Source organism: Spea bombifrons, chromosome 5 (genome assembly GCF_027358695.1).
Source record: "Spea bombifrons isolate aSpeBom1 chromosome 5, aSpeBom1.2.pri, whole genome shotgun sequence".
In the NCBI taxonomy this organism is placed as follows: domain Eukaryota; kingdom Metazoa; phylum Chordata; class Amphibia; order Anura; family Pelobatidae; genus Spea; species Spea bombifrons.
The window spans coordinates 6,871,170-6,993,065 of NC_071091.1; the positions used below are offsets into that span (position 1 = coordinate 6,871,170).

The window sequence follows — 121,896 nt, forward strand, 5'->3', positions numbered from 1 at the left end:
TATAGGATATTTCAAGAAATTATGTTTTAATTGAACACTAATTCAGGACTGGTCATCCCTAATGGATGAATGTGTTGGTTTGCCTTAAAATTCATTTTTAGCTATAAAACTACATTGCACAATGCTGTTTACTTTATGAAAATCTCATGTGAATGACTTATTTTGGGTGAGAGAGAAATCGGTTAATCGATTAGCTAAATTCCAGATTGTATCAGTGTTACTTTGTGTCAAATTCAAGATTTCACTGATTGAATTAATTCCACCTTTCTAAACCATCAATGTCCTGTTTAACCGACATGTAAAGAATTCATTTCATTGTGTGTCTCAATTCTCCAAGAAACTCAGAAAATAAAACAATTTAACATGTGCAAAGTGTTTTGTGTTATTCGGATCTCATCTCATAACTTTTTACTTAGTAAGCAGATAAAACAGATATTATTAATTATTATTATTGGGAAATATTTTCAATGTTTTGTGTCCGTGGAATCTCCAACTTACTCAAGAAAATACAACAAACATTTACAAAAGTTCCTACTGATTCTACCATGTCACCTGTTGACCTCATACAACAATCTGAAAGCGTAAAAATCGCAAATTAATGTCATACATAATAAAATACAAAATATAGTGCAACATTCTAAATGTATTATTATTATTATTATTATTATTCGTGTTTTGGCTGTAAATATTTGGCAAGCTGGAATGGAAACAGTTTTTGTGAAATAGTATCAAGCTGCCACACTTGGCTTCCATTCTGGACCATGGGGAGGAATTATTAACACTATTAGGTAAAGGAAAAACAGAAGAGGAGATCAGCAGGTGAGCCCACAATTTATCAGTGTATATGGTGCAAACATCCCAGAAGGGATGCATCCACTCTGAGCACAGAATGGGTTAATTAGCCATGCAGTCAGAGCATGTTTCATACGTAGATAATTAAAACATAAACTTGACAAAGGAGCTGACCCAGTATAAGCCAATGAGTCCTAATCAATAGTGAGTTCCCAGTATATTTGCTATAAACCAAACATCATGCATCCTGATTAAACAATTGTATGTAGCTTTAAAAATATACCATACATCAATTAAATGATATTTTATGGAAACCTCTGAAATACAATATAATCATCAGTTGAGTCGTGATATTGTATAATAATTATATTTTAGATTTACAGCTTCTATTTGCTCCATTTTAACCCTGCAACCCTTTTATTTTTAATGCCAAAAGGTAATTTCATTACATTTCACTTAAGCCTCTATTTAAGCTAGATATTGGATGATGTCATGAAAACCATCGTCATTGTCCAGACTTAAAGGGAATTTATAGTACAACCACAAGGTCATTTATTTTTAATTAAAGGAAAGTAAAAGCATTACAGGGGCTATTTTCTATAAGGGGAAAAAAAAAGATAATTAAGCCCAAAATATTGCCATAATGACAATAATTATCTGTGTACTTTTAGATGGCATTAATTGAAAGTTTTGCTAGGAATCCGGCATATTTTCTCCCAATTTTATATCCCTTTTGGATACACAGAATTTTTTGTTTATTTTAAAAAAAATCTGAAGCTACTGTGTGTTTTGAAACAATTGGCTTTTTCTTGTTTGTAAACACTTTAAATTTAATATCGCTTTTACAAATTTCTCATAGGATGGAGTGTATATTTATAAGACCTGGTGCACTGCGTATAGGGTGCAAATCCATTATGTTTTATGAAATCTTAAATACAATGAAAACACAGCAAGAAAGCGCCTTTGGTAACAAAGGGGTCGACCTCCCCCCATTTAAATAAAACCATAAGAGACAGGAAGAGGGGCTTCAGTTCTGCCTGGCTCCCCACTCATAACTCTCTTTTAAACAGTAAAATGAAATGAAGCACCTAGAAAGGGAACACCTGCAGGGACCCCTGTGCCATGATCTTGAAGATGGGGTATCTTTATATCCTGGGTTTAGGCTACTCCAGCTTTGATTCTTCTTCTTCAAAAAGTCACTTTACTTCTCATGCTCAGTATTCAGATCATTTTGCTGCCAAATTCGCCCCCTACCCTCCCTCTTCGTTCTTCTTCCACAGACACAAAAAAGTGTCATCTAGCTTTCTGGCAAACTCTCTACAATGTTTCTGAACTTTCCTTCCCAAGTCAAAATGAACATTCTGCTCTTGTGAAACAGTAGAACTCAACCATATATGAAATTCCATTTTGAAGACTATTCCAAGCATGAAGAAATCTTTTCATTTTTATGTCATTTTTGGAGTTATTTTTTTAGTGAGAGTTCTCATTGTTGTATTTTGTCACACTCTTCAGAACCCCTTGCCATGCCAGGAAAAAGTTGATGTGTGTTTTACAAATATATATAGTGTTACTTTATTGAGTCATTGGAACCTGTGACATATTGACATGCATAATGTATACTGTATATGTAACAATATGCAAATCACTCTCCCAACATTGGAGGCTTAAATAATAATGTAGATATTTTAAAGGAGCTGTTCCACTTTTTTTGCAGTTTGGATGACAATTACCTATCAGACCTGTTTCTGTGTCATGTGGCAATTAAATACTCCCAGCAAAAATACATTTTTTCTTGATTAAAGATTTTTTCCTAGGAATGGTTAGCAGTGATGCTGCATTTAGTTACAAAAGTGTTCAATTCAGCATAGTTAATAAAACAGCACCTTTCATATGTCACATCCAGTATCAAAATATTCTGTTGGACCTATTTCAGTAGGCAATAAAGGTATAAAAAACATAATGAGCGGGTAGGCTATTTGTATTTGGAGTAGTTCTGTGTTCAGGGTAAGCCATACAATTAGGTTAGAATTTACACTTAAAATCTAGAGTAAGGTTATTTGGTTGTGTTATTTTTCTAATTATTGTTATTTATTTTACTGCATTGGATCTATCTATCTTAAACAGGAGGGTTAGAAGTTTAATTATAATGTAAGGAAGTTTTACTTTAAGGAGAGGGTGGTAGATAATGGAACAACAGCCTCCCTGCAGAAGTGGTAGAGGCTAATACAGTAAGGGAATTTAAACATGCATGGGATAGGGCATATGGCTCCTGAATCTAAGACATGACCAACCCCTGATTAAGGTTTGAGTCCTTACAGCAGGTAAAATTTGCAAAATAGATGGGTCAATGGTTCTTACCTGCCATGTTCATATCTACCTTTATATCAATTATCCAAATAAGGCAACCAGACAATTAAATTACTTGTGCATCTCTCATTTGAATACGAAACATGATAACCTTTTATTTCTTCCTTTTTTATATTAATTTCTGTCCCCTAGTTGCATGCAGTAATGATGCAATACTTCCCAACTGGGCCCTATGTGTGGAAGGGGAGAGAGCTCAAGGTGGTGAGTGTAATATTGTGTTACCTGTCACAATGTCTATGGAGCAAGTGGAAAGCAGTGGAAAATTTCAGACAATAGAGGTTGTCTGAGAGGAGCATTTCCCAGGCATTGACCTGCTCTCCTAGGCACTGGCAGCTCATCTGCATTCCCATTCTGCCCAGCTTGGATATGGAAGTAACGCCCAGGCCACTGACTTGATGAGCTCAATAAGAAAATAGCTTTCCTTTCTCCCAGACACTCCAGCAGAATGAATGGAGTCTGTGGTCACAAGACTGGGGTGAAGGTCAAAGCTTCTGTGACAGCTGCAGGTGCTTCATTTCCTGTCCCTAAATAAATGCAGCACCTCTGAGGCCAGACCACAGGACTATGAATGACAGATGTAATCTCCTATTTGCATGATGAGTTTCCAACTTCAGCCTCAGAAAGTCTTGTCACACTGCACAAATAATCCTAAAAAGTTGTTAAAACTAAAATGATATATTTTACCATCTTAACATGTAGAGCTATGTATATATATATATATATATATATATATATATATACATATATATATATATATATATATGTATATATATATATAAACAATTTTTAGATTTTTATTATTATTTATTTTTATTATTATTTATTAATTAATTTTAATGTTATTATTATTATTATTATTATTATTATTATTATTATTTTAAACAGAATCCCTGCTTTTTAAAATAGCTTTTTGTTTCAACTTTTTACAGTGATATTTTTTTTTTTGGTCAAGACGGAAGGAGTGAGCTTGTAATATGATGAAAAAATACTACTAAACGCTCGTCATCCTAAAAAAGTTCAGATACTAGTTTTTTTTTTTATTACAAATAAGTGTTTTTTTTATTTATCTCTCCCTAAGCAATATCCTCTTTTTTTACCCCCAACCCCCACAAGAATATAGTTTTTAAATGCTTCCTGCATATTGAATGAGTCTGCAGAGTTGTGTGGAGGAAATATAATTAAAGTGGGGAAGGAATGTAGAAAGTGAAGAAAAGAAATGACATCAGTCGGATTTCACACTTGGCACTCGGATGGCCGGGTTCAGGCAGGACTCTTGCCATGCAACACAGATCAAAGTGCCCTGCCACTCCTAGCAAGGCAGAGGGGGATTTAAGTATGCTAATCCGCAGGACAAATATATTTTAATCTTGTTAAAATACAAGTTAATGCCACAGCTCAATGGCTGGACTTTGTCAGGCTGTAGAGATCCAGTTTCTCTGTTAAACTGTGCATAAGGTAGAAAGGACCCCTTGTTCATCAAACAAAAGATACACCCAGCTACCCAGTTTTGCCTGCACTTTTACCTATGCATCCCATAGGGGACATGCCTCTTACATATGGGGAAGCATAAACAATAATAAGGTGACAAGTTAACTTAAGAGAAAATGTCAGAAAACTGAAGGATGGGCCTTGATATAGGACCCAGCTGCCACGGAGTAGATATCTACTTCTTGAACATGGTTGGAGTTTTTGTCCACTGGATAGTGAACATGAGATTCATGCGAGGGGTAGGTAAGGTTTGGCAGGGCAGTTGCTGTGGCCTGACCCAAGATTCTCACCGGATAGCTAGAAGTGTGAATTGTAGCTATTTAGGATGAAAGAGGAAAAAGAAGTCCATCAAATTTACCCCTTCCAAAAAGTGATATCTATTGATCCAGAAGAAGACAATCAAAAAGACAATCAGACTTTTACCTAATTTTGTTCCAAAGGGGTAAAAAAAATAATTCCTAACTCAAAAGGCAGTCATTTTTTTCCATTTATTAAAATCATTTCATCGTTATAACCCTATACACCTGTGTACCCGAACTTATTGCTAGAGCATTAACTGAATTCCCTAAACCTAAGCAGTGCATTCCCCATGTTAACTTCCCTGACTGTAAAAATAATTTCCTTTGCTTAATATAAAAGCTCCTTTCTTCTAATCCTAGAGTATAAGATATGCCAAATGTTTTCTGTAAAGGACTGTGAATGAAAAGATTCCCAGATCTTTTTTTGTTGCCCTTCAATATACCATATGGTAATCATATCCTCCCCATGTAATTATGCTTCATTCTTTGTGGCTGTGATATTCTATTCCTTAAATTCATTTTGTTGCCTCTCTTTGAACCTTTTCCATTTCAGTGAACTGGTTACCAAAATTGGAGGTCTTAACAATGACATATAAAGACATAATATTTATAATTATCCTTAAGTAATCATTTCCAATGGCATCAAATGTAGCAATCTATTAAAGGAACAGTTATGCCTCACTTTTTTTTTTTTTTTTTTTTAGTAAATCATTGAAACCCATAATTATCTGTAGCAAAGCATATTGTTTCTGTAGAGCATGTTCACTGAGAATATGCCCCAATCCTTGTTGAAATCTGGCAGTATTTCCAGACAATTGATGCAATTCAGCTACTAGGTAATGAACTGAGCAATATTTCCCAAATGTTATCAAACACTGTTCGCCTTGCAAAGGAAGTGTTCATCCATATAGGCGCCATATAGATGTATTTTTGCAGAAAATATGTTAACTGTAGAAAATCTTCATGGTGTACGAGCAGAACATTTGACTGCTGCCCTGCGTTATGTGTATTTTATAACAGGGAGTAATGGATTCCCTTCTGTTAGGTTATACATCACACATACTGCAGGGGGCAGCACTTTACATGTGCTGGTCAGCAGCATGTTAAATATGTGTCCTGGAAAATATAACTGATTATGTGGACACACAATACAGGGCATCACAATGTCACACTAGTGTAACTTAACTTCCTGTTCTCACAATCTGCTTGATCATTCCTCCTATATTGTTAAGTTGCTTATTGTTGTTGGTTGGCTCAGGCAGCCTTTGCAGGAGAAGGGAGAGAACATCAGAACAAACATATAACTAGATATTCTAGTTGGACAGAGACATTGTGTCATGGATTTCAGTTTATTATGTATAAAGTAGCTGTTGATTCTTAGGTAAATATATAATACCAAAAAACTGGACTGAATTAAGCTATAGGGAGTTTTTAGGATTTTATGGCAGATGAGATCCACTCCGCCTATCTGTAAAAACCTCAAACCTTTGGTCTTTTCTAATATTCAGGATAACCATGTGCCTATCCCATGCGTTTTTAAACCCCCTTACTTTTTTAAGCTCTACCCCTTCTAGGAGGTTGACCAGTTGCCTACCACCCCCCACAGTGAAGTCAACCTTCTTTGCATAACATCTTAATCTCCGGCACGCTAGCTTTAGATTATGAGCTCTTGTCATAACATTTCTTTCCTCCAAGCTCTACATAATATGATCCCTTCTTTCTACTATTTATGCCTCTAGTGATACAACCAAGTGTCTTGCTTGTCTTTTCTATCTCATTGTTGCATTACCTCCCTGCTTAACAAGTCATTGTTAATAATTACTCCCAAGTCCCTCACCTCAGTTGTCACCAACAGCATAGCACCCAAAAATACTGTTTCTGGGCACTTTACTTTTCTTGTCCCAAATGCATTATCTTATATTTATCAACACTGAACTACAGCTTTCACAATTTTGACATTCCTTTCACATTCTTCTAATCAGAGCCGTAGCTAGCTCCTTTTCCGCCCGAGGCAAGAACGGAAAATTGTGCCCCCCATCTCTTTTTTTTCCAGAGGTTATTTTATTTATACTGCGGTTACACATACCTGGCCATAAACACAAACATATACACATACCCTGCCCTTACACACAACTGCCCATACATGCTGCCTTTATACACACCTGCCTATAAACACACATATACACATACACTGCCCTTACACACCCCTACCTTTACATACACATATACATATACTAACTCACACACACACCAGCTAACAAACACACATATACCGTCACTGCTTTTACACACACCTGACGATAAACACTGCCCTTACACACACCTACCCATATACGCTCCCTTTACACACACCTACCCATCCACGCTGCCTTTACACACACCTGCCCTTTAATACGCAAATACACATACACTGCCCTTACACACACCTGACCATACATACTGCCTTTAGACACACCTGCCCATTAACACACATCAGCTTACAAACACACAAATACACTTATTCTAAAGAAGGTCTGAGATGTGGAATGGAACTGTGTGGAGTCTGGCTACATGTGTATCATTGTCCTGCAAAGCTAGAAAGAAAATTACACGGGGAACCATGCTGCAGCTCTGAAGTGTTAACATAATAGAAATGTGTTCTGCTCTTACCCACACCTGCCCATACACACACACAAGCTCACAGACATACGCTATATATATATATATATATATATATATATATATATATATACACACACACATACACTCCCCTTATACCTTTCTCCAAATCTCTTACCTTTCTCATCTTCCATCTTTTCGTGGGAGTGCGGGTTTGTCATTTTAGACCTCTGCTTTAGTGCTCCCTAAGCACTATTTAATGCAGAGCGCGGGGATGACGTAAAATCCCGGCGCTCGGCATCATTTGCCGGCGCGTAGTGATTAGGGAGCACGGAAGACTGGGTCTGAAGTAACAAACCTCACGCTCCCTGATGCTGGGCCAGTTAGATGGGGGATTGTGATCTTCCCAACCAGCCCTGCAGGCTGCTGATCGGGCAGCTGTGTGCCCCCTCTCAGCTGCGCCCAAGGTGAGTGCCTCTCTAGCCTCACCCTTCCTACGGCCCTGCTTCTAATTCACTTAAATCATTACAAATTTGCCCACCTTTTGGTCTATCTAGTTTGCCTGTTGATACCCTACAAGGGTAACAAGACATTCTTCTGAATTTTCACCGTTAACTTCAACCCTTCATCATCTACCACTAAGAAATGCCCTCATCCATTCAACTATTTTAACATCCAAACCCAAACACTGCAATGAATTTATGAGTTCACCGTGCGGGACAGTGTTAAACACCTTATTGAAATCTAGATAAGCTGTACCTACTGCTCCACCTGGTTTTAATAAATAAATTGGTTATACTAAAAGCAGAAAATACAATCGATGCCCTTGAGGATTGCATGGGGCAGACATAAGGCTATCCTAAATATAAGTTATTGCCAAGGACCAAAACATCAAACATAAAAATAGGTAGCCTTTTATCTGCCAACCTACAGAGATGAGGTTCCTACTTCTAAGTTCAACACAATACCCTGCAGCCTCTGAATATCTCCACCCTACAAGCAGATCATTTAGCTCTACCATGCAAGCAGCTACCTATGGTCATTTTCGGTCAATAGGAGCCCCTTACAGGACAAAGAGGAGTCAACTTGTATGATTAAAAACTGAAGTGTATTCGTCTTTAAAACAAAATGTGGTTTTATTATCCTGATCAGGAATATATGAACCCAAAAACTCTGCGGAAGTATACAAATAAAAAAAAAGGAGGACGCAGAAGACTTTAACACCACAGAACACAGCATATACCATTCTCTTTCTTATCATTTGGCTCCAGAGAGTTGACCCCTTAGGCCCACTGGGACCGGTCCTATTGTACTAACAGTAGTTACAGATGGCACGTCCAATGTGCTCTAACCCTCGCTGAATATGCAAGTTTTTTTTATTATTATTTATGGCTAAATCTAGTTACTTTTGGTGAAAATGTAAAAGATATGAATAAATACTGTAGCTTTCTTGTTGTTTTTTTATGGATATTTGTTTTTGGAGCTTTTCTCACGAGAGCACAAATCAGCATCCGAAATGCATCGCAACTAGCAGGGCTCATATGTTACATCCTCATTACCTGCTAATTTGTCAATACCGCAACAGGGCTGCCCAATCTCTTCACTAAGCTTCCTCTAAGCAAAAATATAGAATCATTGGAAATCAGAAGTATTTGATCATACGGGTGCTGGGTATCTAAATATCGGGGGAGACAGAAGATGTAAGCTTGCTGTAATCATTCTGAAGTCATTTCCAGATTTTGTCAAACTTTCCTGTAAAATGTCTGATTGTTGCTTTTGATGTAGGAAAAAACAGGGTCAAACTAATATAAAAAGTTCCAAATGTGTTCTTCACATAATTAACATAGCAAGGTAACAACTATATATATGTAAAATGTATAGCGGTCACAAAAGAAACAATAGGTAAGAAAGTATTATGTCAATACTTTTAGTAATGTTGAAATAATGCACCGTGGAAATGACCATGATGGAAGCTTTTAGGGCGATTGTAACATTTGTTGCCTATGTGTAAAGTTCTGTGGCTGGAAAATGGAATGCTATAAACACTAGAGACACACAATTATTATTATTATTATTATTTTTTAATACATGTAGTATGCTGTTTTCTATTTTAAAAATAGAAAAATATTTTTAAAATGATAATTTTTTGCTTCTGAGAGCTATCTTTTAGGTGACAGGTCCGATTCGATGGAATTTTGGCAGGTCAGGGTAAGTCTTGTTCCATTCCACTCGAAACCCCTACTGAGCATGACATACTAGTCAAAAAAGTTAGAAAAGTATGAATAGCGTAGACAATAACCATTAATGACAATAGCAGAGGCAATAACCATTAATCTGTCCCATAACCAAAAATATGTATCTGACATCTCTTTATTCATAGTGGCATCCCTCAAAGTATTCATACTTCATTCTCTGCTTAACTCGGTGTCAAATGCTGGAAAAGAAGTTTTCTGTCTTTGACACATATTAGAATGAGAAGTCTTCACTGACTCGGATATGGCGGTAAAGGGTATTTCATGGGTTGGAAGTCTTTTTCTACTTAGCTGCTTTTCAGTTTCATCTTCGAAGTCTGTGAAGAGAGTTTTTCAGTTCCAAGAATGTTATGATATATATAAAAATCTACATATAATGCAGGTCACTAGTTTATCCTACCTTATATTGGCTGCTAACTTATTGTTTGTAATTAGATATTTGTTCTAAACAACACTTTCATATTTAATGTGTAACTATACATACATACATACACATACACATCCATACACATCCATACACATACATACATACATACATACACACACACAGAGGAGACTCTGTTTCACCCTTCCTGCTCATCTTGTTTTGTTGATTGGATCCCTCATTTCAGTTAAAACTATAGTCTACTACTCCAATTTATTTTACTTTATGCATTGTTTAGTTGTTGGAAAATAGTCATTAGAAAATAAAATGTATGATTTATTTTCTTCCTCCTCAGCTGCCTCTACTGAAACCAGGAAGGATTAGAATGTAGGCAAAACATCAGTATTTGGATAGCTTACATGTGATTGGCTGCTGCCACAACCTTTGATTTCAATGAAAGATCAGTCCCCATTGGCTAGAATGAGAGTTGTACTGAGCATATGCAGGAAGCACACTGTAGTATGCTTCCTGCTTTCAGTAGAGGCAGTTGGTGGAGGAGTAAAAGCTCATGTTTTAACTCCAATAACCAAAGAAAGCCTGCTCGGAACTTATTCGCATTTTCTTTGTTTCTTTGTACAATGCAATTTATCCATTTATGAAATGTTTTATTCACAAAAAATACTTGTTATGACACCACAATGGATTTTTTTTTTAAACCTGCAACAATTCAGTTATGTCATGAAGAGCCCAAGAATAAGGACACAAGGAAGACTTTTTGTAATATTGGGGGCTTGATGAAAGACTAGGGAACCTAGGAAGCATTTGTTTTTCATTATAAAATTCATAAGCTATATAAACATAAACAAGAAGATGTTGAGATCAAAATAACGCATAGATTTGGGCCCGGTTCAGGGTTTTTTGAATGAAAACAAATGCGTCACAATAGAAAATTAATTCAAAATGGCTACTAATTTTCAGAAACACACCTTGACCGCAAGGTTAAACACACTTTTTCTTGTCATTTCTAGTCCCCAAATTTGATTATTAGAATTTTAATGTATGCATTTTTTTCTGCATGAAAACTGATGCATACATTAGTGATTGGAGTTAAAAGGTCTATTTCGTTAAACTTCTCCTTCAGCTGCCTCTACTGAAACCGGAATTTGTTTACAGGAAGTAAAGTTATGTTTACTTCCTGTTCATTTCCTGTAGCACTGCCATGGAAGCTTCCATTAAAACAGTGGGTGTGGATGCATGTATGCCCGTTGAATGTTAGTAGAATCGGAGGGCTAATTAGCATATACAGGAAGTGTACTTAAGTATGCATCCTGCGTTACGTAAAAGCAGATGGGGAGAGATTACTCAGGTTTATCCTCAGCTTGGGTAAAGACTACTCCGTCACACCACCTCTCATCTGATCCTGTCCACCCCAGGTATAACTCCTGCTCTAATACCACTTCCCCTAGAAGTGTTTTTTTTTTTAAACCTTCTTTTTATCTTCAATTAACATGATTAATTAACACCAAATTGAAGGAGCAAGCTAATGGGGAGGGATAAATCAAGGTTACAGGAAGTTTAATTTTTATATAAATAATGTTTTTTTTCTTTTAATCTTATCTTTTGTGTCTTATTGGCAAAAAACGAACAATACAATTGACCTAAAAGAAAACACCTAACACCTATAGATTTAAGAACTTGGTTGGCTATGAACAAATTAGGTTGCACATGCCTGGAATGGTAAGAGTTAACTTTCGAAGAAAAAAAAAAAAACGAATTGCAGGTTTTTCTTTTGATGTCGAATGCTTGTACTTGTCGTTTTTGTAGTCGCTTCCTACAGGCAAAACCAATTGCTTTTCTTTAATGTACATTTTCCTTAGATTTATAGTACGGTAATAAACAAGTTGCTTGTATAAACATCGATGTTGGTGGCTGGGATTTAGACAAAATCCGCAGACTACACGTGTTCAATTTCGCAACGTGCATTTGGGGTAGAATTGTGATTTTGTAAAAGACATTGTACAATTGATAGGATGTTCTAAATTTTGTCAGCATCCTAACCCTCCCCCCCCCCCATTCACCCTGGAGATCCGACTTGGAAGTTAATGCTTTTAAACCTCAAAATGTGTGGTTTGTGATAAAATAACACGGAAACAAAGGCAATGGAAGAAAATGATAAATGCTTTAGGGGTTGCAATGGATTAAAATAATAATATCTTACAAAAGAGTCTATTAGTTTATTTTGTTTTATTATATTTTTTGTGTGTGTGTGTGTGCGCCTGTGGACTGTATCAATGGATGGTGATTTTTTAAGAAGACATGAATGACTAATCCACACCTCCCTGTCTGTTTTTAAAGTAATTGCTAATGCCACTGGCAGGAGTCTGTCACGGGGGAATACACCTCAAATTTTAGCCCTCAAGGTAAAGCAGATACAGAATACACAGAAAAAAAAAAAAATCCGTGTTTGTGAAAAATAGCATAGAATAAAAGATTTTGGTCTTTGCCAGCAACGGAGGGAGCGGCTGAGTTAAGAACGCAATTCATATTTTATTTGTAGGGTGCATTGGGCTTGGGAAAGAAGAATCGATTCTGCCTCCTTGGAGCTAAGCTACTACATAGCTTGTATTAACCCCTTAAGGACAATGGGCGGTCCCTAAACCCATTGAAAACAATGCATTTTGAGCCCGTACATGTACGGGCTTTGTCATTAAGGGGTTAAACAGACAATCAAATAATACAACTAGCTGCTATAATTAAATGCATTAGCCTCAGTCTACTAGAGTACTTTCAGCTCGGTGCCAAACTGTAATACCAGCGTATTCAGGGCAGATTTGTGAAATCTGATATATTTTTTTTTAGTTGTATAATTTAAGAGGAATTTTATTTTATTTTTTTATATTTTTTTTTAAAAAAAGCGATTACTTTTTCTTATGATGAACACTGAAAAAAATTCTCTCCTTTACATATAATTTAGAAATCTCTGTAAAGTCCCATTGTATATAGTGGGCTAAAAAACGTTCAAACGGAATCCTGGAGCAGCCTTGGAAATATTCTAATTCTTGTTTCATGTATCTATTTTCTAAGAAAATGTGATGTTTGAATAGTAAATGACACCAATGGCAAAACTCCTTGCAAAAATAAAGATTTAGGGAGTTGCACACAATAGGCCCCATTATACATATATTATACATATATCTGCATAAAGAAGGCTATTTTGCATCCATGCATAGCAAATAAATAAGAGAAAGTGTTAATTTGCATGTGACTACCCAGAAACCTGCTCTGTGGTTCAAAGTGGTAAAGCCTCTATACACACAACATCTACATAAAATGTAGATATATAATTATTTTATCAATTTCATTTACATTATAAGCAAGTTGTAATTATATGTAAATTAGAACTCAACATTTGGCAAACTGTAATATCATTTTAGATAAATTATTTCTTCAGTATGTTTTTTATTGTAATTTTGTACATTTTACAATGTATATACAGTACATATATATATATATATATATATATATATATATATATATATATATATATATATAATCATTAACAATCAAGAAGGTGGCACACATTAGTACCTCATTGCCTGATCCTGAACATTCTCCTGGAGAGTTAAGGGTTTTTACTGTGAAATAAGCTTTGTCAGGAACCCCCATTTATAGGTTATCCATTCAAATTTTGCTATTATCTCTGAAACATCTTCTCTTCTGCAAAAGTATTACCAACAGATCTGTGAAATGGGTCAAACGATTGTATGCAGATAGGAGGGTTTGCTATGTATCCTTTAAATAGAAATAATGTAGGACCAATCACTGCGCAGATATTTTGGGATTCTCATTGTGTCCTCTTTGGTTTTTGGGAAAAAAAAAATCTTATGTGTTAACCAGAGTTCTATTATGGTGGGAATGTTTAAAACAATTGATATGTCAAGAGATTACTGGGGAATCCGGTTATGGTTACAGAGCAACTCTTTGCATTCCAGAAGTTGGATAACATTTACAAAGAGAAAAACTAAACATTGCTAAAGAAATAAATGGGACAATCAAGATACGCTGACAGACCCACAGAGAGAGAGATTACTAGATCAGAAAGCCTACTGTTTTTCTACTCAATGTCTAAATATGATCCATAGTTGTTTTACATATTATTATTATTATTATTATTTATTGTTTTATATAGCACCATCAAATTCCATAGCGCTGTACAATGGGTGAACAGGACACAACAAGTAGTATGTAACATAACAATTTGACTTACAGAGACAACAGGTGAGGAGGGCCCTGCTCAAATGAGTTTACAATCTGGAGGGATTTAGGGTGTATTACACAATAGGTAAACGGTAAAAGTGCCAGTGTAAGGGATGGAGCAGCCACACTAGTAAAAGTATTACAGGAGAGAGACTAGCAGAGGTGAGCTAAAGGAATATGGGAAGGCGTTAATGTGCTATGTTGTAAGCATCCTTAAAGAAGAGGGTCTTGAGGGATTTTTTGAAGGCGTAAAGGCACAGAGAAAGGCAGATCTAAATAATACATATATCACGGTTAATTCCCAACTATCTTTTTGTATTTGCAGTAATATTATATTGATGAGGGCATTCAAAATCCTATAATTGGTTACAAAACCATATATATAGTTCAAAAATAAAACTGTATTTTTGCACTTCAGCTCAGGTGCACAGATTCCAGCAGTAACAGCAGCGGCTGTGACATCATAGCTCTGTGATGCAATAAAGGCGAAGCTGCGCGTATCTGTGCAGGACGCAGGCTCAGATCACCACTTTGCTGGATCGATAGACGAAGCAAAATGTTGCTGATCGTTGTATTATTTCTGCTGTTGCCGGACGTTTGCCCCGCTCCGCTGCCTGCTGATCGGAATGATGATGATGACGGCAAGCTGCTAACGACGGTCACTGAACCAAAAGAGCTGCCGAAGAACAGCCGGGACGGCTTGGATATGAAATGGATCGTTATTATCGGATCAGCGGTAGTTCTATCACTTTGCCTGTGCTGCTGCCTGCTTGGATTCCTTATCTACAGCTATAGAAACCGCAAACCTGAGGAAAAGGGCAGCCTGCGCCAAACCTAGGAAAGATCCGGACCAAGAATATTCCAGTTCTTACTGTCTGTGTTCGTTAAATAATAAATATGTTGCACTTGCAACTTCCAAAGTTATCTTACTCTGTTGTGTATACGTTATATAATATAATTATATAATCATTATATATACTGTATATCATCAGAAAAGGTCTGCATGATCTAAGCTGCAATCTCTGAGTTTAGATCCCGATGTTGTTGAATGGATCAGAAAACAGAGGGTTGTAGTGAATGGCGGATATTCGGAGCGAGGTGTTGTTACCAGTGGGGTACCGCAGGGATCTGTACCCGGACCCATTCTCTGTAATATTTTTATTACTGATATTGCAGATGGTCTTGATGGAAAGGGACGTCTTTGTACAGATCACTGCTGAGACCTCACTTGGAGTATTGTGTACAGTAATGGAGACCGGATCTCCAGAAGGATATAGAAATGTTGGAGAAAGTTCAGAGAAGGGCGACTAAAATGGTTAAAGGATCTTTACATATACAGCCTGGAAGAAAGACGTGACAGACGGGGATATGATAGAAACATTTAAATACTTAAAGGGAATCAACAAGATAAAGGAAGAGAGAAATAATACCACAACAAGAGGACATAGTCTTAGGCTAGAGGGGCAAAAGTTTAAAGGCAACATCAAGAAATATTACTTTATGGAAAGAGTAGTGGATGCATGGAACAGGCTTCCAGCAGAAGTGGTAGATGTTTAAGCAAGCATGGGATAGGCAATAAGGCTAAGCTAGATATGATAGATAAGGCCAGGGACTAAGGAAAGTACTCAGAGGTTGGGCAGACTGGATGGGCCAAACGGTTCTTTTCTGCCATAATTTTAGTTTTTATGATTCCCACTCATTATCTCTGCCCTGTTAAGTTGCTGATTGCTGTTGAATGGTTCAGGCAGCCTTTGTGGGGTGAGTAGAACGGAGTGAATTCAGAACTGGAAATAAATATTTTTTGGTTCTTACATATATCACAGTTATTCCCACCTATCTTTTTGTATTTGCAGTAATATTGTATTGATGAGTGCATTCAAAATCCTATAATTGGTTACAAAACCAAATATATAGTTAAAAATAAAATTATATTTTTGCACTTCAGCTCAGATGCACAGATTCCAGCAGTAACAGCAGCGGCTGTGACATCATAGATCTGTGATGCAATAAAGGCGAAGCTGCGTGTATCTGTGCAGGACGCAGGCTCAGATCACCACTTTGCTGGATCGATAGACGAAGCAAAATGTTGCTGATGGTTATATTATTTCTGCTGTTGCCGGACGTTTGCCCCGCTCCGCTGCCTGCTGATCGGAATGATGATGATGACGGCAAGCTGCTAACGATGGTCACTGAACCAAAAGAGCTGCCGAAGAACAGCCGGGACGGCTTGGATATGAAATGGATCCTTATTATCGGATCAGCGGTAGTTCTATCACTTTGCCTGTGCTGCTGCCTGCTTGGATTCCTTATCTACAGCTATAGAAACCGCAAACCTGAGGAAAAGGGCAGCCTGCGCCAAACCTAGGAAAGATCCGGACCAAGAATATTCCAGTTCTTACTGTCTGTGTTCGTTAAATAATAAATATGTTGCACTTGCAACTTCCAAAGTTATTTTACTCTGTTGTGTATATGTTATATAATATAATTATATGATCATTATATATACTGTATATCATCAGAAAAGCTCTGCATGATCTAAGCTGCAATCTCTGAGTTTAGATCCCGATGTTGTTGAATGGATCAGAAAACAGAGGGTTGTGGTGAACGGCGGATATTCGGAGCGAGGTGTTGTTACCAGTGGGGTACCGCAGGGATCTGTACCCGGACCCATTCTCTGTAATATTTTTATTAGTGATATTGCAGATGGTCTTGATAGAAAGGGACGTCTTTTTGCTGACGACAAAAAAATTTGCAGCAGGGTTGATGTTCTTGGAGGGAGAAGCCAAATGGCAAATGATTTAGGAAAACAGCTGCGGCAACTGGCATTTAATGTGGATAATGTGAGGTCGCGACCTGGGGTATACATATAGCAATGTATACCCCAGGTTGCCACCTCACATTGATTAAATGTTAACGAGTCTATGTTTGATAAACTTAGTAAATACAGTAGAAATCCAGCGGTTTTGATGGACACATTTGGTAAATAGCAAAACTCCTCAAAAGTAGGAAAACCTTCGATTTCTGGCTGCTTTAGTCACATAGAGACATATAATTTCTTAACATATATAAATGTTTCTGAACACCTAGCCTTCGCACTTTACTACCTGCTGTAAAACTCTCTTTGGTCCTCTGGCCATGTCACATGCTCAGGATAGGCTTATGCTCTTCTCAGAGTTCTGATCTCATTGGGGTGACCATTGAGTAATGAAGACCCAGAGGAGAGGAAGTTTCATCATCAATACTTCTCTTCTCAATTCTACGTAACAGGATTATATTACAGAAATTCCGGTTTTCTAAACTCACTTTTACGGGATGGTTAAGGCATGGCCAACCCTTTCATATAGAAAACCAAGTTTAGGCCTCCTAATCAGGTTCCCTCCTATGTTAGCAAGTGTATGCAGGAGAACCCTACTGACAGATCACCCAGGGTACTAGACACCCTTGGGCTGACCTTGGTTAAATGTTATTGTTGAAAGGTATAAGTCTTTACGTAGCTTGTAACAGCAACATATGGTATACAGTTCAATTTGTATTATTTGATATTGTGGTGACTTTCTTTTTAGCTGTATTTTAGCCTAACTAATTAAGAATGAATTATTTTAGACCAAACAATTGATATAATGAAATAATAACAGCTCAAAAGGCAGCGCAAAATAGAGTAAAATGAAAAAGCTATACGGAAATACTTCCTCAGAAGTTCATACTACCTATTGAAATAAAATAAGGAGTTCATGATGGATTTTATGCCTCTGGAAAATAATGTTTCATCATTACAAAAATAGCTAGCCTTAAGAAAATTATTTAAAACACACCAAGTAGGGATTTAAGACTGACCAGGAAAGGCAACATTGACCTCTGTAGACTTCAGAGATGGATTGCAGTGAGATAATAGGACAGATTAATGATAAACCTCATTGTTTTGTGCCTTTTCCTTTAGTGATTAAATATAAATTCTTTTTATTTTAGCATTGGAGGCAAACTGTTCTATTCTAGCGTGAGAACCTCGAGTTCCTCTGTAATTTGCAGCTCTTAGGTATCACAATCCAAAGTATCCTCGTTTCTGTCATTCAATAGTCCGGGTAACTCTTTGCCAATGCGAGGTAGATAGCATTCTTTATTGGCCACGGCAGACATTTGGTAGAAAAAAGTTCTGCCAGCGCTGACATTGATTTTAAAGGACAAAGCCCGGTCTACCCTTCTAAGCTTCATATCCACGACTGTTGGAAAGGAACTTTTCTCTAGCCTTTGGGCACTGAAACATTGACAGTAATTTGTATCTTGTCACTCCAGGGATGGATCCTAAAATATATTCCATACATTAAACCGTATGGAACTTCTTACTGTGAGCTTAAGGGTAGATGGATCTCGATGGGATAAAGTTTCTTCACAAAGTAAAATAACTTCACAGGTGATTGTCAGACTGATAGAATAGCCATTGTTGTTGATGACCTGTGATGTCACGTGTAAAAACATTCGGAGAAGATCTTCAGTATATGAATTCTTTTATACGTATCACAATATGATATATTTGGTTGATCACAGGGCAATCGGCCATGGTTAACATTTGTTTTGTGTTAATATAAAATCTCTTAAAACTGGATTGGAATTTCCAATTAAAAAGTAATATTTTGATTTGATACCTAAGCACAATCAAACACTCCTTTCCTCATTAGTCCTAATTGTCTTGCCTCTGTTTCCAACTGGTTGTCTGCCTGATTCATAGTAACATAGTTCATAGATTCCATAAACTCAATCTCTCTAAAACTAAACTACTTATAGTCTCTCCGATAACATTTCACTCCCTCAATGCAAGTGGTGCAACCATCAACTCTACCTCAAAAGCTCCCTACATCTGTATCACCAATCGCTCATTTTCCCTTCACATTTATTCTGTTTTCCAAAACTGCCACCTACATCTTGCTCACTCTCCTCATCCTAACAAGCTGAAGCTTTTCTTCATGCCCTTATTATCTCCTGCCTTGACTACTACAACTCAGTATCCCTCATACCCATCTTGCACCATTATAATCCATTGTGAATGCTGTTGTCAGGCTTATCTTCCTTCCCATCTCTCTACTAATACCTCTCCCCTAGGTCAATCTCTTTACTAGCTGCCTGTGGGCTTTAAGATTCAATGATTCAATTTAAAATCCAGACTCATACAAAGCTCCTCATAATGGTTTCCACTTACATCCCCTGACGTATCTCCAAATATACACCTACCTGGTCTAAATTCTACCTTTCTTTTACGTATAAAAGATTTTGAAATAGCTGCGTCTATCATTTGTAATCCCATTTTATCAAGTTCTCAACTTCTCCAGTCCTTCAAAAATCTAAGACCCAGTTCTTCAGGGAAGCCTATCGACCAAGTTAACTTCCATCCTCCCACCTACCACTGCTTTACCCTCTTATTCTTCAATCCACCTTTACATATTTCTAGTAACATTACTTATTTAAACAATGTTGACAGTGGGAATGTCCACCTCAAATAGTGTATTTAAACATCTTGTGTAATATACCCTAGTCATAATCCAACAATCTTAACTTTAATTAAAGCAACTCAATGTATGACTCACATTTTCCCCCAAAAATGTAGTCTTAAATCGGATAATCTAGGACCCCTTTGTGGTTACGTTCTATAGATTCTAGAAAACAGAATACTGTTAGGCCACTGCTTCCCGGCTTGCAGTGTTATTTTACTCAACATATATTGAAGGAATTCCATGTTCTGAATCATACTGTAAGACTGAACTCCTTCTTGACACATAGTACAAGATTGAGATCTTCTATGGTGCATGATAAAAGGCTGAACTCTCTGACAGATAGTATATAAGCAATGTCTTTATTAACACGGACTGTCTGAGCGATATCTTCTCTGACAGATACTGTAAGAGCCATATGTTCACTGACATATGCTATCAGTATATACTTAACACTGACGGAAACTGACAAATATCCTAACAATACGTATACAAACACTGACCGAAGTATGAGTGCTAAATGAAGTCAAGATACATTATATTACAATTATGATGGAATATCTAATGTCAAATATTTGGGTTCAAGTTGTACTATACATTTCTATGTTGCCATTATACATGTTCAAATAGTTGCATTAGAATGACATAATGTAACATGAATGTTTATTTATGATGTAATGCCACAGCAGATTTTTTTTAGAATACATAATTGAATAGAAGGAATAAAACAACTGCAAATGATCCATAACTGATATTTTTTTTTGCAAAAAGTTTTAGAGATAATGACAATTATTTGTTAGCGAGTAACTTAAATGTTTACCATGTTTGGAAACCTCCCTAGGTGAAATATATCTCCAGTGTCCACTCTTGCAGGTGTCTACTTTCCGAATGTGGTGGAGCCAGTCCTGACCATAAGGAACCTACGAAAAGGGGACCAAAGATGTTGGCTTCCATAAAGGATGTTACTGTTCTTATACTGAGGATTTAGTTTATTATATTACCAAGGTGCTGACAATGAGGAAGATTTACTCATAGCCTGTCAATGGATACGTTTTTTAATAAATAACTTTGCACCCTTAGCCTTGAACGCTATTCTCTAAGCTCTTAGGTGCTTCTGGTTCTAAGTTGACCCAAGTGGTTGACCCAAAGAAGATCTAAAAATAGTTCTCTATATGTGTATTTTATTAATGAGGTAAAGACCACACCAGATTAGAATCTTTAACAATGCTCAGAATGGTGAATATCCTTTGTTCTTCCCTTAGGTATTATGGAACAGACCTTAAACATTTAGATAATGGTTTCACTAAACCATGAGAGCCAGAAAATAACACTAAATGTACATTATCAAGGATTTCTACTTATTTATAGTTTATCTTTCTGCTTAGAAACAAAGCCTTCGATGGCAGGTAAGAGTCCCTTGATCTATTATAAAAAAAAATACACTTTGAAGAAACAGACATTTAAAGAGATTTTACTGATGATGGAATATAAAGAATGTTTGTTTGTATGTCTGCTGAATGTCCCCTGTTTCCTTTGGTCAAAATCAAAACTCTATAACTGCCCACTAAAAATAGGGTTTATTTTAGAAATTGATTAAGTATATTTTAAACATTTATGGTAAGATACATACCAGCAAATTGTCTTATAGTTCTTTGTTTCAGGTTGATGTAATTAAATTAAGACAATACTTTATTTGTCTCGCACGTTCTATTTTTTGTGCATTGTAAGGCAGTTCACATAGGGAAAATAACCAGCTGACAATCAGGTAATTGGAAATTAGTTTTTTTTTTCTTTTTGCAGAACCAATTTCTATTTAAATGCTTTCTTGAAAATAAACATAATTTTAAATTGTGTTTGCCTCTTCACATGGTCCAGAGACCCTCTGCTGAGGTGTTTCTGCCTAATTAAGAAAATTATTATTTCTCCTTATGGTGGTATAAAGATAACTTGTATTCCCTTCTGGTGCTTGGAATTCTCAAAGAAATAACATTTGGGAGTTTTACTCCTTCATGTGAAAAGTCAACAGAGAAGAACAACACACCATACACAAGAAAAATTGTTGAACTTGAGCCCACAAAAAAAATAATGTTAAAATAAAAAATGAACATCTAATCAATCATCCAAACAAAGAGAACACTGTTTTTAATTATGAGAAATATTTATTTTATGTTTCTGAATGTTCTTTTTTCTTATCGCTATGTGAAAATTTTAATTTTAAGGGAAATATTCATTTGGGATTTTATTTGTCAACAGAAATGGCTTCCCATAACCCTTGCTAAACAACATGGCACCAAGGGTGACAAATTCTGAAATTTCCTATTTCAAACTGACCCTCTAGACAAGGAAGAAATGGCTACATTTGTTGGTGTTTAAATTAATAATAACCTCCCTTTTATTGACCTATATGGATGGATAGCAAAAGGTTAACACTAATCAGGGCCGGCCCGACAATGGAGCCGAGTGGGGCAACCGCTCCAGGCGGCACTTTTGAAGGGGCGGCAATTTGCCGCCCCAAGCCCCTTTTTTTTTTTTTTTAATCGAAAGACAGAGAAAGGGGCGCCGAGTGGTTTTCGCTTACCAAGCTGTCGGTACCCGCTCGGCGCCCCTCTCTCTCTCTCTCCTCTGCGGCGAGTCTCCCTGTTCGGTCTCGGTGCCGGCTTGTAATGCTGAGCGCCGGCACTCATTTCCGGCGCTCAGCCTTACAAGCCGGCACCGAGTCCGAACAGGGAGACTCGCCGCAGGACTGCTGAAAGGTAAGTACAAGGGGGGGGGGGGGTAAGGTTAGATAATAGGGAGGGGGAAGAAAGGTAGATAATGGGGGGGGACGGAGGGAGAGGAAGGGTACATAAGGGGGGGGCGTCATTTTAAAATTCGCCCCAGGCGGCATTTTGCCTTGGGCCGGCCCTGACACTAATCACAAGACTATATCTCATAAAGGTTTTCTGGGAACAAAATTTCAAGTTTTGAGACAAAAAAAAAATGGTTTAAAATGACCCCTAAATGAAGCTTTGGTTATGTTTTATAAAATCTAACTATGGCAGACAAACAGAAAATTGTTAAGAAACTGCACTTTAATTTCACTAATCATACTCCAAACAGCCATGTTCAACAGGTTTTTTTTTTTAGTTATTATTAAACATATTCCTGTTTTTTTTTGTGTTTCTACATTGTTTCTTGAGGCCTTATCCATGATCCCCTAATGGTTAAAATGCTAACAATAAAATTGCATCCCATACCTAGCCTTTGGTTTGTGTTGCCAAAACCACAGAATATTTGGCAATCTCAGAAATGTCACCAATGTCATCCATTGGCTTCACCAGTGACAGGGTGGCAGGTCCAGGAAGGCGATAGCACAAAACTGGACGGCGGACAGATCAAACACTATGGACCGGTTACAAGGGAGATCTCAGCACAGCCTCCTTAGACTGCACTGTGCATTGGTATATGGCTGGTATATCCTGAAGCTTTGTTTGAGCAGGTCCTATTATAGTGCTTAGGACACCAACCATAGGGGTGGTCTTCATCACTGGTCTTCACGACATGTTGGGCTTTGTCATGTCATGAACCCTCGATTGTTTTACCCAAGACACGGGTCTACTTAAGCCTTTTGCGACATGATGAGTAAACTCCGTAAGCGTCATCATCAAAGATGGCACTGAAACCAGAGCATTCTATAACGTGATCCCCTGGTTTAACCCCTTAATGACAAAGCCCGTACATGTACGGGCTCAAAATGCATTGTTTTCAATGGGTTTAGGGACCGTCCATTGTCCTTAAGGGGTTAAAGCTATTAGTTTCTTCACCACATAGCTACATTACTCTACTGATTATTGCATTAATAATCTACCATTTCAAATTAGTTAAGATTAAGAAGCACATTCCGATTAACAACTTGGTCAGTTACACTGATGATGTCATATGTGATGTTATTAGCAAAGTACAGAATGAGAAATAATGATATATAAGTATAATAATGATTAAGATATAGCCATCAGTTGAAACATCTGTTTCCCTTTCTTTAATGTGTAAATATTTTGTCACATTTAATGATTAATAATTCAGCGCATTTATAGTTTCATGTTTGATGCACTCAGCTTCAATGCATTTTTTTCCCCATTGCACAATCTATTAATTAAAATTGAAAGAAAAAATGTAGTCATTTGAAGAAGAAAATCATTTACTTTCTAAAATTGAAAACTGAAATTGTTGATGACTTGAATCATTCTATTAACATGAACTGATATAATGAATATCTACTGTTCCCTAATTACAAAGCATTCATTTTACAAATACTGCTACATAAATAATCCTGGTATCAAGTGTTAAAAAAAAAATCAAGTTTCAACAATATTGAATTATTTCTTAAATGGGTTTGGAAAATTTAACAGTACTAAGAATGATGTTTCTAAAGCTGCTTTTCATTAAAAAAGTGTTGGTGAAGTAGGTCGATCAGCATCTTTAACCCATTCACAACCGATGATGCCCCAGGTACAAAACATGCATGTTTAATACGTGCCCAGGGAGGTCACCAAGATCATCAGGGTCATCCTATATTTAAAGAAAGATCCCTAGAGTCTATCCGAAGGTGGAAAGCAGTTATAAACTAAGGTTAGGTCATGCAATTATCTGATTCATCGGATCATCATCTCACACGTCAGACACACTTACATACCCAGGTAATGGCCAGGCTTGTTTGGCAGCAGACCTCCCAGGTTCATCCAATCGCTGCAGCCACACCATCCAGGTACATTAAATCACTGAGGCCATGCAAGGTATGCTAAGTTGTTTAAAAGTTTCAATCTGGACAGATACTCATAGAAAAGTAGAATGATAAAGTAAGCAGGCTTCCATACAGAATGAAAGAGAGACACAAATTGGGGAGGATTCCTAATTAGAAGATTTAGGCAGGTGGAACCTCTGTTGCTTTAAGAGCGTGGAGACAGGGCAATGGATGTGTTAAATGGATAAAATGAGTAGTTATCTAGTATTTCCAAAGACATGCTCACTATGATTATATTTCCACCTCCATTAAGGCCCGCTTTTATTGCAATATAGATATATTATATATATATATATATATATATATATATATATTTATTTATATATATATATATATATATATATATATACAGTATATATATATATTTATGTGTGTATATATATATATATATATATATATATATATATATATATATATATATATTAGTAGAAGTATTATTAAACACTCATCCACATCTACCAGACAAGCCAGAAGGCTTGTTTTTTCTCCAGAAATCTCATGGTGCTGCCACAACCACAAGGAATTCTGGGTAGACAAATGTAAATAAGGTCAACAATGATACTTTTTGTCTCTATATCCACTTTATACATGGATCCCTTGAAAGTAATTGCCCGCTGTACAGGACAGCCTTTAGACAAAACTCGGGTAAGAGGTGCAGTAGCCAGATCACCGCTCATGGACAGCTGTTTCGTCCTTAACGGGACTCGCCAGCATGAAGTTGTGGCAGCACCATGGGATTTCTGGGGAAAAAACAAACCTTCTGGCTTGTCTGGTACATGTGGATGAGTGTTTAATAATGCTTCTACTAATATATATATATACACACACACATATATATATATATATACACATATATATATATATACACACACACATATATATATATATACACACATATATATATATATACACACATATATATATATATACACACATATATATATATATACACACATATATATATATATATATACACACATATATATATATATATATATACACACATATATATATATATATATATACACACATATATATATATATATATATATATATATATATATATATATATTGCAATAAAAGCGGGCCTTGGCGGAGGTGGAAATATAATCATAGTGAGCAAGTTTTAGATGGGTGAGAAAGATAGAAAGATGCTGTTAAGAATGTACAGAAGTGAACAGAAAAAAATTTGTGATGAAATCAATATTTGGTGTGACCGCCCTTTGCCCTTAAAATTCTTCTAGGTAAACTTACACAAAGTCAGGAATTTTGTAGGCACATAGTTAGGTGTATGATTAAATAATGATACCAAGCAGGTGCTAAGGATTATGAATTTAATATGTAGGTTGAAACACAATCATTAACTGAAACAGAAACAGCTGTAAGAAGAATAAAACTGTGTGAGGAACAGCCAAACTCACTAACAAGGTGATGTTAGTAAAGACAGTTTAATGTCAAAAGCTATACACCATGGCAAGACTGAGCACAGCAACAAGATACAAGGAAGTTAAACCACATCAGGAAGGCAGAAATTTCAAGACAAAGGTTCCCAGATGTTCAGTCCAAGCTCTTTTGAAGGACAATTTTGAGGATCGTAGACACAGTGTTCAGCCAAGGTAACAGATAAAAGACACATAATGCTTATTTCCCTTAACAATCGCAGGGTGCCCATCAGTGCCATCAGATCAACATTAACAAAAAAAACAGTGGGACCTGGTACATCATCTAATTTCCAGAGAAGTCTGTTCAGAAGTGGTCTTCATGGAAGACGTGCGGCCAAAAAGCCATACCTCCGATGTGGAAACAGAGCCAGCTGATGCCACTATTCATGAAAACACATTTACTGGGGTGCAGAAACATGGCAGCAGGTGTTCTGGACTTGATGAGTCAAAGTTTGCAGTATTTGGCTGCAGCAGAAGGCAGTTTGTTTGCTGAAGAGCTGGAGAGCAGTAATTGCAGGCAATGGTGAAGCATGGTGGAGGTTCCTTGCAGGTCTGGGGCTGCATTTCTGCAAATGGAGTTGGGGATTTGCTCAGAACTAATGGTCTCCTCAATGCCGAGAGGTAGAGATACTTATCCTTCATGCAATACCATCCGGGAGGAAACATACAGCCAAAGCCATAAGGAACTAAATCTAGAAAATGGTGGTCACACCAAATATTGATCACAAAACATTTCAACTTGTTTTTTGTTAACTGTAGAAAATAATGTGCCTAAAACAGAAGAAAAAATAAAAATGTATAAGGCGAGATATACATCCCACCAACAGTTGTAATAATAGTGGAAGGCAACACGACTTTGCCTCATTTAATCAATTTGCACAAGATTTTGACATTTTGTAAATAACCGATAATAAAGTATCAGCAAAAACTGCTGAGTAAGTGGAAACATGATAGAGACCTTGCTTTTTTTTCAATTAAGAATTTTACGTGCCCAAATGTCATTAAAACAAACTCGTTTACTTGTACGCATTTTGCTAGGCATGATTGACAACATTTATTTAGTCCCAAAATTCCATAAAGTTATATTAATTTCCATTACTTCTCCATAGTGATTTTTTTTTCAAATGTAACTATTTGTTCTTGAAACAAAGATATGACGTGATTTTTGTGTAACTTATTTCATCTTTTTTTTTTCAACACTTTCTTTCATTATATATTTATATTTTGTGTGACATATATATTGTATATTGTATTTTGGTTGTGGAACGTAACCAATTAGATATATTTGCGGATGTAATTGCCGTTTCTGAATACGGTACCATTTTGTGAAATCATAGTTTATTTAAGTTAAACCTTTCTGTCAATTTCTGGCAGATGTACATGTGTCAATCAAACTGTTTTTGAGCTCATCCCAGAAACCAGCACTGTAAGCATGAGAAATGAGTACCAGAGGTAGCCTACACCTTGGCCCTGAGCATGTTTATAAAGCAGTTCAGAATTACGGGAATAGTTTAATAAGGACTGTACATTTTGTAAAGTCAATTCTTTTTCTCTTTAATAAATATATGAATACAAATGGCAATTGGTGTTTGAAATGGGATATTGCACTAATAGTGATTTCTCTGACACCAGGATCTGGATCTCCAATATTCTATATTACTCCTGCATGGGACCTCTGGTATCTCCCCAGAGTTTCAGAAGTGTCAGATATGAAATAGCCGCACGGCTGTCAGTGATGTGATTTGCCACAAGGCATCTCACAAGATAGAAAAAAAATGTGTAGCTGGATTTCATTTCCAAGATAAAAATAATGAAGAATAAAATATCTCACAATATTAGTGCGCCTGAATATTATTTTATAAACAGAGGAATATGAATCTCAGTATTCTTATAATATAAACGCATTGTTCAGGTCGTCCTGTCCTATTTACAGTGTTTCGGAGGGAGTAGTCTCAGCACGACATACAGCTAAATTGGCCTAGTATCTCTTGTATTGTTAATTGGTAGTAACCGCAAGGCTCCAAATACACGTGTGATTATAAATTATTAAAATAGTGCTGATCCATTACATTCTTTTTTTTTGTTGTTTTCTGGCTTGTTATACAATCATTGATATGGGGGATGAGTGGTAGAAATTGCAGCAGAAAGATTGCTGAGAAATGGTTAGTAACTACAACCTGGTGAGTCTGACACTCGAGTCCATTGCACATCTGCATTATAAAAAAAAAACACTTTAATACTGCCAGAGAAATACAACAAGGCACTAAACTACCTGGGCTATCAAAAGAACAGTGGTAACAATTATTGCTACAAAATATAGATTGTCTGTAGCTCATATAGCTTTCTGTTATATATATATATATATATATTTTTTTTTTATATATATATATATATATACACACACAATACTACACCAAACATTTCTGGGCATTTCCACTGAGATTATGCCACCAAATGGAATATGACAAAAGTTGCTTTTGTATAAAGCTAAAATAATGATCTAGTAATGTTATAAAAAATGCTGCATTTTATACTTTTTCAGGTAGGAATGCAAAGTACCCAGGTTACAAAAATGTGTTCCTGTGCACAGTGTATATATATATATATATATATATATATATATAAAGCGTATGTGTCAATCTTAATGAGCGGTCAAAATAACCACTGGATCAACAACTTTTAAGTTATGATGTGCATCCTTTAGCCTATCTCCCGCTAAAGTCATTGTGGTCATCACCTTCACAGGTACCGGGAAGAATGTCCTTCTCTGTATATCATAGGACCGTGGCTCCTCTAATCGCCATCACATTCTGTCACATTTGACTAATTGCGTCTGTACTTTCTTCTTGTTAAACTTTGTCATATAAACGGAAACAATTATAAAATGTATTTAGGTTGAACAGTTTTTATCACTATAAGAGCGTCCGGAATATTATGATACTTCACTAATCTATTATACAGAAACTGATGCACTAATCTATTATAAACTGTTTATGGCCAGTCATTATTAAATAACATAATGTCTAAGATATGTATATACGTTCAACATTACAGGTAGGTTGACAATATGTGACATTAAAATATCCCATTAATGGGGTTTGATGATGACCCAAATAATCCCAAGGCTACTATTAGATAAATAATATATAACTATTATAGATACTGAATGTATTATTTACCATGCCAAAGTTTCATTTTTCATATGTAGTAATATTTTTTTTTTCCGTTTTCATCAATTTGCCTTAATTTCTCATGATTCTTCCACATAGATTGCAGCGGAATCCTACGGTCAGCTCAAGCAGAAAGTTGTAACTGTCTTCCTGGACTCTACTTTCATTGCTTTAGCAAATCGTACATGAGCTCCCAACGTTGGAAATTGTTTACCTCTGTCTCTAAAGCTGTTATCGCAACTTAATATGATGAAAGATTCCACACATCGCACAACAGAACATAAAAAAAGTACTTTTTGTATTTGCACTTAAGTAATAAAAATTGAAATGTAACGTGATGAATACGGTGTGTTTAGAGGTCAGAACTAGGATCCTGAATTATATGGACCTTTAAGAAAAAAAATAAACGTGTTTAAATGCAGTCTTGCTTTTAAATTCGTTAATTACATTTTTTTTCTCAGTTTATTAATAAGAGCTGGTTATATATTTCACGTTTTTAAGGACTAATACAGCAACGCTGTAGACATTGTATGCGAACTGCCGTACAAAATAAGTTATGTAGTCTATACATGTTAAGCATTATAGGAGGGTTGGGCCAGGAAGGGGGAACTGTTGAAGTTTACTGTATTAGGAGTCCCAAGAGGCATCATTTCTTTGTGAAGGACGTTTGACCTAATGCCCTACAAGCAACAATGACTTCCACGAGTCGGGTCACTGACACCGGCGCCTGGGTACGGACTCTTTGCCTATCCCTGGGCAGGAGTTTAGCGTGACTTTTGAGCGTTCTTACCGAACTATTGACAGCTATATTATATAGACAGGGATTTGGAAGCCCCAAAAATACTGTATTTAAATTAAGTTATAAGCAAGTTTCCTTCTGATTCAAAAAAAAAAGTTTTACTACTGTAGAGAGCTACTTCCCAGCTGCTACAAAAGCGAAACATCAAGAAAGGAATAAGGGCATTGTGGGTCAGAAAGAGAAACTTTCCTGCAAGTCATTTAAACATTATTATTACCATATTGATGGGTGTTTGAGTTCCTAATATTAAGCTCAAACCATCCATATATAATGTTCTGTAAGATCATGGGCCTTTCAACAATGTGTATCAAATTCTACATTTGGAATTCTATATGGCCAATTAGCACACGCTGTAAGCATGTCGGAGCCACATGCGTCATCCAGACTGAAAACAATGCTTTTTATTGCAGATAATGAAAAAGAAACACTGTAAAATATAAATTTTTCATCATTATTCCCAAGTGACTAAATAAGATGTGTGAATAACTGTATGTATTTAGAATATATATATATATATATATATATATATTTACTTTTTATGGTTTAAGCCCATGTTAAAAACGAAATAAAAAAAAATCAAAGATTAACAAATTAACATCCTAGATGAAAATATCTCCTTTCCATATTTGATCTTGAGTTTGGTTACAAGGTATGGACTCTGATCAATATTCCAATGATTTTGTTTCAGTTAAAAATGCATAAAGATTGTATCGTATGGAAACGTGCGTCAAGTCCCACATAATATTGCCGTTGAAATAAATGTAAATGTAAGGTTTTGCTAGAAATACTGGAGAAGAACATTGTTTTTTTTTTACAAACGTCTACAAATATTAGCCTTCACTACAATACGAAGAGTCTACAAACTGTATACAAAGTAACTACGGTGTCCCGGAAAACCGTATTGAGACTTTGAGGCAGGCACGATAATGTTAATGAATTTGACCTCTTACTATGCAGAAGACATGGTCTGACTTAAACACATTTTGTAGTTAAAGAAATTAATTTGTATCTCTTTTGTGAGACGCTCAAAAGCATTTGTAACGTGAGCACCCTAGATGGAGAAATCTGCATACAGTATAAGACCACAGCCTATGTTAATGTAAGTTGGATATGTGTGTGTGTATATATATTTTTTTTTTGTTTGTTTGTTTTATGTATATATTTTTTATTTTATGTATATATATATATATATATATATAATTTATTTATTTATTTTAGTATACAAACGAAACTTAATACAGATACTGAGTGCTTATAACTTTACTGCTTCCCATTATTTTTTGTGCTTCTTATATTACTTAAACTGCAAAAATATAATTTAAATGGTTTACAAAGAGAAGTATCTGTATACGAGGGACCAAATTATGATGCGATGCACTACTTGTTATGCCCTGTTCATCCATTCTCAAACGCTGCAGAATATGATGGCGCTTTATAAATCGATACATCATAATAATAATATTGTGTATACTATTGTGTCAGCCAATAGAAATATTCCAACACATAATGTCATTTACAAAAAACAACAAGTCTGTATGTAGTGTTAATACTTTAAATTATGGGTAAATTATGGCACGCAAATATAATACAGGATTATCAGGAAATGCTCTATATTTTCTTATTTTTTTGGCTGCCATTATACTCACAAAGGACAAGTACAAGATAAAATGATATAGAATTCCAAAAAATGATAGACACATTCTAATTCTAATTCAGCATATTCATACAAATGACACATAACATTATTTGAAAAAAAAATATTTTATTTCAAATACAGAAAATATAGCCCTCATCTTATAAAACTGACCAATTTTAGGGTTTATACGTGTAAATAGACCAATACCTATTATCGACACAGAGCTTTATCGTTGGTTTGGATAGGAGGAACGGCCTGATCGGAGTAAAACTACAAACGGGAAAAGAAACGTTTTTAAAATATTTTGACATCGGCTATGAACATTACAAAGAGAAAATACTTTACATTTGTGACAGGACCTAGTATAATTGCGCCTTCTATAATTCACTGTGTGCAACTTCTTTGCATAGGCCTGGAAAGAGAGAAAAAATAAACACATTATTGCAGCTTGCCTAAAACATGTAAAACTAAGGGAACATAAAATGACGGCGTATTCTGGATTTTCCTTCTCTCTCTAGGTAACATACAGAGCCAGAGACTTACGAATAATCATACTGGTTATAAAGAAGGCGACATCCGATACACGTTGTGTTCTCCTTAGAGTGGTGTTAAGAGCAGGGAATGAAGGTGTGGATTGAAAATATTTTATCTTTCCTCTGTATCCACCTTCGTATTTTTGTTTCCGGCTTCGAAGGATCTTAAAACCCTACCGAAAATCTCCAGCGTTAAGATTGCCAAGCTTAACGCGACTTAAGGTTGCATACTTAGACAGCATTACATATTCTTAATTATAAATATCTGGAAAGTCTCATTAAGCCTATGCAACTACTATTAGCGTGTGACATAGCCTCTGATGTCATAAAGACCATGATGGACAAGGCAGAGCCTCAAACATGTCGAGGCCACCATACTCTCCTCACCAGCTAGAAAGGAACTCTGGATAACCTTATTATTATCATTATTATTATTATTATTATTTCTACAAGGGAAGGTTAGAAGCTGCATTTCACTTCATTAAATGCGTTGCAACCATGCCGTGATACACAACACCTTCACAATCAATGGAGTGAATGCAGCAACCAGAATTGAAAGGTCACACAATGTCACCTGATGAAAAGTTTCAGCTTTGTAACAAAGAGAGAAGGCCGTGGCGGGCCCTTTCTAAATAATACAATAAAATGCAATACGAAACCAACTAATTTGCTGCCCGTGTCATTTAACCGGCAATTTTGTGAAAACACACACAAAAAAATTGTCATTTTAGAAAAGCACAAAAAGTTCACAAAATTCCTTTAAAAATATTTTATTGCATTCACATTTCAGTCCTTTCCGAAATATGATAAAACTGGAGTATGCAGCCAAATAGCTAATGACTGCATCGTAGAAACAATTGCCTTTTTAGCGTCAATATATTAAGAACCTCACATTAATATTAAGGAGATTTATAGCAATCCCTATCAAGAATAGGGCTATTGGGGCTACAACTCCCACTATGCCAAGCCAGGTCTATATCATTTCTCAATCTAAAGATCTCTGGTTTTCCTTACCTGTACATTTGTTCTATGCTGGTGGGGGTATAAAATTAAAAATAAAAAATAAATATTCTTCAGTCCTGTTGTGGCCTATATTTAATAAAATAAAGTATAAAGTATACTAGTGATGGTAAAAAATGAATTAATAGTCATTGTTAAAGTTGGCTGATTTGTCACAGTGTACAAAAATGTTTGTATATATTTTAAATATGGAAAAATAAAGGATATTACAAGGCCTTCCCCTTATTTCACCCCAGTGATGGCTCCTTTATAGTAAATATAAACGGTATACTTAGAAAAGTATAACAGAGAATAACAGTTCTTCAAACTGCTTGTTTATGACCCAAATAATTGGGTTAAGAAAAAAAAAGGCACATTGAATGTCTAATTGAATCCATTTATTAGTGGAACAAGCCTAAACGGCGTAAGGCTAATTACGGACATCGAGTAACCGCATCCAAAATGGCGATTTTGTTACCGTCTAATGATACCATTATAACAATCTATAGATTTGCATATTGATTTATGGCAAAGTCACCAATAGCGCGGAGACCGGACGTGATCTTACTTCATATCACTCAATATTTAGTGGAATCGTGTAGAATAAAGCCGTACTTTTTAGGCATTCATAACAAAATATGGGGTTAAGGTCTATATTTCCAGGACATGATAGCCGTGACAGATCATAATCGAGAATATAAATCACACTAATCATCTAATATTTTCCTATCAAAATCTCGAGAATTATACACCCGCCGCGTTAATTCGTTGGAACGGTCGTAGGTTTTAGTTTTCTCGTATAGTACTTAAGTTAACGAACAGGATGATCAAAAAGGCGAGTATGTTTTTATCACGGCGGTGGCATGTTGGATCTCAATTACGTCTGGTCTAAAAAAAAATGGTGATAGGATCTAAGAAGATCATTGAGATTTGGGGAGGAAAAACAAGCAATGTAAAACAGATTTTCTATTACTCAAATAAAAAGGGAAAAAAAAAACATTAACTCTTAGACTACCAAGGAATAGTATCAATAATGTCAGTTAAGGCAGACAAGAGTCGCTAGAAAGACGTATTAAGGATTAAAGTAGTCTTAATGGCTCAAATGTTGGTAGCGTATGACTAACGTCCATATGTTAAAGGTAAAAATTCTACACCGGTCCAATGAGTACAATGGAGGAACTATCATTTTCATTTAAAAAGTTACCATGAAAGCTTTCTGATTGGTTGATTGGATGTTATGTTATGTGGGCACATAAAAAAAGTATCCAGTTAAGCAGAAGGGCCTTTAATAAAAAATATTAATATTATATTATTAGTAATATGATATATTTTTTTGAACAATTTAATCCAAATGTCAAAACGTATCGAACAAGTACAGAATAAATTAACAAAGAAAAAAAAGATTGAGAGCAAAAAATGAGACTGCAAAAGTAGACTGAGCTATTGGACAGAGAGCACAAAAAAATCTGGGATATTTTAAACCATACGAGAGTGAGATTTTCTGCGTATTACTTAATCTTCATATTTTCCCTACAAAAAGTAGTTTATTGTTGCTTTCTTAAACAAACTCCGCCATTATTTTAAAATTGTTAAATAAAACATAAAAAAAAAAATATATATATTAATAAATAAAAAATTATACTCAAACGGTTAAATGGGTTGTATTTTTTTTTTATATTAAAAAAAGCTAATAATAAGGAGGGAAATTCTAGCACGCTGTGTAAATCTGGATTAGGCTTTTGGGCCTAAATTTAAGAAGGAAAGATTTAAAAGGGGGAAAAATTAAAAAAAAAAATATAAAACCCCATAATTTGGCTCATAATAGATTCCAGCATTTTAAATTCTAAAATGTAAAAAGATACTTTTGTGCGATATTGAAGCCTATAAACCATGAAACACCTGCAAATGAATTCAGCGTGAATCTATTTTAATATTCCTAAAGAGTCCTTAAATTTTGGTGGTTTGTTGCGAGACGGCACAACTTGGACAACCTCCTAGTTTACCTGCATCGTTAAAAAGATAGAGCACTGTATAGAAGAAAAAAAAAATGTCAAAAAGTTCTATCCACTTCATTTGCAACGCCAGCTGCATGAGCGGAGATCTATAAGCACATACTGTTCGGATTAAATATTTATTTAAAACCTCAGGGTTTTTTCTTTTACATACCAAGATCTCAAGGCTTCATTTTAAATGTCATTGGTTCTAAAATCAATATTTTATCTTGGATACATAATGCATTTTCCCCCCTAAAACAAGCTGTCTCTACGCGGCGGAGCAAACTATAGTGCTTGGATGCTGCATGAAAAAGCGCATTTATTATTCGTTCACCAAGAAGGCCAAAAATTGGTTGTATTGTAAAGGATTCAGACAATTTTTGTAGGACAGAAATATTTTCATGCCGTGCCAGTAATTTAAATATGAATTAACCTAGACAAAAAAATACGTTAGCGTCCCATAGAAATGCTCTTCGTTTTATACACCTTTAAAACGCTACTTAAAAAAAAAAATGCAACATGGCCCCTGCGTTGCGATGTTACGTAGCACCTCTGACGTAGAATTTGTAACAGATGTTATTGTTCTATAGCTAAAACCAAGTCAAACAGTTAAATGTTTTTTAAAATAAAGATGTTTCTACTATAGTTTTTTTTTTTTTAATGAATAATAAGGGTTAAAAAGAAACTAGAACCCTTATTTTTTTGCGCATGGCCCAATGACGCCAGTGTTTTGGTTTTCATATGCGTTAATAAATGAATACACAGGTACGTGTAGCCGGAACACACGGAAACTTAATGGGAAAAAAAAACAAACACGTTATATAGATAGAATAAATGAACAGCGCGCTAATAATGTGATTTCATGGCAGCCAATGAAGGGGTGGGATTTAAACACAATGCCGGCCCTGCCTCTAGCGCTAACGGAGCAGAAGTAAAATAAAAAAAAAAAATGCTGCAGTATAAGCATATATCAGAAACACTACCTGCTTCTTCGGCGCAGAGCTTGTCAGCAAGATTGTCTGTCTCGTGGGCAATAAGTGAAAAAATCTCATCTTCGTGTTCTTCTACCACACGCTCGCACTGGAAGAAATATAAAACACATATGAGCATTTGAGACACGCAGAAAGAAAAATAATTGATTGGCAATGCAAGGATGAATAAAGAAAGAATTCCTATTAAGGTTCCTGTAACCAATTATTTAGACTTTAATAGGCATCTATGCATTTTATATACAATAGAATTAGAATTAGAATGTAAACTTAAAATGACACAAAATATTTTCTGCACAGTTTGAAAAAAACAATGCATTCAACAGTAATTTGGCTAACGAATGGACTATTAACAGGACTCTTTTTGGCAAGTCATGTTTGGATTTTTTGGGGACTTTTTTCATTTATTAAAATATTAAGTATATATATATATATGCATATTAAACAGATTTAAGAATATGAACTGTATATTAATTAAAATGAAGTTCAGTGTATACAGCAATCACTGTATATTGTAAACATTTAGCAAGTGAACATTAAAACAGCTAAAAATATTTTATAATTCCTTTTTTTTTTTACTCTAAAATTACCAAAAGCACAAATTGAAGGATGGGTCACAAGTCATAAAAGTAACCCGTACAAATCAACATGATTACATTTTTTTGTTTCAGAATACAAATTTTGCTTTAATAATCTATTTTTTTGGGTTAAGGAGAAAAAAAAATCAAATTCCTTACCGCAAACTTTAAGGAACCGGACTCGTCAGGATTGAACTGGAAATTTTTGAAATCTAACGAACCAAACTCTTCGTTATCTCTTGGAGCAAACCTTTTGTATGACTTCTCTTGCGTTTCGGGGTCCGCGTAGAGGCCATAATCGTCCATTTTTTCACATATTTGTTCCAAAACTTCTGTTAAGTACTGCTCAGATTTTGCAAAAGGAACCTAACGATAAGAATTTCAGAAAAAAAAAGTTAATAAGAAATGCTGTTACATTGTGACTGCACAGAACACTAAAAGAATCCGAACGCTAATAACAGGGAAAAGGTTAACACATAGACTAAAAATTGCTACATAGTTTCCAAACTCTTTAAGTTATCGGAGAGGCTTGGTCTGTAGCTCGTATCATCTCGAGTGCAGCTGTCTTAACGCATCCCAGGGGCTTTGTGAAGAATAGAGTAGCTTACAAAATGTTACTTCTCCCAGGTTCTACTGTTTCAGCTTTATTTCGGAACAGGTGGTCCGTGTCTTTGTCTCATTTGCTTTCCTTCTGAATGAAGGAAGAATTCGAGAGAAGCTTTAGCACATTACCTACATACTTAGTGAGTGTCTCAGCAGCAAATACTCAAAAAGGGTCAAAGAGCACTCACTACTCTTGGTAACTGGGACCAGCGGAAAAAAAAAAGAAAAAAAAAGAAAAACCCCCAACTCCCCAGTCTAGACAGGTCAAGGTGCAAGATGGTCCTATCTCTGTTGCTTCTTCCGGAATGGGGGGTGTGAAGTGAAGCCAAGTGCATAGTAAACAATCCCGATGCATCTTCTTTGGGCCTTTTTTTAGAAAGGCCTTTTCTCCACCCTCTGCTGATCAAAGTAGGAAGTTTTCATGACAACCACAGTCAAAGGGGTTGAATCAGGAATGAACTAGATTTCTGCAATGTTGATATATCCAGTCTCTATTGTCTCCTTTCAGACACAGTATGAACCCTTCCGGTCTCAATGACTACATTATAGAGGGACTTTCACATGTGTGCTTCATTTACACAAAGGGGTTTCTTGCTTCGACACCATCTGGACACAAATCAAATAAATACAGGCCGGAGAATTAAAATTTGCGGCCCATCTTCCCCCATTCACGCCCCATTTAAAATTCAGCCTTCTGGCCGTGACATTTGCTTTTCACAGTTTAAAAAAAAAAAAAAGTCAACAAAAGAAGCTATATAGTTTTGTCAAACGTATTCCATCATATTTGTATGATCTAAGTCGTCTTTAAAAACACCACTCTTAAAAAACAAAAGAACGGACGCAAAAATATTCTCAAATCGCTTGTTTTAGATGAAAAAAATGAAATTATTTTAGATTTATCCACTTTAGCCTGTGTATTAAAAAAAATAAAAATAAAAAATATATATATATTGTCACTCTAAGGTTACAACGGCTTTGGGCTTGGGATATACGTAAGGTCGGGAACAAATGTTATCTTTTTGCTCCTCTCTGCTCTGCAAACAAAACCCTCGTCAGGAAATATCACAGGACCGAGACTGGGTCAAGGCCTAATTTGTGTGACCTTCGCTAATTAAAACACTGATCTTCCGAGGCCACACTGAAGCTTCACGTGTAGGCCCATGACACCTGCTAATTATCAATCAAAACCTTTAACACAGGGCTCCTCGACGTCAGTCCTCGAGGGCCGTAAACAGGCCACAATTTTTGGATATCCCAGCTTGAGCACAGGTATCTCAATTTAAAAACTCATTAAACGACTCGTTTTCAGGAAAAAGATACACAGAATTCCTGGCCTGTTTGCGCCCCTGGAGCATTAAATTTATCCATTCCTGATTTTAACATATAGGACGGGTCTCTTAAAATCATTATTTTAGCTATTAGTATATATGATTAGACAATGTCTGCAAGATGGACCTGGTTTTAATACTATACCAATAGCTTAATGTTATTATTTTATACAGTGATACATTGTTACAGGTAGCAGCAAACAATTTATATACAATTCATAGAAGATGCTATGTGTTATATGTAAAAATATTCTATCAATTTTGGTACAGGGAGCAGATTCATAGCAAAGGTATTTTTTCAATGAAATAAAATTAGGAAAGTTCCTTTAACAAATTTTTTTTATGATATAGCCATAGTATGAGGCCATTTAATGATTTAATAATGGATTAATTGGTAAAATCCCCAGTTAAAGCTGATCTTATACTGTACATATCCATACCTTTAACCCTCCAGCCAATAATGCAACACAAATGAGAATTTATCTGAACTCAAGGAAAGTCTCAGCTGCTCTATAAAAATGAACCTTTTCTTTTGTCAGGAGACTATAGTCTAGAATCAAACATTTGTGGCTTATACACATAATTCAGGGACCCTATTGGAATGATTTGGACATTTAAAAGTAATAAGGGCTAAAAGTTCCAATAACTTTGCGCATCATTTTTATTGTAATAAGAAAGGAACATGGTGAGGCTATCTGACCAGTGTCCATACCAACTCGCCCAGAGGGATCCAAAGCCTACCCCTAGAAACACAGAAATCAGGACTGGGACCTATAGGACCCGTTCCCATGTTAATGTGGAGTAATAATCTTGCAGATTCAGACAATATGGACACTCCTAGTGAGGTAGCTTGGTAACATATGGAGTTTAACGGAGAAGACTGAAATCAATCAAACTGAATTAATACTGAGGATTCCATTATTCTAAAGAACCTATAGCTGCAAAAATCCAGCATTGTGGAGCTGGTCATATTTTTATTGCAATGGGAACAACCACGCATGTTTTAGCGTCATTACATTCACTGATTAAAACAATATATTCAAGTAATTGTGATTTTTGTTTCCAATTTGTGCAATAGTGAAGGATTAATTTGCTTTAAAAGTAAAGGGTTATTTTACCTCGGCGTAAAAACCAGTTTCCTGTCCCGAACAGGCGGTTTCCGCCACCGGGGAGCAGAAACGGAAATCACGAGAACGGGCCGCTCCCCTGGTATACACAATTAATTATTATTTATTTAAATAACTGAATTATAACATGTAGAATTTTAGGAAAATGACCAATCCGCTGTAACGCGTCACCAAAAGTCCGACGCCTTGCCTTGTACAAGTCTAGGGCTTATATATTGATGAGAAATTCCCAAAATGGTGCTCAACTTCTGAACTGTTGGTGTTCATTGTATCAGAATGGAAAAAAAATGTAGGCTGTCCTGCTTTTGAAAGCTCTGAAACTTGATTTGGAACCAAAGTTTTTTTACTGTAGATTTCTTAAACTTCATTTAAAAGGCAAAAGTGCTCTCCCGAAAGAGTCGTTTATTATTTAAACCAAATGGTTAATCAATTTATATGTCAAATTACAAACAACCACAGGAACTTTGTAACACTGAATATAAAAGAGCAATGTCTACTCTCTATTTCATTAATATCGTTGCAATGTTCTGATGGGATATAGACCGTGGAAAATCGTCTACATAAAATAGTCACAAACATCACATAGTTATATGAAAATATAGTTGTCTTATGATCTACTTTTTTATTTTTCACATTGATTTTTCTCAGAAAACTTTGCTGGTTGTAATAAAATAAGAGGATCTTTATTGGTTCTTGTTTCGTTTGTTTGATGTGCTGTGTAAACGAACATGCTATCTTCAGGTGTGAAAAACCTTCTGCCCTCTTAGAAACTTTTGAAGACCTTGGTAAATAATTAGGCCTGATTTGGGCCAGCCCTGCCTAATTTAATTCTGATTAATCTTAGCCCTTGTCATCGGATTAAAGTTATCACCAAACGGCTCTAGGGCCACAGCATGGTTGGAAAAAAGTTCTGGAGAAAAGTTGTAGATGCATACTGGTGGTGACACATCCATTCTTATGGCTCTGGAGCTCTGCCGATCTACCGTTACAACCATACCGACTGAATAGAGAAGATCTGTGAAATAAGTGAATCTTCCCAGGAGTGGCAGACATGCCAAAACCTCTCAAATAGCAAGGCATAAGCTCATCCAGGAAGACACAATGAGCCCTAGAACCACATACAGAAGGCATAGTGCAGGCTACGATTGCCCCTGCTATGGTCAGTGTTCATAATTCCACTTTCAGAAAGATACTGGGCAAACACAGAAAGTGAATGCCCACTTAGAGTTTGACCAAAGGCACTTGGGTGCTTTTCTAAAATTCTGAACAGCCTTCTAATGACAAATGGGTAAAAAATAGAACTTTGCTGGTGACATGGGCCATGTTATGTCTGGCAAAAAACAAATAATGCATTAAGAACCTCATGCCAACAGTCAACAATGGCGGTGTCAATGTCACGGTTTGGGGTGTTTTGCGGCATCAGAGCCTGGACAACTTGCCACTGTTGAATAAACCATGAATTTTGCTTTGTATCAGAGAATTCTAGAGAAGAATGTCAGGCCCTCTGTCATCAACTGAAACTCAACCGGGTCATTCAGGAAGATAATGACCCAAAACACACAAGAGAGTAATTGGTCAAAATTGTCAATGATCAATAACTAAAGGAAGCGTTTTCAGTTATCGCAGCTAAAAGGTGGCTTAACCAGGTTCTGAGCCTAAGATGGTTATCACTTTTTCACACAGAGGTATCGGGTTTCCATAAATTACTTTAATAATTAAATATCACAAATATGCGTTTATCTATATACTATAAACGTTAGTTAGATTAGAATTTCATGATTTAATGTAATCCAGTGCCAAAAAACAACGTAGAAAAGCATTTTTGATAAAAAGGTAAAATTACGGAAACTGCACGTATTTGTGGCATGGAAAGAAAGTAAAACCCAAATAAGATTTGAAAATACTAATTATATATACACACACAATATATATATTTGGCATTAAAACCCATTATCCAGTTATTTAATTGGCAGTCAAGAAATACATACAACTATCCTAAGGTTTAATAACCCATATACTGTATATGCATTAGTTGAAGGTAAAAAAAAAAAAGAGAGATGACAATAGCATTTTAGAGAGGGAACTAATAAGTTCTTTAAAAATATGAGGATGCTGAATGGTGCTTGCCAACGAGCAATTTTCCTTTGTAATTATACCGGAGACAAGGCTTTCCACGGAGCAGAGCCTCTTAGAGATACCAACCTCATTACAATAACAAAGAGGACGCAGACATCATTGTAACAAGAGAAATCCTTTTGCCCAAAGTCACAACTATTATCCACAATTAACGATTAAGTTCGACATTGCTATGTTGTGGATTGTTTTCCTCTTTACGTATTAACCCTTTGATTATTTTCAGGTGATATTTTGATATTTGGGAATAGTGGGTGGGTTTCAGTGGCTTTTTGAATTAACCATCGTTTTGCTTTTTCTGGGCAAAGAGAAAAACATTTCGGCCCTGATTGGTGATACCTTTTAAGCAGACACCTTCCGTCAGAAAGTTTCAGAACCATCATAATTTATTATTTTAATAATCACTTGAAGATACCACAGTCCACACTCCATCTGTTCTTATATGGAAGCCGAGTGTGCGAATGCATGTGATCTGAGGACGCAATGCATTATAATTTAAAAAAAAAAGTGTGATTAACTTCGTCAAATCTATGGACCTATTAAAAAAAGTGTTGAACATGAAAAGGACCTGCCTCGTATTTTCTGATTTCTACAAATCTAATAAATGACATGAAAACAGCTACAATAAAAAAAACCTAAAATTCCAGTTAGCCTCTCCTTTCTTCCCTGATTTGCTATCTTGGTGACGAGTACATTTCTTTGAAGATTGTGCCTTTTCTGTCCAATCCCATGTACTCGAAGATCACTCTAAACTTACCCATAATTTGAACTATACTGTAATACCTTGTGAAAACTTGTGCATGATGTTTCATGAGCCATAAGGAGGAAGGCAAACTGGACAGAGCTAAATAGGAGGTCCACCCAACCCATGCCTATGCCCTTCTAGCAATCTATTTTATTTTTATGCCTATGCTCCTCTTAAAAATCCATATTATTTATTTCCAGGGAACAGAGCAACTGGACATGGAATTATTTCGCCACAAAAATGACATGAGTATGCGATCACCCGACATCTGAACCATTTATGATGCGTGTGAGCTACCTGCATGTCTACATATGAAGCTATCAACAGCATACGCACACTCTGAATCTGTATTAAAAGGTAGCAATTAAACACTCGTTTTGGTTCCATAAAGATGTTCTATTCCTAATTAAACATAGCTAAAAGTCAATATTTAGAAGATGCAATTCAAGCCTTGGGTGCTGTAGGCTAGTAAAGAAAGGAGAGGAATCCACAGTAACACTGAAGAGATGACGTGCACCATAATTAGCTATTATGTTAATTGAATCCACAGCGAATTTGTTGGGTGAGATTTCTTCATATAATATGCAAATAGCTTCTAAAGGTTTAGTTTATTAGATAATATAATTAGAAATCTTCTAACGCTGAGAATCTTAATAAGCAGGAGCAGGAGACGTGGAGAACATCTGGGTTCAGTCAATAAATGGGATTTCATAAAGAAAATATAGAAATACATATTATATATATATATATATATATATATATATATATATATATATATATATTTGGTCTCTATATTTCCTAGTTCATCTGATTTATTGGTTCACTTTACGAGAAGCCAAATTCTAGAACATGCTGTAAGTTCCACAGATAAACTAGACTTGGTTTTAAAGAAACTTCCATCTCCCTTGAGCGGCAAGTTTGATCACTGCATCGCAAAATTACTAAATTAATTAAAGACTGGCAGTGAAGAAGATCATTGAGAATGGAGATATGTATGAGATAAATTGATTTGCTGAATAAACAACAGAATTATTTTTTTAGATTCTGATGCGGTCACAAATTTAGACCCATTGATTGCCAGAATGCCTGCAAAAATGGGTTGCAATATACAGTGTCCATTTGGGAATTAAGAGGTTAACCGGCTTAATACGATGGTCCTTTTCCAAGAAATGTGACTAAGGTCTGTTCGACGCGAGGGTTGAAGAAGTACTGGAAAAGAACCCTTTGCAAGCAGCAGGGAAAGTGGCCCCCCCTCTTGAATTTTAAAGAGTTAAATCTTTCACGCATTTTCTACTGCCTGGTCTAGCAGAAAACTAATTAAGAATGTAAAATGAGAAAAAAAATGACTAATACGTTTATGTCTAACAGATAAATGTTTGCACCTTTTTTTTTTCAATTTTGTAATCAACTCGCCCATGCTTTGAGTAACAGTCTTAACATTTTAATTTTAACGTCACATCCAATTAGATAATTACGGGCATACAACCTCCCTAGAATACCGCAGCTGAAATTCAACAGGAACATTTGATTAGGTTAAAAAAATAAATAAACAAATGTGAGCTTTTTAATATAGTTATCACAAAGTTGTCATAAAAGCCTTTTGGCTATTTAGTGAAGAAACTTGAAATAATAATAATAATAATAATACTAAAAATAATATTACTAATAATAATATTATTAACCCCTTAAGGACAATGGGCAGTCCCTTAACCCATTGAAAACAATGCACTTTGAGCCCGTACATGTACGGGCTTTTGTCATTAAGGGGTTAATAATAATAATATATAGTAATAGCTACTAACAAATTAAATTGGCATCAATGATTCCAAATATAAAGTACAAATTTTAAACAGTATATGTTATTTAAATACCTCTTTTTTTTCCTTTCTTTTGATTATAAATATATTTTGACATCACACTCTAAACGCTATGCAGTTGAAAATCTATTTTCTCTCTTGAAATCTCTAAAAATGTCTTTTTTTTAGCTGTTTTGTTTCAAACGCAGAGGAGTCGGGTCACGTAGGTATGTAGTAAGTACATGGAAGTTGGTAATGGTTTCCTTTTGTTAAACAACCCATTTTTATCTCTCCTTCCTAAAAGATCCACCACCAGTTGTAAGTCGATGCTAAGCAGGGACCGTACAGAACTATCTTCAAGGATAAGAAAGCTAATAGTAAGACTGAGAACACAGATTGAGCATCAAGAAAACCCATCTTCCCTTTTCTTTATTTTAGCTTTTCTGCACATTTCAGAAAAAGTAGTTGTTTTTAGAGTAACTTTCATGGTTAAAATGGGCCGGTGTATTGTATTAAGTGGTTTTGGGTTCTATGATACATTACTTTCCACAAACGACGTATTTTAACACACAAACAGGTTATTCCCATTGACAAAAAAAATCCCATCATCCATTTGTTATAAAAAAAACTAACCTTCTATTTAAAGACATTCAAAACATGCTCTAATGTTTTCATAAAGCATAAATTGTAATCATAAAGCCGCTTAGAAGCTGCCCCAATGAACCGTTTTAATCCTTTTCTTCATAGGTTTCATAGCAAAGCTGTTTTTATTTTTATTTAGCCGTGGCCAAAGTTAAAATCGAAGCAGCGTTCATATAACAAACAATAAAAAGAAGCTTTGCATTGTTTAGGATTTAGGAGAAAACTGCTTTGGGCGGCCGGTTCGCATCCCACGTCGGCAGCCAAGTCCGCAGGGATATATGAAGTGCGTGGCTTAGAGCGTAGCTTTGCCACGAGGGTCCTCAGGCCCATCCAGCAGAGAAGGTTTTAAGGATGCAAGGTACTCCGAAGCACCGGCAGATCAATAAGTCTCTCGGCCATTCTGCACGATGTACCGGCGTTCTGGAGAGCAGATGCTTAAGTCTCCCATTGTTCATGGGGAGCAGTTCCGAGCAGCGCTGCTTAACCTTGTCCTCAGTTAACCCCAACAAACTGGGTTATACAGATATCACCTGGGCGCTGAGTGAGCACAGTCAATTAGTCTAATTGCCTCGATAAGTAATTAGTTCATTTCCACTCAGACAGGGGATAGCCTTAAAACCCGGTCAGTTAGGATACTTGAGGAATCAGTAGATAGAGGAGAGACCGTGGATTTGCTAAAAACATCTGCTGCTATTCCAGATTCCAGATATGTGGTTGATATATTCCGAATGAAAGTTGGTATCTGTTCACAATTCATGAAATTTATGGAGAAAAAAAAAAAGCTAAACCAATGATTAGAACAGCGCTACGGAATATGATGGCGCTATATAAAACAATACATAATAGCAGTTATCCGATGCTCAACGTGATACACAATCAACAGCAGAGATACAATTTAGCAGCTCACAATCTCATAACCAAGCATGATTAAACCAATAATCTGGTGTTATTAATCACACACACACTGTATATAATGTCCAGTCCGCAGTAAACACACGGAGATATTTACAAAGACTGCTGTTATGGAAAAGCGCATCTCCTGACCAAATGATGGCCATTTGTACTTTGTGAAACCTTTTAGCTGACAACCTATACACAGAAGAACATGGAGAACATCTGAGATATTAACATAAAACAGAAACACAGAATTTGACAGCAGATCCATCCGGCCCCCGTCTCGTCTGCCATTTTTCCTGCTGTAAAAACTCAAACCTTAATCATTGGTCTCGTCTTAGATTCAGGAGCCATATGTCTATCCCATGCCTGTTTACATTCCCTTCCTGCATTAACCTCTGCCACTTCTACCACCCTCTCCTTTATATTAAATTTAAAGCTCTGAACCTCTAGTTTTAGAATAATTAGTTGAAGCTTTTTCTGGAGATCCCATCCTTCTGTCAAGAGACTGGAAGACTTAAGGGTTTATGTGTTATCCATATAATAACCCACATGTTACAATATATATAAAAATGGGACACTAATAAATATTAATAAACACCCAAAATATACAAACTCTGGAGTGGTGTAATAGCTTGCTTTTGCTGACACCTATCATAAAAGTGACTTAAAGCCGTCTGCATTGGGAGTCCAAGAAAACCGGCTGCCATTTTTTTAGGGTGATACCAATTATAACCAAGCACCAGCAACAAACCACACGGTAGATCAGGGCCAGACATTATCCCGCAGCTATTGCAGAGGCAGAATACTCGTTATTCCCACAAAACCTCTTGGTTAGCAAAGCATCATGGGAGTTATAGTTCAAAACAGCCAGAGGGCCACGTGTTGGCCAATTACTATATAAAATCTCATTCCCCCCCCCCCACGTAGCTAAAAAAAAAATTAACGACTACATTTCAACCTTGCAAAAATGTTTCCTGCAGGTCGGACCGGAGTTCCGGCTGTAGTATAAACAGGAGTGATGGTTAAAGGATGATCCTGTTTCATGAGCCGCGCCATATTTTAGACAGGTTTAGCGGTAGGAAACGTTGATACATATTGAACATCCCGAGAGTAAGGCAGGAGACGTAATTACATTTTAATCAGGGATGTTCAGTCTTTAAGTCTGACTGTATTATTACATATTAGAGTTTATCTTCTCGGTACCCTGTGCTGAAGCCACAATCCTGACAGTTTTATTGCTCGTCCTCCCATGTGGCATATCTGCCTGCGATATTTCATTATGCCGAAACAGCAGGTAGTGTGTTTGTGAATGCAGATTATAGAGCCATATACCAATAATTACTCTGTTCTATAAAACACTTACTGAGCTAAAAGAAAAATGCAACTATTTTCATAACCAATTCGCCCGAGTGACGTCTCCTAAAGACGTGCGTGAAACTGTTCAGCGATGGACAGGTGACCCAAACAGCACGAAACATCTCCAAAAGAATTACGCAAGGGATTTATTGCAGATCAGTTCGGGTTTAAAGGAATGGCAGCCATTATCTTTTCCTGTCCTTAGACAAATATTTGGAAGCAGAAAATGCTGGCGCCAAATAAACAAGCAAAGCATAATAAGATGACAGTCTGATATAATGCGACTCGGTCATAATTCTGAGCATATTCAAAAGAGCACAAACACTCAGATGTAAGTAAATACTCGAGATTTTTTTTTTTTTTTTATCTCTTTAGATCAAATAAAATCCTGGAAAACCTACTAATGTCACGTGAGAGAGAGAGAGAGAGAGAAGAAAAAAAAGAGGAATAATTAATATTATTTTATTAATAACTTAAAGGGTTGATCTGTGTTTTTGCATTTGCTCTTTTACTTTTAGGTTTTACTTTTTGAGAAATAATTTTTTATTTTTCTTTTTAGTAATTTTGAAGCCACATGAAACAAATAAAAGTAAAACCGTCACACAAAAAAAAACATTTTGTTTTGAGGAATAGAATCATTTGCAACAGATCACAACATATTTTTTTATTTTTTTTTGGATGGGGATTTTTTTTTATTTTTTATAAATCTTTATTTTCTTTATATCAAAAGAATCAGAACAAAGACAGAAATCCAAAGCACGACAGTAGGACAAAAAAGATACAGCATAGGTACACCTAAACCGAATTGGGATGGGGATTCTTATTGCCACGCGTGGTATTAGATTAGAAATGTTTCAATACATCAGAGAATCGTTATTACAGAAGAAGTTTCAAATTATGTAGTTCCAGCAACACCAAAATCACTTATATGTGAGCTGCACATAATACCCATTAAAAACATTTAAATTAATTTATAGGGTTTCTAAAGTTTATATAAAGATTGGTAATATTCCCTAATACATGAGTTTTTTCCCCGTTTTTTTTTCTTAATCTGAGCAAATAAAGCTCTTTGATAACCTTAACCCTTGCTGTCTCTCTTTGTTTTACTATAGCAATAGCTTCTAACTATAATATGTATAATATAACTATGAATATAATAACTAAAAAAATCCAGGTCTATAAAACCTTTATAGTAACTGAGCAAATTATTCTGTCAATTGTAGCCGACAAGCATTGCAAGACGAACTTTAAATAGAAACCGACAAGGGAGTCTATTTAAAGTTAGCAGGAAAGTCGCCCTTTAAGCTGTTACCGTACGAAGCAAAGAAAAGCAGAAGCATCTTATTAAAGCAACGTACAATAAGCACCTTGGGTATCATTGTGTATCTATTAGTATGAAGTTATGCTTGTTGCTTCACTGAACCACTTTCAGTAGAATCCCTAATAACGAGTCAACCTTATGTCATTTAAAGGGTTAACCAAAGCAACGATCAATTCAGCCGCCGTTATGGTAAATAAAACACGGTTTATTTGGGAATTCCATAGGAATGAAGAATAAAAATCAAAAGAGTAGAGGTAATCCGTCTCCGATACTGAAGTTACTGTTAGTAGAGTGACTCCGGCAACTGAATACTTTTTGCACATTACCGGCCAGGTGGTGTAAATCACAGTGTATAATCTGGGCAAGATGAAAAGTGCCCTTTCCGATGGTAGGATGACCTTAAACAGTTCAGTTTACTGGTCATCTTAATGGTGTTTAGCTGACTAACGCCTAATGTTTTTCAACAATTGTGCCTTTCTTCCTGGTATGTGGCCTCTGTTCTTTATCAGTGTGTGCTGAAGCTTAGCTGGAGGGGACCTTTCATTTCGCTCATGGGTTTCTAGCACACACGCTCATGTGAATCCACCTGGCCCTGGTTGTTTTTTTTTTGGTTTATTTAAGTTTTTAATGGAAAACCGGCCCAAGCAAGAGAAGTAGCTGTGACGTGAAGCTAATCTAGTGTGAAGTCAACATCCTAGCAAATAAAACATTTGCATAACTACTGCACCCCCGGATAGACTGCCCTCTAGTGCCAGAGCGGTGACACAATGTAACGCGCTCACAAAACCGGCCACACGCTAAAAGGTTAATGTGTGTATGCCACCAAAATAAGATATTATGCACTATAGCGTAATACAGAGTAGCCAGGATTTAGCATTTTCACATCGACCAAAAGAAAAGGAAATGGAAGCAAAATTTATTTGGGAGGTGGGGAAGTTAAAAAAAAATAAATATATATATATATATATATATTTTTTTTTTTTTATTGAATTAAAAAAATGTAATCTATAATAATATAAGATACAATCTATTATTTGCTGTTTATTAATATTCAATATTTTTGTTTTGGATGTATAGATATGGAGAAGGTTTCTAACCTAGGTAAAAATCTTTTGGTAATGGATTTGGAGTATAAATAAGTTACGAGTAATAATTTCACAATAATGTGTGAATCTTTTCATGTATAGATTAAGATGCATCTATACTGCAAAGCAATCTAACATCTAAATAGTGCAGTAGTTTTATCGCCATAGCAACAAATGCTACGGTCCAGACAACAGGAATGTCATTGGTTGCTGCCATAAGACTTCTTTTTAAACCTTGTATGAATGACGCTGAGATAGAGTATTGGAAATATACAAATAATATCCCAATTTATAGAAGATAATGATTATTATTATTATTAAAAATGGCAGATGTAATCCTAAAATAAATATTACATAGTCAGTTTGAAATAAAAAGACAAATTGCGTGATGATAAAATTAATCAAAATTATTGTTTATATATTTCTAAAATAGAAAAGAAAAAAAGTGGAATTTCAATAAACTAAACCATTTTTATGGCAAAAAAATTAAATATTGGAAAAAATATATTTATTGTAATAAACAGAAACATTGGAAAAAAACTATTTCAGAAAGACCACGTCCTCATGCACTCTTAAGTTGCTAAATGGATTCTGGTGGAAGTAATAAGAGATAAGTTGGGTGGTATCAGCTGTAATGTAAACGCTGCAGGGACTTTGAGCTTGTGCTTCACAAACCTACTGAATGAACGCCATCTTTAAGTGTCCTTCAAGAAGATCTATTGTGTTTCATACATTTTATAGTACTTGACAACATGAAAGGTGGGAAAATGCCACCACCTTTCTAGTACAGATGTTCTATAGATTTCCAACTTTGGTTGCTAAATTCTGACTAAATCCTTACCAGACAAGACAGATTCGCTGGATGACCGATGTCAGAGCTCTCTGTCTTCTACATAAGGACAAATACCTGAGATCATCTGAAATTCTTGAAAGTCTCACACAACCGTAAAGAGTAAAGAGACAGCTCTTTGCCAAAGAGGATGGAATTTTGGAATATTAAATGATTAGTTATACTCTTGGGTGATTGTATCGACCCTTGAACCAAGATGATGTTCACCTGGACTCATCGGTAGAAGTAGACAGAAGAGGTGACTGAAAACGAAGAAAATGCAAATGTAACCTTTTGTCCTGAAGAGGCGGCTCTTTGCGTTCTCTGTACGAGTAATAAAATGCGATACTGTTTATATTCCGGAGATTAGGTGAGGATTTCTTCCTTTGATAGTGATGGCCTACAGAAGCCATTTCCATTAGATATTCGGCACAACCTGTATTGAAGGGCGTGCTGTATATTTTTCCTTTCTAGACATATACCAGATAAGCATTTTACCCCTTGTCATAATATGAAAAATTAGCTGGAATACTTTATCATGCATAAATATGTATTTTCAAAGACCGTCTGCTTATACAGAGGAGGAAAAGTATGCATGTATTGAGGCACAAGTATTAAGTTTGCTTTTTGGAGGGAGACTGAATTGCAATCAGCATAAGAATTGAGATTAATACATTCATTTAGGGAAAACGGCTGTGTAATTATATTAAACAGTGCAAACGATGGCAATAGAGATAGGGCAGGATTGGGGTTAATGAATACTTTGTAACTTTAGTCTCCATCAGGCAGATGATTCATATTTCAGGTTTATTAACGATGTTACCAGCAGAATAGCTTTGCAAGCGATATTGAAAGGGATACATTTAGAACAGACTAAGAGAATATAAGAGACCTATAGCTGTATAGAGAAATTAGGATTTACCAACCTACGCTGCCGCAACCGAGACCGAAATATCCGCTGTGAAATCAGTCTGTGCATTAATGCAATGCTTCAAAACCTGTTCGCCCCCTACCCAGGTTAAAGACCCCCAATCAGAAACTGCGATTTTTTACAACAAACACTATGTAGGCAGAATAAATTGCTTGCTTTTGGGGGTATTAGATTTTTCATTGAATTCTGTGCCAATGAATTGCTCGAATTATAGAAGGTATAAGACAGTGAAGCAAACGTGGTTTGCTTCATAGATTCTCACGGTAAAGGAAGAGCGCATGACACTTTAATTATAAAAAATACAGTTTTTTTTAATTAATACAGAAGGCTTGGATAAAGGTTTTGGAGCTGGACGTCTTACCTTTTATTTGGTATAGTTTACCTCGTTACATAGTTCATAAGGTTGAAAAAAGACCTAAGTCCATCAAGTTCAACCCTTCTACCTAACCTTACTATTCTTGATCCAAAAGAAGGCAAAAAACACCCTAATTAAGCTACTTCGAATTCTGCCATCAGGGGAAAAAAATTCCTTCTTGACTCCAAGAGGCAATCGGATTTCTCCTTGGATCGTTCTTAAAGCAGTTCATAACAAACAATGGGTTGCTAAATGTTCATCGTGTAAAATGTCTCATTTCTATGTCTTGTTGTCTATGAGCTGCATTTACCTCAATCCCCATCAGGAACGATTAACAATGCTCATCACACCTTATTAAATTTTACTTGGATAAACCACCAGATGCCAAAATTAAATGGTTTCATTAAATAAAAAAAAAACAATAGAATTTCACATTATACAGCTGAACATAAAATATGTCAAATACTTTTGTAATTACACTATATATATAAATAAAACTATGTAACATTCAGTAATTAATTGGTTGACCTTGCAGAGCTAATTTTGATCTGTATATTTTGGAGCTGAAAGTATCAGCAACAAATAAAAAATATGTGGTTTATATAGATTGTAATCACAATGCCCATTTACGCTGAAGACATTTCAGCAGGCAATGTTTATCATTGTATATAATTATATATCAGTATTCTATATTAAACATGATATGATTCGATACATACACTTTCTAAACAAATTTGCAAGCACTGTGTGCCGATCAGATATTACGTACCCAAAGAAAGCATGCATCAAGACATCAAGAAGTAGTCAGCAGTTTCATCCACACACAGGTAAATATTATTATGAATGATTTTGCTGCATTAAATTACTTCCATCGTAAGCTCAAAAAATTAGACTTTCAAGAGAGGTGTCAAGGTGAACAGATATATCAGATCACATGCATAGCATTAATCTCTGGAAAGAGCTTTTGCCATTACTGGCCTTGGAAGAGTCCCAGTTGGAATCCTAGCGTGCCTTCTTTACAGATTTCAATTAGCCTTTATTTCTACTCAATTATATTTTAACCTGCTAGCTTGTGTTGGCTAGCACGATTTCCCTTAACGGGCAGGAAAATGCAAAGCCAAAAAAAATAAAAAACAAGGGCGCACACCTTCGGAGGCATTTTACTAGGAATATAATAAAGACGGAATGGTTACTGAAAACCGTGTAGTGACAAAACCCATGCAAAGGAACAGTAAGGTTATGTCAGGTCCCACTGGAGCACGTTCAATCAAGAAGCCTTTTACACTGTGAAAGATCTCCGGGGTGTTAATATTAGCAACATCTTCAATTTTCCTGCATTTCCAATTTTTTTTTTTTTTTTACCTTAGTCTTCTCCTGTGTTCCATCTGGGCTTATCCTGAATGACCCTACTTCGACGGTCTTCTTAGGGTTCACTTTTCTAATTTCATATAGAAGCTCATCTACCAATGCCCTGCAGGCTAAAGAGGGAATAAAACAAAATGAAATGTAATCTATTTTACATAGGTTTTTTTTTTTTTTTTTTTTTTGTACGAAAGTACAAGAAATTAAAATTTGATGAGGATAGCAAATACTAAAAAAAACAGATCTATAAGTCAGTGAAAATATTCATCAAATTTAAAAAATAAAATTAGAGAATGACATGGAAGCATGTAGCGGTGATTGTATCATTAAAATAAACCTTTCATAATGTAGTTGCCAAGCCTTGGGGACACATTCTAGCGAGGAGAAATTGTGTTTCCATATAATATCCGAAATTCTAAGAAATAAGCAATATTTAAAAGGTGCTGTTCCACCTACTCAGCTGAATTGAACACAACAGGATATTATATATATATATATATATATATATATATATATATATATATATATATATATATATATCTATATCTATATAGATATATATATATCTATATCTATATAGATATATATATATCTATATCTATATAGATATATATATATCTATATCTATATAGATATATATATATATATATATATATATATATATATCTATATATATCTATATATATATGTTTTTCTTTTGTTTTTTTATGGTATTAAAAGAACAGTAGATGGCAAAAAGACAAATAGAAATAATAAAATGATGATATATTTTTATAGCATCAGAATATTCTGCAGCAATGTACAATGGAGTACAGTGTTTCAGAATATGACGATGCTATTTAGGGTAAATCAATGTTTATTGAAATTTTCAAATATGTGGGATACAGAAAAGAAAGGGGAGGGGAGCGAACAAACCGTGACATCCAAGTTGGTACACATCAGAACAATATCACCCCAACAACCCACCCCCCGACAGTTGCCCGCATAGCGACAAGATAACATCAGGAGACCCTTGACAGACACATGTCTTAAGCAGCACGCCTAAGAGAGGGAGTGAGGGGCCTCAAAGGTTGCGGACTTCAGCTCTGAATGGCCTCAGTGGCCTTAAGTGCTAAATGAGCGCAACTACCGGCGTAGAGGCGCCAGGGATGGAGCAGCCTGTCAAGGGGAAACCTTGCACGGACATACTGCCCACATAACAGCAGAGAAGAGAACGGGGGGTCGAGCGGGTAGAGTGACGATGCTATTTAAATCAATAAATAATAACCATGACTCTCAGCCAGCATCTGAAAAATGTTATGAACAGGAGTCCCAACATTCATCATAAAGTTGCTTTCTCTACTGTGCCTGTGGTTGGATTTGTTACCAGACTTGTTGGGAAAATGATAAAATCTATTGGAGATAATTGTTCTATAATTGGAGATAAGACTCAAGAAAGAAAAGGCAGATCTATCAATTTATCTCAATTACCACATTCATTATGGTTAAGTTATGCAACTGAGTGATACCAGCCGGGAAACCGTAAGGCGTTCTGGGGAAAGGGGTGTTTTGGAGTCACAGAAATAACAGTTTACCATCTCATGCTTGATAATATCTATTAAGCTAAAGAAAGGCAAATATGTAAATTTGTGGAAACTACAAATGTTACTATTGTTGTAAACAAGAAATGTGAATTTAGACACAAAATCCACCTAGTATCATGTGATTAAAGATATATGATGCATGGAAACAAACGTGATCCTGTGTGTGTGCGCTACCTTATTAAAATAAAAAGAAAAAAAATATACACAGATAAAAAGAATCAATGTACACAATAAGACAACCCAGGGAAAAGTATGTATGCAAAAGTAAGCAGTATTCGTCTGAACTAGAGGGCACTCTTTAGTTTGCTGGAAATGTTCTGCCATGGTATACTGCCTCGGCGAGGGTTCCGGGGCTGGAAGGAGATCTAATCAGATCCCCATCTACATGTGCAGAAAGCGCTCCCATTGATTGCCTGACAATCAGTGGTGCAAACATAGAAACATAGAAAGTGACAGCAGATAAGAGCCATAAGGCCCAGCCAGTCTGGCATGATGAAGGTGGCATTTTGCGCTGCAGCTTCTACTTAAGGTAAGTACTTTTTTTTTTTTGTTGTTGTTGGGTGCAAGTCTATGTTGGATGAGGCCGGTCTACAAGCTTACTCAGTAGATGGTGTAACACTAGATGAGTTCTGAACCAGTACGTTACTGGGATAGTTGCCAGGCAGTAGGTGGCTTAGGGGTTGTAGGGGGTCCCCGATTCTTCAACCTACATACAAAACTGGTGTATTTTGAAGATATAATACATAATAACGCAATACATTTTTAACCCCTTAATGACAAAGCCGGTACATGTACGGGCTCAAAATGCATTGTTTTCTATGGGTTTAGGGACCGCCCATTGTCCTTAAGGGGTTAAACTAGCGGAACCTGTGGATATTTTCCAACCATGTGTACTTATTTCATAAGACTGAATATAGAATTATATATAATTTAATTTTATAGGATAAAATAGAAACATAAAACACATCAAATACTTAGAAAACAATAAGATGTTCGGAACACCTTAAACTTGACAATGAATGGTATAGATTGGGAAATGACCTTCAGAATTTGTGGCTGAATGTCATACCACAAATTCTGCCCTATGAGGGTTCTCAGCCCTAACAGGGTTTCACAATTTCCTTAATTAATATGCAATTAATTAATTTAGACAGTGCGAAACACCACTAAGTTAGCTAATTAACTGCAGGTTAATTAAAGGGGAAGCAGCAGACCTATTTAATCATTACATACCATATTTAACTTAAATGTCTTTGTATTGTATTTTGCCCCATTTTTTCCAGCACTTATCTTTATGTGCTTTCCGCCTTAGCTGGTGATAAATATGCCAGCCATACCTCCCAACAGTCCTGGATTTTGTGGGCAGTGGGGATCATGGACTGGCCTAGGGAGATGTGCAGACCCTGGCTGGTAACTCGTACTATTTATACAGTGGGTCCCTCCAACTTCCTGGGCTGGCCAATCACACTCTTGCTACATACTCAACGCAGGTGTCCAGATTGTTCAAACCTCAGGGTTCATGGTTCGAATCCCACCAGGGCCAGCTCAGCCCTCCATCCTTCCAAGGTCAACAAATGACTACCATCGATTGGGTGATAATTACATCTATTATTCAGCTGGTGATTCGGTTCATTCTGAGAATACTAGTTCTTGTTGAAGTATGGTGCCCGACAACAAAGGATGCCCAGGACGGCCTTGGCATCAATGTGCCATATCTTTTCTTACCTCACTAGGTTGATTGCTTTAGGGCAAGGTGCTTGAGATGAAGTCTTCCTAATGTCTACCATGAAGCTAGATAACCGGCTGAGATAAGAGTTTTATACACAACCAAAATATCTTATTGCTTTAGGCAACACTATGGAGCATTTTCCTGATAAAATTGTCCACATTCCAACTGAATACCTTACGTTCAAAAGTACAAAAGCAATTTTATTTTTATTATTGGATCCCCTTCCACAAACCGTGGACCGTGGGGGGTAACTCTGTGGGTGGTCTAATACGACCGTGGACGTGCTTTTCCACTCTGATCCATTCTCGTTAGCAGAGCTGCGGGAGCAAAATCAAAGGCAACGATGGTGATAGATTTTATTTTTAGGAAAAGGTGAAACGAATCGATCAAAAACAGACACTTTAGTGCAATTTCACTTTTACAGGTGCCATTAGGCAAGACAACGGAAGAAAGGGACATTTAACTGCTGGTTGCGAGAGAAATGGGATCTTTTTGATCACAGGTCGGAAGACACGCAATCTAGTTTTTAACTTTAGGTAGGATGTTATCTGGGGCACTTTATTTTCTTTTGAAAGCATAGCAAATCCATTACAATTCTCCATCTACAGCGTATTAAGGAAGTAAGCAACTACCCGGTAAAGTATCTTAAGATACTTGAATGTATCGCAAATAAGATAATCTTTTATACGCCTCGGGGCAAAGCCTCCAGCAAATGTGACTCCGAACCGGATAAATGATGCAGGCGGGTTTATTTTATAGACGTATTCATGGTGCTGGGTGCAGCTGCATGCCATGTACAGAGGTAAAAGGAGTCTACATCAGTTTTGTTAACACAGAGCTGAAAGTTTGCAACCTGCGCTGTTATCCAAAGCAGTCAAGCCAAGAGCGGCAAAGCCGCTAATAACAACCCCGGGAACGGCATTAGTTATGGGAGATGGACCATACGCCAGTGATAACAGAATGCGTATTTCTGTCTTTTTCAAGTATTAATGCTGTAACAATCTCCTAATCGCATGCCATGGGTTTAGTAGCATAGACCAGACATCTCTCTAATAAAGAAGTGACAGTTTAATAGATTATTATTGCTTAATAAAAATTTGAAAATCATATTTATTATTATTATTATTCGATTTAATGGTGAAAAAATGAATACAACATTTGCATTATATTTTTCGGGGGATATCTGGCAAGATCTTGGGCATATTTTGGAATATATAACGAAATGCAATCTATATATTGTGCTGGATAATGGCAGATTTGAACTACCGATCTAGTTTGCTTGCGTTGTTGCATATGTTCAAACCCTGGATTTGGTCAGATCACTTTGTGGATTGTAGTAATGTATATGGGGCTGAATCAGTGGCAGTTTTGACTCTCTGGCTTCGTTACACATTATGAAGGATCGGCCGTAATGAACGGGGAGTGCTGGGATGGGTTTTTGGTGTAATCAGGCTGCACAATTTGCTCTCATACCAGCAGCCAATTGGTTTTGCTATCCCAGCCAATTAACAGATTATAGAAAACATTGTATTCTACATGTTCAGTTGTATGTTCTCACATTATCTGACCCGTATTTGGTATCCTGCTGGTATTTCCAGTTAGACCATGACTACATCTGACTGTGCTGGATAATTATGCTATTTTATTATTATCTCATTATTATTATACATCCTGATCTTAACCACCAAGGAAGAATGTTGTAAAAACAATTGTTTTTCAAAGTTTTCCCGCTCTATACATTTAGTAGTCACTTTGTTGCCACTAGGCAAAGGTTTTTTACAGGCCATATTAACATTGTAACCAGCATCTAGGCGAGTCTACTGGGTCAAAGCATACGAGGGCTTTTGCTTAGTACATTTGCCAAGGCCAGATTGGGCTTCTGGACATTCATAGTACATATTATTCCTCAAACCCCGGGCCTTCCCTTACTCTGCGCTGTGTGGTTTAAACTTGTGGCACTCTAGACTTTACAGCCGGTTATGTGCCAGAGGCACGGACTGGTGCCTAGGGGCTTCAATCCCAAACTCTGCACTAGGAGAGCACGCAACGCTGCCCTGATGGCTGCGCATGGACCGTAGACTCAGCTGTGCTGCCTGCCGTGAAGCGGGCAGCAACTTCTGGGAGAGATCGTTTGCTCTATACTTTTGATGGCAAGTTGTCTAGAGCAAAAGTATAGCTTCATTTTCCTTATGGACAGCAGCCTATCACCGCAGGACATTTAACCGCAAACGATAAGAAAAATGCCAAATAATGTTTTCATTCCGAAGGGTGCATTCTCATCAAACAGCTTGCAATAAGAATCATTCCACAAATGTTCTACACGGCTATAATCTGTGCCACACATTTAAACCTGGCTACAACTGACTATGCAAGGTTCTGAAATTTGTCAATTTGTAGGGCTGTTTTAAAGTCTTCCATGTCTTAGGGGACAATTTATTTCAAGATGTTGCTGAAAATATCTAGTGACTGGCTGCAGGTCTCTGGGGGGCTCCTTTACGTCTATTGTGCAGTGCCATCTGTTAAGAAATGTATCCTCTTGTCTTTTGCTTTAGGACCACAGATGGAAAGTTTCCTCTTGCCTGAAAACGCTGACAATAACTGCCAAAAAATGCTTATTTGTGGCCGGTGGTGTCACAACGAAGAAGAACAAATATTCGGCTAGCGACATATTATTAAGGAGCAGTCGGTGATCGTTTGAATTCCTTCAACCTGATCTCTGAATGATCATCTCGGGAGTTTTTTATATCATCAAGAGATGCCTGTGGAGGATTAATTAACTCTCTGAGGGCAATCAGACATATTCACGGCAAATACTAAGGTTACTTTTGGATGAAATTAAAATTGACACGTTTATTCTTTTGTTTGCGCAAGAGACCCTAAACCTATGGGGAGATCCAAAGAGAATCCCGTAATTCAGTCTACAATATAGGCTCTCATTTAATAATAGGCAGAAATGGCAGCCATAAAATATATTCACTTGTGATCCTAACAGCGGAAAAGTATTTTCTTTTCACCTTCCGGTACAAGTATTGATAGCTAGAAAACATTTTTTCCAATTATTATATTGGTATTTTTTTTCTTAGCCGGTGTACGTATTCTGGCTGTTATGGTTTTCATACTTCCATTGGAAAGATGTCACCATGTCCCCAAGATATAGACAACCTGTACAGTGCTTTACATAAATTATGTGGTCAGCTGTTACTGGGAAATAATAGTATTTACACAGAAAAGGCTGTCAAGGCAATGGGAAGATATGACAAGCTTACTGAGCTATAGCATTTGACAACGACATAAATAAGACAACTAGACAATACTCAGCGCCAGGTGTCGGCTGCCACATACTTAAAGAAACACTGTGTTTATCGCCGAGACACACAGAGATACAGAGGGTCCAGCACAAAGATTGTTGTTGGAAAAAGCCGCATGTTTAAAGATGCAGTTCCACTTAGACAAAGAAGAAAAGAATGCCTTTATTTTCTTTGGCATCAATCTATTTGGTGTTTTTTTTTTTTTTTGCGTCTCACATGAGTAATAAATGTTCTCGATAATTCATAATTAAGGCGAAATTTTTACACGATTAATTATTTTGGGGAAAGTTTTGCAGATTTAACAACACTAGGATTGAGGTTTCTAATTCTGACTTTACTTATAAAAGAGCAGCAAATTCAGATACAAATTTCCTCATAGAAAAAAATTGATATAGTTTACAGGGAGATCGTCACAAAACCATGAGTTTACTTGTGAGAAAAAGACATTTCGACGGACCTATCCATGAATTATGAAGGGTAAACCCTGTGGAATTTAGAAAGCCATTGTTGGGTCCTCTTAAATGCATATTTGAATCAGGGTGACTAATGGGTTAATTGACTCCTGTCTCCCCCGGAACTGCATTAATGAAGCGGAGTTTTGTGGATGTTTGCAGCCTTCCTACCAATCATGTTGTTCTCTGGACAACAATACCATGAAAAGAAGACCAACCTTTGGATTGCTCTTGAAATAAGTTTACTCTTTAACTGGTCATTAGCAGCATTCATGCAGCAATACTCAGCTATATTATAAATAAAGAACAGGCTCAGTGATGTAGTCTTAACATGAATGTACCAAAATCCAGATGAGTGTCATTGATCCTGGGCAGGTATGCGAGAACCCAAACAAAAAACAGGTCCGACTGCTATGACACACTTAATAATGGATGGACCCACAATTGGATAGAAGCATAATATCTACAGAATGTGTCTGTGCTAACAGCGGGGCAAAGGGTGCTGAAACACCAGGGGCAAGCTCTAGAGGTCGGTGATACCAAAATAGTATCCTTAATAAGAAAGACAAGAAGACAGGGAAAGGGAGTCCACGTATGGAGATATTCAGACGTAGGTTCTTTAATTCAGCAGCGTTTAATACTGAGAAAGCGTACGAGGAGGATTCAGGGTGTCTATGAGCAAGATGATGGTCTGCGTGTACTGCTTTTAACAGATGCTTTCAGATTGCCCAGCGTCTCCCGCACTCGGCGACCAACGTGACAATCTGCTTCATTCTAGTCCAGTGAAATCATAATTAAGAAACGATGGAAGACGTTATGAGTCAAGAGCCTTTCAGGACATAATGGAACCCGTCGTTCCACCGCAATGCCAAATCCATTAGCCACAATTCCATGGAATCTGTTATTATATCATAGAACCTTAGGCTTTTTCGCACTATACTTTTAGGTCTTTCTTTGTTTATCAGTTCATTTCTCGTGTAACGAGCCACCTCCTTGATTTTATGTTATACATTTCTGGTGATAAACACTGGTTTAAAAAGTTATAGGCTTGTTTTTTTTGCTATTTACAGTTCCCTTTCATAAGATGTTACCTATGCTTTAGAAAAACATCTTCAATAACGTTTATAACAATACATTTGGCACAACCCAGTTTAGTTGCCTATATCCTCCATCGGACTCCTGCATTCTAATCACACCAGATGGTACTTTTTCTGATGTGGCTTTCTCGAATAAGGCAGGTAGAGCTCCTCAAAGGGTCTGAGATGAATTGCTACAAGTGTCAGATGAGGAAATTCTAAAATGCCTTTAAAACACAATGGAACCACGATGAAAATACCTTAAAGACCCCGTCGTTGAAGCAGTTGGTATTCCAATAGCCTATGGCAATGAACGGTGACAGGACGGTTATTTCGTAGCTAAGAGATTTAAAGATGAATGGATGGAAACACTGATGGTGGGTTACTTGCTAAACAGAAGGATCTAGATTAAAACAATGGCTCCCCGGTGGAAATTGATTTCATCAAGAATGTGACAGGCTGATTATTTTATTTTGACGCTGGGGGTGGATAGCGAAGGGGCAAAGAAAGAGCTGTTCAGTGAAACCCACAGTGTCTAAAAGCTATTTTAATTATGCATTTCTCACATTGCGATAGGGATTGTATTTACGGCCGCAAGAGCATCTCAAGTTGAAATGGAGAAATGGGAACGAATTCAAACTTTGATACACTTGTGACAAGGATTTTTAACAACTCACTGCCAGGACACGAGGGTTCCAACCCCCCCCCCAATAAAAGCAGGTATATATTTTTCAGCTTGTAGAAACTCCTCATGCCCGCTGCCGATGGTACAGTTATAACCAGCTCCTTCTCTGTTCCAATGCCAGACACAAAGGAGGTATGGCAGGCTTCCAAATTGACAGGTGGCGAGAGGGGGAAACCAAACCAAAATCCTTTTATCCACCTGAAAAGAGAGCACGGTTACGCTAAGAAGAAAAAAAATATATATCTAATTCAAATAAGGGCATATGATCACAGCGGGATTTTAGGTGGATTTTAAGTTTCCTTGTTCAATTTAAATGGTGATGAAAATGAAGACGTTACGTTGAAAACGGCTCTTTATCGTATTAGTATATTATTGTATATCATAGTATTTTTTATATATTCATTCTTACAGAAACCCCTTATGATGATATGTTGATTACCGGTAAAGCCATGTGACAGATATGCCTGGTGTATGCAAGCTGATGACTTTTTAAATAAAATCAACCATCTTCTCAGGTTACGTTCCACTAAGTACATCGACGAGCTTAGAGGGACAGATAAGAATGACATGCCGTATATACTGTATAAGGCTTCTTATCCCCTGGTGCCTCGATCTTGGATTATTTAAAAGATTCTTCCTGAGACATATCGGGGAAGATAACGGAAAGGTGGGAAAGAGACAGTGTGCTCTGCCGCGGAGTGATCGGAGGAGGCGAAAAATAGACGAGCAGGGACATTTCCATAGTCGGATTCTGACAGAGCTATGTGAGGGGGTGAAACGTTAAATGAACATGTCACAACACCCTAAATGAAGCATCTCTGGAAGGGAGAAACCTAAAGTAAATAAAAATGCTTCTCGTTTGGCTGAGGACTGCCTGCATTATTCTCACAGTGATCGCGTGTGTCAGTCAGCATTAGAACATTTGGTTAATAATTCCTTACAGATGACAGCGTATTACAGCAGTGAGGGCACAAAATGTGCCAATGCTGCAACTTTTTACAGTTTCTCACGTCTAACTGCATATATGATTACCTGGATGGCAAAAAAAAAGGAAAGCGTTGGCCTTAAAGACCAGGAGGCATAATTTAAATGCCCAGTAGTTTCAGGTAAAATCCAATAGATTGTAAGCTCACTAGAACAGGGTCTTCTTCTTGGCAACCAAGCAAAGGAGCAACAGTAAGTAAAATACAAGCCATGGCTACTTGCTTTTATCCAACCCAAATTCATTAACGTGGTATCCGGGGGTAAAAAGCTGGAGAGGTATTCTGCCCAGTTAACCATCCATTCAAAAATAAATTCACCAAAGATTGGTCTATAAGCTGATTCCAGATCATCTTTATTTATTTTTTCCCAATTAAAAGGTTTTTTTCAGCCTGTGTACCAGTTATTAAACTTTTAAACCTTAAGAAATCTAAACCTTTCATGCGCGGAAAGTGCTCCCATTCAGATTGGCTAAGTGTGTTTTACATAGATCACCGTGGAGAATGGATATTTAGGAAGGACAGCTATATATATTATAAAATAGCAGCCAAGATTAAAAAAAAAACACAATGCGTCCCATAACATAGCAACACAGTGACTTAAGTTGGACAAAAAGGACAGAAATCCATCAAGTTCAACTTCGCTGTTGATCCAAAAGGCAGCAAAAACCTGAGATTGAAGCCAATCTTAATTGTGTCTCAAAAAGGGGTACAAATTCTTCTGACTCTGGAATAGCCTCTGATATCTCACTGGGTCAAGATAGGTAGCAATCTATGAATCTGATGAATAACCATATATTCTGGAGTTTATATCCACTCCTGTAGAACATTGGGATACACTCAACGAGCAAACACTCTGAGCTCCTAGAAAAGTGGGCCATCGTGGGAGGAAAAAAGGGACAGAGGGGTTTGGCTCCCAGAAGGTGACTGAAAAGCGAGACATAAAACACACTACACTAGATTTACTGCCGATACCGTCTCGCATAATCAAGCATTCCCTTGGTTCCCATAGTAACTGCCCCAAAAAGGAAGGCCTTTTCTTAGTGGTCAAAGTAGCAAAACGGATTAAAAACTACCTGGAACTTGTATTTTTTATCTTCTCATACGTGTAACTATTCTGTAAATATTCATTAACTAGTTACGAAAAGTAATAGGCTATTTAAAGCTGAGATTTGTAGCAAAATGGAGACAGATCCAGCGTATCTAATTAATATCCCCTACAATCAGCAGTAGGCAGACATAACCCAATGGGGAGGAAAAATTACGCAGATCCTGAGAGTGGGAAATTAATATCATGGTGTACGCATAAGGCGGGCTTCTAATGTATGAATTTTGTTTACTATAACCAGCAAATCATATTCCATAGGTTTATTTGTCATGCTAAATTGTAAAATAGGATCTGGGGACAAAGCCACTTAGCTTGCTTCTACCTGGCAGTATTCTGACAAGCTCGGTTTTCATTAACCCGATTTACCTGTTTTTCTGCATGGTTGGCTTTTAATTCATTTAACATTCGCGTAGTTTTACATTTTACTTCCTGCCCTTCCCCTATTCGTATCTAGGATCGAACACCTAAAGTTCTCGTACTTTCTGCCGTTATCAGTGCTGCCGCATCAGCCATTTGTTTCCCAGGACACACACACATTATATATATATATTATATAGCACATGTCACGATCAGCACTCCGATTTCTTATAGTAATGTCTGTTTTAGCATTTAACATTTTTTTAATCTTATACCCCTTTTCTCTGGTACGGCGAGCACATAAAGCCAGACGCCGGATTTAATGAGCATGGGAGTGACAGATGTAACCATGTTGAGGCACGGCCTGGAACATCAGGTTTGTTATGTTGCAAACTTACCGTTTGGAATGTTCCCGGTATTGGAAATCTTAATAATTGTGGGGGTGTAATTTCTTGCACTATTGTTCGTAATATATGTTGCTTGCTTTCCCAACAACACATAGTTCCCCCACCCAATGCCAAGGAAATCCGCTGTAACGTTTAATACAATCAAAGGCTTGATTGACTGAAGCGCTCATTAGGTTGTAAAATGGTTTCACGTAACTTATGCATTCGGAAACCTGCATAATGAATGAGCGGTGACATCTGGAGGTAGGAGGAGGAATGGGGAGGGATAAGTCGCTACCTTCACATTACAGAGAGATGAATCACGTATCCTGTAACTCCATTGCACCCCAAGACAAAATTTACAATGGGCCAACTCTTTGACCGATATACCGACTCAGTAACATCACCGGTGTTTTCTGTTGGCTGGTTTTACTTGGCTGAGCTGTCTGGTAACTTTATTCAATAATTGCTGCTTGCAAAGCCTTCTGAAAAGCAAGCCCTCTGCAAGGCCTGAACACTACAGGTCAATGAGGGTCCAGGTAACGTGTAGCTTGAAGCTCAATACAAAAAAGGCATTCAACAAACAGAGAGAATATATTTGAAAAGAGGAGAAATGTTACAACAGGAGGTCTTGGTCTAATACTAGAGGGTCAGAGGCTTAGATGTATCATAAGGAAGCTTTACTTTACTGGGGTAAGGAGAAGGGTCTTCAAAAGGTGTTTGAAGTTAATACAGCAAGAGAAGTTATATATAAGGAGTCCCTTTTTATCTCATTTTTTCCCCCAATAGGCTTCCTTTATCTGCAGACCTGGAGGCGGCCATTGTTGTCGGCCATGTGATATTTTGGGTAACTCAAATACCACACTGAGCTGATGCTTTATGGCAATGATAATGAAGTCTGTTCTTCCATAGGCTTACACCAGCCAGAGTGTCCTGCTTTGCAATTAAGATTCAGCCATTCTATTTTTTCTCACAGACATGATGATAAGGAGTTGGGTGTTTGTCTAGTAGATCGGGGCTCAGATAACAGAGTGAGAACTCATACAAATGGCTGAAAAAATATCTTGCAAAAACTTGAAGCGTTACATACAAACAGCATTCAGCGACGGCAAATAACCTCAGAGAAAATAACGACAAAAAAGTCTAAAACAGAGCAAAAATGCAAAAGTAGCAGCATAACAATTTTGTTTTCATTTCCAAATAATTCTATTATTCCTATTCTACAACTGCTGGACAGTTCCTTAATTCGGACATAGTTTATGTTCGTAGCACTGGCCTAAGCACACCTCAGTTTGCTGATAACTGGCTGGAAGCTGCAATGGGTTCCAGCCATCCTGTTTTAAGTCAGACAGTCCTGCTTTTTGGGCACTATCCTCTGAAGTCTCCCCACTGTTGTGGGCAACAGTGAATCCGGGCCGCTAAAAGGATGACAGATGACACGACTAGCCCGCTGAGCTGCAGAAACTATTGAGGGGCTTTCATATCACAACCTACCGAGGTGGAGTGCCGTAACACGATGCACCCGGCCGATCTGCTTTAAAGGTTTTTTAATCCTGCTCCAACCTTGTCTTTTACCACAACTCCAACAAACGTGCCCCACTTTAGGCACCTGAAATGTTGTTGAGCTCCTCTGGAGTAGGGCCAATTCGGCACCTTTAAACTTGAATAACCTGAGTTAGGACTATTCTTAAACCAGCACGACGTGTAGCAAATATGGCACCCAGTTATAGAAGAAATAGAAGACACAGGTGCCAGGTGTGTCCGTAAAGCATGTAGGCCTCTAACACTATGAATCATGTTAAGTTACCCAGCACTAAGATGTAGAGAAAGTGAACCAACAACCAAACGGTTATGATTTATGGAAAATTCTTTGGCAGACTTGCAATTCTACTCTTTAAAATAAGGTCTATATGATAAGCGGGTTTAAGAATAAACACACCAGATTTACAACACATAATTGGGGGGATTATATTAGAGAAGTAATAGATTACTGACCTCCGCAGTATAATATAGGATCCCTCTTTCCTTCTACGTGATTACTTAGGAAGGCAGCTATTAGAATTCCAATGTGAATGCAAAGCGGTACCATGTTTTAACCCTAAAAAAAAACAAACAAAAAAACAGTTAAAACCAAACGGGTTAAAATGAAATCTGTTTTTTTTTGGTATAATCTTTACTAAGAGGTTTTCTAAATATCATATCTTAATGTCTCGCAGAGTAAACGTTCCAAAACAAGAGTCAAAGCAAATAACGTTGATCTGTGTTCCAATACTGTGATGCCCTCATCTGAACCCGTTGAAGGATGGGGCAAATTCTAGATTAAAGGGACAGTTTAATGCATTTGACAGCTGAGAGGTCCCTTTACATTTGTAAGATGCCCCCCTTGCAAATGCCCTTAATCTTTTTTCTGTGCAGGATATGTATTTTGGCCAAACATCTGTTGACGTGGTATATATTTACCACCAGTCACCTCCAGCCCTGGCCTGGCGCATGTTGCCAGGTGGGGAGTCTAAGGAAATCCTACATGCGCATGCACAGAGAGTGTTCCCATTGATTTCTATCAGAGCGCTTTCCTGTCACTGATTGGCTGCTAAGGCCACGGAAATGGTGGAGAGCTGCAGCTCTGCTGCTAAAGTTTCTTCCTGAGGTAATTGATTTACTTTTTAAAAAATGTTAAAAAACTTAAAATGTTAGAACTTTAATATGCATTATTCTTTGGAATAAAGGATATAAAACTGTCCTTTTAACAATAAGCAGCTTAGGCACTCAGATACCGTAAATTGGTAACTTTTATTACTTAAAAATAGCTTTTACCCAAAGTACCGCTAGATCAAGCTAGGTATCCTGCATCCAGCAATAAGAAACTTTAATAAATACATTTCCTATCAAATTAAAGAACATACCGGCATTAAACATTCCTTTGTCTGTCCAATTATACCACTTTGTACACGCATATCACAGTGTGAAAACCGCTATAAAGAACAAACTCGAATGTACTGGTAGAAATGTATTCCTACCTACAACATCAAATTACTCTTCCATGAACATTAAAAAAGCAGTCCAGAACCATTCGGCCCCATCTAGACTGCTGCAAATACTCAAACCTTAACCAGTCCTGGGCCTCATCTCAGATTCAGCAGCCATAATGGATATCCGATGGATTTATTTAAATTCCCTCACTCTATAAATTCCTACCACTTCTTCTGGAAGGCTATTCCACATGTTTACTACCCCCTCAGTACAGAAAATCTATGATAACGAGCATTAAACTTTTAACTCAACTTAAAAAGTAGCTAGGTTAGCTAGGTTTTCATTTACTGAATGCATGGCTATAAAGTTTGTAAACTATGGTTACGCTGTAGAAAAAAAGCCTGTTACGAGGTATCTTTAAATATAGTTTTAACACTGAAAGTAGCCAAAGGGTTAATGATCTGGTAAGCCAGCTTTCTGAGCTCCGCGCTTCCTGGTTATACTCGCTGAAATGTAATACGGAGTTAAGTGCGATGAAGGACAGGCTTACCTGCGCCTCGTTGAAATGCAGCCAGGAAACAAGAGCTAACTTTGTTAGGGTCCCTTTAACCGAAGAAGCTAAATCCAGCTATTGAGTCCGAGCAGGTTATGAGATTTTCTACGAACCCGACGGTAATTTATAGTTTTTCACTGAAAAAAATACAATAATTACAGGTGTTTCCACCGGCTTATTAATGATTCACGTGGTGTTACCCTGTTCTGCCACGATACTGACAAAAACTCTCATTTACTTGACTGACAGACGGAAACACCAATGAAAAACCAGGAAGCTGAGCCGCCTCCGGCCGGCAGATCATTCATTATCTCTGTGAGAACATCCCACCTGGAATCCCAGGGCAAGAACCTTGAAATCCAATCCTACAGCGTAGAACAAATATGTGTGTCTCAATACACTAGCTGCTCTGTTAATAACTCAGCTGTGACATGTTACATGTATGCATTTGTGATCTTTGATGAAAAAAGACAAAAAATACATGTGTAAAAATTGACAATTTAGCCTCAATTAATTTTACAGGTAATAAATAAAGGTGCCGACACAGAGGTTGGGGGGGGTTCACTCAAACTCATACTCGCCATCATGGCAGATACGGGATTATTTACTGTAATGTAAGGAAATTTTACTTTGCGGAGAGGGTGGTAGATAAGTGGAACAGCCTCCCATCGCTGACTATCTTTCTCTCTGCAAAAATGGATCCCTGCATAATGCATAGTTCAATCAGTGAGATTACTTTCATGAAATCCCCGTGATTTAAATATGTTTTATTCATGGCCATCCAAGCTGTTCTTGGAATGGAATTTTGCTGGGGTTAGTCCATCATAATTCAATGTGAAGTAAAGGTGGGGGGTGCAACGTCTCCTGTAAACTGTCCCTTTAACGAATAAACCTCCCAGACTGGGGGGGGAGGGGTAGTTTTGGACCAGGAACTAATTTGTTATACATGTTTTGTCCCACATACCAGGGATTTTGGCAAAACTAGTCCAAAACTTTACAATTGGATAAAGTTCCGTTAGGGCTGAGAAGTTCCAAGAGATGTCAGTAATTGGCGAATGCAAAAAATTATACAGCTGGGTCCAAAAATCAGTAGGCAGAACACAGACATAATGTTCCTAGACTGTCTGCCAAAGCAAAACAGATCGTGTTTTATACCGACGAATCCCTCGGAACAGACTCGAAATCTCTAAGGGGATGTAAAAGAAATCCGAGCTTTAACAAAATAAAAACAGAGAGATATCAACAACTGTGGTTTTGACATAAATGTATCAATTAGATACTAATCAATGTATCCAATAAAGAAGGAAGACATTAAGAGATACTTACAGCTCACGTGATCTTAAAATAAATGTACTGACATTGTAAAATATTAATATTATTTTCGTCAGCGGAGTTAAAGTTGAGTCAGGCCGTAATATCTCATTCACCTCTTTGCTTCGAGATAAATCATGTAACCTGCTCTTGGAACTAATAGAATAAAAAACAACGTACAGACACAATGAGACTATTTTACTTTACGTGTTAAAAAGAGCAGGCGCAGATCAGAAGCTGGATAGCCACAGAACTAAAAGAGGTAGGGAGAGAGAATGAGAGAACAAGGAAAAAAAACATTTAATTAATAATAAAATAAAAAAATCAGAGCTCCCTCTGTTTTCATTCGTTTCATTGGAGCTCCTGCCTCAATTTTAGACATTCGCATGAATTAAACAAAACACCGAATGCACACGCCTAGTATTCAATGCATTTTACCGCCAACAAATCGGGGCAGGCGTTATTACTATTTAGTGTTTTATATAGCGCCATCATGTTCCGTAGCGCTGTATAACGAGTATACTTTAGTTATTGGAGTTAGAACATGAGACTTCTGTCTCAACCTCCAAACTCCAACATACATTAGAAAACACAGTTTTGGGGGACGTTTAGTATTCTGGGGTTAGTTATTCTAGAGGCAGCTCTCCTGTGAGAAACTACAATGATAGAAGATCCAATAAAGGTAATTAATCTACATGTGAACATTTGAATACTATATGGGGTAATGCACTATAAATGCAGTAATGAAAACATCCATCAAATGTGCTCCGTATACAATACTCAAAACATCAGGTATTCACAGTGATCCTGGGATTAGCACTAATTATTAAAACTGTAATCTTAGATTATTCAAACCAAATTAAAGATGAGAAGACTCCAAATCTTCATATCAAAATAACATTTAAAATCGTTTACATGGAAAAGATCATTTCTATTTATCACAAAAAAATAATAATCCTCGAATACATTCAGAAAATTCAGACGAGGATTATCATTGACCGCAGATAATTCTACAGAGAGATGAAAGACACAAAACACTGTTTAAAATACTGCCAACAGAAGGATTATAGAATCTAAATAATGCTAGTAATTGCCTAACTTCCAGTAAGTGAGACCAAACAGATGTTTTTAACCAAAAAAATAATGTATATCTTTGTAAAGTATATTCGGCGCACCATTGCAATATTTGGGGTGTCTAATGTGCAGAATCCCAGCTATGTTAATTGAAATTGGGAATGCAATGTATATAGACTGTAATGAAGATCCCTTGTGTCATAATATATGCAATGCAAACATCTAAATCCCTCGTTTAAGCACTTGGAACGCTGCTATCCCAAGTCCAAGTTCAACCAAAGCTGAAATCCAATACTATTATGAGACTTGGGATTTAGTACAATTTACACCACCGGTTACATCAGAGCCCCCTTATTTTGAACAAAAAGTTTGCTCCTAAAATGCTACAGCTGTTGCTTATCTATAGCACCTTATGAAATAAACTTTTCCTTAACCCAAAACAAAGTCAGATTGGCCCAAAAAATATGTATATTCTCTATCACCATTAACAACACGACTATCTCTCCTACTAACCAGGCCCGATGCCTTGGGGTCATCCTTGACTCTAACTTTTCCTTCATCCCTCACATTTAGTCTCTCGCCAGATCTTGCCGCTTGCACCTAAAAAACATCTCTCGTATCCGCCCATTCCTCACCCAAGAATCCACAACAACTCTGGTTCATTCACTTTTCTTTTGCCGTCTTGACTACTGCAACACTCTTCTGGTTGGCATTCCACTGTCTCGACTCTCTCCTCTACAGTCTGTCCTAAATGTTGCTGCTAGGCTTATCTTCCTTGCACGTCGCTCCTCTTCTGCTTCCCCACTCTGTGAAACCCTCCACTGGCTCCCAATTACCTTTAGAATTAAATTTTAAATCCTTGTACTAACATATAAGGACCCACCATAACACCCCCCCCCCATAACACAGCTCCTCCATACATTTCTGCCCTCATAAGCAAATACTCTCCTACTCGGTCCCTACGTTCTTCCCATGAGCTAAGGCTCTCCTCCTCACTTATCACCTCTTCCTTTTCCCGTCCACAAGATTTCACAAGGGCTGCCCCATATCTCTGGAATCTACTAAAACCGAACCTTCAGCATTCACCCTCCCTTCCAACATTCAAGAAACATCTCAAAACCCACTTCATACCACACTACCTTTCACCTTTTCTCTGTGCCTTATGTTTGTCACCCCATTCCCTCAAGATTGTAAGCTTGCGGGCCGGGCTCTCTCTACCTAATGTATCGGTTTGTCTTAGTCTGTCAATTCTCGTCTTGTCAGACCCCTTGGATATATATATTGTATTAAGCACTGTGTAAATTGTTGGCGCTATATAAATAAAAGATATTATATATATATATATATAATTTTCCCACCCATTATATTACAGAGTTTAACAATATTATGTAAGGAGTAAGGAGGCAAGAGTAGACAGTGATGCTTCCATCAAAACTGTCCTGGTCGGTGTCCTTATCGCCGGGGCTGGTGGCAGCTCCATTGTGCACAGCATCTGTAAGCAGAATCCCTCGGATGCCCTGAAATATCCTGTTGTAGGGAGCCAGGGTGTAAGTATGCCACACATGAAACTAACCCTATGGGGTTTATTCACCAATATGGGAGTGTACGTGTGAGTGGCACTTTCAACATACCTTTTTATCAGATATTAGGATGGGGTAACCATAGAAAGTTCTCTTGTAACTTTTAATACCGGTAATTCTGCATTTTTAACTATGCATTATGAGCAATGGGACTCTATAGCTTGGACCTGGAGCCACTGGGTGAAGACCTGCTTCCTTGTGTCTCTAGGTCTTTCTCTGGGTAGAGGACTGCATGCCTACTCCCTGCCCATTTCCTTCCCACTGTCTGTCTGTCTGAGGCTAGTTCCAACCATTTATGAAGCCTCTTCTCCAGAAGAGCTTCGGGCAGTCCACTCTGAGATGTTTCTGGGTATGATTGGGGAGTTGAAATGTTGACCACACATCCAGGACAATGGACTATAGTATATAATATAGAATGGAGAGCATGGATTACTTTTTGCATTTCTCTTTTAGAACGGTAACATGTCCGTTCGGTCACCTACTCCCTGTCCTCGTTTGAGGCTGTCTTGATCAGCGACCTACAGAGGTCCTGCCATACAAAACCGAATAGGGGTAAATCTTTGTGGACTACATATCCCATGACTCTCAGGCTGCCTTAAGGTTGACTATGCAGTATGGGAGTATGGCGTTCCTAAAGATGAGCTGCTCTCTGAGCCACAATCGCTGTTTGTTTTTCCCTATGATACATGCTAGTTTTTTTTAGCTCTTTTAACATGTTTTGATGTTATATATTTTTTTGGTGTTGTAATGATTAAACAATGTTTTATGGCTAAAACAGTTGTTTTGATTCCCCCCTCCCATAGGGTCATGTTGTATTTAGGCCTTTTCTTTGTCTTTCCTTTCAATAAGATCCAAAAGAAAGGAGAAGGGTAATCTCATAATCAAGCAAATACGTGATATGAAATGGTCCAATATTCCAAAATCCCTGTTTTGGATCTCCAGTGAGTAATCAGTTGGATTTAACCGTTCAAATGCATTCTATAACATCTTACAGATTTACATTTGTAGAAAAAAAAAAAACAGAAACATGGTCAAAAGTTTTTCAAGGCAGATCTTAAATTCAATGTTTTTTTTTTATATATACCAGCATCGATTCTTTTCAATATAATATGAGGAGAGGTTCAAAAACCTTGCAGGGTTCCTCTTTATGTGTACACGTCTAACAAAACTTCACCTGGCATTTTCTTTGGGCTTGTTTGACCTCCGTTCTTTTTTCACACCATGTGGTCCTATCACCTTTATATCACTTTTATTATTCCAAATTTCATGCAGACTCCTTCCAGGCACTATGTTGAGAAGTAGAAAAGTCTGATCACATGCAGTGATCATAGCTCAGTTTGCTTTTTGACTGCAGTTGCGTTTGGCAAACGAAGTTGCTGACAGGGTGGCTGTCAAAAGCATATACTTGGCATCACATGAAGGCCATTAATCTGCCCACAGAAATGGAACAAAAAAAAAAAATCAAAAAGTATCTCCTAATATAAGTAATGAAAGAAAGAAAGAAAAAAAAGATATAAAATAAATGTATAAATATAAAGTACCACTTTGCTACTTATCCTCCTTATTTTAAACATATCGACCTAACAAATTTGAATTTTTAAATAGTTTTTGCTTAAATGGTGTTTAAATTGCACCCCCATTTAAGTATCTTGTACAAACCGCCACATTTGCAGGTCACTACGCACGTACAGGTATGAGATATTTATATTGACGTCATTCCCCCTTTAAAACCCAGGATTTAAAATAATATGACTGGCTGACGAGTACGCAAGGGGGCAGAAGAAGAGAGAGAGGCATTCAGTCAAAGTATCCGGAACCTACTCTTGAGAGGCACGTCCAGGACCGCCCGCTGACGTCGGTGGGTGTTCCCGCTGATGTTGCGGGTGTTCCCGCTGACGGGAAACACGCTCGTTTTAAGGAGAAATGGGCAGGGAGAAGGGGCGTGTCAGAACCCTGATTCCGAGACCCGGAGGATTCGGGTATTGACCTAGAGAACCGGTCTCCAGGCGAAACCCTGGTATGCAGGAAACCATCACTCCTACTACTATAGGCTTTAATGTAAGAATGTCTCCCATTCACTAACGGGAGTCGTGCTGAGCATGCGCAGGAAGCATACTGTAGTATGCTCCCTTCCTTTAACAGAGGCAGCTGGGGGAGGAGTTAAATAACTCAGAAGTCACATTTTCTAACTCCGATAACTAAAGAATGCCTGCACTGATTTGAATGCAGTGGAGTCCATGCAAAAGGGACTCCGATATGCATTTCACATGAACATAATGCTTCTTTAATGTGTTACAATATAAGGGTGTAGCTATGAAAAGAAGAGAATGAGAAAATAGAATATAAACACAGAAAGATACCCAACGATACTGGGTGACACAAAATTAAGCAGAAATAAACACCCCAAAACCTATATGCCTTTTTGTTATTTAACTCCTTGAATACTAGCTGCAACAAAGAAATTATGTTTTCTTACTTTTGCTTTGAAGGTGTTTTGTAAATATTTGTTTTGTTAAGATATAGGGGCAATTCCAATAAAATGTGTTAAATTGAGGCTTCCTATATTTCATCACATCGAATAACAAACCCCATGAAAAGGACGGCTAGAATAAAAATGCTTCCTTATACGTTCTTCTGAGAATTTCACTTTGTATAGCACTGTCAGGAAGATTGACACATACAACAACAGTCAAGGGCCTCTCCACAAAAGCATAATAGTCATATTGATCGTCAGGGACCTCTGCATGGCCTTTAACAATGTACAACTGCCATTGTGGCACAGTCAATAGGCCCGCAGGAAATGAATAAAGCCAACAGGATGGTGTCGCCATTGATAAGTTCTCTATCAAATAGCAGCAGGATGTTTGGAGGGCATTCTCAATCGTGCGCATGTTTTAAATATTTTCATAGTTCACAGAGTAATAAGGGGAATGGAAGGACTGCAGTACCCAGAAAGATTATCAGAATTAGGGTTATTTAGTTTGGAGAAAAGACGGCTTAGGGGGGACTTAATAACTATGTATAAATATATAAGGGGGCAGTACAGAGATCACTCCCAGGACCTATTTATACCCAGGACTGTATCTATAACAAGGGGACATCCTCTACGGCTGGAGGAAAGAAGGTTTCTACACCAGCACAGACGGGGGTTCTTTACAGTAAGAGCGGTGAGACTATGGAACTCTCTGCCAGAGGAAGTGGTAATGGTAAACTCAATAAAAGAGTTTAAAAGGAGCCTGGACGTGTTTCTTGAAAGCAAGAATATCACAAGTTATGGATAGTAGATTAATAGGGACAGAACGTTGATCCAGGGATTTATTCTGATTGCCATATTTGGAGTCGGGAAGGAATTTTCCCCCTGGTATGGGGCAATTGGCATCTGCTTCATAAGGGTTTTTTGCCTTCCTCTGGATCAACACGGTAGGGACACAATATGTATATAGGTTGAACTTGATGGACTTTGGTCTTTTTTCAACCTTATGAACTATGTTACTATGTTACTATGTTACTTGTAAAGACAATTGTAAGCGCCTTTTGAGCAGAGCCCTCTTTACCTTTCGCAACTTGTTATCTCCTTGTACCCATTCTACAGCGCTGCGGTATAAGATGGTGCTATATACATCCATAAAGTAATAATAAAATAAAACGTGATTCATTATAAGCAGAAAAGCAGATGCCACAATCTCAAATCCTATATGTCATGGATGTATATACCTATACTCTCTAATGGTATTTACATACTAAAGGAAACCCTTGGTATATGCACAGCATTTGAGCGGCCACATTAACTTGTTCTGTAGGCGAACCTTAAAAGGGTTTAAATTTTTTAGTTTTTCATATTCAACTCAGGCCACTTTAATGGTTAGTGAGTAGCAGGCATCACACTTTTTTTCCACCCACCACAACTAATTTGATTTGTATGATTAGTGAAGGGAGTTGAAAGAACAGCTCTCCTGGCCACTCGCTCTTTAGTGAATAAACTCCAACAGCTTCTTTAAGAAGGAAGCGTTAACTTCATGCTCCAAGTCCAATGCCGAAGCAACCTGTACTAACGGAGCAGCTGAGCGTTCAAGGTGACGTGGCTGCAACACATGATCCATTGCATCTTATGTAGCGCTCAGGTTATCTGTGGCCTCCTTCCAGAAACACAGAGACATTTTTGGCTGCACAGTCTTAAAGGTGACCCACACCTGTTCATTGCCATTTTACAACCCTTGGCACTCTCCTCCACTCCTAAATCCACACTTCCAGCTTGTACTTAGACTATCTGACTTTGATGCCTGATCCGTATTGCATTACCTAGGATGTGCCAACCTCTACCTACCCATTCCTAACATCTTCATGAAGCAGCCATGCATAGTATTCCTCTATGGTGGGGACCTCGCTGCTAGAGGACAACAAACAATATTCTGTAAAGGGACCTCCCTGGCAAACTATCTGCATGACAGGCTGAGCTAACCCTGCATATTACCCAGCTCAATCACTGCAGTGACCTTTTAAAACTTTCATCCTATTCTAGGGAAGGCCCTTCGAAGTCAAGCCTAAAGTCCGTACGATTTTACGCAGCACCCCTACAAACACCTTATTTTACTGCATGCAGGTTGGAACATGCATTATTTAGTTATTGAAGTTTAAAAAAAATTACACTTCTCTCTAATTCCCCCTTGCTCTGCTGCCTCCACCTAAACAAGGAAGCATTAGTATGTAGGCTCCTTGCACATGCTCAGTAGTGCTCCCATAGAAGACACCTGAGAAGCTGACAAAGCATGTGATTGGCTGATGAAGCTCCCACTGATTTCCCTCACACAGGAAAGGGGTTCTACTGAGCATGTGCAAGAAGCATTCCAAAGTATGCTTCCTACTTTTAGTAATAGTAGCTGGGGGTGGGGTTAAATGAGACAGAATAACTGTATTAACTAAAGAATACCTGCACCTTAAAATAGACCGGAATAGAAATTTAACATGAAAACAGTGCGGGGGTGCAACTTTAACTAAACAGACATTTAGCAACCTCAGTAACATTGCTACTAAAACACTTTATATAATTAACCCAGTAATTGCCAAAGCCCATCTATTGTAAGCTTAACCCCCCTATAACAATAATTTTAAGTTAACCCTATAAACACCACAAACTAAGCTTGTAAAGTATCTCCCCAAATAGCTCAGGTTACGTCGAGTCTTACGATATTACTTTTTAGTCCAGGTATATGAACATACGAAGTAATAGGTGTTTTCTTTGGCCTAACGTTACGTTTTTAGGGCAACTTTTCCAAAACCTCCCTTTATCTAAGTATCAAGTCCAAACAAAGGCATTACCACAAAAAATGTTTATTTCTTTCTTACATTCATCATTCTATGTTAAGTTTATTTTGGGCTAAATTTTCTTTTTAATTCCCAAATTAGTGAATCAGGTTTTTACCAGAAATAAACCTGACAATATTTTTAGGCCTGTTAAATATCATTTTAGAATTATTGTAAGTATTCTCCAGCTTTAGAAGCCCCTTCCCACTTACAAGTTGCTTTATTACACTCATTGCACTCAGGTCGTGTTCCTCCCCTGTAACGAGTTAAGGGTGACACATAACTCAGACCAGTGCGAGTGCACACTCAGCGCCCTTATCCCATCCCGCCATATCTACTCACTTGATATCTCGCTTGGCACACGGCGCGCGCTCCCGGCATCCGCGCACGCGCCCCCGCCAGCGAGCGTACCTCACCAGGAAAGCACCTAGCTCCGCCTACTTTTTGTCTCACTACCCATAATTCTTCGGGACGCCGTAGCGCAGGAGTAGCTGGCGGCCGCCATGTTGTGATTTGTTTTCACTTGTCCTCCCTCCCCCCAAACATTGCCTGCGTGATCGTGGTTTTTGTGCCGCTTACAGACGGAGGTCGCGGGAGGGAGGCCCGGAATCTGCCTGGCATCAGGATATCGTCGTAAGAGACGCGAGTCCATGCCGTGTGAGAGCTAAGAGCCCGGAGCAGTATGGCCGCTATGTTAGGAGGTATTAGATGATGCGTTTGCTGTGACTGCGCTGCGGCGGGGAGCAGGCCTCAGTCCGCCCCCTCAGCCTTTGCGTCTTTCTTGTGTTCTATTGCGTGTCAGCCATGAAAATATCTTAAATCTATGACTCTCACGTCAATGTTTACTATACATTATACAGGGCCCGCTCACTGAGTATAGTGTATTCGGGGGGGGGGGGGGGTCAACTAACATGTATTTCCACATATGTCATATATGTAGCCGGTATTGGTTATCCTCCCGCCTTTACTTCTCTGTTAATATCCCCTCACAGTGAGGTTTGTGGGTAATGTATGTTGGGGGTGTTAGGCCTCATCTCATACCCTTTAGTTTGTGTATATGGGGGGGTAGCTCTGCCTTGCTCTTATAGAGGGACCCCAATCACTTAATTAAAATCCTACCCCCCATCCTGTCATATATTATCATAAATGTCATGTTTTACTTACATGCAGAAGTAGTTAATGCACCTTATAACACAGAGCTGACCGTATGTCAGCTCTGTTTACATGTTGGGACCAAAATCACCTTAATTTAGACCGAACTCTTCCTGTCTTTCTTGGGGCTGGTAAGCCTTCTGTTATTTATTCCGGCACACCTGTGTTCATACAGGGCTGGATATGTCACAGATATGGAACAGTTTTACTGCTAGATTTCGATGTCAAATATTTCTTTTAAATTATAAACTCGGGTGCGGGGTCCTAAGGAGCCCACCACTCCTGCCAGAAACTTTGCATGAAAGTGCAGCTTCCGGGCAGGGTCCGCGACTCCTGTTGCAGCTGTAATGTGTAAATGTGTATTTAACCACCCCATCTTTAAATCGTACAGCACTGCGGAATATGTTGGCACTTGATAAAGGATCATACTTGATTTTGCTTTTATGGAGATTAATCCAAAATGACCCCTTTGGCCAGAATTCATTTTGCTAATTACACACTCCAGCACTATACCGTACATTTACACACGCATACACCCTCCAGCACTAATACCGTACATTTACACACACACATACACATACACACTCCAGCACTATACCGTACATTTACACACGCATACACATACACACTCCAGCACTAATACCGTACATTTACACACACATACACACTCCAGCACTATACTGTACATTTACACACATACACACACACACACTCCAGCACTATACCGTACATTTACACACACATACACACTCCAGCTCTAATACCGTACATTTACATACACACTCCAGTACTAATACCATACATTTACACATACACACTCCAGCACTAATACCGTACATTTACACATACACACTCCAGCACTAATACCGTACATTTACACACACATACACACTCCAGCACTAATACCGTACATTTACACATACACACTCCAGCACTAATACCGTACATCTACACACGCATACACACTCCAGCACTATGCTGTACATTTACACACACACACACACACACCAGCACTGTACTGTACATTTACACACATACACTCCAGCACTAATACCGTACATTTACACATACACACTCCAGCACTAATACCGTACATTTACACATACACACTCCAGCACTATACCGTACATTTACACATACACACTCCAGCACTATACCGTACATTTACACACACATACACACTCCAGGACTATACCGTACATTTACACACGCATACACACTCCAGCACTATACCGTACATTTACACACACACACCCCAGCACTGTACTGTACATTTACACACATACACTCCAGCACTAATACCGTACATTTACACGCATACACACTCCAGCACTATGCCGTACATTTACACACGTACAAACACTCCAGCACTATACCGTACATTTACACACATACACTACTTCCCCTCTCACCTGCCATGCCGCTGCCTATGTTATGGTGTAGAGAATCCGGCACACTGTGCCTTCCTGCGGGTGCACACAGGAGGGTCACGTAGCAAGCAGTATGTGACCCCACTAGGCCCTTGCGGCTCCCGCTAGAACTGACAGACTAAAACAAGCTGATACATTGGGTACAGAGGGCCTTCCTCGCAAGCTGACATTCTGGAAGGATTTATATCACACACACTGGTTCTCCTGCCGTAAAGATCTGTCATTGGAGATCAGTGACCACAGGTTATCATTGAAGCACTGATATCATTGTACAAAACCGACATAAACCGATGGCGTAGTCGCTCTCCAGCCTGGTCAGACTGTGTCATGTTGATCTAATTCGCTCCAGTCTCATGGGGCTGTTGTCCCATATAGGAGGCTGTTTTCTGGATTCATATGAGAACCTTAGAATTATGTCTAATTAACTGCGTGTTTCTAAAGGAAATGTGTCAATACGGTCTCCTTGCAGCCCAGCCAGATGTTTATCCCGTGTCTTATTGACCTACTTTCAATAGTCAACCTTTCTGGGGCATCTCGAACAACTCAATCGAATTGTTATTGTTGAGTCCTCTGAGGACTTTACAAGACTCTACTTTATCAGCTGCTGGCAGGATTTTAACTCTTCTTGCAGGCTGTCTCTGCGGAAATTGTTTGAAATGGTTACTCTAAAATTAGGATTAATCAAGACAAAATCTCAATTCCCCTGTCACCAGTCTCTTGAGCAATTGATTGATGGTGTCGTTGTTATCATGTGTCAATCCGTACAATTATTTTGTGCCGTAGTTGTGTGATAGCAGAAGCTGTTGCAATGACTTTTATTTTCCTTTGGAGAAATTTTGTGAAAGTAGTATGTTTTTTGGTTTTTTTTACCCTCACCCCAGGGTTGCAGTGTGTATGTATATATCTGTGTGTGTGTGTGTGTATGTGTGTGTATGTGTATATATATATATGTATATGTATGTGTGTATATATATATATATGTGTATATATATATGTGTATATATATGTGTGTGTGTGTGTGTGTGTGTGTATATATATATATATATATATATATATATATATATATATATATATATATATATATATATAATATTAAGATGTAATTTGCCTTGTATCTGCCCACCAACTGAACTTATTTAATATATGGATTTAAATAAATGTTAATATTTCGGCTCCTGTGAATAATGAGGTATTACCCTACTTTGGGCATGTTTAAGTTATTAATGTTAATTTTATTTGTTTTATGAGTTTTTCCAAAATTAGGGCAAACACTTGAATCTATTATGTAATTAATATATTTCAATTTTATTTAGCATTATCATTATTGCAGAATAAAAAATAGCCACCCCCATTTACTTGTGTTAAGTGTTTTGAAATATACATAGTTTCAAAAGATTTCCTTATCATAGAAATTACTTATTTAAAAGAAAACGTGACAGGAGGAAAAAAAAAACCTCTAGAAAGAATAACTAAAATTGTGTGAATTAGATTCTAAACAAATATCACAGTAACGTCCAGCACTTTTTTATGTAAATATTTTGTTTGAAAATAAAGATTGTTGCATTGTCTGGGAATCACTCGAAATATGGCATGACTGACAATGACAGCCTCAGTCTGCAGATAAAAGGGAGTTTTTTGGGACAAAATTAAATAAAATAAAACCAGATGTTTATGAATGATACCCTAGTTTACTGTGTATATATATATATATATATATATATATATATATATATATATATATAGCGCTGTATTGTACACTAAAGGAGAAATATATATATATATATATATAACATTAGTCTTCCCCTTTAGCAGGTATAAATCTGATAAATAAGACCTTACTTAATTTAACCCTATTTTGTTTCCATCGCGTTGCTTGCTCTTAGGCGCTGCAGCCATATTCACTTTGTTGGGAGAAACACGGCTAAATGTACCTTTAAGTCCACACGGAGGACGTTCTCTGTTCTCCTCTCGGCAGCAATTCACAGACCAACTATCGAACTGAAATCTGTCCCATGTGCCGTTTTATTTAGCGGCCTTTCATTTATGAATATATATTTGGCACGGTACCCAATTGTCATCCTGTTTTGGGGCAATGTCTATATAAAATACTTCAACATACATAATTTAACTGTATTGTGTCTTTGTTGAGTATAATTCTAGTGGTCGTTCAATTTTAAGATCAGACAGTCCTTTAATAGGAATAATTTCCGCTGCCCGATTGCATTTTTAATGGTGTGAAACTTAATTGAGTTCTACTTGCTGTGATGAGCTGGTGATGCCCGCTAAGCTTGCTTAGGTGAATTAATGGCGCTGTTTCACGTAGAAATTGACCCTTTTGTGCTTTACTGACCAGGCAGCAAGACATGATATATAGTGAATGCATTCATAGGCATAGCAATATCTTTTATACCAGGGGTGTCCTCTGCGCTTTAAGTACAAAAATAATCAGCTTGCTGGCAGGAAAAAAAAATGCGCTGAAGACATTTAGCTGTCTCTGACACGCTGGGAACATTTAAGGCGTTTCTATCCCTGCAAGATCTTTTGAGTGATATGTTTGATTCTGGTTATGTGTTTCTCTTTTTTTAAAACACGGCGCTTGTCTTTTTAGATGATGACTTTGATCAGTTTGATAAGCCTGGTGCGGAAAGGTCTCGGAGAAGAAGAACAGCCGATGATGACTGGGACAGGTAGTTAGATTTCTCTCTGTTCAAACACCATACATTGATTTACGTTATCCGTGTGCGTGTGATGGTGTTTTGTATTCTGTAAATGCAGATCCTAATGAAGACGTCGAAGTCTGCATGTCAACTAAAGAGATGCAGGATTTTTACTTTCCCTAGAAGAATCCTCAAATGCGTAACATGACCTGGGAAATGTATTCACTGAATTGTTTTGACTTTGTATATTTTGCTAGGCTTTATATAGAAATTCAGCGTCTTCAGGACTTCGCCTGTCACTAAGTTTATTTAGCAGAGTAGATTGAAAGAATGCATTTGTTTTAGCATAAAGAGTCTGTCCTGTTCAGTGATTTCCCTATGCTAAAAAAAAGGGACAGGTAAAGAAGCAACTGAACCCTCTAGAGGTTATGTATAAAGTGAAAATCTGGTAAAAACTTTATTCAAATTGTACTTTATACAAAACCTCGGAATCTTTCTGCCATACTACTTTGGGAATACTGTGTTTAAATGGCTGGAAATAAGTGCAAATAATGCATGTTAAAGTACTTGTGAAGGCATTGTCCATTGGTAAAGATGAGGCACTCGATTTTTCCCTTTAATCAATCGCTGTGATTGAAATGAGTCAAATCGGGTCAGGTATTTCTCTGCCTTGATAGAGGGTGACTATAAGTGGACTCGCATTCATATTATTACTATTTGTGAATGCTACATGTTTCAGTGCCATCAGGAATTGACTGACTGATGAGCAGAACCCACTAATATTCCAGTATTATCTTCGGCTGTCTTAACCTCTCCGACAGTTCCGAGCAGACGTATCCCATGTATGAACTCCTGTTCCTTCTGCCGGATTAGACGCTATTGTGTATATTAAATCCTAAATGACACTGTAAATCCCTCTAGTCTAGGAGTCGCTTGTCAATAAACCAATTTGCGGACACAATGACAGCTGCGTAGATGTATTTGTATTCCTAGTTTAGATACCTGCAAGTACTGTTGTCTGCACCACGCAACAGTATACTGTTCACGTAAGTGATTAGCCCCTTTATAGGCTTGTAAAGTATACGGTCCTGATGCAGAATGCCCAAACTGTTACTATAATAGAAATTATAATTAATTTACAAAATACCACGCGATTCAATCAAGTCCATTTACTAAATTGCCAATTGGATAAAATGCAAATCATCCAGATGTTCACGAAAGCCACTCATGCAAAATCCCAGGCTAAGGGATACAATCAGAATGTATTAGGTTTTCCTATAGATAGTGTGGTTTTTCACTCTGGGTCGTGTAGTTTGTGAAATATTTGCTCTTTATGTGTCAATCAGAAAAATGACCATTAAAACTATTGGTGTTAAGGGACAGTCTACTGCCTCGCCAATGAGGGAGTACCTGGAGAGCTGATCCAGTTAATCTCTCTATGCATTTGGGTGCCAAACCAGTAACATATGATGTCCCTCTGCTTTATACGCATGTCTGGAGTGTACCTTTTAATTAGGCAAGCACAATTCTTTTTGCGCAACATTGTTTTTCTTTTCCATGACTGTGGCTCATATGAATTGATCTAGGTGGGGTAGGTAACTTTCGGCACTCCAGATGTTATGAACTACATTTCCCTTGATGTTTTGCCAGCATTATGACTGTAAGAGCATTATGGGAGATGTAGTCCACAACATCAGGAGTGCCGAAGGTTTCCTACCCCTGCTTTAAATGTACTGAAAATACTACGCACATCTCCTGGAGTGTAATAAAATCTCACATCTATAATGTCCCTGGTATTGACACGCATGGGCTTGTCAGCTCATAAATGTGTATTTTTCTGGTGCGTTATAATGTGCAATGATGTGGTCACATGACTCAACACCCCATTAATACCTTAAATTGGAATTCATTTTGTCTTTTTTTTGGTGGTGAGTGGCTCTTAAGTCATATTCCCACTTAAGTTTACTTTTGTTAAATGCATAGTTGAATAATTTAATCGGTAAAGTTCAGTTTCCAGTCTATCCGCGCTGGTAGCATTAAAGTGTCTGTGTTCTTATTTTCATCTTGTCTCTGTTTCTACTTTGTATTTATGTTCAAATCCACCACAGGATTTAGTTAAGATTTAGGACATGGCCAAGGAGGTGGCTTGTGAAATGGCAAAAGGCTAAAGCTACCATACAGAATGAACAAACTGGGTCCCCTTCTCATCCACCTCGGCAATTCACAAATAATCAAAAATATATATGTAATGTTATTTATGATAACATTCCTTCACGCTGATGTTGGTGGTCTCCTCTTAATGGCTGCTGTCATTCTAATCCCATTAGGCCCCGCATGCTGGGAAATTATATAACAACTCTTCTGCCTTTTGGATAAATTATGTTTTTATTTTTGCTCTTAGTGAACTAGAGGATGATCTGCTGCAAGAAGACTACTTACCTGGAAAAAAGGTTAGCTCTTAAAATATAAGTTTTATGGTTCTTATTCTTTGATGTTTAAATTTGCGGCTAATCTCCTCCATTATGTGTTGGCACCAGGCTTCACCTGATTTGTCCGATGAAGAACTTAATGATGATCTCCTTCAAAGTGACGAAGAAGACCAAGACCAGCAAAATTTCAGGTTTGTGTCATATCACTGTAACTCCTTACCTGGACATGCTGATATGATACTCGTATGTCTTCCTGTAGAATTGTGGTCTGGTGTGAACATTAAAGATTGTCTTTAATGGTTGTATTTAATAGACTCTTAGACACCCAGCAACTTAATTAAGGAACAGAAAAAGATGCTCTCCTGGGCCAGGTGTCCTTTGCGGTCTATTGAAGGAGATCTTCCCACATAGTCACCCATGTCATTGCCACTCTAAGCAATATCATAGAGGCTTAAATGCCCTAAAATTGTATAATTCTGAACTTTTATTGCAGTGCGCAAGGTGTTGCGATTAGCCTCAATGCTACGGCTGGTGGCATGTCATCATTTGACCTTTCGAAAAGCATGAATGAGTCTGTGCTGGAGGAACCAGAGTACGAAGAGGGAGAATCTGAAGCTTATTATGAGGAAATCGAGGAACCCGAAGGCTTCACTGAAGATTTGGTTGAGTCGTATGAAGAAAATGATGCTGACTTGCCAGAGGAAAACGCTGAATATGTTGATGATGAGACAGCCGAAGAGGTGTTGGAGCTGGAAATCAATGACCCTATAGATGAATTTCAAGTAAGCCTTTCTTTGCACATCTCCATCGATGATGTTGATTCACATGCCAGGGGTTTTAAGGCCGATTTGAAAGCCATTCCCTTCCCAAGGGACAGAGGAAAATTAGACCTATTATCAGCATCTGCCAGTCTCTTTATCTAGATTGTGACAAAGTTTATGTTGACAGCTTGTTTGGCGGTAGGTAATACTCCTTTTGTCATGCTGGAAGGCAACTGTGAATCATGACCTTGAAAATTGTATCCTCATGGAAAAAACCTGCTTTGTGTCGTGGGCTCTACAGGCGATTGTTAAAACCGTTTAATGCAAAAGCTATTATCTGGGCTTTTGAACAAAATCTGATAAAGTCATCTAAAGGTAAAGGATTATTGACTTCCTAAAGACATCTTTAAGGTGCTTAGTCTCCGAAAAGATTGATTGCCCCTCTTCAGTCATTTTTGTAACTAATAGCTGTCCACTTCTGAATGAAGAGATTGAAGGGAGCTCGAGAAAAGCAAAGTACCATGTTAACTCATATACTGATTAATTTTCTACCCATTCACTCTTATCTTTGTAGCCAAGTCACCATGGCTGGCTCTGTTATTGTATGTGTATTAATGTATTTTTATGTCATGTAAAAATATATGTATTCAGACACCAGATCGGTTATCTCATATTACTCGGTTATTATGGTAAATTGAAATTACATTGTTATATTTTTTTTTTTCTTTTTTTTTTAACCCCACAAATTCTGAATCAATTGAGTGGTGACATGTGCTTTATTTGACAAGTAAAATATAAAGTTTCTTGAGAAAATTTCCCTAACACGGACCTATGATCCTTTAAAGTTCTTGCCAAAGTTTATGATAATTTGGGTGAAAATCTCCTTGTCAAAGGATCAGCGGCCAGGCTGTGTATCTCAAGGATATTAAATACTAAAGGTATTATTTAGAGATAGACTTCTATTAATACATTGTGTAACAGCTCTATTTTATGTTCCTTGTGCCAACCGCAAATAAGATTATATATATATATATATATATATATATATATCTCCAATAAGTCCTTGTTGATTCTGAAGGTAGTATTTCCCTTTGACTTTGAATTTACCTGAAATGGAAATTAGGTGGCAATTGTTTTTATTTTTTTTATTTTCTTATTAGGAGGATGAATATTTGCAGTCATACAAGAAGCAACAAATGGAAGAGGAACCTCACTATGAGGAGGATAATGAGGACCACGTGGCAGAGGTGGAGGAGACAGGAGAGATGCAAGAGACTGCCAATGATGCTGAAGAGGTACCGTCTACCAGCTTGGGTGCTAATGTTATAGAATGCCTTGAGACTTGTATATTATGCTATTATGTACCTGAGATTCTGGTTTAATCACATTGAGATAGAGTTGGTGCCACTGTTGGTTCTTAATCAAGGCTTGTTAGCTAGATGACAACTTTTATGGGTCATCCTCGTGACATTAATATATAGAAACTGCAAAACCAGGGCAGTTTGTGAAGGTTGTGTTTTTATACTTTTACGGACATATTTACCTGAGACAAAGTATTACTTAATCTGAATGTCTGTAGATTAACGAATCACAAGAGTTTCCATCTGAAATCAAAGAGGAGTCGGATGAAGAGGAAGATGAAGAAGAAGGTGATAGTCGAATACGCTTCAAAACAGAGCGTAAAGAGGGGACCATCATTCGACTCTCTGACGTAACCAGAGAAAGAAGAAATATTCCAGAAACACTCGGTAAGAACACACTCTATAAACTGCCTGTAAATGTAATAAATCTATTGAGTAGGAACAAGAGATCTTCATTCAACGGTTTCTTTGTGTGGTGTAGTAAACTCCTTTACGTTTGTATGTAATATATTCTGATTTTCAGACATCCAGTCTTTTCACGCAGTTTTGTATGTTTAAATTATGTTTAAAATCACATCTTGTTTTTATTAGTTGGGCGGGAGGACGAATTACTCAGTTCTATAAGCAGTAGGTGTATCATATGCAGGAATAGTGTGTCTATTGCATGGAAATTATAAATAAACTACATTTTTGTTACAGACTGCCTCAAACTTTCTTTGGGGCCATTTTTCTGATTGGACACCTTAAATAATTTAGAATAGAAAATGCTAATATTAAATTATCAATAGTTTTGTGGTCTAAGAGAAACGCTAGAAAACGTGATCAGATCACTTGTCGTTGCTGACGGCAAAAATGCATGAGCATTAAGTACTCAAATTCCCCCCTTTCCTAATTTTTTGTTTAATCTTAGGGATCCCCTACTATTCATTGCTTATATATGGGGTAAATCCATTAAATGCCAGTAGGAGTGGAAGCGCCGGCTCATGGTACATAACTCTCCACTCACTTATAGAAATAATTGAAGCCGTTAATTAGGAGTCTGCCTTTTTTTGAACTATATGTAAAAACGAACGTGGTTATTATACCTTGTATATTTCAGGCATTTATTTATTTTTGAAAGATATAGGAGTGAAGACACTTAAAGAATTAACATTTCCGTTGAAGTTAAAAACATAATTTCCGTCCTGTCAGATTTAGGTGACCTTTTGTGACAGCTTGTCTCTATTGGAGAGGAGTGTTTTTATGTGCTGATTAAAGATGTCATTTGAAACCATTTTATTACGGGGGATGGTCAAATTAATCTTGACACTTTGAGCCAGTCGAAAAATAATTGCTGATTCACTGCATTAACTGCGAATATGACCACGATAAATGGAAGATCCAGCGGAGAGGTCAAAGAGCAGGGCCTTTTTTACCTAATGTATCGGTTTGTCTTAGTCTGTCAGTTCCAGTTTTGTCATACCCCTGGAATATATGTATTGTATGAAGCGCTGTGTAAATTGTTGGCGCTATATAAATGAGAATAATTAGTTAATGTTTATTGGAGTCCTCTGTGTGAAGTACATCGTGTTTGGACCTTTTTAACAAAGAGCAGATGTCCAGCAGTTAAAGCATGGGTCTTCAGAAATTATATTAGCGATTGTGATCTATTCTATTTGCTGATCAGTTGATCAGCTGTGCTGTATATATCCTATAGACCTCTGCTGTGTCTAAAGAACAGGTCCCAGTGCCCTGAGTTGGACCTTTTATTAATAAGCGTCTAAAAAAAAAAAAAAAAAAAAAAACCTGTGTAATCAACCTTTCTGTTTTGTATGGTGAAGAAAACTCAGTTATCCTTTAAAGGAACACTCCAGCCAGCATATGCATGTGACAGCTGCATGGTCCCTTTACATTTTTGCGTGGTCTGTTTTGCAAACACGTGGGGGACTCGGCAATTGGCTCCAGCGATGGCTTGGATGAGCGCTGCGTGCAGGCGACTGTTCGGACCCTGGTGTTCTGGTGTGGAAAGTGCTGCCATTGACTTCAATGAGAGCACCTTCCTGCCACTGATTGGCATCATAGAGAAAGACAGTTGCTTCATCAGGGCTGCCACTTCAATTTATAGCGCTGTATTTTTCATTTGAAGGATGCGTATTAAGATAGTCACACAGTTCATTATTTCAAATATAAAGGGCAAACACTCAGTCTTCCTGTACCACCTCCTTTATAAACCGTCGGGTGACTTTTTAAAATGGCTAGAAAAGCCCCCAAAATAATGTTTACATAACTGATTGCACCCTAGTATTTTAAGGGCTTTTAAAACATTTCTTAGCCTATTTGGTAAACGGTGTCAACAAATGAGAAATCGCAGAAAGTTCAGATGAGTGACTTTTTAAGTATATTTAAGCTACATATTTGCAATTTTTATTCAATATTAATGGCAATGGTTTTTATGTGACCCACTTTGATACTTGATAAGTTGAGGTTTGTCTATTCTGATGCAGACACTGCTTTTAGCTGTTTATATGCAATGTCCAGTCCGTGAACTAGAAGATCTTCGTGTGGATCTGTCGCTTTTTCTCAAACATTACATTTTGCAATTTTGATACTCTTAAAACACTTGGGCGGGGGGGTTACAGACTGTATGTAAAAAACATTATTGCTGTGAAGTAAAAGGCTGTATAATATGCCACACTTTGGCACATCTCTTAGTCCTCTGGTTTTATACAATTTCTGCAGAACTCTCCGCTGAAGCGAAGGCGTCCCTAATGGAGTTTGAGGAAATGGAACGGCAGCGAAAGCAAGGGCGATACGGATCGAGAAGAGGTGGAAGGCGTGGAGGAAACAACACTATGCCCAGAGGAATGCTCGATCACAGACATGAGAACCAGGACCGAAGAAACATGAGGGAGCACCCTCATGGAAGGCCACCCCAAGGGGTATGTGATGCTTAGCACATACAGATAGTTATAATTATAACGTGGATCTATGCGTGGCAATCGTGTTCGTTTCTCTACTATTGTTCACATATGTTGAATATCCGCAAGTTCACTTACCCTTTCTCTGCTTGATCAGTGCAGGGAGTAAATACACTAGATGTCATCTTTGATTATTTGCCAGCTTTTTTGGAGGGTGCACCATTGGTCACGTCATACGCCATCCATACAGCTCTGGCATCCTTGACACAGCATACACTTTCTGTAAGGCGATCTCAACAGCCCTATACAGAGACCTGATATTGCAAAATCATACATTTTCTCACTCATGTCTTTTCGCAGTGTGGCACGACTCAAACGGTTTGAAATGCCATGCCGCTAATGCAAATCTGTTTCACTGCCTTTGGCAGTGAATGAATATAGCAATTTTGGAAATGTACACTCCGCTGGCAGTTTTGGGCATCGTCAGTGAGGCCTATAATGGTAATAAATCACAGCTTAGAATATTCCTGGATGTAGCGAGGAAAGCACTTTTGCATTAATGGAACCCGCCTGTGCCTCCGACCATAGCTTTATTAAAGACTAAATTGCTATACGTTTTAAGGATAGACTGGCTGGACACTAGCTTGGATAGAGAGCCAAAAGTCTTTCTGGATTTGAGCTGGATTCCTTTATTAACTAGATAACACCTTAAGCTCAGGATAAAAACGAAATTCACGTACACTTTGTGATATTGTAACAGACTCTTGCAGAACAGTCCCCTGATTGTATAAGACACATAAGCAAACCCCCGGAGGGTGTCGGACTACTACCCTTTACTCATCTAACCTCTTGGAGACATGACTGTGTCCTATTCTCTTAATTACAAACTTTCCACATGCCCTAGACTATGAGACTGAGTTATTTTTAATTTGAAATGGGTTTATTTGTCTTCATATATTTACTACCTGCTGGAGGTCAGGTGGTTGACGGCTACTTGGATAGACAATCCCTGCTGGTCCTCATGCTTTCTGCATGTTAATCAACTATTAAAAAGTTCTACACAATGTAATTTCCCTATGTTTGCATATAATATTGAATAAAATGAGTTGTATATTTAAAAAAAAAAATCTGCATTTTTTTTTTTTTTTTTTTGTTAAACTTTTCATATAAATATACATTTTCTATTTCTTAGCAGCCCATTCGAAGTCTGATGCAGCAGCACCAAATCCAGCCTCTCCTTCCAATGCAGCGTCCCCGGAATCCTTCCTGCGATGGCATGTCCTCTAGTCCACAGCAGGAGAAGTCCCGGCATGGTGGGAATGCTCTCCTGGCATCTCCTCAGCAACCAAAAAACATACATATAAATCCTCATTTCAAAGGAAATGTGACCCCTGTCCAAGGTGAGCGTTTGTGGTAACACATCTTAAAATTGAACAAAATATGTAAAGCCAAAAAGTGTACTGCTAATGTTTTTGTATAAAGTAATATTGTAGCTTAAGATGTATCCATTCATTCTACGTTGGAGGTACTCATAGCCAGTTCTACATTTTGTTTTTATTGTTCAATTATATATATGTATATTACTAAAGGTTTGCACAATTTTTCTCATAAGAGATTAAGAAAAAAAACCTTGCCTTCTCTCCTGATGCGCGCTTCCTCCTGCATGCCTTCTATCCGCTGTTCACTGCAGAGCCAGTCTGCAACCGTAAAGCAGCCTGCTGTGCGCTTGGATCGCCTGAAGTATGCGTTGGCAGTCAAGTCGAGGAGTTTTTTTTTTTTTTTTTTTCCTCCCTTTGTCTCTTAAGAGAGTGATTGTGCAAACAGCTAAGTAAAGTTAGCCTGGTTTATCTCAAGAGTAAAGTTTATTACCGCTGCTACAATGTCTCTTTGGCTGAAGTATAAGTATAGTCAATGCCCTGACATGTTCTTGGCTATAGCTGTGTTGTGTTAGCACCTCTAGTATGGACTATGGTGAAAATTGTATCACTCTTAGCCTCTCAGAAACTAATAGTCTTAATTCTTGTATGTCTTAGTGCCCGTGTTACCGGTACCGAACCAACCTCGTCCTCCTGTAGGACCACCTAGATTTCAAGTAAGTACCACATGCTGTTCCATGTTAAAACTTAGGGTACATTGTCCCATACGCTAACACACTGGTAGAGACTGTGTATGGTGTGCTTGCCAAAATCTCAGGGGGTTTTCGATGTGGGTTTGAAATGGTTTAATAACATTATACATCGCGGCAGCTTACACCAAGGGAACCGTGCTCTGTGTGAACAAAGATATTGAAATTTTGAAGCTTGATTGGGTGAAAGTGTTGATGTTTTGGGTCCATGTAAGTGTCCAGTTTTATTCTATATAAGTGCAAGTATATGTTTGTATTACGCAGGGATTTTATTATGATTACAATGTTTTGGTGTCTTTGGACACCTGAGAGGTATACATTGCTTTATTTGGGAGATATATATATATATATATATATATATATATATATATATACTGGCTTTTCGACATTGCAAATGTGGCAATGAGTGTCATTGAATTATGAATCCTTTATCTTATGATAAATGTTAAAGAACCATTATCCACCCCTCAAGCATTTGAATTACCTTTATCCCATTAAACAGGAAAAGGAAAAAACAATGGAGCGCTGTCACTTTAAATTTATAATAAAAATGTATACTTATGTGCGGTCAATTGGTGTTTATGGAGTGTTTTTCTTCTCAAATCAGGTTAATATCTTGACCAGAATCAGAGTTTCACATATAAGAGAAAAACACCATAGTGTTTTCCATATAATATAAATCTTTTTCGCTGTCCCCAATAAGTATCACACTCATTTTTAATAGAGCTGATTTTTGGACTGAGATTACTTGTCCCTTTAATACCCTGGTTTTACGCCACTCTGCACTCCACTATTCTTATTTCCATCTACTTTAACAGTTCTGTAGGTGGTCTTCAGGCAAAAGCACACAGCTTATAGATCAGTGTTGGTCAATTCTTGATATAGGTCTGTCTGTAGCTGAACTTGTCTATGAAGAGGCTCCAGAGAATAGCATACGTCTCCTTTATTCTTGGCTGTATTTTCTTCATACCCTTTAAAGCATTCTCATGGTTTTCCCATTAATTTTAGTTGGCATAGCCATCTGTTAATGCACGGCAACGTAAGCTTCCAGGGATTTAATGATGGTTGGTAGGGGATGAAAACGAACCCTCATAGAGAATTAAATAACATGAGTGGTTAAAGAAAACAGACATGTCTGTTGAGCTGAGAATTGGTATTACTTATCTAATCTGCAGACATTTTGAGAGATTCCTTTTAACTGGTGACGTAGATTATGGAGAGAAAACTCATCACCGTCTCCCAACAGCCGTATTACATGACGGTGTTATAATCCATAACTTGATTGTCAGATGGTTGACTTGGGCTCGATTGATTAATGTATTTATTACCTTGCTTACCTTTCTATATATATATATCTATCAGTCTCCTGACTTGCTTACCGCCATGTTCTGTGCTCATCAATGGCCGTGGGTACCAGGTGTTGAGTGACATTGCCTGCTTGAGCCTAGATATGACATTTCATGGAAATTACCCCTGAATGAAAGCAGTGCCTGTTTTTGATGTGTTTATGGAGCAAGCGCTAAAGACAATTTCTTCTGGATTCTTATGAAATTCATACGCATCCCGATTTCACACTTCCCATTTAGGGTCTGATTATCCCATTTAAAGCAGTGCTGAGACACGGGGCGTTTTGTCGTATCTGATGTATATGTAGCAGCGAACAGATGCAGCAAGAGATCCTCCAGCTGTCCAACCTCGCCGGGCTAGTAGTGGATGCAGCTTAAAATTCTGCTTACATAATACTCGGCGTCCTCCGTTTGCTTGTGGGTCTCTGATTAATTACAATTACCATACATTATCATACCATCACATTTAATCATATCAGTGAGCTCCCTTCTGCTATTGGCATTGCCTGCTGTTGGGAACAGTCTTGAAATACTGGGATCCTTTGCATATCGCAAATAACACAATCCGTTATCACTATATTGATTCTTCTGTCAAGATACACCGCTTCTGTTTTCCCTGTATTTGTCCATTTATGCAACATGGTGTTCAACATTTTTGGCTGTTGTAAATTGGGGAGGAATCGTGGTGTGTTTTGTAGAATTTGTTTTAGTGATGTATTCTCCAGTAGCTTGAGAAAATAGGTTTATATCAAATTTATATTTTAAACAAAATATATATAAAAAAATTCTCCATAAAGGGCCATACAATAGAGTAAAAATAGAGTAGCTGGCAGTATTAGCATCCCGCCCTGGCTGTGGAGCTCAAAAAAGTACAACAGAAATGGTTAACGCTGTCCCAGCTCCTCACTTCTGGTTAATTACTGAATAAATCCGATCACATTAAGAGTGAAGGAGTAACCTAGGATGGCGGCATCACACCTGCCACCCCTCATGAGGTCCCTCGGCAAACGAATCATGCAGGAGATGTCATTGAACGTGTCTTTATCTTGAAGGCATTTCATGTGTTGCGTTCCCTTGAGTTGCAATTTTTTTTATATAATAAATGGATCTAAAATTTAGCTTGAGCTTAAGATTCCTCTAATCAGTGTGTATGTTACACTTTACCAGCATTTTCATGACTCAGTGTGCATCGTAACCTTTTGCGATTGCCCTTTGTTACCAGAATGTGTCTTAAGGAAGGTGACCATTCTCTTCTATTCACGGCTCGAGTTTGTACTTTAGCCACAGGATAGGCCAGACGCAGTGGGCTTTGGAGATGTAGTCTTGATGGATCCCTTGGCTTCTAAACAAATCGATGCTGGTGCACACAATCTTCTCCTCGGCTACAGAAATCTAGATTTGTCAGCACAAAATGTTTGGTTTTCTTTTTTTTTTTTCTTTTTTTCTGGTATAAAATCTGTATTCTATTCTAAAAATTGGGGCGACAATGGATAAATAGGTATTTTGAACTGGCTAATAAGCCTTTTTAAAGGGCTTGTTTCAAAAGAACAAAAGCCTTCCAACAACCTAATATTCACAGATTAACACCCGGTCCTCTAATACAGAATTTTAATTAGAAAAATACTTTCCCACTGGTTATTTTTCGTAGTCTAGCCTTATATTTGGCTTTCGAACGCTGTTTCTGGGCAATTTAGAGACCGCGCCGAGCGCACAATTTCCTACAAGCACAGTATGCGATACACGGACAATAGTTCGGGAAAAAACAAACTTTTTAAATTAACTTGAGAGTCGCGACACGCGGATATTGAGTGTTTAATGCTCCGAATTGAATGTGCGAACCCGGCTGTATTGGCAGCTAATCTCTCTGCCCTCTCTCCATTGTCTGATTGACCCTGCTCGACAATCATTAGGATTCTAATAAAACACTTGCATACAAAGTTAAATTAATAAATGAAAACATGGTGTAGTCATTGGAAGTAATTTATTGAAAGATTCATGAGACTTTAGCGTATTTAATTAGTCCAATGAAAGTATGTGTGACCCTTTCTTATACGGCTGATAAGTAGCATAATAGCTGCTAGATCCTCTCTATTCAGTTTCTCCCCTTTTTTTTTAAGATTAACTTGGTACTAAGCAAATTATGCTAAGTTTCCTTCCATTCTCTGCTTTGCCCAAGTTATCAACCATTCTTCAATAGATTATTACAGATAGCATCATGTAATTAACCGGAGATGAGAGGCTGCAATGTATAATTTGTGTAGTGATTGTGTGCGAGAGAATGTTAATTTCTTAACTAGATGGATATTTAAGGGGATAAAAGAAACCGAAAAAAATGTCTAATTCTTCTAAAAGGATTAAGGTTATCGTTTTCTTGTGTTGTTGAGAAGGTGGGATGGACGGCTTATTGGCTGCGTAAAAGCCACGCTTAATGGGGAATTTGTAGCTCTGTAAAGACTTGGGGCCACACGACAATCCGCTTTATCCACAAAGCAAATTAACTTGGCAAAAAAAACGAATGTAACAAAGTTTCTCATAACACTCGGTCACGCACTCTATTGATCCAAACTTTTTCTTGATTGTAGTCACTCTTTCACCCCCCCCAACCTTAAAATATATTTGTTTTTGCTAGGGCCCTCCAGAATTTCAGCACATCCAGAGTCCCGTTCCAGGAAACTTTAACCAACCCCCCCGACTTCAAGAGCCTTGGAGAAATCCACCGCCTCAACCCGAGAGGGAGCCGTTCTTCATGGGAGGTATTTGACGCCGCGCTACTCGTCCGTATAGAAATGATTTAATGAACGTGGGTTCCAGTCGGGAACCCCATGCTCCAGAAAGTAGAAACAAATGTTTAAGGGTTTTTTTTTTTGAGGCTTGAATTTTTTTCAAATGAAGGTAATTAATAAGTGTCATTGTCCGTAACCTGTATTACTCCCGTAGCGGAGAATTGTATCCCGGTTTAAAACGGAGGTAAGAAATATTGTCATCTATTGATGACCTACTGAAAAACACTACAAATGTGGCTGCCTAGTGGGCTGCTTGGGGACCCATTGCGGTAGCTGTAGTGTAACACCTGTAATATTTGCACGATTTATATGTAGAATCATATACTTATTAGTAGTGGACATGACATGAGCATATTTGTGCATGACCTTTTAACTTCAAATGTCACTGCCAGTAAGATGAATGAAGTGAAGGCTTGGGAGGACTGATTAATCACATCGGTGTTTATAGATTCTCTGGTTTAATGGCATTTACTTGATACAAGAAGGCTACATTTATTAAGACCTGAACCTGATGCAGTTATCTATATCTTCGTCCTGTTCTTGCACGTTTTAAGCTTGAGACTACTTCTGCGTTCATGTTAAATAAGGCCTCAAGGTTGTAACTTTAATATATAGTGGAGGTAGATATGTTTTGAAGTGCTGATAATATAGTATGTATATTAATTGTATGACGCACAGTAAATTTACATGCCAAAGAGAACGGTGTCCCCCAGTGTTGTGTATGAGGGTGGCTGTTAATGAGTTCATCCTCTCGTTGAAGTAGAAACAGCGTAAGGTGCATATTAAAACTTGCACCGTTGGCTGAATTCTGTTAAAGTAGGTTACGAATGAATTTCGGCTTGAGCCTGATACACCCACCTTGACCTGCTTCATCAGTATCGAAGTGTGAGCTGGAGCATAGCCCTCTTCAAATGACCCCTGAATGTGTTGTCAGTCTCTTAATGGTGGTCCATGCCACACTGATTCTAATTAGCAAGTGTTTCCTAAACCTAAACATCTCAGGTGACTTGTAACTTTTTTTTTTTTTTTTTGCAGAGCCTCGTTTTCCAAACCACCACGTCTTCGATCAAAGGAATCCTCCACCTATTCCACCACCTCCTCTTCTAAACAACCACCCTGTTCCCAACCAGAACCAGATTCCATTCAATCCACCTGGGCAAGGGTTTAACCAACCAGGGCCACAACCGAGGTTTAACCAACCAGGGCCACAACCGAACTTCAACCAGCATGGCCCACAGCCAGGCTTTAACCAGCACGGCCCACAGCCAGGCTTTAATCAACCTGGCTATAACCCACCTGGTCCACAACCCGGTTTTAATCAACCTGGCCCTCAGCCTGGATTTAATCAGCCTGGTCATCAACCTAATTTTAACCAGCCTGGTCATCCACCGGGCTTTAATCAGCCTGGTTTTAATCAACCGGGCCCCCAACCAGGGTTTAACCATTCAGGCCCACAGCCACCATTTAACCAACCAGGCTTCAACCAGCCAGGTTCTGGACCACAGCAAGGTTTTAACCAACAGGGACCTGGTCCTCAACCAGGATTCAATCAACCAGGCCCTGGATCACAGTCGGGCTTTAACCAGCCAGGATTTTCAAGAGAACGTCCTGTTCGAATGAACATGCCATCTCCAGGACACATGGGAATCCCGCCGTTTAATCAAAACACAACAAACAGACATTTTACTCCACCAAGGCAGCAGTTTCAGCCAGGCCCTGGTCAGCCTTTTATGTCTCATACACCTCCAAATATGCAGGTATGTTTTGGATTATAGACTACAATAAATCACATAAATTAATTTAAATGGGCGTTACCTGTATGAATATACTTTTATGTAGGCCGTATACAGCAACATCTGTGTAAGACTTAATTATGAATCCAGTGAGACCTCAATTGATTCAAAGTCGTTTCATGCTTTGTCAGGATTGAAGGTCTTGGATTTTCTTGTCTTTTGTATCACTAAGTGAGGTAGCTTCAGAGCTGTTGTCACAGATCAGAAAGGGATGGAATATTGGTGTTCTAACTTCGTTATGTATAATTATTATGCACATATTGTACAAAATTAACAGTGGACAACCAACTAGCTGCCTTTTGGGTGTAGCTGTACACCCTCTACACGATGATGGCGCCAGTAAAGGTCAATAAAGTCTGCCATGTGGTTGTTTGCCATTGCTGGTTGCATTTTTCTTAAAGGAGACAATTATCCCTAAACAATATGTCTACGCTGTGAATTCAGTTCAGAGTTGGAGACGGATATCCATCTCATAAGATACGACTAGCCCTTGCCCTGTTGTCACCTTTATAAGATAGTTTAAAGTTGTATTAACACATCAATTTCCTATCATTACGCTTTGTCTTGGTTTAGGGTCCCATGCAACCGCCCATGCAGCAAATGCATCAGCATCACCACCTTTCAGGACACCCAAAGCCGCCGGGACCCATGCAGCAGCAGTTTAGACCACACTTGCAGAATCCGCAGACGCCTTCAAATAACAGGATGCAGGGACAGCAGCGGCAGGGTGCCCCAAAACTCAGACAAGTAGGTGGCCTCTTCTGTTATCGAAGCAATGTCTTGTTCTCTTAGCTGAATTTCACTGTCATTGGTATGCTGGAATTTACTTATGGCATAGTAATCTTTGTATTACTTATTACCTCATTATTGACTTGACACCTTCATGCTCTGAAGTGAGTATGTATAATTAAAAGTAGGTGACAGAGGGGAAGTATTTTAGAGAGCTGTCATAATTTTTGCACTTACCTTGTTCATCTGAGTTAGAACACCTTTTTAAAATGCATAAATAAACTTGTTTTTGTGCCATCTCTTTATCAGAATACCCCAGGTCAAAATATGGGAATGGGGCCAAACCAACAGGCACAGCATGCAAGGAAAAGTAACTTGCGCGAGTTACCTATAGCGCCGTCCCACTCTTTGGACATGGCCAAGAGAAGGTCGGAATCTGTGCCCGCTGCTCAGGTCAAACCAGTAGGTACCACCGCACCTCGAGCAAGAACTGTGACTGTGGGCAATCCACCTATGATGCCAACCGGCACGGCCAAGGAAGAAGTCAAAGTCGAAGAGCAGGTGCGCAGCCTTCTCGGGGCATTTATACATTTATTCACTCTTCCTTCACGTTTGTAACATTACTAGGTTTCTTGGGGGCTGGCAACCTAAGTCTGTTTCTTCTCCCCTAACCTTCTGTCACCCAGATACCCCTTTGCTGCCGGTGTTACTGTTAATTTCCATACCCCAAGTTTACTGGAAAATGCATATAGTAAATTTGGAAAAGCATGACTAAAAGCACGTTCTCATTGCTTTGTTTTAAACTTAAGGGACCTTTTTTATATTTTGAGAACTTGTATGTACTGGAGAATCACGGCTTTTCTCCAGCCTGGTTCTGTGTGTTTACAGCAACTGACCCGGAATCTTGTTTTCTAATAACTCTAGAACAGTACGGTGTGCATCTGTCTTTTCTTATTAGGAGTGCGGGCACCGAACAAAGGTTATTTGATGCTTATTATTTTGATCCACACAAGGCATGAACGCAGAATAATAAGCTTTTTTTTTAGTGTACGATTAATATTCCAGCTCTGCACTTGACATCATTTTGATTGCTGGAAGAGTGCATGAGTTCAAGGTCAGTCATTTGACTTGTGGTGTTCATTATAACCAATTATTGTGTGACAAATGAGTTTGAGATCAGGCTTTAAAATTCAGGAAAAAATCAATACTTCTAATCAGACCTTCTCAGGTCATTTACCTCCCTACCTTTTGTTAGATTGTCAGGAGAGAGAACAAGATAAACCGATGTGACAGAAGGGCCCTTTGGTATCCCAATATTTACCTTAACCCATATTTGTTGAGAGCCGAAAAAGAAATCTGTGCCTGTTGGTGCTGTAAATTAATTAAAAAGCATTATTATGGAAAGAAGAATAGCGACCTGAAGGATTTTAAGTTATTTTTTTCTTGCAGTTCGCTGATGAAGATGAAGAGACCAGGAAATATCGTTTGAAAATAGAAGAGCAGAAGCGGTTAAGAGAAGAGATTTTGAAACGGAAGGAGCTGCGGCGCCAGTTACAGGCGGGAGCCAGAAAAAAGGAGCTTCTCGAAAGACTTTCCCAGCAGATACCCACCGCTTCTCACCCAGGCCAGACCGAGCCGGAGAAACAGCCCTCCCAGGTGGCAAATAGTAACCCGATACTGGCACACACTGGCACACCGGCACGGCCTAATGTAAAAAATAGACTGGTTCCTCCGAATTCGGGGCCATTGCCTGCTCATGTACCGCAGGGTCCCATCCCCATGAACCAAACCCCCGGAAGCAACGCTCAACCTCACGGACCACAAAAGAAAATGATGAAACCGGTTGCGCAGAGCAGAGTAGTGACTGAAACCATCTCCCAGAAAGTACTACATGCGCAGCCCGCTCCTTCAGCAGCGATGTCAGGGACCCAACAAACTTTGAAAGTTCTCCCTGTTCAGGGCAAGCCGCAGGGGCCAAGACCCGCGGGCACAAAACGGACAGTAATGCAGAGGACGAACAGTGGAAGCGGCGATGGGGCACATATCGTCCCTAAAGTGCGCGTGATTAAAATATCTGGAGTGGTAAGTCTCTTCCCATTACGCAATATCACAATGTTTAACTATTTGGAACAATTGTGGCTTCTGCAATGTTGCAAAGTTCATAAATCACAAGGATGGTGTTAGAATCAGATGTCGGTGACTAATGACTATAGAACCAGGCATTTTTTTTCCTCCCCAGTGCACTAAAGCAACATTTTAGTAGCTTTACTATGCTCTTGATATTAATTTGCAGTGTTAAACCCCTTGTTGCTGTGCATCACATAGGCCCTAACTTTCAACCTCTGGTAGTTAATTGACACGAAGGCAACTCCTAAGGAGACTAACCATGCGCTGCTCAACGGGAAGAATATGGTTTGTTACATAGAAACATAGAATCGGACGGTAGGTAGGAACCATTCGGCGCATCTAATCTGCCCATTTTTTCCCCGAAGACTTGTTTGCATTTCCTCGCTGTCTTAACCTCTGCTGGGAAAGATTATAGTAGGTTATGTACCCTTCAGAGCAAATGAATACACCGCCTCTGGTAAAGGTGTGTTTTTTGGTGGGGGTTGGCTGAGGCAATGAGCTGTGATGGGAATAGAAAATGTTTTCCGTCGCTGCATTTCCATTTTCTTTCTTCTCGGTTGTGGGAAAGGAACTGGGTCAAGTTTCGGTAGGGTACGTCAACACCTCTGGTCTCCCATGCGGCGTGTTTTGTCCGTTAAACTTATCAGCAGGGATGCACGCATCTGCGCCAGTGTTTTTTGTGGTTGGGATCAGTGAAAGGTTTGAGCGCTGGAGCAGCTGAATCCAACCGAGTGAAGCCATACAGACAGACAGATTGACTTTTAATTGCGCTCGTCAAGGAGTCTCAAAACGTTTTAGATTGATCACCCGTATGTTTGTAGAGATACTCAACCTCCCAGGACAACTGATCGGATCGGCCGATGGGAACGCACACGGCTTTTCTTTTTCTTTTATCTCTTGTGACAATATTTTTCCGTTTATATCCATGTGGCAGATTTTTGCACCAACTGAAGATTGAATGTTTGTTACCGATCAGGAAAAAAAAAATCACATTGCAGACAAAAGAAACCCCCCCCCCATGGTATTTGGTTCCTTAAGGCCAGCACGCGCAGGTCCGTCTCTCGGATTAATATATTACCTTTGCTTGAGTGAGCATATTCTCCGAATGTAAAGGCCACTGGGCACATTATGGGGCCTTTTCAGTTTTTGGAAGCATTTTTCTGCTAAATATTAATTTCCCTATTCAATCTGAATACATTTTCTCCATCTGTTTCCCAGAGAATGTGTATTTTGGAATTGTGCATGTTTTAGTCATAATGCTTCTTTTGCTTGGTTTCAACTTGAGATACGTATGTACAGCTTACTATACATATTCTGACTTATTCACACAATTTTTTTTTTTTTTTTTTTTTTTTTTTTTTAACAATTACAATATTATATCATTGAAATCCTATTTAACACCTATAAACAATTTTTGAATAAGGGAGACATAACAGATTTCATGAAAAGTAAACTCCTTTAATGCATTAAACATTTCATGACTGCGTTTGGTATCCAAGTCAATGTTTGAAGCTTAGACTTGTGCGTTCGGATTTGCAAATTACAGGATTTTAATATATTTGGCGAAAACTAAGCAAAACTGTTTTTTGTACGAAATTCGTGAGGCCGTATTCACTGACACTCATTCACTCTCGCGCTCTCTAAATGTTTTTATAGTAAAGTATGCAAAATAGAGCTTTTTAGTTTTGTTTTTTTCTTCCATCTGCATCTCCCAAGGCGCCTTAATAACTAACATGATGGCATTTTGGAAGCAATCATCAAAGTGGCTTCCGATTAACTTAAAGATAGAATAGAGTTCAGGGAGTGTGGCCTGTTAAGGAAACGTGTTTATCGCGAGGCTGCTGTCGGAGCCGTTAGGTCCGCGTGTCGCTAGATTTGCGAGATCCGGGATGGGTAGCGGGGCTGCTGCCAACGATGGCCTTATCAGAGCCGTATTGAGAAGATGCGGCTCCTCCGTCCCGCCGTGTACCTTTACAATGTTATCTGTCCTCTCAATACGCCGTATCGAGTGTCTGCCACGAGCGCAGAAATTAATTTAATGTCACCTGAAGACATGCAATTAATCTTTCCGAGCTTTTCATAATACCTTTACAGAAAGAGTGGCCCGTTTGGAGGATTTGGTTTTCAGGGCTTAGAAGAAGATAAGGGAAATTAATTTTTCATCGGGGTAAACGCCAGCTAACAGGGCCACAAAAGGCTGAGTGAAGCGGTCGGGGAATTTGTCAAGTGTTGTCACTTCAGAATAATACCGCTTAACGTCTTCTCGTCGTAATCAAGAGATGCGATTTCTGTTGAGAGGGATTAATCGGTTTGCTCGGCTTTGAATGTGAGATGGCAGGATCTTCTCTCCGAAGTATGGGAAGAAAAATAAGATTTGATCTCTCAAATTGGAAGGAAGTGACAGCAATGGCGCACATCGTATCGGGACGCTTGGCGCGTCCACTGAAAGCTTGGCGTCACAGCTCTTTTTATTGTGAACTATAACGGCTCTTAAGTATGCCGATCGGTGAGCAATTGAAAACATCTTTATTTCTTTAACACATGGAAGACTTAACGTCAGCAAGGTGGATCTTCATCTTTTCAATCATCTCTTTAGATTTCGGAGTTTAGTATCGGCATTTTCAGCTTTCCGTTTGGAGCCAGGTTATCTCTTAATGCATATTTTGGGGTGATCACCTCTGAAACTCCTTGTTTCTAGACACATTCTCCCAGTAAGTCTACCCTCAGCGAGCACAACCTGATCGAATGACTTGAACGCTTCTTATTTCAACGGATGGACAAGTTTGTGTCCAAAATCTTTCATCCTTGAGCCTCTCTATTCTGTATCGGTGTAAGGCCAGAGTGTGATTATTTATTGATGATAAACTGGCATAAATGATGAATCCGAAGAATGCTTTATTTTGTAATTTAACAGAGGATCCATCCTGTTGCACGATAATTCATCCTAATTCTTACAGATATTTACAAAATTAATTTTTTGGCAGTTAATGTTGTGCCGCCGGGATCTTGCTGCATGCGCTGGAATCTTTCCGTGGGCGCTAGCAATGTTCTCTGAAGGATCATGGCATGTTAAAGAGCCTTTATATAAACATCCAAAAATTAAAACACATGCCCCCATCACCTTCCTACACTTTGTCGTCTTATCGTCGTTGGTAAGCCGGGAAATGTTGGGACTATGACCGGCTACAGGTATCTGTATTCGGAGTCGTACAGTATTTTGTTAGGTGACCGAATAAGGGTTCTAAAGGCTTTACTTTGTTTTAAAGGCAAAATCTCATCTTGTTTCCTACAGGAAGGCGAAAATGTTTGCGTAGCTTCATCCCAAGGCATCCAGCAGACCCCGTCGCCCCACCGACCGCAGCCTCCGCTAAGACCACAACAGTTCCAGCAGAGACATCCTCAACAGCCGAGGCTGGGGTCCGTTCGGAAAGTGACGCTGGGAAGAGGAGGCCTTCACCATCCGTATAACGCTCAGGGACAGCAACGACCGCAGCACCACGCCATGGAGTCGGCTGTCCCGCAAGTCGTAAACAGTGTGCAGGGAGTTCATCAGCCAAACAAGGTACAGAAAACACCGTTAATCATAACAGTCTAGGTTTTAATAAATATGCTTCATTATTGATCTAAATGGAATTTTGTGAAATTAAACAATATTTATGCTTTTTGTTTTTGCAATGGATATTTAAGATGAGGTCCTGTAGCGTTTGGAAAATGTTTTACGTTTTTGTTTAAACGGACGCTATTCTTAAATACTCTCCTTGAATTTTTTTTTTAATTACACCCAAATTAAATTGCTTTCCAAATAACTTAAGGTCTCAAGGGCCCTTATTCCTGTCTCATTTTAGGAGACCGATTTGGAGACACACACTTACTCATCAGTCTCTATCAGTTGTAGAAACTGTAGTAGTATCTGTGCCGCGTAATATATGGTTACTTCTAAATCTTCTTTGCAGGAGCCGAGACGGTTGTATTGGTTTTTGTAAAGTTTATATTTTTTCTTAAATTTGGAAATATTTTTATTATTAAGGACTCGCTAACATTCTACCTTTCGCTGTTGGCAGGTCATTATGCGTGGCAGAGGCAGAGGAGTAGTGGGACAGATGGGCAGAGGACGCTTGATGCCAAACAAACAAAACCTCCGCGTGGTGGAGTGCACGCCTCAGCCGTGTGTCGTGTCACTTGAAGGGCTTTCTTCGTCAACCAGCGATCACAAGCTGAAAAACCTGCTGATGTCAGTAGGACCGATTCAGGTAGGTCACCTCAGAATCTTGTCTTCAACGGTGTCGTGTAAGGAACTGTTGTGAAATAATGTTTGAAGTTACCTTGTCTGTGGTTAGTTTCATATCTTGGGAGCTGCCCAAAAGATACAGACAAAAATATCTATCTTTCTATTAAAGATCCGTTTATTCGTAACAGCAGATTCCATATCTAAGTCAGTAAAATAATTTTAAAATCGCAAACTAAAAAAAGGCTCTGCTCTTGCAAGTTTACAAATTAGTCGGTGGTTGAGAGGAAAGTGGGACAGTAAGAAAGGACTGCTGCAACCGAGATGGGTTGATAGACGGGTTTATCTGTAGAGGTGTCGATCATTCAGATTGCCTGATTAGGATGCTGGCTGAGTGTTGGGAAGAAAGGTTGTACGCTTCTTGTTGAGTTTGGTGAGGTGAGTTTTCAGAGAGCTTTTTACATTTTTGTACAAGGGAGAAAGTCTCACAGAACAGGGTTGCGAATTTCATAGGAGGGGTACAGCATGCGTGAAATCCTGAGTTTGAATTTCATTCTGGATAGTATGGGGAGCCAATGCAGCAATTGGCACAATGGAGCAGCAGATGAAGAATGGTGACAGAGAGATTAATCCAGCTAGCGTTGAGAATGTATTTGAGAGGGGCTATGGGGAGACAAGTTAGTAGGGAGTTACAATAATCCAGACATATCGCTACCAAGTAGGGTAATATTTTGGTTGTTTCTTGGATGGACAAATTCGGGAGATGTTTGTCAGGTTAAGGCAATGAGATTTGGTGAGAGCCTGAATGTGAGGGATGAAGGCGATTGTCACCAAGGCAGCAAACTTGGTGTGTTGGTTAAGTTGCCAACAGTTGGAGAGATGTCTGGCGTTGTAGACAGAGGGCATGGCAGGATAACCATAAGCTCAGTCTTTGAAATGTTGGTGCAACGCCGTCCATGATGCAATTCCAGAAGGACAATCGGTGTGTCGGAGAGGGTGAAAGGTCAGGAGAGGAAATGTAGATTAGGCTGTTGTCATCATATAGGCGGTATTGGAAGCCAAAGGGAGATATGAGTTGTCCAAGGGAAGAGCTGTAGCGGTAGAAGAGTAGAGGCCCAACATCTGAGGAACACCAACAGATAGGGAAGAGGAAGAAGTTCCAGTGAAGGGGACACCGAAGGGAGCCAGGAAAGAACTGTCAAACGCTAGTGGGAGGTCCAAGAGTATGAGAGAGCGTAGTAGTGAGAAATGGCCTTTTGTTTTAGAGGTGAAGAGGTCACTAGCAAACCACTTTATATTGTACTTGGCCCAAAATGTTTAATTTTTTTTATTATTATTTCTAGATCCCATATGCTTTTAAAATGACATCTTTAATAGAAAACCAAAGCTGTGTTTGTTTAGTTATGTAATAACTTATGAGTAAGTCTTTGACTGTTATCTTGGCTACTGAAAGAATGATCTCCAGTTGCTTCTGCTTGTTTTGGCTCCCAGAGATCTAGTTAACGTTTCCTATACCAGTCTTGGTGTTGGCAAAAAAATCGCCGTCTTCAAGCAGACAATGCTGGTGGACATAAGAAACCAGTTTTAAAGGTATATTCTTCAAAAAGAGGTCAGTTAATTATGAATGACTGGAGCTTTAATTGATTTAATTAAAATATATTAGGTTTAAATGTAAATATTTCCCATTTCAGGCCCTTAAACTCGGGTCCATTATCGAAACAGAATGTACAGATGAGTTGAACTTTTCAGTCCAACCCGGTTGAACTTTTCCTGCAAGTAGGGCTCCGATGACCCTGCAGGATGCATAGATAATGCAAGGGATATCATGTAGTTGAAATGTTTACATCTCCCACAAACTCCTGGTTTACTGAACAATCCCAAATTAAGTTTAGCTCCTAGAGAACGTGTGTCATAGGGTGCAATCAAATGGTAGCCGTGAAATGCTCGGCAGTTCTTCCAGAGATTTCCCCCTCTACGTAAGGCCCAGCTAGCTTCTCGAAGTGCTTGTGATGTCCATCTGGGGCCGAGCTGTTCGAGGTTTTCTTTCTTAGTCTTGGTTTCTCCGACTGATAAAAGTGAAATCTTATTCCTCGCAGGACATTAACCCGTTTGTTGATAGACATGTCTACAAGGTCTAAATATGTTTTGGACCATATGTAGAAAGTTTGTATTTGGCTTTTGTGCCGGCAAATGACTACTTGTCACTAGGGTACACACCTTGTGGGATGCGGGCTGGAAGTGTACTCAGAAAGTAAGGGAAATGGTTACTTGTATAGAAAATTGTTTGAATTATTTTTTTATTTTTTATTTTTTTTGTGCCGTCATAATGAGAATGCTGTGCCTGCAGGGTTAACATCTATGCATTGCTTCCTATGGATCTTTAGCACAGCCCAGTGGTTACATGCTAATGTCTGAGATCACGGCATACTGATTTATGGAATATTTGCCAATCTTTGCGCTTCTCACCGAACATGATCGTTCTCCAGGTTGACCCAGTATACTTGGGGTGGTAATTTGTTTCCTCCCAATACTTATACCGGCCGGTACCACGATAATCTGTGTTTCTTTCTCTATTATACCGTTTTACTAACTGCGTAACTTTTAATAACGCACTGGGGTTCAAACCGATGTTTGAGTATTGGATGTGTACTTCTATCTAAAGTTTATTTTCTTAATTTAACTTAAGTCATTGCATATTCCAGTGTGTGTGTGTATATATATGTGTATATATTTGAAAAACAATGTCACAGTGGGTAAGGCACCTTACCTTATGTCTGGCTAATTTTTTTGAAGCAACTTGTGTGTTTTCTGTTTCTTACTATTTAATATATATTTATTTAGGATATGCCCCGTGGGACACCTTTTTTAGTGACTAGTCTGTTATCTTTAGTGCAAAAACCATTTTATTTAATATTTTTGTCTTGGAGAACAATTTAGTAACTCAATCTGTGTACTTCCATAGCACGTCTTTCTCGACTCCCAAAGGCAGATGCCCATAAAGTAAGTTTAACAAGTAGAATAATCTCATAAGGTTCAGTATTTATTTTTATTTTTTTAAATGTTACTCTGCAAAGTAATTTTAAGGTTAATTTCCTACTATCTTGCGTGTTAATGTTTTTTTCTTTTCACCCGGGGTTTTTACCCTCATCACTTGTAGATATGTTGCCCTGTGATTACTGTTGAAACATTTAACCCTGCTTATTGTTCCCATGCAACTAACTGGTTAATCGGATATTATTTTGTTGAGGGTAAATTGCCGTTAAAGGCTTGGTAGTGATATCCTTAACCTTGGCATGTGATGTAGGATCACCAGAATGGCAGAAATGCTAATGTGCTGGAAAGGATCTGCCCTCTTTAAAAGGGATTTGTTTAAATGAGAATTGATACGTTTATAGCCTCGTTCCTTCTGGATGAAGCTTCCTGAGCCACCCCGTTTGAGTGTAATATATAACTTCTAGTTCCTATGACAGCAATGACTCCTGTAGTTTTATTCTACATAAAAAAAAAGAACATCTTATTTAAAAATTGAAAATTAAATACATTTTTTAATTAAATTGCTTAGGAAACATTGCTGTCCGTTTTGTGGCGCCCTGTCCTTGATCTCTGATCCTCCATCCAAATGAACAGAGCTTTGACCGATCAGTTTTCACAGAACAATGCCGATCCCATTTAAAGAACAAGTAGTAATCCAATGATTTAAAGATGGTTACACACCCATGTCTTATAAAGATACACTGCTTTAATGAACATTGGTCTGGAGCTCCCATCATCCCCAGCCGCAGTCACAGAGGCATCCTTCTACATTTAATAAGAACATTCCACACCCTTGTTTTTTGTTGGTTTTTTTTTTTTTGCTTTTGATGACACTTGTGCAGTATTTTATTTCCCTAATCTTCCAAACTTAAAAATACTTTGCAGGATTTTTTTGGTCAGTTTTTCTAGCCTTTTTTTGCCTGTTGCAATAAGGCACTGGTTGCATCTATCTGCGTTCACTGATCCATGCGTAGAATTTGACTTCTAGTAACTTTTGACTATTTCCGTACTAGAGGGCGAGTAATGACATATCCCTGCCTTGCTTTATAAATATGGCACTCAGAGGATTGAGTACCAAAAGAGAAAATTCAAACCTCCGCATTTAATAAATAAAATTAAAAAAAATAACATTTCTAATTCCAACACTTTGAATAACACGTTTAATGATCGTTAAGACAGCAGTGTTTGGTGACCCACAGGAAAAATTATCATCCTTAACCGTCTTTTTTCACATGAAACTATTTTATTATAATAAAATACAATTTTAAGATTTTAAGATTTTTTTAAATATAAATTTCAGTTAACAAATGCTGATCTCATTGTATTCTGTTTTTCTGCCCATAAATAGAAAAGAAAAATGCAAGTTCCCTGTAAAGATTGTTGTACGGGCAATAAGAATAAACGGACTTAATTGATAATTTTACACCCGCGTTTACATTTTAACGTTCTACTTTCTCCAGATCCCGTAGTCTTCAGGTCCGTAAGATTCAATAAACCTGCATAAGCACGTTAACAAGTTAAAATCCGCAATCTAATTGTAATAAAACTCCACCTGATGTCCTGTTCTCGAAGTCCGCATGGTTAATGTATGTAAGGTTTTCTTTACGGAGGAGGTGGTAGATAAATGGAACAGCCTCCCAGGAGAAGTGTTAGAAGCTTGTACTGTGAGTGTGTTCAAACCAGCATGGGATAGGCGTATGGCTTCTGAATCTAAGGCGAGACCAACGACCGATTAAGGTTTGAGTCTTTACTTTTATAGTTTCTATCCTCATTAAGCGATCTCTCCCGTGTTTAGGTGCTGTATGTTTCTGGTTCAGGGAGCTCAACTTCAGGGCAGGTATTGATTAGGTATTCGTTATGCTAAAAACCGATGGCACCCGACCCCCTTTAAATATTAAACGCGCCATTTTTAGTGTAAACACAATCTCTAGATTTGCATAGTTTTATACCCCGTAAGAGCTGATCTTGCTAATATAATGAATGCATTTCTTGCCCCCACCCCCGCACCGCGGCATCCCTCTTACATTACAGCGCAGTGTTTATAATGCCATTTCCCTGCCGTTCTTGACGGTTTAACTCAAATTGAGTTTGACATGTAGGAGTCCTATGATCCAGGCCGTGTGTGAAATCGCACTTAGCGTTGCCGTGATTAGTCAGCTGCCCGCGGTCGGCGCGATCTCCCCGCAGCTGGGGGAAGCTTACAACCCAATTTGTCGGAAAACCAAGCTGGCTGTTGCAATTTAGTTCCCAAAATGAAGCTGTTTTGCATCAATTTACCTGATAAAGGATGAAATGATATCTTTTTAATCACGCACAGAACTAGTTAGCGTGTAATTGCAGGGTATTAAAAATGGAATCCATTAAAAGGAGCGTTGACATCATACCTAATGGGGTAATGCGAGAGATCAGGGTGCCTCGGCGCTCCGTTTTCGTCTTACCCCCGACGAGAAGTATGTGGAGTGTAAAGTAACTGAAGTGCTTAATCTTCTTAGAATTAATTGCAAAGAGATGTCAAATGAGTTAGATAGCAATTACCCTGATACTAATTTCTTTGGATTGATATGGATCAGGGGCGTCCTAATTAAATTGTCATAAGTCGCTCTTCGAGCCGGCGGCCATTTATAAATGTTTTACCCCTGCTAGGGCAGGCGGTCTGCCTAGAAACTGCCCTGAGATTCACGACTTTCCCTTCCATATAACCGAACAGAATAATCCGATATGTTTTATTGGAGGCAGTCCTCATACGTAGGATGGGTTCGATTCTGGAATGAAGCTGATCTGAGATGGAACGATACAAACTTTATTATATAAAGAGTGTGGCTTCCCGGTCTAGGGATCTGACCAGCCATACAATGTTTAATCAACTAAATTAACCACATAGTGTCTGAACTCAATCATTGCAGAATTATATACGTTTCAGAGCGTTGCCGTTATCCACACTAAGTCGTAACAGGAACATTACAATATGCCATTCTCAGCCTGCCATCATGTATTTATTTATATATAATATTTATCATATATAATTTATCAATATAAATATATATTATATGTTTACAGTAGTTCTAAAGCAGAAGCATGATATAAAATGAGGACTGGCTTTTAAACTCCCTTGAAAACAAATTTTTCTTTGGTTCTCAAATATTTATCCTGTATTAGTGTTCCTCGCTTAAGCGTACGACTGGGGTGACTCCACGTTCCTCTCGTACGGGGGATGCTATGATATGCCTGTGTTTTTTACCCAAATTGGGTTGATGATTACAGCACCCCAAACAAACTCAGGGCAGTTTCTCAGAGACGGTCGCCATAGCAGCTGATTATTATTGGTTGTATATACTAAGCTGCTTTCTTCTTTTTTTTTTTTTTTTTTTTTTTTTTTTAACTCTTGTATTACAGTCATGGGGTTGATACCTTTTTTAGGCTGATATAACATGAATTCTCACAAATGTGTTTTGGCAGTCTGGGTTCCTATAATAGGAAAGATGTGTTAATATCAGATTGCGTTCAGTGATTCTGCTATCACCCCATAGCAGTATTATAGAACTTGGGAAGCTTGGAGCAGATATTCTATTATATTCTTCCAATTTGTAAATAAGGTGGTGACACATGCACATGCTACCGTTCAAAAGTTTGGGGTCACTTAGCTGTCTTTGTGAAAAACAAGTACATTTCTGGCTGTAACATAATTGAAAAAGGGTTTTCTCGTCAATTAGCCTTTTAAACGTAACCTTTGGATCAGCGAACACAACGTGCCGTTGGAACACAGGAGTGATAGGAGTGATATTGGGCCATTGGAACACAGGAGTGATGGGAGTGATAAAGGGCCATTGGAACACAGGAGTGATGGGAGTGATAAAGGGCCATTGGAACACAGGAGTGATGGGAGTGATAAAGGGCCATTGGAACACAGGAGTGATGGGAGTGATAAAGGGCCATTGGAACACAGGAGTGATGGGATTGATAAAGGGCCATTGGAACACAGGAGTGATGGGAGTGATAAAGGGCCATTGGAACACAGGAGTGATGGGAGTGATAAAGGGCCATTGGAACACAGGAGTGATGGGAGTGATAAAGGGCCTCTGTACGCCTATGAATAGGCCCTGTATTTCTAAACCACTTCATGTTTTAATGGACAAAATTTGCTTTTCTTTCAAACACATTTCTAAGTCACCCCGAACTTTTGAACGGCAGCGTTTGAATATAACTTAAGGATGGTGATACATTGTAGGACACTTCTATGTGCGTTATTTTCTAGTGAATACTGTTGTACGTTATCATGGATAAATGGTAATATTTTTTATGAATTTGACAGGAGGCTGGAGGATAATACGTACAGAGAATTCTCAGAATTAGTTCCTCCCGAGGCATGTCGACCGAATGTTCTTGTGAGGATTACTTACTAACTTTTGTCAAAAAGCACATAAAGCCAGTTTTTGCTTGCCCTCCTATGCACTTAAGATGTTTGTTTACTGCTTGGGTTTAAAGGGTCGTTCCCATCTCCAAATAAGTATATTAATGCACATTGGATGGTTTGGGTTTTTACAAGTGTAATAAAAATGACAGTTCTAAAATCCCTCGTATGTATTCATGCTGCTGTGGGGTTTAGTTTGGAGTTTACCACTTTTTTTTTTTACTTGATACTAGAGTTTTTATTATGCCAAGATGGTCTCAAGTAAACCAGAGCAGTAACATCTTGCCAGCCATCCTGAATTTTGTTCGGTATATCCCTGCTTATAAACATGAGGTCCAAAAGATACCTCTGAGTTTCTACCTCCATTTGCACTTATTGCCCTCAAAAGGTCTGCCTCGAGCACTTTGTAGTGGGATATTGATATCTATTTCAATGAAAGCATCCTTTTCTTATTAATGTAGCATTTCAAGCATTTTCTCACTGGTCATGTTGAACCAAAAGTAGTATTTTTTTTCTTAAGTTTGGACAGTAGTTTTGGGAAAAAAATCAGAAGTGCAGCAATTATGTCGTTAGCAGTTATATGTATCTTTTTTGTGTAACCCAAATAATCGATGATCCGTGTAAGTCTAAGTGCGGAGCCCCATCACCCACGCTGTGAAATGTACCAACCGCTCCCCGAATGGAACGCATTGTAATAACGTTCTGCAACTTACCATTGTTGACCTTAACGTAATTATTGTTCGCTAATGTTGTACACTATGTAACTGGTGATAATGGTTTGTCATTTGCTGTATAATAAATAAGGTTGCCTGTCTCAAGCAAATCTCAGTATTTTTATTACACAAGAAATAAATGGGACGTTCTCTGATGGTATCTCAGACAATCCCTCCGAAGGTTTTTATAAATTTTTTTTTATATACAGACGCGCAATATTGTACAAAACATTTTTCCCCATTTCCTTTATTTATATATAATATAAAATATATAAAAAAAATCCTTGAACCTCAAGTTATCAAATACAGCTGTCGCTTATTTCATATGGGTTGGCACTGGTTCAAACACAGTAAGGTTATATATTAAATCGAATTAACGTTACAAAAAAAGTGTGATCAGTGTAGCGTCTAAGAGACTGTCTGCCGATCACTATGAAAGACCACATGTTATCCTTAAACCGCCATGTTGTTAATGTTTCAGATTGTATTTAGAAGGGGATGTCAGTTTAAAAATAAACAAATTAACAAAATAACGCTTTCATCATTTCTGATAGCCGGAGAGACTTTTTGTAAATGTGCGCTTAGCTTTATGAAGGCCAATGTGACTTGGTTATTTAGCTATCAATAGGTCGCTAACATCACATACACGATAAAATTATGTACAAATCATTTTTTTAAAGCCATCGCTGCTGTTTCTATGCACATTATTGTGACTTTTGGGGCTGTGGAACCCTGCGATACCCTCATACCCAGCAAACATTCTGCGCTCCTAGATAAGAGCCGCTCAGGGGTGTGGGTCCCAAAGAGGTATTGGTCAAATTACACAAACATTGTTGGGCTACAAGCCATCAGAAGCACTGTATAGGCCAGATGGATAACTGCAACCCGACCGGTGTTATTTCACAAATAAGCTGTTTTTTGCCCCCAACTAGTGCCCGAGGAGTAGCATAGGGAGCTAAATGCATTGCAGGTAGGTTGAAATATATACCTTTTTTTAAGCATTATTTTTTTTTTTTTTAATTTCATTAAGCCAACCTAGCCAAATGTATTGGCCGTTCCACTGGTGTAAAAGACAGATCCACTTTAACATTCTTCGTGGTTCTACTTTCATGCTTTTTCAAGCGCTTGTTCTTCTTCTTATTCGATAATTAAAGATTTATTGAATGTACTATTCAGAGAACCGGTGGGTCCAGCCTTTAATAAAGTTTTAATGAAGCGCCAACTATAAAACCGCTGTTCACCGTGAATGTTCTTGTCAATATCTTACACACCTTTTTATATGACGGTTACAATCTTTTCCTATATATCTATAGGTCATTCTGTTTGCTACAATCGATGGATACATATCAAACAATATCTTAAATGTATTGTCGTTTACTATATGATATCTCTACACTTAAGCATGGCCATGAAATCCCAAAGCAATCCATGCTTCGCTTTTCATAATTATCATCAATGACCTTTAGTTTCATTTTATTTTCCATTTTTATTTTTATATTAATGTTTACTGTTAATAAGCCGCCGTGTTGTTTCTCAGGAATAGAGGGGTGCAAAGTTAGCTTTCTTTGAACCGGGGCTCTAGAATACAGAAACTAAATTTAAATCCCAGGCACCCTTGTGTACAAAGGCAATCGGCATTCTTTTTCTTGAATTTTGTTCCAAGTTACACTAAAAGGCTTTAAAGGCCAGGCTTAGTATGCGGGTGAGGAAGAAATAAGAATCAAATAGTCCAAAATTGGTAGTTGTGACATGGATAGGGGTATAAATCATTCAGAACATAGGACTGCCATCACTCTTGTGGCTTACACACACTTTATACAATAATATCCATCTGTCTTCCCATAAATATTTGCCTATAGGAAAGCACCGCATTCTACGTCTACTGAAGACCACCTACTTCTCGACATTCACTGTCGATTAGACTGGCTGAAAAATCAGAAGCTTGTGTTTCAGGCTTACAGAAGGATGTTGTAACAACACACTGCTATTCTGTCTCATTGCAGAGTTTCCAGATGTTTCCACATGAACGGAAGGCCATAGCGACTTTTAAAGAACCGCATCACGCCTCTGCGTTCCAACAGAAGTTCCACAGGTACTGAGAAATATTCAATGCATTGTTTTATACATTTTTCTGACAATTGAAATCTTGTGCGAGTCTAACTTGGTGGATCTTCTGTTTAGATCTGAACATTATCACGTATACGCACAGTATTTGTACAACGTTGCCCATTTTTTGCCTTAAAAGAATAGCTTTATAAAAAGTAAACGGGTTTCCCTTTCAAATACTTGAACCTACTCACATTTGATTATTCTTTTTAACCGGCAGCATATTCTGTTACATTATCTACACTGATAATCTTTATTAGTCCTCGATATGTAAAGTTGTAGGTAGATTTTATAATTATCTTTTAAAGGTTCAGTAAACTGTTATTTGTCCTTCTTACAGTAAGCACCATAAATCTGTTTCATAAATAGTGCTTTTTTTTTACTACCTTATTGCATTCTCTATCATCGCGTGGAGTTTTCAATGCTACGTTTTGTTTAGTATAGTCCACGGACTCCATGAAAGGAGGAGTGCTTTGTTTAGTAGGCAATGGATGGAACTCTCCACTGTTTGAGGTCGGGTCGCTGAGAGTTTCCACTCCCAGAAAGGGGCTTCAAGACCCTTATAGAATTTACTGATATGAAAATCCTCAAACTGGGCTGACGCAACACTTTAGAGTTTTGCCACTAAAGCGGGAGTTTGCAGTCGCTTCTTGGCCTTCACTACACATTTTGGAGAACCAACTCTACTTAGTTGCTTCTATAGCACGGTTGATAATATTGCATAATATCTTAATAAATTGGATATTTTTTTAGCTAACTTGGTGAGCTTTCTCAAAGGTCCCCTCACCTGTTGAATTATGCATTATGTAGGAACGGCTTGAACCTTGCCAAAGGAGAGTTGCCAACGCTGGTTCGTCATAATGTATATTGAAGTTGCAACTACAGCTTGACTGCATGCTCCCAGCTTTGTTTTACAAGGTTACACAATGGAGTATCACAAATATGTACTGAACATAATGTATGTTGGTGACCTGTACTTTCTCTGTTGGACTATCAAATTGTGATTTTTGCCTTTTGAGTCACCCCCCCAATAGTTCCTCACAGTAAAAATACCTATTAACTGTTTTGTCTAAATTCTTTCAGACATATGATAGATTTGTCACACATCAATGTGTCACTGGTTGGGGAATAATGCGATTTATTAACACGGAAGCTGAGATGACCGCTGTTCTCCAGGAAAAAAAGATGAATACAAGATTTTGAATTTGCGTTTTTGGATTTCCTGAAGACTGTCAAGAAAATAACTGATCAGACGCCTGTTTTTTTTTTCTTTTCTTTTTTCGGACAAAGACTAATCCCAGTGTTACAGAAACTTTGGGCGACAACCACAAACTGTCCTTTTTTTAATATTATTTCTGTCCTTACATATGTATCTTGCATGTTAGGCTGACTCTGCGTGAACAGAGACTGCAAAACTTGAGTTTAATACATGATAGAAAAAAAGGATTTTTATCATTAAGAATACCTGATAATGGTTACACTTATCTTCAGAGCTGTGTGCAAAACAAATGACAGTTGAGTTAATTATCGAAACGCAAGGCTTAGCAAGTGGCACATTCTAGAATAGCTTTTATAAAAAAATATATATATATATTTATAAATGCGTATCATCTCGATGCTTTCGTTCTCCCTGCTTCTTTTACCATGCAACATTTTGGATCGCTTTGTTAGCTTTTTTTGGTTGTGGATTCAAGTGGTTTCTTGACGAGCAGCCCTTTAATTCTGCCGAAGGTCGTTGCTTAATATTTGTATATAGTGTTGTTTCTGATCTATATATCGTAGGTAGCTTTAAAAAAAAAAATAAACTGATTTACAAACAAACTTCCCAAAGCATTGTATTCATATCCTGTAGGTTTTGTACGGGAAAGTCAGTTAAGAGGAAAGTTATGTAAATAGTGCATATTTTAACTTGTTGGGCGGTCTTTGGAATATTCCCTCGGAACTCCACACAATGATCTTGAGAAGAACGTATCAGCCTCTCAAGATATTGTTTCAACAGCCCAACTAATACCCTGCTCTTATTACTATGGATTTATAATCTAGAGCATGTAGAGTTTATTTAAAGGTACCTCTTTTTGGCAATGGATCACCCTGATTAATGTAGGTCAGGTAACAAGTACCTCTTCTGTTTATTTCAGGTGTTTAGCCAAGTGTGGCTTTGTAGGCAACGTCTTGTTATAGCAGTACTGCTTCAATGGTGCGTTTATCTCTTTATAAGCAGCTAGTCCTTGTCTAAAACATGCACATTCTTGGTAAAGCTGTTTTTTTTTTTAATATAAAAAAAAAATCACGGTGTTACATTTTAAAAGGTAAATGTAATATCCAGGGAGGCTGTATTTCAGTAGACTTTTTCTTTTTTCTGTTTTAGGCAGAAGTCTGCTCCAAATCACAAGTTTGTGTCTAGGGCACCTCATTGAGATGCGATCAGTAACTCCGCTGGGTTAGTAGCAGTGGTCAGGATTGTTTATCAGGTCAATGCGCATCGAAACTCAGTGAGTAGTGAAGGTGGGCGCCGGTGGTCATCGGGCATGAGGCAAACCTCACTTGAGCCAACGCTTCCCTTTTGAGAGACAGATCTATTAACAAATGGGGGATTAAGTGATTGATGCTCTTCCTTTACCGGTTTTAGCACTTCCCTACTGATAAGCCAGGCCGTTTACTTATGAACATTAGCTATACGAGAATTAGTTCTATATGCATGTTGATCTACATGCCTCGTTAAGTTATAGAGACCCATTTAAGACCCGTTAGGCTGTTTGAGACGGTTACTGCTTTGCTTATGTACCATGTCCTCTGTCATCTTGGTTTAGGAAGGGATGAAATGAAAAACACTTCAAAGAAGACACCTGAAAATGTTAACATAATGTCTTTACGATAGGTCTCACTAGCGCTTGAGATGGGAATATTCTTTGCTAGGTTTGCCCCATCGATTATTACCGTTTCAGTCTTTAAAGTACTTTAAGGAACTCTCTGAGATTATATTTCTCAAGAATTTTAATTTCTTGTATTCTTGAGCCACCTCTTTTCTTTTAATTAAACAATCGTTCCTGTTACCTAATTACTATACGACATGTACAAACAGTCTACTCAGCTAGACGGGTCATAAAGAATACCAGTTTGGCTGAGTAGGTTTTTAAGGTCCATTCTAATCTTAATTGCTCCAAATTACACTTCTGTAATAATGTTACCTCTTCCTAAGTGATCTGTTTAATGCCTTTTTATTTAGTTATCTTATATTTTGGTTATTTTCATTTTTTTCTATTTTTTTCTTTTTTTGTGAGTGTTTTTAAAGAAAAATAGGGAAACAGCGGTACCCTTTTCTTTAACTTAGCAAACATTTAAAAGATGGCCTTCCTGAAAGATCTAGTGCAACCATTATCTGTATTCACTTATTATCATGCGTTAGAACATTGATGGACAATGCGTTTCACGTTAACTGTACATATTGAAAACTAAGCTTTTTAAATTAAGGTTCCACTAGAATGTCTTTACCCAGATGGACTTTAATTTTGAACAAAAAAAAAAAATTTGTGTGTATTCAATTTTATAAAGAAAATTGGTTGTCGGCTATTGTATCCAAACTCGTGTTCTTTTAAAAATTTTTATTTGTTTTCTTATTCTAATCCTTAAATTCAAGGAGTAAAAATGGGTGGAGTATTTTTTTCTGGCTTGGTTTTTATTTGCCCCTTTCACATCCTCGCACGTCAAGTCTATTCATAAAAACGTCTTCTAGGTGTCATTTGTATGATTTTGTTCCATTTATTGTTTCAGTTAACTTTTTGTTTTTGCTTTTATTTATTTCTGTCTTTTTTTTTTTTATATGTAAAATGGTTATTATGTATACCGTATAATGCACACGGTTTCTTGGCAGGTAGTGGACATCACCTAGTCAACATCCGTTTGTAGGGAAAGCCTTTTCGTTTGGTGTTGCTAAGTGTTTACTCGTAAATAAATGCTAAAACTTTGAAAGTAGACCTTTCTCCTCAGGGATATTATTGTTAAGTGTACTGAAAACTGGTCTACGAGATCATTTAATGTCACAGTGCCTCGCGATCAAATGTATTTTTGGTATTTCCACTACTGACGGAGGATGGGTAATTTCATGCACTTGACCTAAAAATAATAGTTCTCCTGCATTTATTGAGGCAATGATATTTAATCAAATTCTGTTTTTTTTTTGTTTTTGTTTTTTTATGACCAAAACTTAAAACTGGATTACTTAACACTGTTACATATATTTTCTTCCGTCCAGCCCGCCATTTATATTGTAGTTTTGTGCGTTCATTGGTTTGCGGTGCCCACCAAATGATTTTTTTTATATATTTATTTATTTAACATTCCTAATAGATATTGAGGGAACTCATTTTGTTAACATTTAACGTTTCATGTGTTCTCGCCTTAGTTGTTCTTGAAAAGGTGTTTCATGTAGTTTATCTCTACAATGACAAACACATTACTTCATACTAAATGATGGTTGAGTCCATTTTCTGATTAGGTGGGCATTTATTAAACATGGTATCTCTCCTGTAGAATTTGTAGAATTTAATTTATGGCATGGCCTCTCCAAATATCGCTCCAGTGTACGATTGTATTGTACGTACATCTTCTACCTGCGGCAAAACCATAACTATAGGGACTCCCAGGTGTGCTAGTATTTGGAAATGTGTAATATATACTTGCTGCCAACCCAGGATTTATTGAGCCTACTCTAAATCGCCAGTTTGTAGAACCAACCTCAGCTTTTTTTGTCCCTTAGAACTTAAATATAAAAGTTCCCTACTAGCCTGCTAAACATGAACTCTCAGACTGGAAAGCCCTGCACTCCTAAACATGTTTCTTCTTGTATATAGATATATAAAGGTAAAAATGTTCTTGTGTCTCTGTGTTCGCATAAAACTTAAAAACAAAAAGCACTTTTGGAATTGTCGCTGTTGTATTTGAGCATTTATTTTTTATGTCCTTTTGTACTTAATTTAAATTTTTTTCACAGAAAGGAGAATGCCAGACGGCTCCAACAATTTTTTTCATTCACAATTTTTTTAATTTGTTTCTGCCCTTTTTGAGTTTTATAAGTTTAAGATATGTCCATGGGATAATAAGGAATCGGTTTCGCTATACAATATTTTTAGACCCCCAACCTTATCTTGAACGCTAATTATTCCGTCCTGGATTGCTGTCAGGCAGAGCAAGTGGCTGCCAGATTTGTAACATTTTTTGTTTTTTTTCCTTCAGCATTTGATAACTTTTTGTTAGCAAAGCCTCAAAAAGTAGTAAAGACAACCTGAGAATTGGGAAGGGATGAAACTCAGGCTAAACTATGCATTTTAACCCCTTCAGGACAAAGCCTGTACATGTATGGGCTCACAATGCATTTAATGAGTTTTAGGATGACCCATTGTCCTTACGGGGTTAAAGAGCCTACTTTTCCCCTGTAAGAAAACTTGGTGAGTTGAATTGGTTGATTTTTCCGGCAGCTATATTCTGCTATGTACTATTTCAGGCTGTAGAAGGTGACCTTGGTCAGCCTTTAACAAAGGTGAGAACGATATTCAAATTACAATAGTTTGTTTGTGCTGTGAAATTTTGCATGTTAGTTTCTGCTTTAATATTTCCCTTTTTTGTGGAATAATTGTCTAATGTGCCGTAGTAAAGCTATAAAAATAGACAAGTCTGTCCGAAAATGCAACTGCGGTCTGGGCGTAAATCCTGTGGATTTGTTTCAGATGTAGCCACTTAGAAATATTTTCAAACGAATGCCTTGAGTTCATTGTACAAATGTGATTTGATTTCCAGTCTGATTCAAATTGGATCTTACCGTATGGTGTATTCCAAAATGGCGTTATCAATTTCTGTGTTTTTTAATTTGTTTTTAGAACCCTAATCAGGCCCTGTGCAGCGCAGGGTTATTTAAATCCCTTTTATATCAGTATCCCTCAATTATTATTATTTTTATATCAATATATATATTTTTTTTAACTTACAATACTGCTGTACGTATTTTTTATGGGTTTATTGTGGGTTAAAATTAATTTAGTACTATG

At 37.8% G+C, this 121,896-nt stretch overlaps 2 protein-coding genes across 5 annotated transcripts; one reads left to right on the plus strand and one right to left on the minus strand.

The window, feature by feature from the left end:
* Window positions 1–31,830: 31,830 nt before the first annotated feature.
* CNPY1 (canopy FGF signaling regulator 1) lies at window positions 31,831–78,118 on the minus strand. 3 transcript variants are annotated; one of them, XM_053466667.1, is made up of 6 exons: window positions 77,993–78,118; window positions 66,987–67,089; window positions 53,328–53,443; window positions 36,977–37,183; window positions 36,234–36,330; window positions 31,831–32,136 (listed from the first exon to the last, which is right to left on the minus strand). In XM_053466667.1, exons 2-6 carry the CDS (start codon window positions 67,078–67,080, stop codon window positions 32,102–32,104), a joined length of 549 nt encoding a protein of 182 aa, XP_053322642.1. In that variant the 5' UTR covers window positions 67,081–67,089; window positions 77,993–78,118; the 3' UTR covers window positions 31,831–32,101. The 3 variants fall into 3 exon arrangements, with proteins under 3 accessions (XP_053322642.1, XP_053322643.1, XP_053322641.1); XM_053466668.1 differs by lacking the exon at window positions 77,993–78,118 and adding an exon at window positions 68,715–68,733; XM_053466666.1 differs by lacking the exon at window positions 77,993–78,118 and adding an exon at window positions 68,512–68,686.
* Window positions 78,119–78,256: 138 nt separating this feature from the next.
* On the plus strand, window positions 78,257–117,660 carry RBM33 (RNA binding motif protein 33). 2 transcript variants are annotated; one of them, XM_053466381.1, is made up of 19 exons: window positions 78,257–78,481; window positions 82,971–83,049; window positions 85,421–85,469; window positions 85,557–85,639; window positions 85,942–86,230; window positions 87,370–87,504; window positions 87,789–87,957; window positions 90,289–90,488; window positions 91,660–91,867; window positions 92,501–92,559; window positions 96,568–96,691; window positions 97,757–98,478; window positions 99,088–99,261; window positions 99,553–99,804; window positions 100,693–101,325; window positions 104,663–104,932; window positions 105,432–105,620; window positions 115,753–115,841; window positions 116,939–117,660. In XM_053466381.1, the coding sequence occupies exons 1-19, from the start codon at window positions 78,463–78,465 to the stop codon at window positions 116,985–116,987; spliced, it is 3,792 nt and encodes a 1,263-aa protein (XP_053322356.1). In that variant the 5' UTR covers window positions 78,257–78,462; the 3' UTR covers window positions 116,988–117,660. The 2 variants fall into 2 exon arrangements, with proteins under 2 accessions (XP_053322356.1, XP_053322357.1); XM_053466382.1 differs by having other exon boundaries at window positions 91,663–91,867.
* Window positions 117,661–121,896: the final 4,236 nt, after the last annotated feature.

Bases quoted from the DNA above. Each gene is read 5' to 3' on its own strand.
- RBM33 (XM_053466381.1), top strand. The intron at 87,505-87,788 runs GTACCGTCTACC...GAATGTCTGTAG, and splicing joins CTGCCAATGATGCTGAAGAG to ATTAACGAATCACAAGAGTT. The intron at 92,560-96,567 runs GTAAGTACCACA...TGTTTTTGCTAG, and splicing joins TAGGACCACCTAGATTTCAA to GGCCCTCCAGAATTTCAGCA.
- CNPY1 (XM_053466667.1), bottom strand. From the start codon at position 67,080: ATGGTACCGCTTTGCATTCACATTGGAATTCTAATAGCTGCCTTCCTA. The intron at 53,444-66,986 runs GTCAGTAATCTA...TTCCCTCTTTAG, and splicing joins TCCTATATTATACTGCGGAG to CCTGCAGGGCATTGGTAGAT. The intron at 32,137-36,233 runs GTAGTGTTTCTG...CTCTCTTTCCAG, and splicing joins GCTCTGCGCCGAAGAAGCAG to GCCTATGCAAAGAAGTTGCA.